At 33.9% G+C, this 127,656-nt stretch overlaps 8 protein-coding genes across 14 annotated transcripts in view; 5 read left to right on the top strand and 3 right to left on the bottom strand.

The window, feature by feature from the left end:
• Positions 1-6,486: 6,486 nt before the first annotated feature.
• On the bottom strand, positions 6,487-19,554 carry LOC145613349 (transcription factor UNE10-like). Of its 4 annotated transcripts, none has more exons than XM_081668438.1 (7): positions 19,336-19,553; positions 18,642-19,170; positions 16,110-16,214; positions 15,612-15,677; positions 12,323-12,718; positions 11,977-12,046; positions 11,305-11,867 (listed from the first exon to the last, which is right to left on the bottom strand). In XM_081668438.1, exons 1-7 carry the CDS (start codon positions 19,470-19,472, stop codon positions 11,482-11,484), a joined length of 1,689 nt encoding a protein of 562 aa, XP_081524564.1. In that variant the 5' UTR covers positions 19,473-19,553; the 3' UTR covers positions 11,305-11,481. The 4 variants fall into 4 exon arrangements, 3 of the variants coding, with proteins under 3 accessions (XP_081524565.1, XP_081524564.1, XP_081524566.1); XR_014106925.1 differs by having other exon boundaries at positions 11,789-11,867; positions 11,977-12,112; XM_081668439.1 differs by lacking the exons at positions 11,305-11,867; positions 11,977-12,046 and adding an exon at positions 6,487-6,733 and having other exon boundaries at positions 19,336-19,554.
• Positions 19,555-42,474: 22,920 nt separating this feature from the next.
• Positions 42,475-52,438, bottom strand: LOC145615673 (protein FAR1-RELATED SEQUENCE 5-like). The gene is made up of 4 exons (XM_081670733.1): positions 52,345-52,438; positions 48,453-49,447; positions 44,525-45,320; positions 42,475-42,833 (listed from the first exon to the last, which is right to left on the bottom strand). Exons 1-4 carry the CDS (start codon positions 52,436-52,438, stop codon positions 42,475-42,477), a joined length of 2,244 nt encoding a protein of 747 aa, XP_081526859.1.
• A 2,008-nt stretch (positions 52,439-54,446) lies between these two features.
• Positions 54,447-59,394, top strand: LOC145614905 (F-box protein At5g51370-like). Of its 3 annotated transcripts, XM_081669976.1 has the most exons (4): positions 54,447-54,563; positions 54,776-55,976; positions 58,331-58,592; positions 59,018-59,394. In XM_081669976.1, exons 2-4 carry the CDS (start codon positions 54,799-54,801, stop codon positions 59,045-59,047), a joined length of 1,470 nt encoding a protein of 489 aa, XP_081526102.1. In that variant the 5' UTR covers positions 54,447-54,563; positions 54,776-54,798; the 3' UTR covers positions 59,048-59,394. The 3 variants fall into 3 exon arrangements, 2 of the variants coding, with proteins under 2 accessions (XP_081526102.1, XP_081526101.1); XR_014107183.1 differs by lacking the exon at positions 54,447-54,563 and having other exon boundaries at positions 54,580-55,976; positions 58,331-58,675; positions 59,018-59,393; XM_081669975.1 differs by lacking the exon at positions 54,447-54,563 and having other exon boundaries at positions 54,580-55,976; positions 59,018-59,393.
• A 20,334-nt stretch (positions 59,395-79,728) lies between these two features.
• LOC145615506 (uncharacterized) lies at positions 79,729-103,117 on the bottom strand. 2 transcript variants are annotated; one of them, XM_081670581.1, is made up of 51 exons: positions 102,854-103,117; positions 101,750-102,047; positions 101,408-101,636; positions 100,967-101,315; positions 99,028-99,141; positions 98,804-98,932; positions 98,532-98,723; positions 97,883-98,077; positions 97,337-97,474; positions 97,091-97,213; positions 96,730-96,980; positions 95,523-95,626; positions 95,342-95,436; positions 95,021-95,236; positions 94,069-94,260; positions 93,913-93,991; positions 93,722-93,789; positions 93,148-93,293; positions 92,923-93,031; positions 92,690-92,836; positions 92,482-92,529; positions 92,272-92,400; positions 91,952-92,161; positions 91,727-91,840; positions 91,335-91,420; positions 91,136-91,241; positions 90,936-91,031; positions 90,637-90,789; positions 90,027-90,209; positions 89,628-89,866; positions 88,535-88,670; positions 88,289-88,408; positions 87,853-87,897; positions 87,668-87,745; positions 87,456-87,572; positions 87,060-87,186; positions 86,876-86,976; positions 86,651-86,791; positions 86,478-86,558; positions 85,227-85,373; positions 85,038-85,145; positions 84,914-84,961; positions 84,657-84,803; positions 84,454-84,515; positions 83,047-83,200; positions 82,767-82,958; positions 82,583-82,687; positions 82,368-82,502; positions 81,170-81,397; positions 80,229-80,330; positions 79,729-80,140 (listed from the first exon to the last, which is right to left on the bottom strand). In XM_081670581.1, exons 1-51 carry the CDS (start codon positions 102,950-102,952, stop codon positions 79,988-79,990), a joined length of 7,164 nt encoding a protein of 2,387 aa, XP_081526707.1. In that variant the 5' UTR covers positions 102,953-103,117; the 3' UTR covers positions 79,729-79,987. The 2 variants fall into 2 exon arrangements, with proteins under 2 accessions (XP_081526707.1, XP_081526708.1); XM_081670582.1 differs by having other exon boundaries at positions 86,651-86,788.
• A 2,380-nt stretch (positions 103,118-105,497) lies between these two features.
• LOC145614302 (RGS1-HXK1-interacting protein 1-like) lies at positions 105,498-110,039 on the top strand. The gene is made up of 9 exons (XM_081669335.1): positions 105,498-105,819; positions 105,917-105,983; positions 106,077-106,154; positions 108,027-108,079; positions 108,614-108,697; positions 109,188-109,240; positions 109,335-109,399; positions 109,484-109,542; positions 109,637-110,039. The coding sequence occupies exons 1-9, from the start codon at positions 105,559-105,561 to the stop codon at positions 109,724-109,726; spliced, it is 810 nt and encodes a 269-aa protein (XP_081525461.1). The 5' UTR covers positions 105,498-105,558; the 3' UTR covers positions 109,727-110,039.
• A 434-nt stretch (positions 110,040-110,473) lies between these two features.
• Positions 110,474-114,149, top strand: LOC145614303 (putative plastid-lipid-associated protein 11, chloroplastic). Its single transcript, XM_081669336.1, has 3 exons — positions 110,474-111,028; positions 111,489-111,554; positions 113,856-114,149. Exons 1-3 carry the CDS (start codon positions 110,535-110,537, stop codon positions 113,953-113,955), a joined length of 660 nt encoding a protein of 219 aa, XP_081525462.1. The 5' UTR covers positions 110,474-110,534; the 3' UTR covers positions 113,956-114,149.
• An 8,936-nt stretch (positions 114,150-123,085) lies between these two features.
• On the top strand, positions 123,086-124,047 carry LOC145615356 (uncharacterized). Its single transcript, XM_081670426.1, has 2 exons — positions 123,086-123,199; positions 123,317-124,047. Exons 1-2 carry the CDS (start codon positions 123,102-123,104, stop codon positions 123,690-123,692), a joined length of 474 nt encoding a protein of 157 aa, XP_081526552.1. The 5' UTR covers positions 123,086-123,101; the 3' UTR covers positions 123,693-124,047.
• A 1,544-nt stretch (positions 124,048-125,591) lies between these two features.
• The window catches only part of LOC145615672 (uncharacterized), a 6,839-nt gene continuing 4,774 nt past the window's right edge, over positions 125,592-127,656 (top strand). Inside the window, exon 1 of the mRNA XM_081670732.1 lies at positions 125,592-125,628. Coding sequence (XP_081526858.1) covers positions 125,592-125,628 — 37 coding nt within the window. The remainder of the gene's footprint in view (positions 125,629-127,656) is intronic.

Below are 127,656 nucleotides of genomic sequence, written 5' to 3'. Positions count from 1 at the left end.
CATTTGACAAATTTCGAGCATCCCGCTTGATTCCTTTCATGGTAGGGCCGCCTGAAGCAAAGCCTCCTGATATCACGGCCACAAAACCTGAATCAGTGCTATTCCCATCATCTTCCTTGTCATTTTTCTCATCGCTTTGTTGCTTTTTCTCGGACGTGTTGTCTGTCCGTTTGAAAGTGAATTTGGACTTGGTCACATAGGGTTTCAGCAGACCCTTGTCGGCCAACTTATCCAACAGCCTCTTCAGATTGATACAATCGTTCTTGTCATGACCTACATCCTTGTGGTAATGACAATACTTGTTCTTGTTTCTGTACTGGGCCGAGCCTCTCAAAGGCTGAGGCTTCTCAAACTCAAACTTGTCTTTTATCTCCATCAAAATGGAGTAGTCATCCTTGTTGAACTCATACTGAGGCTCGTACGTCTTGCTTTTCTTTGACTTGGGTTGCTTGTCCTCAGCCACCCAGATTTCTTTTCTTTTGTTTCCTTCTCTCGTTCGGCCGGCCGAGTCTTGCTGAGAAGATTGCTTCTTCTCAGCCCCCTTGGCCGGCTGTTCTGATTTGGTGAGCGAACAAAAGTCCGCGGCCTCAATATAGGCTTCGGCTTCCCGCAATACACCTGCGTATGACCGAATCTTTTTCCTTACCAAATCAAACTTAAAACCATTATGCCTTAATCCCCGGAGAAATTCTGAGTATGCCATTTCGTCCGGAAGATTATGAATTTGGGCTTTTCCTTGGTTAAATCTTTGGACATACGAGCGTAGTCCTTCATTCTTTCCTTGAACAATTGTTGCCAAGTTGAGACTTGTCTTTCTTGGTGGGATGTTGTATGAGAAATTTCCCACAAACAACAAACTGAGGGTAGTAAAACAATTTATGCATCCGGCCGGAAGGCTGTTAAACCAATCCTGGGCCACCCCCTTAAGAGTGGGCGGGAAGCATCTGCACCATGTAGCATCATCTACACTTTGCAAGTACATCAAATTCCTGTACGAGGTAATATGTTCCTCTGGGTTGCCCGTACCATCATAGGCACCAACTAATACACTCTTCACTTTTGCTGGTTGGGGGGACGTTAGTATGTCTTGCGAAAACGGAGGCGGCTTATCTCCCAAATTCAACAAACGCATCTGCCAATCAATGGGCTGAGGCTGCGCGGACGTTCCAGCCAGGTAGGGAGCCTGGCCGAACACCTGGCCATACGGCCCATATTGCCCAAAGACTTGGGGAGTTGGCTGTATCAACCCATTGAGTACTTGAGGGGGCTGATATTGTGATGGCTGAATTGGTCTGGGAGTAATGGTATGAGCGGCTTGACTTCTACTGGAGACGGTCGTGTTGGTGTATTGAGAGAAAGATTGGTTGGAGGCTTCATCCGGCATGGTTGGGGTAGAGGCCGTGTCAGAATATGCGGCCCTCTCCCTTTGCCTGTGCCGAATGTAATCCCTTGCGTCTTTGAAACGCTGTGACGGCTCAGTCTCAACTCTTTTCGGCTGTCTGCCCCTCCCCCCAGCCGACTGTGTTTTCGCCAATAGGCTAGAGAGGTTGGTCCCTGGGACTCGGGGAGACCTTCCATGCGGACGACGGAATGGGGTATTACCAGCATCAGTTGCATTGGTCTTGTTGTGTGTTTTCTTGGAAGTACCTCTTCCCCCCTTTTGCTGGTTAGCGGCCAACTCTTTGCGGAGCTTAGTCAGCTCGGCCATTAGGGTAGCTGGGGTAACAGGAGGTTGTTCGGCCTCTTCAAATGAGGCAGTCAAAGGATTGCTTGAATGTATGGTGGTACGTATGTCTTCTACATATCCGTCCTCGCCTGGACGAGGACCAGAATTAGGTGTCTGACCATCTATTGCCATAACGGACGAGTATCCCCACAGACGGCGCCAAATGTTTCAGGGTTTTTTGTGATCTCCTCGGATACTGGTCATGCTCTACGGACAATGAGACTCGGACACCTGCAAAACAACGAATATTCCGGTGATCGGAATATCGCCTCCGACGATCAAGTTAGTGATCGGAAATCGGAAAAGCTAGAGAGAGAAAGTAGAGAGAAGTTGGAGCTTTTTAATGCTCTATATTTATGTTATGTCGTAATCCACCCCTCCCATCATAAATGATTGGGGTATTTATAGGGGTGGGAACATGTGCCCCTCTAGGGTTTGTACCCTAGAATGTCGTGACGTGATTGGCTGCGCAATCAGGGGTCGCCACGTGTCATGGGAGGCGCCGTTTTACGGCTTTCAAGGGTTTCTCGGGATTTGGGCCTGATGTAATCAGGGCCTTTTTCTCTTTCTGATGTTGTATTGTGTATTTAAAGATAGCTGACATGTGTCACCCTGTCAGGTGGACACATGTCACACTCTCATAGGGCCACGTGTCGCCTTCTTATTGGGCCACGTGTCACTATGAGATTGGGCCACGTACCTGGGGTATTTTTACCCTAAACAGCTTCGGTTGCTTGTATGCCTTTAACAATTATTGTATTCCAAACAAAATCCAAATCCATTTGAAATTGATAGGAAGCAAAGACCCATTTCACTACTTCAATTGAAAATGAGTATATTTTGCAAACATACCCATTTCATAATTAGGGAGGATTAATAACTCAATTGAACCAAAAAATATATAACACAATATATTCTGCAAATAATACTATGTATAAACGTTTACATTGTTAATTGGGATATATCTTTTTTTTTCTGAGGGAAATCGATTAGTGCATTCATTCAATAGTCAATAAATCGGAAAGTACATATGGGGAAATTACATCCGGACAATGATTAATTCAAACTTGTTCAACTCCAAAGGGCACTAATCTAGCAAGGTGGTGGGCAACAAAGTTCCCTTCCCTTTTAACATGAGACCAAACTATATAATTAAAGCTAGAACTAAGCTCTAAAATATCATCCAGGATGTTATCAAGGTCCGTCAAAAATGTTGAAGCTTTGTGAAGACGATCCATAATGACCTGCGAATCTGATTCAATTACTACCTCAGTGAGTTCATACTTCTTTGCCAATCTAACCCCAAATATATAGGACCTCTCCCTTTGCATTTCTAGCCACAGTACCAAGACCCAGCCAGCTTCCTTCATTTACAAATGCATCACAATTTACTTTAATTACATCTCCTACAAGTGGCTGCCAAATTTTAATTCAATCTCATTTGATGACAATATTATTTCATCTTCCATGTTTACTGATAAATGAGTTGCAAAAATAATATTTTTTTAAAATTAAATATAAAAAATATTAAATTAATTACATTGAAAATGACAACTTATTTGAAATTCAAATCTTAGCCCAATTTGAAATTTCATTCAAATTTAAATGAAATATTAAAAGTAGTGGATTTTGGGGCCCTCAAAACAACCAATAAAATGCTGCTATGTCATAATGTATGTGGGAGCCACATACATTCAATGTATGTGTAGCTTTTACCAGTCAAAGCATTGCTATTATGATGCTTTAAAACCTCAGTTTGAGGCGGACAATAATTATTAAACACTCAACAGTCAAGACCATATCAAATAATGGAGCATCAAGCCTTCACTTGATTAGAACAAACACTCGATCCATACATAAATCCATGCCGAACACTCTAATCGCGTAGCATCTTGTTGCATCGAAACATATAAATGCTGACGAATCTGGCTAGCTAATAGTGAAATTGCTGTTGTTACATATAGACGTGTCCAAAATGTTGTTGCATTATTATTTTCACTTGAACTTCCCCACAAATGTTGCTAGATGCTAGTTAGATGAAATAAAAGACGACAAAGGCACCTGAGATTCTAAGCAATGGATTGTGTGGCTGGTTGACTTGCCAAGCGTTGCCTTAAATCTCCATTTCTTTTAACATATATAGTCGATCGTGTCTTTTTTTGTGACTTGAGCTAGCTGTATTATACTTAACCCTTGAGATATATGGAGCTGCAGTGACCCCCCAATCCTAGCCTTTGCAATCGCATAGATAGTGGCCACTGCCCACTGATCGTCTAGCTGAGCACTTCGATCACTAGAGAGTATATTTTCGTATAAACAGTATTGACAAAATCATAAGTCGGTTGATGTAATTAATGTTTGATTTAGATTAACAATTGTATTTTCACTTTTAACTACTTTATACGCAGTTCTTTAGACTAGTTGTATGCATCATTTTTCCTAAATAAGAAATTTATATTTCTTGATTTGATCAATATGAAACCGATGAAGTATATTGCTATTATATATATACAGTACAAAGTTATAATTTTCCATTTAAAATCTTTGCTTTGATATTATTATATGAAGATCGAGCTGAGGAATGTAATGTAGTTTTAAAAGTTTTACCTCGTAGTCTCTTACATATGACCTACATGCCAGATGCCTTCTTTTTTTTTTGAGAAAGAGTAATCGGAGCCTTATATTGATAATGATAATTTGTCCATGAGTACATACGGAGCAACCTCACAAGGACTTTGGTTCTCCCAAATTTGTTCACTACCAAAAGGAATTAAGCGAGCAAGATTATGAGCGACTACATTGCCACTACGCTTAACATGACTCCAATTAACAGAAGAGAAAGAAGAGCTAAAGAAAAGAATGTCATCCAAGAGTGAGTCATGCCAGATGCCTTCTTAATCTCCTCAAATACGCGTTTATTTTTTTTAGCTAGGTCCTATATCTCATACGGAGTACTACATATATTTAATAACCAATTAAAGTAGCTTATTCAAATCTTGATTTTAACCAGTCACCTACCTTTAAACACAACTTTCTATGCCAATCAAATAAGTACAATTTCACAAATTTCTCCAAAAATTAGGGTTGTTCTCTTCAGCATAATTTCAGTTTATAGTTCAGTTCAGTGTAGTTCCTAATTTCTTTCTCTCATAAACAATTTGTTTCAGCTCGATAATTTCAGTTTAGTTTAGTTCCAATCACTTCAGTTTCGTAAATCAGAACAGGCTCTTACAAGTCATAATCACACCTAAATTTACTATACAAAAAGATGATGTACTGTACATGTACATATATGATACGGAGCATATATGACCTAACAAATTCAATAGCAATGTGATGATAAGAGTAGAAAAGTAGTCGAAAACATAAATGCATAAATAGAAAATGTGGGTACTTATTATTTTGTGATGGTATGAATATAGTGTCAAACAATATAGTTACATGAAATGACGTTTGATAGACAAGCTAGGCTGCACTTGTAGAGTTGTATGTGCGATTACCAGAAATGTTGCTTTCTTCTAATCATTTCTATCTTCTACCTTTACCAACCATTACATGTTATCATGTTAGTAGGTTTTTTCTCCATTGCTACTTGCTCTACAACTTATATAGCTCTAATATCTAAATAATATTCCTTATTTATAAATATATACAAGTAGGGGTGAGCAAAAAATCAGGGTACCCTGAATCGGAACCGGAACCTGTTAGGAACCGCAGGTTTCGGAACCGGAACCTGTACAAGAGGTTCCGGTTCCGGATAGCAAATTGGAGAACCTGTTGTAACAGGTTCCGGATCAGGTTCTCAATTTTTTGGAACCGGAACCTGTAGGGTACCCTGTACCTGATAAAAATATCACTTAATTTTTAATTATACACTAATTTGTACTCAATTTTTAAATAATATATATCAAAATTGAAATTATAAAAATATATATATTAAATTTGTAAGATAACTACTATTAGTTTGTCTTATTTGCGAGCTGTAAACATTATAAATTAGTGACTAACCGGTTTTTAATTAAAAAATCTACAAAAAGTTAGTGAGTATCTTATAATACAGGGTACCCTGAATCGGAACCGGAACCTGTAGGTTCCGGTTCCGGTTCCTAATTTCTAGGAACCTGTTCAACAGGTTCCGGTTCCGGTTCCCATTTTGAGGAACCTGTTGCAACAGGTTCCGGTTCCGGTTCCTGAAATTTTTACAGGGTACCCTGTTATGCTCACCCCTATATACAAGTACTACGTAAGATTTTTGTTACAGTAAATGGAATAAAGTAATTATAGAGAGTAAGATAAATCAATGAAAGTAGTGTAGTTATTGAAAATTAAAAATATAAGAGTGTTAGACTTTCATAGAGGTCGGATGAGTCGTTATCATAGTGTATACTTTGTCTTTTTAAGTCATTAATATTCTACAATTTACGCTAACCAGTTACTTTTCAATAACTCAGCTCCAATGCACACAACTTATACCATTGATAAAAATTGAAATTTTATAAATAGACATTATTGTTGTGAAATAAAAAAAAAGGTCAAATTTTGTAAATAAATACTTCATACAAAGTAGCCCACAAGTCAAAATCATACTACTTTTATTAATTGACAAAAAAAAAAAAAAAGGGGGGGGCATGTGAATAAAGGCCAAAACTTATTTCAGATCAACCTTCAAATAAAACAATAGTATAAGTATATTATTATATGTAGTGCTCCGTGTTTAATAACTTTCAAGCTTCAAATATATACGCAGACACGTTGGTAGTATAACTCATGAGCTTTATAATAACTCATGAGCTTTATATACGCAGACACGTTGGTAGTATAAAACATAATCTACATACGTAACCCTGGCTAGAACGTACTTAAGCGGTTAAGCCTATATTGGAACTATCTTGGTGCATGTTGTTGTTGTTGTTGATGATGGTTTATTTTTTGTTGTTGTTGTTGTGTTTGTTGCTGTAGTTGCTGATAGATGGCAGCCATCTTACTGTATGCGTCCATTGTCATCGGCTGCAAATTGAAAATTGTTACATTAGTAACGTACGGTACTACTATATATATATATATATATATATATATATATATATATATATATATATATATATATATATATATATATATATGTACACATACTTAGCTTGTACCTAACAATTAAAAAAAATTTATACTAAGGAAAATTTGTCAGAAAAAACCTTTTAAAAGGCTCATTTTGCAAGAAAAAACCTTTTAAAGCATTCTTTGTTTAAAAAAACCTCGACGATCACTTTTTTTGTTGAATGAAACCTGAGTCTTCTTTTCCGGCTTTGACCATGACTTTCAGGCGTTGACTCCCCTATTTTCCTACTTGCTGCCCTTTATTTTGTTATTTGCACTCCCCTTCTAATTGTTCCCCTAATTTTCCCTCCAACTAAGTTGCTCTGTATTCCCTCTCTCATCTCTCTCTCCTCTACTCCATGAATGCTCTGCAAAACTATCCCATCAAAATGGGTTTCTCCCTCTCTCTCTCTGCTCGCAATTAATACATGATCAATAAAATACGGTAAGTGTTAAGTAATCTATTGTATGTTCGAAAATAGCCCAAAAAAATTGGGGTTTTACTTTGTTCAAGACAAGCAAAGTTGCTCACTTTTTTTTTACTGTATTCAATGGGTAAAGGTCGAAGGAAGACGACGCTTGGACGCAAATCAAACTTTCCCAATTACGTAGTGAAGTACAAAGCCAGGTATGTTCTTCATTTGCGCAATTTGCGTGTCAATTGGTAGATAATATCACCAAAAATCAGCGTAAATCAAACATAATTAACCTAATTGTTGTTGGTTGCTCATTGATTTTGATCTGTGATGGCTTAATTGATACATGCAAACTTGTTTTTGCTTATAAATTGATTTGAATTGTGACTTTGTTGCCCTAGATAATTGAATTTCTGGAATTTTGTTGTTGTTGGTGTGTTTATCAGGTTTAATGGTAGAGTAAATGTGTTTGAACCTCGATTTATATTCATGGAACCTATTAACATTAGGATGTACTATGGTGGTCATTTTGTGACTAAGAAAAACACTACAACTTATGAGAGAAAACCAAATGTAGACCCAACAAAGTGGGGGATGGCATTACGTGTGAATGTGGAGGAGGTTTGCTATTTTGAGTTTGCATACTGGATTAAGTCTGATTTAGGCTTTGATGAGATTGGGGAAATTTGGTATAGAAAAAAGGGATGCTCTTTACACACTGGGAGGGCTAAAATAGAGGGAGATAAAGACATAGCAGAGTTTCTTGATGCACCTGAGAAGGATGGCTTTTACCACTTGTATGTTGTGCATGCAGAGAAGGTGGATGATGTTAATAGGAGGTTAATATATGGGCCAGGTGTTGGTTTTTATACAGATAGTGAGAGCATTAGTGAGAAAGGCAGTGAGATGGCAAGCAATGGGGGTAGTGTGTCATTAAATAATGTAGAGGGGGGTCCACAAACACAAAAAGAGCATGACTCTCAAACTAAAAACCCTAGATCTGAGTTGCCTGGTAGTCAAAGTGCATTTCACCAAACAGTTTCTGAAAATGTTCTCCCTCTCAAAAAAACAAAGCTTCCAATAATTTCTGCAACCAAAAAACCACCCACCCAAATTATTGACATAAGTACCCCTTCCAATTCTGCCAATAGCTTCCCTGTTCTTCCAGATTTAGGGGTTCTTCCTACACTGTCTACATTGCCAGAAACAAACCCAGAAATAGGCATTGAACAATTGATGCTCAATGATTTTGAATTTACAAACCTGACTGATACAGATGATGATGAGGAGTTAGCTGGGGGTGAGGAGTTAGCAGGGGGTGAGGATTTAGTGGAAGATGATGCTGATTTAAGTGAGAATGATTATGAGGACAAAGATGATGATGATTTGTTTGATGAGTTTGTGGATCATGACATACAAGAGAGGGTGACTAGGAGTTTAGGGGGTCTGTCAACTGCAGTTTTAGATGATGGTGGATATGATGTTGAGGATGGTTTGCAGATTGGAGATGATGAGGACATTGTGGACTCAGATGGTGAAGTACTTAGTGAGGTAGGTTCTGATGATGAGGGGCCAGTGTATCCTGAGTTCAACCCAGAGGTTGATTTCAAGGGCAAAGTGGTGTTGACTAAAGGCTTGAAATTCCCAACTAACAAGTGCTTTAGGAGGGCTTTACAATATCATGCAATTGACCATGGTTATGACTTTTATTTTCTACATAACAACAACCAAAGAGTGAGTGCATATTGTGCTCATAGATGTGGGTGTCCTTGGAAGAGAGCTAGAATTTTGGAATGCACATGCAAGGCAAAAAGAAAGTGTAGGTTTAAGATACATTGCAGAAAGTTAAAAGGTGAGGCAACTTGGCAAATTAAGAGTTTAAGGCTTAAGCATATATGTGGGCACCAAGTTAAGAACTCAAAGATAACTTCACAGTACCTAGCTGAGAGGTACCTTGAAGACTGGAGGGATGACCCCACTTGGAAGTTAGGTGCATTCATTAAAAGGGCAAGAAGAGAGTGTAAAGTAGAAATAGGCTACTACTTAGCATGGTATGCTAGGCAGAGGGCTTTCAAGATGATTTTTGGAGATGCAGATTTAGAATATGAGAAGGTTTGGGACTATGCAGCTGCCATATTGAAGTATAACCCAGGTAGTACAGCAATTGTGAAGGTAGATGGAGTGCAAAACCCCCAACCTGTATTCCAGAGATTATATGTGTGCTTGCAAACCTGCAAGCAGGGATTCATGGCAGGATGCAGACCCATCTTGGGAGTGGATGGTGCTCACTTGAAGGGGGCATATCCAGGCATCCTTTTGACAGCAGTAGGGAAAGATGGCAACAACAACATCTTCCCTGTAGCCTGGGCAGTTGTAGAGGTGGAAAATGGAGAGACTTGGACCTGGTTTTTGGAGCTACTAAGGAAGGACATTGCATCAGTTGCAGATTCTGTCACTTGGGTTCATGAAGCTGATGAACTCACTTACATGAGTGACAGGCAAAAGGTAATTATATTGCTAAATGTTTAGTCCATTTTTCATATCAATATCAAATTTAGTTTGCGAATTGCTTGCTGGAATATTTGGAAACAGGGACTATTGGATGCATTTGCTACAGTGATGCCTAATGCAGATACTAGGTACTGTTGTAGGCACATTTGGAGCAATTTCAAGAATAAATTCCCTGGGACTGTATACAAGGAGCATTTTTGGAAAGCTGCAAGATCAACTACAGAGGTACATGGCATAGTGTAGTATTCTTTGGTTACATATACATATTATTCTAAGACCCTAACACTTGTTATGTTGCTGTTGTTGTCCATAGCATCATTTCAAGCAGCATATGGAACAGATCAAGAAGCTCAGTGCAGATGCATACAACTACTTAAATGCCATTCCACCTGCTCATTGGTCAAGGCACAAGTTCAGCTCTCATTCCAAGTCAGGGATGCTCTTGAACAACTGTTGTGAGAGCTTCAACAATGTTCTCAGAGAAGCTAGAACTAAGCCTATTCTGCAACTGATGGAGTGGGTAAGAAGATATGTTATGGGAAGGTTTTTTGCAAAAAAGGAAGGGCTCAAGCATTTCACTGGTTTGATTATGCCAACTGTTTTGAAGTTTGTGCATAGAGGTTTGCAACAAGTGTCCAACATGAGGGTTACTCAAGCTGACTTGATGGAATTTGAATGTGATGACTCAGAAGACACTTATGTTGTAAACCTAGAAACCAAATCTTGCAGCTGCAACAGATGGACACTTATGGGTATTCCCTGCTGGCATGCACTTGCCTGTATTCAATTGAGAAGGCTGGACATAGAGCAGTTCATTCACCCAGCTTATCATGTGGAGACATACACCAAGACATATGCTCCAACCTTTAAAGCAATGCCAGGTCATCAACAATGGGAAGTCACCCCTTATCCAAAACCATTACCTCCTCCTCACAGAAACCTACCTGGAAGGCCTTCAAGTAAAAAGAGGAAGAAAGAAGCTGGAGAAGAGAAAAAAATGAAGACTGTGAAAAGGGCAAAAGTGCAAAATAAATGTTCTAACTGTGGTGGGTTGGGGCATTACAAGAATAAGTGCCCAACCCCACCTATTGAAAAGCCAAAGAGGCCTCCAGGAAGACCAAAGAAAGGTGCAGCAACAGGGCAACCAGTAACAGGGCAAGCAGCAGAAGCTACCTCATCTCAGCCTTCACAGCAGACCATCTCACTGTCTGCACCACATGGAACCCAGAATGGTACCTGAATATTGCTATGAAGCTTAACATGTTTATTGTTTTGTTAAAAAATTTGTGTACTTGGTCATAATAGTGTTTATGTGAACAATGTTGCAACTTTTGCCTTTACCAAGCTTAACAACATTGGTACTTGGAACAAATTTTTTGTGAACAAACTCATGATGTGGAGATCTGTTTATGATCACATCATTTTGTGTAATGTTATGAATGATTTCAAAATTATTGTAGCTATAAATAAGTTGTTTTTGCTTGCTTTGTTTTGGGTTAGTTATACCACTAATCAAATAGTATAAAGGACTAATTAAGGAACATGAACCAAAAATTGTTTGATACCAAAAGCTTGTTTTTTTTATTCGATAATAAGGGGTACAAAATACACAAAATGCTTAGCTTTTCAATTAACTTAAACCCCCCACCAAAATAGCCAAGTCTACTTAGCTAAAAACAACAACTTACCTACCTTAGCCCCTACATACTTACCAAACCACCAGCCCTAGCATTCTAACTACATAAACATTTTCATCACCACACTAACAAACACAGAGACAACAACACAAATGACAGGTAGCTTAAACCCCCCTTGCTGCATCTCTGGTGCAGAGCTTCTTTGCATCCCCCTTTGAAGATTGTTATGATCTTCAAGGCAAGCATTTCTAGCCTTCATAATAGTCAACTCGGTTGCCCTCCTATGCCTCTCAGCAAGCAGCACATTAATCACATCACGCTGCCACTCTGTTTGCTCCTCATCCAGCCATTTGAAAGTGTTGCAACCTCTTTCTCCGGTGTCGTGGTTGTACTTTTTGCAAGCCTCGAACCTTCTTCCCGGATTTTCATGTGTCCAAGAGGTCCTCTTCGCACAGGGAAAGCCACAACCGCAATTCACCATTTTACCTACAAAATTATACAAAAGAAAACAGAGGTATTAGAGATAAGAGAAGAACCCAATTGGAGATTTGAACACCATAGTTGTGAAAGAAATTGCTGAAGAACCCTATTTTACCTTTTGATTGATCTGATTTTGGGGGAAAATTTGCCCTCATTCGAAATGAAGTGATTTGGGGAGGGCTATCCTAGAATATATATAGGAGGGAAATAAGGGAGACAAAAAAAAGGAGGGAAAAATTAGATGCTGTAGGCTGCAAGTAGGAAAATAGGGGAGTCAACGCCTGAAAGTCATGGTCAAAGCCGGAAAAGAAGACTCAGGTTTCATTCAACAAAAAAAGTGATCGTCGAGGTTTTTTTAAACAAAGAATGCTTTAAAAGGTTTTTTCTTGCAAAATGAGCCTTTTAAAAGGTTTTTTCTGACAAATTTTCCTTATACTAATAATGTAAATTGACGTGCTTACATGCGATTGGCATGCAAGATACGCTGATAAGGGATCCGCCGGGACCATGGCACCTTGAGGCAACAGGCATTCTCTACCACCGGCAGGGTTAGCATCACATGTTGGCGCTAATGGCATGTTATAAGCAGCAGCCATATTCATGAAAGAGGGAGGGACTCCGGGTGGCCGCGCCATGGGGTTCATCATATTCATGTTCATGTGATCCATTCCCATTCCCATTCCCATTCCCATCCCCATTCCCATTCCCATCGGAGCCATCATTGACATTTGTAGTTGATGTTGAATCGCGAGTGGCATCATCATGGGCGGCAAGCTCATTCGACTTAGCATTTGAATTTGAGCTTGTAAATTCTTTAGGTACTCTATTACTTCATCAAGCATTGAAGCCTTGTCTGTCTGCCAATAAAATAGATAATCAAAGGATATAAACATGCCTTAATTCCATAATTAAGTGATGTATGTATAATTAATGAAGTGCAAATTACATACAACTAGTAGCTAAGAGGGAAAGTTGGTATACCTTAGTCATAAAATTAAAGCAAGCCTGGGACAATCATCCTATTGTTGTTATGACACAATGGACTACTAATTTCATAATTTCAAACTAGATTGGGACACTTATCAAAGATCGATAAGAGGTTTAAAATTTTAATTTTATAGTGTACTACTACTCTGAAATTTTAATTTTAATTATTGCACAGTACACAACTACACATGGTAAGGTGACTAGTTAAGAGAAATTTCACATATATTTACAATAATATCATTTTTACTTCGATCCGTAACATATATACTTTAATCTTACTATGCAATAATTACTTTATCTCATTCAAATCATACATCCAAAAAAGGATATCAACTTTTTTTATCTTTTATTTTATCATATACTCCATGTTATGGTAAGTAGTTATTCTTGTTAGAATCATTCTTCCCCCAACTTGCGTCAAATAGTCAAGATGGTGGACCTCAATTAACAACGTTCTCTATTTATAGAATTGAAAAGGGAGCATTTTTTCCGAAATTGATAACCACCAAATTTAAAAGCCAAAAAACAAATCCCAATAGGCAATAGATATGAAGAAACATGTAGGCCCATCCAACATTTTTTTTTAACAAAAAAAATAATATGTATAGACATATTGTACTGCTATGATTATTAAATCGAAAAGACTGGTCAAAATATTTCCAATTTGTGTTTTTGTTTCAATTTATTTTTTTAACAATAGTGTATCTTGAAGTAGTATTATATGTGGCTAATATCTTTAAGTAGTACTTATGAGTATGAGATATCAGAAATGTAGCAAAATTGCTAAAATATGTGGAGAAGATGAATGGATGCACCAAAAAATCCAAAACCACTAGATTACTCAACTTGTCTTTCATGGCCCCTCCCATTTTAGACTTTTAGGTTCTTTATTTATGCTCAAAATTAAAAGATGTTGCATTTTACATGGATTCCCATTTTAATTGCCTTTTTCTTTATCCCTTTAGCTTTAATAAATTCGGTTATTTTTTTTTTTATCTTACTCGGTGTTAACTTACTTATTTCCATATATGAACTATATGAAATTATGATCGATATAGTATCAACGTCACATTATTTGTGTTAGCACTGAATTATATTTTCTTGTCAAAGTTAATATGAAGTATGGAGTCTATAAGATTATGGACTTTCACAAAATTTACACATAAGCCTTTCAGTGTTTAATTCTACATCATGACATGCTGGTTGTAAGCCCATTAATACAAAGTATGCATGTGTAAACAACTGAACACGAGTCACACCATACCATCTAATAATAGTGTGGCAAAGTGGCAAACTACATATGATAGATACTTTTATTTTATTCGATTTTGTCGAAGTTGTTAATAATATATACCATTTAAAACGTAGTGATCTTGGACCATAAATCGAGGACTTACCTAACACAATGTGGTTGACAACACTAGAAAAGATTTAAATGCTTATTCTCCTATTCACAATGGCTACTTACTAGCTAGACGCATCAAGAACCATATTGAGAAGATAATGTAAAGGTGTCATTTCAATTCTCTGTATAAAATATAAATGAAGATTCAAAGGAGACATTTTCCATCAATTTGCCAGGTCTTAGTGGCTGCGATGCTCATTACTAGTTAAACCCACTTGGCCTATCAACGTCGTGAATTTAAAGACTTTATTATCATTGACTTCTATTTAGATTTTGTTATTTTATTTACTAAACTACTTTATCCTAATAATAAAATGGTAAAATATTATGTGCACTTGAAAAGTTGAAAGTAAGTACATACTAAGGATAGTGCTTTTATTATAGTGGATGACATTTGCCCTTCTAGAAAACAGTAAAGTGTCAACTGAGAACACACTTGTTATGCACTTGATCGAAAGTACCTGGTAAATATTGGGGAAAACTCTATATCTTCTCATTGTATTTTCCCATTTATAATATTCGACCATATTATAATATATATAGACAATAGGAATATCTAACCCTAATGTTCTTGATTATCTTAACTTCCTAAATCTATTTATAATATCTCACATATATATCTTTTCACAATAATATCTCATATAATATTATTCTCATAATATCATATTTCCTTCGTTTTTATTTACTTGCAACACACCTCTTTGATTGGCACGCATTTTAAAGGAGATATTACACTAGGTAAACGTATAAATTAAATCATAAATTTTTACCACCGTTAAAGAAGAAAGGGATAGGTTGTTACGGTAAAAATTTCATAGCTTAATAATTCGTTTTCCTAAAATTATATCCTCAAAAAGCGTAATAAAAAGTGTGTTGCAACTATTAAAATACATAGAAAGTATTAACATACACATTCCTATCTCAGTAGTACCAAGGATGGTGGTTCCATTAGCGAGTGGATAACTTGTTATGCACTTGCCATTGTGAGAGTGAGTGAGAGAGAACACCTTCCCTTTTACCTTCTTCACTTGCCGTCATGAGAGCATCATTCTCGACGCTTTTCAATTCATAAATACTCCCTACGATTTTTTTTACTCTACCAACTTTGTGCTTTGAGATATTTTCTGCTTAATTTTATTTTTACCAACATGTTAAACAAACCATCTACTACGTACATATCTTCAATCTTTATTTTCTCACTTTATCCTTTTTATTTTCTCAAACTTGTATGTCTTTCTACTTTATCTCTTTTAATTTATCCGCTTTTTTCTTATACTCACTCACATTTTCATTTTCATTGTTTTCTAAAGAATTTAATTACGGTAAGAGAGTAGGAAATGGAGGGGGTACAAACATACCTTATTTGAATTAGGAACCAGCTTTTGCAATGTCTTCATCCTTTGATTGATCTTGTCTCTTCTTTTCTGAGAATATGTTTATAATGTGATTAATTATTACTGAAATAATGAGATTGCAAAATATGATGACATGATGATAATGTCAAGCAAATCCAACAAATGATAAATAAATAAATCAATACAAAAGTAAATCACCAATTAGTGCAAGGCCAGAATGTTAGAATATGATATGATTACAAAGAACCACTTTTAGGTCACCTTTAATTAATCTTTATTTAAATCTAGCAAACCTAATTCAACTGTAATTAGCAAGCAACTAATTATAGGAATAATCCTCCAATCATTACCTTATAAAGGTTGATAGTGATGTTCCTTTAAAATAAAACTAAAATAGCATTGACATAATATTGATGCTGACATGTCAACTAAAAATGCTAACAAAAGATAAAAGAGGTTATATTTGTGAAGAAACAAAGAGCAGACAAATAGAGGACATACTCTTTCAGATTGATTATGAACAGCAGCAGCCCTGCTTCTTTTTGTTGATACACCTGATTTTGCTGTACCTTGTTTTTGATTTTCCTCTTCTTCACCTCTTTCCCTCTAAAATTAAAAAATTAATGAAACTAATTAATTAAAATCAACAACAAAAAAAAAAAAAATTTGTGATTTTAGGATTCAATAAAGGTACGTAACTAAAGTTAACAGCTTGTTGATAGGTGGTAATTTTAACCACAGCCGGTGGGATGGAATAAACTTAAGGGTCTGTTCTGTTCACCTTATTTTCACTTATTTCAAGTGTAATAAGTTCAGATAAGTTCAGTTAAGTTCAGATCAGGTCTAATAAGTTTTAATAAGGGTTAACCAAGTACAAATTACATCTAAAATAAGTTTTAATAAGTTCAGGTAAGTTCAGATTAGTTAACTACTTAAGATAAGTTCAGATAAGTGAAAATCAGGTGAATGAACACACCCTAATAAGTAACTAAAATATAATTAACGGCTTCTTTAGTAGGTGGTATAAATATTTAAATATATATTTACTTTTATGAAAGAAGATAAACATTTATATTTGGGTTTTTTTTGTGTGTTTGAAATTACATATCGCGTATAAATTATTACCATGAGCCCTTTTGTATATCACCGTCTACTAGATATGATGTGAGAGTTCCATTGCTTTTTTATTTTTATTTTTTGTGGATGAAAAACAATTGACATAAGCGATAAGGATTTTGGAATTGTGTCCTAATATGCAACACAAAAAACGTATTTGTACAATCATGTTTATTCTCAAGATTATTAGTGAGTTTCTATTAACATAAGCTCGATGTAATCAGTAAATCAACAAATAGTAATCAAGAGTTTGAATTTGTGATCTAATATAAGACATAACACAAATAAGATTAAGATTGTGAAAAAATTTTCTTTGGTTGTTGGATTCTTCTATAGTTCTAGGAATACAATGCTTTTAAAACGCTCGTGAGCAACTAGAAGGTAATTGTGGATTAAGACCATGACCTAATACATTCGCATGAAATTAATATTTGACACAAAAGAGAACACATTTTCTTTCATATTAATTAGCTATAGATAGAATCTTGCTTTCTATTTCCTAGTGAATACCCCCTGCATAGACTCAATACAATGAACAAATAGGAGACAATGGATTGGAATTGTGACCTAACAGCAACACATGAAGTAGATTATGAGAATACCATTTCCTTTTTTCCAAAGATTAGATAGAGACAATGAAATTGGAATTGTGACCTAATAGCAACTCTTGAAATGATTGTGTGAATAACTGAATACCACTTCTTTTTTCAAAAGATTCGCGATTGATTTTGGCTTGAAAGCTTACCCCTAACATGGATTGAGTACCAAGATGATAAGGGATCAAATTGAAATAGGACACAAGAATAAAGTTTTGCAAGAATACTTTGATGAAATTAACTATCAATATCTACTTTCTAAGTGTAGGGGATATCATTAACATCAACTCGATACTTGTAAAAAATGAAGATGAGGGGTATTAATAAAATCACCATTTTTTTTTTTTTTTTTGGTGTTCCACCCGGTTCACCCTTTAGGCTAATCCGGATCCGGGGAACAGTTTTAAGTGGTTAGGTTTCAGTCCCCTCCCAATTGTTGTTGCGGGGGATGAACACGGGTCTTCCCTACCAAGTGTAATCCCATTCACCACTACACCAACAACCAATTGGTATAAAATCATCATATAACTTTAACAAAAAGATTGGTATATAATACCTTTTCCTCAAAAATAATACCTTTTTCTTGACAACATTCACAGTTGAATTTTGCTTTCTTAAAATTTGGCATTGATTTTATTCCGTTCCTTATGCAACAACTGTTAAAATACCAAATGTTCTCAAATCTTTCTTAATTTATTGGCTATCAACAAATAATTATCTACCTCCATGCTAAAAATTTCAATATTGTTGTTATCAATAATTACATGAAAAAATTCACATTTTTCCCCTATTATAGTATCCTAAATTCCTAATATTTCTAATTGAAAAGGGTATTTTAGGGGACATATATACAAACAAAAAATGGTGACACCATCATGTATAAATAATTACATAGTTACATCGCTATCATGTAATGATAACCTCATATTGCCAATATGCAATTATTATCTTTATTTGTGACTTGTAAGCTAGTAATATAATTTTGATACACGTACAACTCTAGAGTATTAATGGCATAATTTTATTTTTATTTTTTGTTTCAAATTATACTTCATGAATAAACATTACAAGTATCAATAATATTTTACGAGTATGTGATGATTAATATAAAATTAAAAGTAAAAAATACCCATCCACTTTTACTTAAATTAAGGGCGGGCAACACTTTAACTCATGTTATTGATGATACTCGGATGTAAAGAAGGCGGAATTTGTATGGTTCTCCTAAACAAAGATATGCTACTATATTGTTTTATTTGATTTAACATAATAGAAAAAATTATTGTGACATTAAAAAGAGGAGATAAGATAAGTAAATAACCTGAGACCTACTATGACTAACCGAGTCATGGTCGTCAACAGTAATAGTGATGGTGTTTTCAGGCGAAGGGGGTCCAAATGACGTGGACGTAAGAGCGTTGATACTTCTCAACTGGTCACACGTGTCCTCCGCATGTCGTTTCCTCCTAGTACTCTCCGACGCGCTCTTAGAAACAGTCCAATCAGAAGCCATTGGAACACGCGCGGCCGCACTGCAAGAACCGACGCGCGTGGAGCAACCCATTACGTTGGTATTGGGAACGAGCGCGTCGAGTGTGACTGGAAGAGGAGGTTGTGGTAGTGGGCCATACCACGGAACGATGTCGTCTTCGTCTTGGTCGCACGGTTTAGGGTTGTGATAGGCTTGATTTACGACGGACTCGAGCATGCCGTTGGCGCGTGTGGAGGTTTTATCAGGCCACGAGGCGGGTTCGGGCAGGTTGGATTTGCTTTGTACGCGCGGTAAGCCTAAGGCATGCATAGTGAGTTGGCCATTTTCCCACGTTAGCTCCGCCATTTCGTAATCAAGCCTGTTATGTTAATAATAAGTTAAGTATTGAATTGAATTGAAAGATAGAACTATAGAAGGAAGGATATTGAGATAATATCATATCACAATACATTCCTATCTCAATAAAGGAGTAGTAGTAATAATAATAATAATAATATATACTCGCGTAAATAAAAGTGCATACATGGAGGTATCAGGACCAGCAGAGAGGGAGGCGGATACAGATTGCGAAGGGAGACCTTCAGCTTCAGCTTTCGTAACCAAATTACCACCATCTTCTAGATTATTCCAAATAGGAGCACAATCATTTTGGTTCATCATTTTTTCCTTATAACACAAACTACTACGAGTAGAGTAGTATCTTACTTTGCCTTTTATTTTTATAGCACCGCAAACAAACAGGACTAACATTTACTTAAACAAAAATAAATACCAGTATATCTTTGTGTCAAATATCTGACACCGTGTACAATTGTAGTCCACCACATATAAACGGGCTATTCTATTTTGGGCTTTATTTTATGTTATTCCATTTTTTTTATTTAAATATTTTATCATGTTTTGGATTTATGTTGGAAAGCCTTCTAATTAGCTCTTAAATGGGCTTCTATTTATTTGTGTCATGTTTCTAGTACAACTTGGGCTTTTAATCATCACTTTTGTATACTACGGAGTATAATGTTTTTATTTGCAAATTTTAACTTGCACTATTTTCACACTTTATTTATATACTACATCCGTTTTTTTTAGTACGAGTACTAAACTAAAATTTTGTTTACTAAATTAAAATTACTTTTATTGAAATAAATTATATTTTTACCAAATATTAATTTTTTAAGGTGAAGTGAATGAGACTTAAGTTTATTACGTAAAATAATACTCCCTTTATTGCGAAGTATTTTACTAACGCTCATATATATTATACTAGTAATAATATCAAGAGTAATGCTATTTGTAGCCCTTACGGCAATAAATTAACATTAAATATTTTTACTTATTAATTTAAAAATGTATGACAAAATCACGCATAAATCATTATAATTAATAAAGATATTTCACTTTTAATTTTCCCTTTTAAATTCTTATATAACATTTTCTAATATCAATATTATTACAAAAAAGTTACTCCACATTCTAAGCAAAGGTCATTCATAAAATTCTGAGCTATCATGAATTGTGTTATGTTTTGTTTCACTGTGTTTATGAATTCTATGCAAATGCTTGGCCATTTTTATACTGTCACCTTTTCTGTTTACAGTTTATGTGGTCATAATTCATTCCAATTAAACTATGAAGTACAAATTCCAATTATGCTTGGCCATTTCTTGTTTCATTAGTCGTTTAGATATCCTCAACTTTGTTTTTCCATTCTTATCCAAAGAAGTGACTCATCACTCATCGATTGCCAACTAGCCAATTACTTAAGTATACTATGGAAATACAAATTTACATTGATGATGTTATGGACGATATTTGATCTTAGATTTTGAATATTTTGTATGGAGTATTATTGGAAATTTAGAGTATTTCAAAACTTTATTTTGCATAACTATGGTAATTTTTAAATATTAAATTGATCGTCATATACACCCTCAATATGAGTACCAAGCATTAATTATAGACTTGTTCCCCTTTGTTGATTTTATATCTTCTTAGTTCTTAGTTCTTAGTCTTCTTACAAGTTAAAACCTAAATGTTCAATTGATTAATCCATTAGATCACAAATCTATTATTATTATTATTATTGTTATTATTATTATTATTATTATTATTATTATTATTATTATTATTCGATAACATCAAATCTCAAGCCCAAAATACATACTTTATGTTTAGGTAACGAGTCTCATAAAATCCATGAATACTTCAATTTCTCGGTTAGGATAGTAAGTTAAATGTGTTGAGCAATTAGGTTTTGATGATTATAAACTAATGATGATTATCTATCTAACGTATATGTTAAGTTGTGCATAGAAAGAGCAAGTTATGCTTGGAACAGGATACAAGGAACCTGAGCAATGACAAGTATATATATAAGGAACTTGAGCAATATAGGATAAGCAATAGAGGAACAAGAACAATGATAAGTGTTACGGTTGATAAGCATGATGATGGCTAAGGAACCATGAAGGTAACTATGTAAATAGGTGTTTACATATGTTAGCTTCACGAGGTAAGTATTCTATACATATATATGTCATGTATGTGTAGAAGTCTTTTAATTTAGTTTAGTTTTCTTTATTGTTTTTATAAATGAAAAAACTAACCTTCTGAGTTACTTTGTTATCCTCAGAAGTTTGCTCAGTTTGTCATCATTAAAAAGGGGCAACTTGTTGACCCTTATGAGGTTTTGATGATGATGTTAAGAATTGAGCAAACTTCCATTTAATAAGGATTTTCTAGTGTTGTGATGTTTGCAGGTTCAGTAAGCGTTGAGGGCTGAAGTAGGAACTGAAACAGAGGAACTTTAGAAGATCCATGAGGATACAAGTAAAGTTAGAAGAAGAGTTCCAGAAATGGAACTTCCAGAAGTTTCTTAACAGGAACTTCAAAACGGGTTGTAACGACCTGGTTCCGGTGTAATGCTGGGGCAAACCCTAAGATCCAGAATATATCAAGACTACAGGATTCCAGAACAAGAGTTTCAGAGAAGCAACATGAAGACAGAGAAATAGAAGTATATTGCTCTAGGATTCATGTAAGTATGTTGGACATAAAAGTCGGTCTGGAACAAGTCTATATAGAACCAAGGTGAACTCCAAACAGTTAATGAAATTAGAGTGACTGACTTGTCAGGAACTCAGAGACTGTCAGAGTTCAGGAACCTAATAGGAACTTAAGTATGCACGTCGTTAAAAGTCGGTTTTAATGATATATATATTTACCTAATACGTGCATATCTTTTAGGGATTTGGTTTTACTGAATAAAGATATTTATCTTCTAATAAATCCCTTTTGGAAAAAGATAAATTTTGTTTAAGAAGTATTTTAAAACTAAAAGATGAGATTGGAATAAAATCTGATTTTATGTTAAGTTTATCTTATTATTATTGACAGATTTTATTCTTAACAAAAAGATATATTTTCGGAAAACTTGTTTTTAGAAAATATCTTTTAAACTTATCTTTTCAGAAAATCTATCTTTTACAAGATGAAATGAATAATTCGAGTGTACTATAAATATGCTCACATGTATTCATTCAAAGTTGAGGCTGACGAAGTGTAGTGGTCGTGCTTAATGGTTTTATCCTTCACCACGAAGCTAAGTCAGTTCTCCTGGTCAAAGTTACTATCAGGTTTTGGTTACAGTACGTCTAGTGAGTTCCAGACAGATTTCGAGTGTCCAACATATTAGTTTTATCTCTTTATTCATAGATATGTATTTAGGGATATTCAATGAGATCTTGTAATGGGAAAAAGGGTTTTGAGTGTTTTGTATTTTGGGGTGAGATTGTGAATTCTCTTAAATTCACGCAAGTGTATGAGTTTGAATTCTCTAAAATTCGAGTGGTAGTTAGTCACCCCGAGTGTGTCTTGGTTGCACAGTGAGAAAAAGGAACCTGAGTGTGTCTTAGGTCGAGAAAGGAACCTGAGTGTGTCTTGGGTCGAAAAAGGTGCATGAGTTTGTCTTAGGTCTGATAGGATAGGTTCTTATCAATTAGCAAGTGTCTTAGGAGGAACTTGCGAAGCAAAGGTCTGTGTAATAGGTTGTACTAGGAGAGTTGCCTATTATAGTGGAATTTGTTTATAAGTTCCAATAGGGCCGAGGTTTTACTTCCAGTTGGGCACTAGATGGTTTCCTCGTAAAACTTGTTGTGTGCTTTAAGTTCCTTTACGTTTTAATTGTTTATTTCCGCTTAAGTTCCGCGATTGGAACCTACTACCATTCACCCCCCTCTTGTAGTAGTTCATCTAAACTAACAAAATGTTAAGTAAAATTTATAACCATTTTATATGGGCTTTATTTATAAGAGTAGATTGATTAGTAAATAAAGAAAAGATTGATATCATTGATTATTTAATTTTTACATTTGTTTAACACATACAAATGTTAAACACAAACAGGAGATATATTACTTTTTTTTTTTATTAGGGGACAAAAGATATATTACTTAAATTTTTTTTTTTTTGGTAAAGAGAGCCGTAAAGCAATAATATATACAAGATTTGATCTCGAACTTTGAGTACCTTTAACTAACGAAGCTGATTGATGACTTGATACCCATTTGGACTTCTATAGGTCTATTAATGAGATCCTATAAGGTCCTGCTCTTTTGAGCTTTTGAACAGAGTAGAATAAATGTCAGCAGATTATTAAAACTCAGCAAAGCAGAGTTGGATCATCACATTATTAATACTCAGCAGAACAATGCTCGACTTAAAAAAGCATAATATCACAGATTTTAGCAAAGCAGAGCAAATTACATCAACTCTAAAGAATTGGGACAATTATACGTATAAGTAAATGACTATTTACTTCGTATCTAATATCACCAAGTTAAGTAGAGTATTCACTTCCGAAAGTTAGGACTTCTAAGTTCTAACTATGGATTTTGTTAAATGACTATTTACTTCGTATCTAATATCACCAAGTTAAGTAGAGTATTCACTTCCGAAAGTTAGGACTTCTAAGTTCTAACTATGGATTTTGTTCATATGTGATGGTTTTTTTTTTTTTTTAGTGTTGCATCATAACTTAAGAACTATGTAGCCTATCTGCCCCATTTAATACTTCTGCATTGGAATTTTCGTAATTCGTGTAATTTAAGTTATCAATTTTTTAACGTTTTCCAGCCACCGCAAATATAAAAGAACTTAAAGGATGAATAGAGCTAAAACTTGTTACAAAAACTCAACCTAAGCATGGTGGCCTGCCTATATTGCACCTGGTCATTGGACCGTAAATTAAAAGCATGAAATTTTCATACTTATTGGGCCACACCTCAAAATATCAGTTCGAGTCATCTTATCAATGCAGATAGGCCTAGTCCATATAAACAATGTACTCCTCTTTGTCGTGCTCGTACGACAATTGGCGTAATCTCTTTCCAAATTTTATATTTACTAGGGTATCCTACGCGCGCGATGCGCGCGAAGGGACTAGCTCTTGCGGAGAAGTTGTATTGGCGTGTATTTACACCTTTGGTTAGGGTGGTAGACCTAGTAATTTTAATACGTACTATTTGATTTATGTGCATATGTGGTGAATTTGTAGAATTATAAGAAAAGCCACCAAAATCTTTTAAGACAATTATTTTTTAAATCCTCAAAAGTTTGACAGTGTTATTTCAAAATTATTATTATTATTATATAATATTTAATTGTTTTCCATCCCTTCATATTTTAAGCAGCCATTATTAGTTTAGAACTCTTAATTGTTATGCATGTTTCAATAGTATTTAGTATAATATTTCTATCGTGTTTTTCTTCAAATGAATTTTTTTTGTGAGCTTTGGTCATATGGAGTAATAATATGTAAACAAGTTCTTTAATGTTCTACGACGACCATCTAATATCTATATCAATACTAAAGCAATAACCAAATAATTATATTTTTCATCTTAAATTCTATTCATAATTAATACCATTTTTTTTCGAAAAATATTGTGTAGAACGGACTCATGTGAGTCCGTTCTACTTACAGGCCCGCGCGAGGCCCGTTTTTTAATAGTTCGGCCCGCGCGCAGCCCGACTATTAATTATCAATCATTTTTTGATTTTTTTTTTTTAAAAAAAACGTCTTCCAACGTTCCGCCTTTCTCCTCCTTCTTCTTCCCCACGTTTTCTGCAGTTACACTCCATTACTCTCAACTTAACTACATTTTCCCTAAAATTTCGCATCACTCCTTCATTTTCTAGCTTATATTTTACTTGCATGTACTTAATTTTTATTTTTTTTACATAAACCCTAATTTCCGTCTTCCTCACCTACATTAATGGCTGGCCTTCCTCCTGTTGATGATTCTCCTTTAAAAGTTTATATGAAACGAACTAAACGATCATCAAAACAGCCTCCGAAGATAGTTGAAATGCCAGAAAGGTTAATAAATTTTTTTGTTATTTTTTGCTTATTCGTTTTTTTAAAAAAAATTGTCAGTAATTTTTTTTTTATTCTTGTTCTTGTTTTGTAGGGATGATTCACAGCATCCTAAGAAGCGTGGTCCTAAACAAGGTTCTAAAAGAAGTCGATCTGTGAGGTGTGATATTCGAAATAAATTCTTTTAAATTCGGAAAAATATTGTTTTGTATATTCAGATGCACGCCAGGTGTTCGATGAAATGTAAATTGTTGTTTTTACTTTGAATATTCTTGTGTAGGATTATGTTATTTTTGATGTAATTACATTAGTTGTAATTTTGATTATTTTGAGGATTGACTATTATATAGTCAGGAATTATATTATTTATATCAGAAATAAGCATTTTATTATATTATCTTTAATTGTATTATTTTATTTTGATAATAGTATATGTTTTTCAGTATTTAGATGTTTTTCATCAGAAATTAAGTTGTTGTTGTCTGTATTCAAATTTATCATACTCAGGAATTAGCATATCTTAAACAAGAATTAGATTTTTTTGATCAGGTATTATGATATATTATTCAGGAATAAAATTAACTCAGTCAGGTTTAAGATAATGTTAGTCAGGAAACAGATAATAATAGTCAGGAATTGTAATACCAATATAATGTGCAGTAATTAAATGTTTTAGATTTATAATACCCAGGAATTAGATTATATTAGTCAGGAATTAGATAGTTTTTGTCAGAAAATAGATATGGATAGTCAGTTTAAGGATAATAATATTTAGATACATTATAACTCAGTCAGGTTTAAGATAATATTAGTCAGAAAATAGATAATAATACTCAGGAATTGTAATATCAATATTTGGATACAGTAATTAAATATTTTAAAATTTATAACATTCAGGAATTAGCATATATTAGTCAGGAATTAGATAGTTATTGTCAGAAAATAGATATGGATAGTCAGTTTTAGGATAATAATATTCACATATATTATAACTCAGTCAGGTTTAAGATAATATTAGTCAGAAAATAGATAATTATACTCAGGAATTGTAATATCAATATTTAGATAGAGTAATTAAATGTTTTAAAATTTATAACACTCAGGAATTAACATATATTAGTCAGGAATTAGATAGTTATTGTCAGAAAATAGATATGGATAGTCAGTTTTAGGATAATAATATTCACATATATTATAACTCAGTCAGGTTTAAGATAATATTAGTCAGAAAATAGATAATTATACTCAGGAATTGTAATATCAGTATTACATACAGTAATTATATGTTTTAAAATCTATAATAGTCAGGAATTAAATGTTTTAAAAGATAATTATGCTAAGAAATAAGATTACTGTTATCAGGGATAACATAATTTTTTTCAGGAATAAGTGTGTCTTATTCAAGTTTTTTATTTTTCATTGCTCTTACTGAAGATGATATTTCAGACCTTGAAATTGGTACTAAATCTGGTCCTAGTTTACCTTTGTACAATTATGGAAGATTTTAGTGATGAGCAAAAGAAGGATGTTATAGACATTGGTTTTGGTGGATTGCTTCAAATGAATTTGCAGGACAATATCAGTCATCAGTTGTACAACTATATAGTAACTCATTTTAATCCTCATGCTAGAAATCTTATTGTTGGTAAAAAGGGACATGCAATTCATATTGATAGTTCTGATATTGCTGATGTGTTGGGTATTCCTTTTACTGATATACCTGTGAAAGAGATTTCTAAAATAAAGAAATCAATCAATCCTGATGAATATTTGAAGATAGAGTGGAGGAGGTTCTTGGGTTTGGATATAGAGGATGATTCTGAACAGGGAAATGAAGCTGAAGCACAGAAGCAAAAGAAGAGGAAAACAGAAGAAAAAGTTGTTCAGGGTAGGAAGAAGAAGAAGACATATGTCAATATTATTACTTATAAGATGATGTTTGAGAAATATAGAGATGGTGGTGCTGATTTTAAAAAGCTGTTTGTTATGTTTGCTGTGTCTACATTTTTGGCTCTAATTGGTGATAAGTCTCCTAATTTTAATATCATCAAATCTTTAGAAGATGTGCGTTTCATTAAGGCTTTCAACTGGGCTGGTTATGTTATGGACTTCTTATGTGCGTCAATAGCAGATTTTCAAGCCTTTGTTTTGAAAAAAAAGGAAGGGAAGGAGTTGAAAACAAAATCTAAACAAGTAAATGGCTGTTTAGTTGCTTTTGTAATTGCATTTTTACAAAAGTTTGAGTTTGGGACAACTTTACATCGCAAGCCGTTTATTTTGAACTGGACCTGTGAGAGTTTGAACCAGAGGATTAAGTCTGTTGCTGAAAATATGGATTATGGTACTGTGAAACTGCACCCTGTTGCCTCACCAAAACAATATGCTGGCAAATCTGAACAGGCTCTTCTTAAAAGTTTAAGGCTTGACAGTATTGAGTTTAAGATGAAGGAATTATGTCTTCGATAAGTGCAATTACTAGATATATCATAGGATCACAGTTATGGAGATAATAAGTTCATACTATATGGTTGCCATTGTCTATTGCTAGATATGACAATTGGACTTTGGGCTTATCAAATGGTCCAAAGCCTTATAGCATGGATCCTACAAGGTCACACACTAGAGTATTGGGTTAAACAAGTTAGAGGCCCATTATTGGGCCTCATGAGTATATGACACATCTTATGTTTGGGCTTGGATTGTAAGTAGAGTTCAATTAGGATTTGGACATGGTTTTATTTCTAGATATGATCTATAAATATAAACCATGCCTAGGATTGCATGACATAACAATTTACACACTGTGAATTGTCAGACAAGCAACCAAGAGATCCCAAACCCTAATTCCCTCTCTCACTTTCGGCCTCCCTTTCTCCTCCCTAGATCCGTGCGTCTCCCCTTCTGTGGTGGTGCGTGTGGTGGTGCGTGGGTGGTGTTGTGGTGTGCTCGTGACTCTAATCTCCGTTGAAGGTTGATTGAAGCATTCGGTCACAACTAACTAGCATTAGTGGAGGTTTAATCCATACTCGTGGACTAAGTAGAGGAATCACACGTGGGGTTCTTTGTCTCCCTTGTTCTTGCTCGATCACTAGTGGAATCACGCTTCAAAGGTATAATTCTTACTTCTTTATGTGTTATGCATGAGATCCTTGGTTTGGTGCTATGTGAATATGATTCATGTAAATTCCGCATTTAGTACCTATAATCTCCCACAGTGGTATCAGTTAGCCTCTTGCATTTACATATATTGAGTAATAATTCTTTGATAATCCACAATTTTAATTCAATTAGGAGGGAGAATATTTAATTATGAGTCAATTGTTATTTTAAATGTGATTTAACAATATAGAATCATTAAAGGTGTTTAATTTGCTCCATATTAGCCATAAATTTGATCCGAATTTTGCCCCAAATTACTCGAAAAATTCGAACCCCTAAACCCTAATTTCGAAAATTTCGAAATTTTTAAACCCTAATTTGTGAAATTTGTGTTTAATTTTGATTTATTTCGATGGTAATTTTTTTAAGGAATTTAATCTATTTGATTACATGTTAAAATTATGAATTTTTCATGATCAAATTATTTAATTTAAGTGTTAAATTAAATTGGGGATTAATTTCATCAAGAACCCTAATTTCAAAATTGAATATGATTTAATTTTGGGATTAATAGGACCACATAAAGTTTAATTGATATTTACAAAATCTGTTTTGTTTTAATTAATTAAAATAAAAAAAAAAATCAAAAAAAAAAAGGAAGAAAGAACAGCAGCAGCACCGCGGCTGGGTGGCGCTGCCACGGTGGTGCCGCTGCTGGTGGTCCGGAGGGAGGGGCAGCAGCGAGGATCGGAACAGCAGCAACAGCAGTGCCGCACCGCAGGTGCACGGTGCTGTTGCTGCTGCCCTGCGCCGCTGCACAGCAGCGTACACCTTGCGGTGTACGGCCACCGTGGCTGGCTTCGGCTGGCCACACCACGGTGGCTGGCGGCTTTTCAAAAAAAAAAAAAATTTATTTTATTTTATTTTTAAATAAAATCAGTTTTTCAAATTCAAAAAAAAAAAAAAAAAAAGGGATAAGTTTAAATTTTGAAAAGATAATTAACAAATTTAAAGTTGTTATTTTTGTTAAGTTTGGATAATAATGGAGCAAAAGATTCTATTTGGATAATAATTGATTAAATAATGTGATTATCTCATAATTATTTATGGATAATAATTGATTTAAAATATGTGATTGGTTAGTAATTAGGATAGAATTTCCTAAATTATTTAGGATAATCATGGAAAATAAATATGATTTATCTTCCATAATTCAAATAAGATTTGATTCTATCTCATACCTAAATTAAAATATATGATATTTTATGGTTGGTCATGAATAATATATGATATTATCTAATTACAGTAATTAATTAATTAAAATATGAGATGTTTATAGCCATGTTTCCTTTATTGTGAACATTCGATGTTGTAGTTTAGGAAAGCATGATGAGTGATTTATTATATGGCACTTTATAATATATGATATTGTTTATTGCTATATATATAGACTAGTATGGCCCATAGATTCTAAATACGATCTGCGCATCGTGATGTATTTTTGTAATCTAAATACGGTCTGCGTACCGTTGAGTATTTTTGTAATTTATTCTATTTTATTTAATTAGTAGATAGAGTAGAATAAAATTACAGGTTGCAATTGATCCAAAAGCCAATGAAGTGAAGGCCCAATGGAGCAAGATGGATGAGATCCATGAAGGTTCAAGTGGGAGCATTTTGCTTTATTAGTTTTCTTAGGATTAAGGGGCCATACTATGTCATGTTTTATTGCATTAGTAGATTATGCATGTTTAGGTTTATTTATGTTGCTTGATGATGCTCTAGAGTTCACTATATAATCACAACATAATAAATCTAGATCCCAGTAATATTGATGCAGCTTTTCCAATTAAAAACCCGACGAAAACCTTGATCGTTTGTGATGGGTCGGCCCTCAGCAGAGCATCATAATATATCTTGGGGAAGTGGGGGTAGGACCGCATATCTACACTTTTAATTGGTTATATTCAACAAGGTTACCTAAAGCGTTTAGAACCTTGAAGCTAAGAGTAATAATTAAACATGCGATGGTTAATTATTCAACCAAGAATTACAAGAGTTGTAATCAGTAAAGAGTTTACTCACCTTGAAAATGTAATGGTTGATTGCAGGGCCTCACTCTGGTTAATTATTGCACAAATAAAGGATCTTGGAATCATTTTATTCGATAGGGGTCAATTTAAAATTGAATAAAATGCTTTAAAGTTACCAATAAATTCTAAAATTACTTATGGTACTTTAAATTTATTAAACATAATTATTGAATTTTGCCTCGTTTTGTTTTTGTTTGTAGATGAATAACTTATATGACAACACAGATTTACCAATGAAACTCAATTTAAGGCTTAATCTCAGAAACTACAGGCAATGGGAGGGCGAATTGAGAAATGTTCTCACAAGCCACAAGCTTGAAGCTCGTCTATATGTACCCATTGAGAACAAGTGTGCTCTTGGTCAGGATCCTGAAATGCATGCGAAATTAGTTTTGGATGCACAAAGGGTCAAGTTCCTAATACTGGAATCTATTCCAAACTGTTGGTATAATAGGTTCAGTCGGTATGAGCTGACCAACTTGTATCAATGTCTTCGTGCTATCTGTAGAGGTGGCATGGGGGCATTGGGTAGTGGAGGTGTCAACGATCCAAATGTAAGAGAGATCGTTAACTCGATCCCTCAGATTTACTATTCCTGGGCTGACAGTTTAAGGTATGAGACTTACAGGATTCATGGTAAGATAATGGCAAAGAAACTCTTACCTGGTCAGTCAGTGAGGCACCATGTCAATGAATTGGTTGATATGATCAATCAAATGGATGTCCTCGGGAAACCGATCGATGATGATTCTGCGCGTGACATTATTTTGTTCTCACTCCATGCTGGTTTTGACATAGTAAGACTTTCTCATAATGATGAGGGATCATCTGCAAATTTGATCAACATCTTACTTAACCATGCTGAGGAGTACCTGATAAGGAGAGATTGCCAGTGCTTCTTTTGTGGTGGATGGCAAGCCCATACACCAGGGTGTCCCCATTACACACCAGTGAAAACAGAAGGTAAGGAGTTACTTGATGTTTTTGTTGTAGAGATTAATCTTACTTCATCTTCCACTTGGGTATTCGATACCGGTTGTGGTGCTCATATCGTTAATGACGTGCAGGGCTTGAAAGGAAGTAGGAAGCTAGATCCAGGGGAAGTAACACTTCGAGTAGGAAATGGAGCAAAAGTTGCTGCACTTGCTATTGGGAGTTATCATTTGAGACTTCCTTCTGGACTCATTTTAGTACTTAATAACTGTTATTTCGTTCCTAGCATTACTAAAAACATTATTTCAGTTCCAGTTTTAGATACTGAAGGTTTTTCATTTGAAATAAGAGACAAACGTTGTTTTATTTCGAAAGAAAGTATGTTATATGCTAATGCTAAGTTAATCAATGGCTTGTATGTCTTAGAATATACAACTCATGTCTACAACATAGATCATAAAAAGCAGAAAACAGATGGTTCAAACCCAACTTACCTATGGCATTGTAGGCTTGGACATATTAACCAAAAGCGCGTCCAGAAATTACATAAGGATGGACTCCTATCTTCTTTTGATTATGAATCATTTGAAAACTGTGAGTCATGCTTGCTTGGGAAAATGACTAAGTCACCCTTTACGGGTATAGGTGAAAGAGCTAGTGACCTTTTGGGACTCATACATACAGATGTGTGTGGACCAATGAGTTCAAAAGCTAGGGGTGGGTTTAGTTACTTCATTACTTTTACTGATGATTTAAGTAGATTTGGTTACATTTACTTAATGAAGAACAAGTCGGAAGCCTTTGAAAAGTTCAAAGAATTCCAGAATGAAGTACAAAACCAGCTTGGGAAAACAATTAAGGCATTACGATCTGATCGTGGTGGCGAATATTTAACCCAAGAATTTGATGAACATCTGATTAATTGTGGAATACTTTCACAATTAACCCCTCCAGGGACACCTCAATTAAATGGAGTGTCAGAAAGGAGGAATAGGACTCTACTAGATATGGTTAGGTCCATGATGAGCTTTACTGATCTTCACATATCCTTTTGGGGATATGCATTAGAAGCAGCTTCCAGATTACTAAACAGAAGCCCATCCAAAGCAGTTGAGAAGACACCATATGAGTTATGGCATGGAAGAGTTCCAAATTTGTCTTATCTCAAGATTTGGGGATGTGAAGTCTATGTAAAACGTTTACAAAGTGATAAACTACACCCTAAATCAGATAAGTGTTTCTTTGTGGGCTATCCTAAAGAAACAAGAGGGTATTACTTCTACAATCGCGAAGATAACAAAGTGTTTGTTGCTCGCGACGGTGTCTTTCTAGAAAAGGAATTTCTATCTAGAAAGCCAAGTGGGAGTAAAGTGGTTCTCGAAGAAATTCGAGACGAGCAACAAATGGATGTGGATAACACCACGTCAGAGGCGAGGGCGCATGAAACGATTAATCGTGCGTCGGAGCAAGCTAATTCCACCAGCGAGACTCCTATCGTCCCACTTGAATCTAATTCATGCGAAAATCTTCAAGGAGTTGGAGAGAAAATTTCTACTGTTGCTCCTACCCCACGTAGGTCTGTTAGAATCAGAAACAAACAGTTTGTTGAGGTTCTGTTAACTGAGGATTCTGAAATCTTCTTATTGGAGAATGAGGAACCCACAACTTACAAGCAAGCTTTGGTGAGCCCCAACTCAGATAAATGGCTTGAGGCCATGAAATCCGAAATGGAGTCAATGTCTGAAAATAAAGTGTGGACCCTAGTTGACTTGCCTAATGGGGTAAAACCCATTGGTTGCAAATGGGTCTACAAGATTAAAACAGACGAGGATGGAAATGCCTACATCCATAAAGCAAGACTAGTTGCAAAAGGGTATAGACAGATTCATGGTATTGACTATGATGAAACCTTCTCCCCAGTAGCAATGCTTAAGTCCATTCGGATTCTTCTAGCGATTGCCGCATTTTACGATTACGAAATTTGGCAGATGGATGTCAAAACCGCCTTCTTGAATGGGTTCTTGACGGAGGAAGTGTACATGACACAACCTGAGGGTTTTGAAGATCCAGAAAATCCTAGAAAGGTATGCAAGCTTGAGAAATCCATTTATGGATTAAAGCAGGCATCCAGGAGTTGGAATCTTCGTTTTGATGAAGCAATCAAAAGGTTTGATTTTGTCAAAAGTGAAGAGGAACCTTGTGTATACAAGAAGTTTAGTGGGAGCAGCATAGTTTTCTTAGTCTTGTATGTGGATGACATACTTCTCATGGGAAATGACATACCAATGCTTGAGTCAGTCAAGGAATGGTTGAAAAGTTGTTTTTCCATGAAAGACTTAGGAGAAGCCGAATACATATTGGGGATCAAAATCCATCGAGACAGGTCTCGAAGGATGATTGGATTAAGTCAAGAGACTTATATTGATAAGGTTCTTGATAGGTTTTCCATGAAAGACTCTAAGAGAGGATTTCTCCCCATGTCTCATGGCATCACTCTCAGTAAATCTCAGTGCCCTAAAACGGCAGAGGAGATGAGACGAGTAAGTGATAAACCTTATGCTTCGGCAATAGGATCAATCATGTATGCCATGATATGTACAAGGCCGGATGTTGCATATGCTCTAAGCATGTGTAGCAGGTTTCAGGCAAATCCAGGAGAAGCACACTGGACAGCTGCCAAGAACATCCTTAAGTACTTGAGAAGGACTAAAGAGATGTTTCTAGTATATGGTGGCAAAAAGGAATTGGTTGTCACAGGTTATACGGATGCGAGTTTCCAAACAGACAGAGATGACTTTAGATCTCAATCTGGATACATTTTCTGTCTGAATGGAGGAGCAGTGAGCTGGAAAAGTTCGAAGCAAAGCACTGTCGCAAACTCTACAACAGAATCAGAGTATATGGCTGCTGTTGAAGCAGCTAAAGAAGCAGTTTGGATAAAGAAGTTCCTAATTGAGCTGGACATTGTACCAAGTGCTCAAAAGGGAATCGAGTTGTTTTGTGACAATAATGGTGCTATTGCTCAATCAAAAGAAGCTAGGTCACATTTCAAATCCAAGCATGTAGAGAGGAAGTATTACCTCATTCGAGAGATCGTTGACAGAGGAGATGTCAAGATGTGCAAAATTCATACGGATGAGAATATCGCTGATCCACTTACTAAACCCCTTCCAACTCCAAAGCATGAGAAACATGCTAATGAAGCTGGATTGAGGCGAATGATGTAATTAGAAGTTGTATTTTGTTTTGAGAAAATAAATTACATATGTGATACATTCATTTGCAGAATTATGTTTAATCAGAAATTCTATTATTTCTCTTATTTAATTGTGGTTTTAATATTAAATAAAATGTCCAAAATAATTATGAATTGATGGGCTCACTAGGTTGATGACCTTTTGAATGAAACCCCACAGGTGAACAAAATTCATACATTATTTAAGTTCCTAGTTCGAAATCATTAAACTGGACATAAATGATTTCACAAATTAGAACTAGCATGTAAGGTTGATTGGATAGTGCAGTTTCATGGGCTATGGGAGCATAGTGATAATGCTCGGTCAATCACATGGATATGCATGAATGATGCAGGATCGAACTATTGACCTACTTTGAAGTTCAAGTATAGAACTTCCGGATATATTAGTGGATTCCTTTGACATGAGTGGAACACTGATTCTATTCAATGATTGTTTTGACTGTGGTACATTCAAACGTCTTGCCGTAAATGGGGATTATAAAGGATGTTTCCCGGTCACTTCATGAATTGAGTGGGAGCTTTAGTTGCCACAAGATTGGATTGAGTCTACCTATTGACTAGGAATGTGTCTTGGCCCCTTGAAGAGGGAGAATTCAGAAAAATGCATGGCCGTGCTCAAATATGTTGCATAGTAACCATTTGTTTCGTAATTCTAACTCAGATTTCAAGAAAAGATTTGTAGACTAATATGATCATGACATGAGATGCAATCATATTATCAAATCGACACACATTGACTTAAAGAATTTGAATATTGCGCACTTGTCTCAGACAAGTAGGAGATTGAAGGAATTATGTCTTCGATAAGTGCAATTACTAGATATATCATAGGATCACAGTTATGGAGATAATAAGTTCATACTATATGGTTGCCATTGTCTATTGCTAGATATGACAATTGGACTTTGGGCTTATCAAATGGTCCAAAGCCTTATAGCATGGATCCTACAAGGTCACACACTAGAGTATTGGGTTAAACAAGTTAGAGGCCCATTATTGGGCCTCATGAGTATATGACACATCTTATGTTTGGGCTTGGATTGTAAGTAGAGTTCAATTAGGATTTGGACATGGTTTTATTTCTAGATATGATCTATAAATATAAACCATGCCTAGGGTTGCATGACATAACAATTTACACACTGTGAATTGTCAGACAAGCAACCAAGAGATCCCAAACCCTAATTCCCTCTCTCACTTTCGGCCTCCCTTTCTCCTCCCTAGATCCGTGCGTCTCCCCTTCTGTGGTGGTGCGTGTGGTGGTGCGTGGGTGGTGTTGTGGTGTGCTCGTGACTCTAATCTCCGTTGAAGGTTGATTGAAGCATTCGGTCACAACTAACTAGCATTAGTGGAGGTTTAATCCATACTCGTGGACTAAGTAGAGGAATCACACGTGGGGTTCTTTGTCTCCCTTGTTCTTGCTCGATCACTAGTGGAATCACGCTTCAAAGGTATAATTCTTACTTCTTTATGTGTTATGCATGAGATCCTTGGTTTGGTGCTATGTGAATATGATTCATGTAAATTCCGCATTTAGTACCTATAATCTCCCACATAAGATTGAAGACAGTGATGAAGATGAATATTTGGATAAAAAAAAGAAAGAAAGAAGGAAGATCAGGTTGTACAATCTACTAGCTTTGAATTGAAGGATATAGATGACAAAGCTAGATATGTAATGTACAAGATTCCTAAAGAGTTTCCTACTGATGCTGAAATTGATAATATGGATATCGACGTAAGTTTAAACTGCCATCTTTTTATTATATTTTTAGATTTTGTATAATTTGCTTTAATTAGAAATTAGAATACTTTTATCAGGAATAATAAACTGTTATCAGGCTATTCAACATTAATAATTTCAGTTAGAAAGTAGAATACTTTTATCAGGAATAATAAACTGTTAGTCAGGAATATGGTAAATTTTGTCAGGAAATTAAATTAATATATTAAAGTTGTTGATTTGATAATATATTATTATTGTCAGGATTTAACATTATATTATCAGGAATTATGTACTTTCTATCAGAAATTAGCATTTTCTAATATTTTATTTGGATTATAGTATATGTTTGTTAGGATTTAAATTCTTTTCATCAGAAATTAAGTTGTACTTGTCAGCAATAAGAAACTATTAGTCAGTAATAAGAAACTATTAGTCAGGAATATGGTAAATTTGGTCAGGAAATGAAATTAATATATTAAGGTTATTGTTGATTTATTTACATTGTTTTAATTTGGGAATACATTATTATTGTCAGGATTTTCTACCATATTATCAGGAATTATATACTTTCTATCAGAAATTAGCATTATCTAATATTATCCTTAAATCTATTAATTTATTTTGATTAGTATCTGTTTGTCAGGATTTAAATTCCTTTCATTAGAAATTAAGTTGTTTGTCAGGAATAAAAAACTATTAGTCAGGAATAAGATAAACACTCTCAGAAATTAGATTACTATTATCAGCAATAAGAATTATGTTATTTTCTTACATTTTACTAATAAGAAACTATTAGTCAGGAATAACAATTATGTTCCTTTCTTACATTTAACTTATTCATTTTTTATTTTATTTGTTGATTAGCCTGTGAAGAAGAAAATGATGAAATTCGGTCGAGACTTGAAGATTGTATCAGAGAACCAAATAGACTTTGCTATTGTTCTGAAAGATGAAGCAAAATTATATTCACAAGAATCTCAATCTCAAGGAGAGGATGATTTCTATTCAAATCCTGAATTTTTAGCAAAAATTGATGCAATAGTTGAAGCTGCAATGCAGACTAAAACTTTAGCTACTGATTTGGATCAGTTTGATAAAACAAAACTTAAGTCTGATGCAATTGTAAGTTTGATTACATTTATTATCATTTTTTTATACTTATTAAAATCATATTAGATATATATCTGATATTATTCTTTATTTTGTATAGGTGAATGATGTTATTTCTGATCTTGGTTTGCAAAAAGATCTAATTGAAGATGCAGAGCAAAATTTAGAGGATGCAAACCAAGGAAGCACGGAACCAGAGAAAGAAGCAGATGATCTTGGTTTGAATAATGTTCAAGGAAGTGATGTTGAAGACACAACCGCAGAACCAGAATTAGTTGAAGGCACAACACCATCAGAAAAAGAGGTGCATTCGGTTAGTAATGAAGGTCTACTTAGTTCCACATCACCTCCAAGAACACCAAAGAAACCCAAGGGACTCAATGAAATTTATTCATCTGCTATGAATGAGAATCAGGCTAGGCTGGTGCAAGAAGGGAGGAGTTTTCTCAAGGGAGATACTTCTTTGCCTAGATTTCATTTAATTACTCCTACTCCTCCTACTTCTCAAGATACACCAGTATCCCAAGAAGAAAATGCACAAGTTACTGAAAAAGAAGTTCAAGAAACTTCTGAAAAAGAAAATGATAAAAACAAGGAAGATGACAGCACATCTAAGGTGTAATATTTGTATTTTAACTCAATAATTTATTTTAATAGTTATTGTATTTAACTATCATATTTTATATAAATAAATGTGTTTATTATTCTATATTATTGTATTTATTTTTATTTGTATTATTCATATGCTTTCAGGTTTTTACTAAATCTGATGATGTTATTCAGTCTAAAGCTACAGAGGAACTTGCTTTAGCTATTTATCAAGGTCATCAGGTAATGGTTTTTGTCAAAAATTATATATTTTTCTAAGGAATACTGAGTGAATTAGAATAAAATTGAGTAAGTCAGGAATAAAATTGTCATTGTCAGGAATTAAATTACTTATATCAGGAATTACATTCTTTATGTTAGGAATTTGATTGAGTTAGTCAGGAATAAACTTGTTGTATTCAGGAATTATATTGAGTTAATCAGGAATTAAATTGAGTTCATCAGGAATAAACTAGTCACTGTTATTAATTAGATTGTGTTAGTCAATAATAAACTTGTGGTAGTCAGGAATTAAATTGTGTTAGTCAGGAATAAACTTGTGGTAGTCAGGAATTAGATTGTATTATTCAGGAATAAACTTATCTTGGTCAGGAATAAACTTGTCATTGTCAGGAAATAGTTTTTGTTAGTCAGGAATAAACTTGTCATAGTCAGGAAATTAAATTACTTTTGTTATGATTTATATTATGTATTATAGATTATTATTGTCATGATTTAGAAGACTTTTGTTTGATATATATATTTTTTTTCCTTGTAGGAAGAACAACCTCAGCCTAGAGATGCATGTGCTGTTTTAGAATTGCTGAGGAATAAAACTGTTGCTGCTGAATCTATTCCTATTCCTATTGATTCTATTCCTTTGGAGTCTCCTACTGCTGCTACTGGTGACATTATTCTAATAGATAAAACTCCTGCTCCTCCTAGTATTGCTGATGATGAGTTTATAGTATCAGAAAAACAGCCTCCCAAAACACACATTGAGTTAATTGATGTTGATAGAATTCCTAGTCCTACAGATGTTCCTGGTGAATCTACTATGATACCAGCTGATAAATATTCTGGAAAAAGGGAGAAGAGAATTCATGAATTAAGACAAAGGCAGGAGGAGAGATTGGTAGCAGCTGGTGGTTTAGATTGGGTTCTACCACCTATTCACAAGATTCCAATTCAAAATAAAGACAAGATTGTGTGTAGGAATTTGCAAGAAAACAAGCCTTTGTATCTAAAAAGATTGACTGAACATGAATTATACATGTGTGATTACTTGTTTTTTATGCACTATTTTGAGCAGCTTGAGTTAGATCCTACTGGTGAAGATGAGGGAGTTAAGAGGCGTAACAACAGTCTTTACGTAGAAGATATAGATACTGTTATCTGTCAGTTTCCCACTGAAGATCCTGAACAGAGTGATCTTATTTTGGTAAAGGAGGAGTTCTGTTCCCTACGTCCGTCTGAGTGGGTTAATTCTGCTATTCATGATACTTGGGCTACTGTGCTCAACATTGAAGAGGGTAAAATAACTGACAGAGGAGTTTTTCAATATAAAAGATTTGTTTTTCAAACTGAAGTTGCTGTAAGTTTTTTTTTTCTTTCTTTACTTCATTCAGAAATAAATTTTATTTATAATATACTGTATTTAATATATTTTTTTGTTTTGCAGAATGTTACATGGAGATACTTAGAAAAAAGGGCAATTTACAGAAAAGAAGTTGCTAACATAAAGAAAAAAGAGGCAATTTTGAAAACTTTGAAAAATAACCCAGTAGAGTTTAATAAGTGCAAAGAGGAATTGGTAAAAATGGAGATGGATTGTCAATTGAATATGCATAAAGGTGAGGACATTTATGACAACATTTGCAAGTGGGTTAAGCGTTTTCCTTCATTCAACATAGCCGAAGCCGATTTGGTAAATTTTTAACTTTATTTCTTCTTTGTATATTGTATATTCAGGAATAAGCTAAACCTAGTATGATACAAGCTTTTATTAGTCAGATTTTATATTATTTTAAATCAGGAATTATATTACTTTAATCAGGAAATAATTTATTTATGTTAGTAATTAAACTGTGTTAGTCAGGAATAAAATTGTATAGTAAGGAATTAAATTGTTTTAGTCAGGAATAATATTGTTTTAGCCAGAAATTAAATTGTTTTAGTCAGGAAAAAAATTGTGTTAGTCGGTAATAAAATTCTGTAAGTCAGGAATATAAATGTTTTACTCAGATATTATGATCTTTTAATCTGATATTTGCTTCTTTTAGTCAGTTAATAAATGTGTTACTTATTGTGAAAATTATGTTTTATTTATTTTGCAGCTATTCTTTCCCATTGCGTTCGATAATCATCATACTCTGCTGGTTTTCAATTTCATTGATGGTATTGGTCCAAGAATAGATTGGATAAATAACAGGACTGATATTGATCGAGATAAATTAAATGGAATAGACAGAGTGCTGGTAAGATAATTTTAAATTAAATTTGTGAAAATTATACTTTTAGTTGCTTTTAAATTTTATGATTTATATATTTATAATTACAGATTAGAGCTGTTGGTATTTTTTTGAAAAAGCATGAACATCGACATGGTGACCCAAATTTGGAACAATTGGAATGACATGAACCTAAGTTTACATGGCAAACAAGCCATGAAAATGAGGATTGTGGCCTTTTTACATTAATGTGTATGAAAAATTATAATGATATAGCTGGAGGTCTTGTCGACTTGAAATATGTAAGTATTTTTTCTCCTTTGTTTTTGGATTTATACCTATTGTTTTTTAGTGTTCTTATTTTGTTTTTTATATAAATTTATAGAAGAAAAATCGGAAGATATATAGATGCCAACTTGCTTATCAGATGGCTACTAGAGAAGAGAATTTTTTGCGGAAGAAATTGTGGAATGATTGCATTGAGTTTTCAATTAACAAGCACAAAATTTGGAAAGCTCAACCTGCAAGAAAGAAGCTAGAGGCCCAATATGAGAAAGCAAAGGAAGCCATTCAAAAGGAAAAAGAGAGGCAGTGGAAGTTGATGCAAAAAACAACTAGAAAAAGAGCAGCAGCAATTGGAAATTGATCAACAGCTTCAGCAAAATGAAGAGGAAGAGGAAGATTAGATTTTTTTTTTTAAACAATTAATCATACATGTACATATATTTTTTTTTTTTTTTGTAGTTAGGCATTAGTTTTCTTTTGTATAGATACTTATAAATTTGGTTTATATATGTATATATTTTCTATTAAATCCGTTTTCTATTAATCATACATCTATATATTAGTCATATATTAAAATACTTGTGTCAGAAATTAATATCAAATGTTAATTTTAAAAATTTTAAATATCAAACTTAAAATGAAGAAAATGTTTGTCACCTAAATTAAATTACTCTTCTCAGGAATTACTTTATTTATGTTAGCAATTAAATTCTTTTGGTTAAGAATAAAATTTTGTTAGTCAGGAATAAACTTGAGTTAGTCAGGAATAAACTTCATTTAGACAGGAATAAAGTTGAGTTAGTCAGGAATAAACTTGAGTTAATCAGGAATAAGATTTTTTAAATCAGGAATTGAGTCAGTCAGGAATAAACTTGAGTTAGTCAGGAATAAGATTTTTAAAGTCAGGAATGATATTGTGTTAGTCAGTAATACAATTAGTTTACTTAAGAATAAGATTCTAGAAGTCAAGAATTAACTCAGGAATTAAAACTCGGTTATCAGAAATTAAAATGTAATAGTCAGTAATAAAATTGAGTTATCAGAAATTAAATCAGGCATGAAATTGTATAAATCAGGATTAAAATTAGTTTAGTCAGGAATAAAATTTTGGCTGTCAGGAATAAACGTCAGTTACTCAGCAATAAGACTTTTAAAGTCAGTAATAAAGTAAGGTTAGTCAGGAATAACATTGATCTAATCAGAAAATAAAATAATTTTTTTCAGAAGTAATCAAACCTCAAAATGCCAAAATATAGTATTGTTTAGACAGGAATAAACTTGAATTAGTCAGGAATAAACTTGAGTTAGTCAGGAATAAACTTCATTTAGACAGGAATAAACTTGAGTTAGTCAGGAATATAGTATTTTTTAAATCAGGAATAGAGTTGAGTCAGTCAGGAATAAACTTGAGTTAGTCAGGAATAAGATTTTTAAAGTCAGGAATGATATTGTGTTAGTCAGTAATACAATTAGTTTACTTAAGAATAAGATTCTAGAAGTCAAGAATTAACTCAGGAATTAAAACTCGGTTATCAGAAATTAAAATGTAATAGTCAGTAATAAAATTGAGTTATCAGAAATTAAATCAGGCATGAAATTGTGTAAATCAGGATTAAAATTAGTTTAGTCAGTAATCAAACCTCAAAATGCCAAAATATAGTATTGTTTACAATTATCTTGAATAATAAAATAAAAAATTTGAAGATTGGCTTTATGATAGAAGAAGGCAGCAATAGGGATGAATTAAATGAGTTGTGGATTAGGAGTTATTGTTCCAAACTCATTTGGATATCTTGTTGCTGTTCTTCTTCTTTCAAAATGTCCTCTAATTCTTTTGTTCTTCTTTGGCCTTCCCTTTGTTTTTGGTCGTTTTGGATCTTTAACTGTATTTCTTCTTTCTTCTTCTTCATCAAGTTCACGAATTTTTTCTTCATTTGTTTGGAACATTTTCCTTACAGATTTGTACATTTGTTCCAAAGCATCATCACATATTTTTGATACTTCTTCATTCCCTTGACATATTGTCACAAGGTTGTAAAAATTCTTTGTTATTGATTGCCTCCAAGGAGTGTTTATTAATGAATGATCTGTGGTTGAATTTCCTAATCAAAAAAAAAAAAAAGATTACTACATTTTTGTTAGTAATATGAATAATAATATTATAATATCAGAAATAAAATTATTTATATCATGAAAAATTTAAGAAAAGTCAGCAACGAGCTATGCCATAATATTTTTATTTTCTGTTTCAGCCATAAATTTTCTGACAAAATTGATTTTATTCTTGTGTACTTTGATATTATTCCTGATAAATTTTATTTGTCAGAAGAAATATCAAATTTTTCAAAAAGAAAAATTATGTTGTTGAAATTGATACAAATCTGAAAAACTAATTTATTGCATTTCTGAAAAAAGTCATACAAAACAGAATAAAGTAATTTATTGCCTCATTGAAAATTCATTATAATGTAGAAAAAGTCATTTATTGCATCATTAAAAAGTCATTCTAATTTGACTGAGGTTATAAATTTTTCTGTTAAATTACATATTAATTATTATTGTTCATACATAACTCTTTTCTATTTAAAGGCTGTTCTAAATTAAGTTTTTTCTATTAAAAGAGTTATATTATAACAACCTCTATTGTGTTCTATAAAAGGTGCATTCTTGTAAAAATAACTTATATTTTTCTTCATCTAATCAATCATCAAAATAATGGCTGATTTCTACGCAAATAAGGAGAAGTGTACAATTATTGTTAAACCAATTGATCGCATTAGTATGGTAAATATATTACATTAAGTTTTAAATTTATAAATTTGTTTTGTGTTTTAAATGATATCATTTTTTTTTTCTTTCAGGGTCTTCCTGAAGATTGGAAACTTTTTCTTCTGAAATTCAAGAACTTTGTTAGAGTCTTTGCTGGGAAAAATGGCAGAGAAGATAGATTTTGGGAAGTAAGAGTCATAAGCATACCAGAAAATACAGGTTGTGGTGGTATGTTGATTGATCGTGAATGGGAAAACTTTGTAGCTGCGAACAACATAGTTGTTGGAGACAGACTTGATGTTTACCAGGATCATTATAACATTTATATTAGAATTTTTAATGTTGATGGTACTGAAAGGCTTCCTAATGAAGCAGGAAGTGGTACCAATGTATAAGTTTTTAAATATTTATATAATTTTATGTGTGTAATAAATCTGATTTTATATCAGAAATAATAATAAATGTATCAGATATTATAATATTTTGTTCATGAATAAGATTATTGGTATAACATTATAATATGTTGTTCAGTGTTCATTATGTTCAGGAATTAGATTATTTTTTTTTCATTTATTAGATTTGTTTTGTCAGGAATTAAATTCTGTGTGTCAGGTATTAAAATTTTTTTATTACATAGGAATTAGATTGTTTCAGGAATAAAAATGTTTCAATCAGAAATTAGTTATTATAAATTAGAATGGATCAGGAATAAGATAAAGTTTGTCAGCTTTAAGATTTCTTTGGTCAGGAATTAAAATATGTATGTCAGGTATTTTAAATTTTATTCAGGAATTAATTTGAATATATCAGGAATTAAATTGTATGCTTCAGGAATAAACTTGTTTCAATCAGGAATATTATTATCTTTTTCATGTATTATATTTTTCACATCAGACATTAAGTTTTCATCTATGTCAGCAAATTATTTATGACAGTAATTAAAATGTTTATCTCAGGAATAAAGATATTTTTTTATACTAAATAAACAAGAAATAAATTTTAAAATAACAAAGTATGTACGTACCTGATTCACTGCCATCCCAAATGTTTGATTTAGTAAGCTTGGTCCAACGTTTCAGAATGTATCTCTCTGGTATAGCATGTATGCTATACATTTGCATTATCTTGATAATGTGAAAGCACAGCAATCCAGTCTCTGTGAAGCACATACAAGAACACATAAACTCATTGTTTTGAGTGTAATATATGACTTGATAGGTGTGCATATAATCTTCATCAAGAGAAACATCAAAGAATTTGACATATTGCATTGAAGTGGTTTTTTCTCTTGCATATGCTCCAAGACTTGTTTCAAATTCCAGCCTAAAATCCTTGTATAAGTTTAGAGTATAAACTTCAGCAGCATGTTTTAATATCTTTGTTGTTGTTCTTGGTCTCTCAGTAGTACATCTGAAGTTGTCACTCTTTTCAGTGCTTCTCCATCTTTTCACAGTAGCCTCAAAAATGTGAAAGAACTCCAAAAGCTTTGTGGTTTTGTTGGCCTTAAATGAAATTGCTCTGTTTGTTACTTCTACCCTTTGAGATGAAAGAATTTCAGCTGAGAAAATATCCTTGCTCAATGCTGTGCACCATTTATCTCGTAGACCGTATAACCTATCAAACCATTCTTTTTTCTCTAGCCCATGTTTTTGAACCATCTTGTGCCAACAATCTTCAAAGTCAAATTCAGAATCACATCCACTTAAGCATTTGTGAAACATATTTTTGAATTCAGGATTGGTTTTTAGAGTTCCAAAGTGTGACACAAAATTCTTTTGCAAATGCCATAGACATAGCCTATGTCTTGAGTTTGGATAAACCTGCAACAAAAATTAAATTACTGTAGTAAGCAATATGACTATTATAATCAGAAATTAAAAACATTTAGTCAGGAATTACATAAATTATGTAAGACATTTGTATATTTTTCTCAGGTATAACAATATAAGAGTTAGAAATTAGCAATTTGATTATTATTATAATCAGGAATTAAAAACATTTAGTCAGGAATTACATACTTTTAGTCAGGAATTAGATAACTTATGTAAGACATATGTATATTTTTCTCGGCCATAACAATATTATAGTTAGAAATTACCAATATGATTATTACTATAATCAGGAATTAAAAACATTTAGTCAGGAATTAAAAAATTTTAGTCAGGAATTAGATAATATATGTAAGACATTATGTGTATTTTTCCCAGGCATAATAATATTAGAGTTAGAAATTTGAAAAATGATTATTATAATCAGGAATTAAAAATATTTAGTCAGGAATTAAATGAATTGAGTCAGCAATTAGATAATTTATGTAAGATATTATGTATAATTTTCTCAGGCGTAATAATAGTAGAGTTAGATATTTGCAATATGACTATTATAATCAGGAAATACAAACATCCACTCAGGAATTAAAATATTTCAGTCAGGAATTAGTTTTATTATGTAAGACATTTGTATATTTTTATCAGGCTTAACAATATTAGAGTTAGAAATTAGCATATTTTAGTCAGATAATAGAAAATTTAAATCAGGTATAAATATCTTTAGGTCAGTAATTAAATATTTTTAGACTTTTTATTTAAACTTAGAATCAATATTTTTAAAATCAACATATTTGTCAGATTATCAGTCAAATTAATCTTCCACTGTAATTCTGCCATTTGGGCCCCAATAAACGGCTAAAAAACAGTAACTTTTTTCCTTTTATAAATCATTTCCTTTATAATTCAACTTTGCATCTTAACTTCAATTTCTTTATATATTACACATATTTGAGCTAAATTGTAACTGTACAAGCAACAAAGGAAAACTTATTCTTGAGTTTTATAAATCACTCATTACGTTTTAGGTAAATTCTTTTTCTACAAAAATAATTTTAAAATATTTCTTCTGCATATTTTTTGGATCTTGTTTTTATGTGTTGTTATTTATTTATTGTTGGAATTGTTGTTTCAGAAATGGAGGAGAATAAGGTGATTCTCAGATTTAAGTATTTGTCTGTTGTAATTGATATTGAATATGAGATTGGGAAAAATAACTTGCAAGATACAGCAATTGCATTTGAAGATCAACTTCGTGATATGGATGATCCAATAGAAGGATCAATTGACCTTCTGTACCCTGTATTTCAGTATATTTATAAGGGGAAGTATAGGACATTAGAGGATGATGGTGATGTATTCAAGATGATTAGGAGGTTACCTAATCAGAATATATATAACATACATGTGGGGAGCACAGATGACCCTGGTTTTTTGGCTGACTGTATCATTGAGTACAGGATGAAGCAAAATGGGACTTGGCCACCCCCTGGTTATCCTCATTTTGGTGCCCAACCACCACAGTGAACAGGTCTGTATGCCTAAAATGTGAATAACTTATGTTTGTTGAAATATTGTTGCATAAACTAACATCTATTATATGTTATTGTAGGTTACAAGGTGTCTTGGAATAAGTCATCACCCACAAACAAGAAGAAATGCATATCAGGAATATAATTATTTTAATCAGGAATTAGCATATTTTGGTCAGGAATTAGTATATTTTGGTCTGATTTTAGATGAATTATGAAAGGTATTAGTATATTTTGGTCAGGAATTAATAGTCTTAGTGTTCACTTGGAGTTTTGGATAAGGACTAAAAAAATGTAATAATCAGAATTGTACTTGAGGTATTGGATAAGGACCAAAACAATGTAATAATAATAAAAATGAATATATTTAAAAATTATCTTTTTTTTTTAATATTTTTTATTTGTCTATAAAAGTATTATTTACTCATACATTTTGCATGTTTTTGTACTTTGGTATATTCTCTCTCCTAAAACAAACTTTTTTTCAATATTCCTCAAAAATGCAAAACAATTCTCAGTCTTCTACTTCATCAAACGATCCTCAATATTTGTCAAATATGCAAAACAAGTCTCAGTCTTCTACCTCATCAAACGATCCAGAAGAAAATGCAATTGATAACTTTGAAAAAAAATTAAATGATCTGTTGGATAGAAGAGATAGAGTGAAGAATGGATTGATGAAGCTCTATGAAAAAGTTGAAAAGAATGAAATCGAAGATCTAAGCAAGAGAAAGAGAGCACAAGAAATATGGCAGGAAACACAGAACAAAAAGCAGAAAGAAGAAGATCAACACAAGAAGGAAGAGAAAGAACAAAAAGAAGATCAAAAGAAAAAACAAGTTTAATATCTGAGGAAGAACAACAAGAAGATTATGATTTTAGGGTTTTTTTCTTTATCTTTTTTTTTCTGTTAATTTCTAGTCACAATCAATATCATTAAAATATATGGAAAATATGATATGCTTTTTTGTTTATGTTTCTGTATTTCCTGTTTTTATTATCAAAAGATTTATTCAGATATGGTTTAAAATGATATGGTTTTGTTGGTTTTTATTCATATATTGATTTTTTTTTTAGTATTAATAATTTTTCGTCAGGAATTATATTATTTTAGTCAGGAATTTTATTAATTTATTATATATTCCATATTTATTTCAGAAATAAAATAAATTATCATAATCAGGAATAAGAATATTTTACTCAGTAATTATAACATTTTGCTCAGAAATAAACTTGAAATGAAATTAAATAAATTTGAATTAGTAATGACTTAATTTCGATCAGGTATTAGAAAAATTATATCAGGATTAAGGATCTTACTATCATGAATAAGATTCTGTCAATCAATATTAAATAATTTGAACTTATTAATATATCTTAGTCAGGTATTGCCTTTATTTTATCAGAATTAATATATTTTTGATCAGGAATTATATTACATTAAATTATGAACATGAAACATATATTATTAGTCAAGAATTAAACAGATATTTATGAGGAATTATATAATTTCTGTCAGGTATTGATCTGTTTTTATCAGTTATTAAGTTATTCTAATCCAGAAACAATATATTATGAAGACTAAAATTCTTACCTCTGGTATGGCGTTACTCATTGCAAGATCCTGATCAGTGAAGATTGATTTTGGTTCGATTCCACACATCGACTTTTTGAAAATTTTAAGAAGCCAAACAAATGTGTCAGTCTTTTCGTCACTTATAAATGCACATCCAAACATTGTTGTTCTCCAGTGACAGTTTATACCAACAAATGGTGCACATATCAACCCATATTTGTTTGTTCTGTATGTTGTATCGAAGATTAAAACATCACCATAGGCTTTGAAATCTTCAAACATTTGAGAATCACGCCAAAAATAGCTCACCACATTGTTTTCTTCTCCAAATTTCAGTCTATAAAAGAATGAAGGATCATTATCTGCTCTCTCTTGAAGGGTATCCAATACATTCTGCATGTCTCCACCTTCAACCATACTCATTTTCACCCTTGATACATAGTTAAGGTGGTCTCTCTTAGTATGACCTACACATTCTTCTCCTCCAGCTTCATTGGTGATATAATTGTAAGCATCCATTGGTTTGATACCACTTTCAACCATGCTTTCAATTAGTTCACCCATTGGTGCTGATATTTGCCTTTCTGATCTTAGATGATGACGTTGAACTGTTATAACCAATTCATGATTATGCTCCAACTCATGTGTAACAGCTTCGAAACTTCCTTCTTTGGTTTTCTTGAAACGAATATGAGCTTTGCATCCAGTTCTTGTCTCATTTACCTCCCTATCTTTTCTCTTTTTTTCATCAGTTTTACCCAACATGGGTATTTCAACTGAATTTTGTTCACCTGCCATCTTCATTTTACCCTTTGTATGCCCTTCTTTAGAACATCTAAAATAAAACTCATACAATTTATCATTATTATCTCTTCTCTTTGTTGATTTTCTGACACTGAAACCAACATACCTTGAATGAGCTTTGTATAAAACAAATCCCTCATTGTAGTCTGATACAGTATAACCTGCTAGACATTTACTTATGTTTTCATCCTTGTCATATTTGTAATAATCTGCAAGACTAGTATATATGAAACATATCATAATTTATTTTTGTCAGGAAATAAAGTATTATACACAGTAAATAAATATTCTTTAAATTTATGATACTTAAGAATTATCATGTCTTAGTCAGGAATTACATTATTTAAATCAGGAATTACTAAATACTAGTCAGAAAATAAATAATCTCAGTCAGGTTTAGGTTTATCTTTAATCAGGAAATAGATAATATCAGTCAGAAATAATAATATTTGTATCTGATTATAATATGTTGTTGATTATTTTTTCAGGAATTAGATTATTTATGTCACTTATTATTTTTGTTTTGTCAAGAATTAAATTTTGTATGTCAGGTATTAAAATATTTTGATTAGTAATTAATTTGAATATATCAGGAATTAGATTGTATATTTCAGGAATAAAATTGTTTCAATCAGAAATTAAATTGAAACAATTTTATTAATTTAATTTCAGTAACAAAAAATAGTCAAAATATCAAAAAATTGTTCGAATCAGAAATTAGATTATTATAGTCAGGAATAAAGTTATATTAGTCAAGAAAATACATAATAAATTACTCAGGACTTAAATGATAAATATACGAAAATTAGAATATATCAGGAATTAAAATGTAAATTTCAGGAATAAAATTGTTTCAATCAGAAATTAAATTGAAACAATTTTAATAATCTAATTTCAGTAACAAAAAATAGTCAAAATATTGTTCGAATCAGAAATTAGATTATAATAGTCAGGAATGAAGTTATATTAGTCAGGAAAATAGATAATAAATTACTCAGGACATAAATGATGTGGTCAGGTTTAAGATAAATATAGTCAGGAAATTAGAATTTAATAACTCATGACCTTCCCTCTTCCCTTTTCAAAAAACACGTAAAATCATTTACCAGACATAAAATTAATTGAATAAAATGAAATGAATTTACTAGAAAAGAGGTTAATTATAAATGAAAAGACATATTTGAAAAGGCATGACTCTTCCTCTTCCAAAACACTGCATCTATTCACATTCTTAACATTATATATAAGTAACCATATTGTCAACAAACTGTATTCAGAAAAAGAAAAAAAAATCCATATAAACTGCTTCAGTTAGAAATTTTAATTAATCTTATAAGAATTTAACTACTGCTATTACAAAAGGTATATTTTTTTTCTTATTATGATTATACCTTTGTTAGTGTTGTTTTATTGAGTTTTGTTATGATTTATGTTTTCATTTTGTTTTGTTTAGATGGCTAATCAAATCCCACACCCAATTGACGCCTTAGAAGATGCACATCCAGCAATGGCTGTTGAAGAAATATTATGCATGCATATTTTCCCTAGGTGCACATTCAAAGCCCAGGCGATGATTAACTGTACATGTAAATATTATAATGAATTATGGTATTATAAATATTGGATTCCAGAAACAGTAAGAAGAAATCATAATTCAAATGAATGGTGGGTTGCATATGACATTATGAGGCATAAGGGTTATGGGTTTCATAATGGCATGGTGCAAGACTGGGCTGAATTTCTGAATGGATTACGTTTTGTTTTTGCTGAAGAAGAAGCCAGCAAATTAAAGAGAAAAAGAGAAGAGGCAAATCATCCATGCAGAGAGGCAAAAAGAATTAAAATTGAGGAAGATTATCTTTGTAGCTTATTTTCAATGTTTTGTACTTTATCATAATTAAATAACATTTCAGTAATATGTAATTTGGAAATTTAGTTTATGTATTTTATTTTTGAAAATTTAGTTGATGTTATTTTATTTTTGGAAATTTGGTTGATGTTATTTTATTTTTGGAAATAGGGTTGATGTTATTTTATTTTTTGTTTTAGTTGATGATATCAGTAGCTTATACTCAGGAATTAGCATATCTTAAACAGGAATTAGATTTTATAGATCAGGTATTATGATATATTATTCAGAAATAAAATTAACTCAGTCAGGTTTAAGATAAAATTAGTCAGGAAACAGATAATAATAGTCAGGAGTTGTAATACCAATATAATTTGCAGTAATTAAATGTTTGAAAATTTATTATACCCAGGAATTACATTATGTTAGTCAGGAATTAGATAGTTCTTGTCAGAAAATAGATATGGATAGTCAGTTTAAAAATAATAATATTTATATACATTATAACTCGTCAGGTTTAAGATAATATTAGTCAGAAAATAGATAATAATATTCAGGAATAATAATATCAATATTTAAATAGAGTAATTAAATGTTTTAAGATTTATAACATTAGTCAGGAATTAGCATATATTAGTCAGGAATTAGATAATTATTGTCAGAAAATAGATATGGATAGTCAGTTTTAGGATAATAATATTCACATGTATTATAACTTAGTCAGGTTTAAGATAATATTAGTCAGAAAATAGATAATAATAGTCAGGAATTGTAATATTAATATTAAATACAATAATTATATGTTTTAAAATTTATAATACTCAGGAATTATCATATATTAGTCAGGAATAAAATAGTGCTGGTCAGAAAATAGATATTGATAGTAAGTTTTAGGTTAATAATATTCAGATATATGATAGTCAGGTTTAAAATAAAATTAGTCAGGAAATAAATTAACATAGTCAGGAATTGAAAAGAAAAGAAATAAAATTATTCAGGAAATAAATAATGATCGTCAGGTTTTAAATAATGATAGTCAGTTTTAAAATAATTATAGTCAGATTTAAAATAATAATAGTCAGGCAGGGATACTAGATTTTTAAATGCAGTTAGAAATATTTTGAAATTTTCAGGAATTAGATTATTTTACTAATTTTGTTTAGGAAATAGGTTCTATTAATCAGGAATTATATTATCTGCAATTACATCAATAAATTACAGAGTATACTTTTACAGAACATTTAATTATCTGTATACCTATTATACTTGTAGCATCTTCATCTCTTTCTGCATCATCTCTTTCTTCATTTATATTTTCTTCTAGAATAACATTATTTGCTGCATTCATCATTAGTGTTAGTATATTTGAATTTCACTCTGAAATTATCAAAAAAATGGATTCAAATGAAAATTAATTTTCTGCGACAATTGTAGTTACATATTAAAATAGCTTTGCATGCAAATCATAAGTTGAAATTAAATTCGATCGAATACTATAGTAAACTTAATTTCAAAATGAATAGTTGAAATAAAATGTAATTGAAAATAAATTAGGCCTGATTTCAAATTATAAGTCGAAATTAACTACGATCTGAAATTCGATTGGCATTAATTGCAAATAATAAGTAGAAATTAACTCGAATTTAAATACGATCTGATATTAAATTGAAATTTAATACGATCTGAAATTCAATTTGGCTTGCATGCGAATTATAAGTCGAAATTCATATTTCAAAATCGGTATAATACAATCTGAAATCATGCGAATTATAAATCGAAATCAATATTATATGAAATTTGAAATTACATGCAATCAAAATTATGAATTAGATTGTACCTTTTTCAGCAGTAATTGAGCTGGAAATTGATTCTATAGGTGAATCAGAATCTCCTTCAATCATCATCCTATTGTTTGATTTCTCCATGTTTTTATGGAATTTGCAGATTTGAATTATATGAATTTTGCAGATTTGAATTTTATGAAATTTGGGGAAATGAAGTGGTTGAATTTCAGTGAATGACGACGCTCGAAATTTTATGAAAATGATTAAAATGATGAAAACGACAAAATTCAGACAATTTATAAAATGGCGCGCGGGCTTTGGTCGGGTTGGTCAGGCCCGCGCCTTTTTAATTAATGAGCCCGAACTCACGTGAGTCCAGTCTCACGCAAAACGTACACTTTTTTTTTCTACCACCGATTTCCCTTGATTTTAGGATTTTTAGTTCTTTATACTTCTTGATAACATGCGCCTGCTCAAATATCACCAAACTATTTAATATATGAATCCCATGTAAATTCTATGATGTTGTTTGTATGTACACTTAAAAAGCTAATAAACCACATAGTGAGGGATAACTCAAGTAGTTAGAGCTCCCCTCCCGGTCCAAGAGATCTTTGGATCGATTCTCATCATCTGCCCTTGTGGCTCTAAACACCAAAAAAAAGCTAATAAACCTTAACAATAGTTGCAATTAAAAAACGACAAGATTATTTTTTTTTTTTGGGGGGGGGGGGATGATAAGTTAGTAGGATTTTATTCCAAATCAAAGTTCGCAAGAGTCAAGAGACTTTGCGGAAATAAGAAGAGCAACTATGAAAAAGTAAAATAAACAGTCACTTGGTAATAAACCGTTTCATTGTACATACAAATTTTTTCTTTTTAAATAATAATAATAATAATATCATATAAGTGAAAAGCATTAGAATTTTTTTATTTTAAAAAAAATCATTACAAATTATTTGTTAACAAAAACAAAATTAATTGATGATATATTTAATGATAAAAAAAACATTAAATATATTAATAATAGTAATTAATGAGGGTATTAAAGTAAATACACATTTTATACACAACTTTATACATAGTTTTGAGGGTATAATTGGTAGTACACTATTCCTAAGAGATGTTTTCTAATTTTTATAAGGTAGGGATTTCGTTTTGAAAGTTCAAAATTTAACGTCTCCATTGAACACCTTTGATATAAAAAAAATAGTTGATATTTACAAAATTCATTTCTATTGTATTAAATCATAAAAATATGTTATACACGTATTTATTTTATTATGATCTCATAAATAATGAGTCAGTCACAAAAACAAAAATCGTCATAATATACTTCCATTGTTCTCCGATGATTCCTAACCCCTACAAAGTTTTTGTTACTGCGTAGAAACATAAGGTGAGCACCACTAGTCCACAACTAACGATATAAAATTGTGATAAAGTCAAAAATGCGAAACACACAGGCGTGCAAAATTTGAAAAAAAGACGTAGGTAGGTGACAACAACACTAGTATATAAATAGTGCTATCAGCACTACTATTGCACAACCAAAAAAAAAAAAAACAAGGAAGATTTTTCTGATACAACGTGGTAATGTGTGTCGTCTTCACGAATACACGACTACGTCTACACTAGACAACTCCTGAAGAAAAAAACAAACAAAAAGTAAATTCAAAATACAATAATGAGGTAAGTAAATGTAAATTATATACACCCCACAAATCTAATCAAAAAAATGATCCGTTGGAAATAGCGACTCTTACAGGAGAGAGAAACTTCAAAGATTGTAGAAACTTGAATTCAACAAACAAACCCTAATTTTGTTTTGTTTTGTTTTCTTTTTTTTTTTTGAATGGGGTGTTTTGTTTTGTTTTCTCATTACTCTTCAATTTCAATCCCAGAAAAATCCCCAAATTAATTGAAAATGGCTGCAATTGAAGATAATCATCCCAAAAACCCTAACCCTAGCGAAACTCCGAGGAAGAGAAGACCTAGCTTACCGGAGCTATGGTTTAAGGATCAGCAATTGAAGCATGCAATCTTCAGAATGCAGCAGCTTCAACAAGCTCACAGTAATACCGATTCTCATTCCAAGAATTTGATTTTAGGTGGTGATCCTTTCTCTCTCTTATCCGATGAATCCCTTACTTTTATTCTTTCTAAGGTTCCGATTTCGCAGCATTTTTCGAATTCATTGGTCTGTAAGAGGTGGTATGTGATTCAAGGCCAATTAATTCGTTCAATTACACTGTTTGATTGGGATTTTCTTGAATCTGGGAGATTAACTTGTCGGTTCCCTAATTTGAGTGAGATTAATCTTGCTCCAGCTTGTTTTAGGAGTTGTTGGAGCTCTGGGATTTTGATGTCACATAGATTGGTTTCCATTCATCTCGATTCGGAGATTGTAAGTGATACTTTGATTGGAAGTGAAGGGGTTTTGGGGTCTAGGTTGATTGATAGAGGCCTCAAAGTGCTTGCTGATGGGTGTCCTAATTTGAGCAAATTAGCGTTGGTTAATGCCAGTGACAAGGGGTTAGGTTATCTGGCTCAGAAATGTTTGATTTTGCAAGAGTTGGAGATACATTGTTGTGAGGATATGTCGTTGACAGCGATTTCCGGGTTTAAGAACTTGCAGATACTCAAATTGGTGGGTTGTGTTGATGGCTTGTATGATTCTGTTGTAACTGATATCGGGTTGACAATGGTAGCTCAGGGTTGTAGGAGATTAGTGAAGCTTGAGCTTAGTGGGTGTGAGGGTAGCTATGATGGGATTAAGGCCATTGGACAATGTTGTCAAATGTTGGAAGAGTTGACCCTTTGTGGTCATAAGATGGATGGTGGGTGGCTGTCGGCAATTTCGTTTTGTAGCAATCTGAAGACATTGAAGCTCCAGTCTTGCCAAAGTATAGATAGCTGCCCTGGTCCTGATGAGCATTTGGGCTCTTGTCCGACACTTGAGGAGCTGCACTTGGAGCGATGCCAAGTTCGGGATAAAGAGAGTACAAAAGCTCTGTTCTTGGTGTGTGAATCTATCAGAGAGATTTCGTTGCAGGATTGTTGGGGGTTAGAGGATGATATATTTCGTTATGCTGTTAATTGTAGGTATGAAATTGGTTTACTGCTTTATGTTTGTTTAATGTCTCTTTATGGCAGGATAAGACGTCATCACCCCTCCTGCATAAATTTATTCTTGGACTGGGTTACATTGTATGCTACTTCTGATAGTTGTAGATGTAGATGTTGTATAAGATCACAGTTTGCAATTTTGCATGCAATGTTTGACCTGTCTTAAGTTCTAGAGACAATATCAGCATATCAATAATGTAGAGATTGGGTCACTACTGTTTACTTGTTCATAAATAGGGAATATGAATATTGGTGTGGTCACATTACACAAGACACTTGTCACACACTACATTGATTATATCAGCTGAGCAATGATCATGGCAATGGCATTTCATAAGTAAATTGCGCTAGCTACCAATTCATGACAATGTTTAATTTTAGTTTGCTTTAGGCTATAATGTCTGTTGCTTTTAGTCTGTCACCCTAAGCATTTTGGGGGGTTGGGGGGAGGTTTGGGGAAGGTATGCCTCTGTGAGAACGTCATGTTCTTGGCCTGCAAATGTGTATAAGCTGCTAATGATCCTGTGGCATCTGACTTTTTTTTTTGTTATATACCATTAAGCTCTTTTGGCTGAAGATAAGCAGAGTTTGAAACATGCTTGTATTGATTTATTGAAGCTTCATTGCCATTTTTTTTTTGTAAAGAAACGATTTTTCGGCATGTTAATATACTTCAGATGTATTGCTACTTGATCTGCTATTAATAACCTTAAATTATCTGTTTTTTCTTTTTCTGCCTATTTTTTTGAATTCTTTTTGATACAAGTATTTTAATGGCCTTTTCTATTAGTCTCTATCTGGTCAAAATTGAGGTTACATAACCATCGCTTTCCGGCGAGGGGGTATACAGTGGGTTTAGATGTATATTTATGTGAAATTCAAAGTTCTTATGTTGAGTGAAATGAAGAATGTGGGTTTGTTGAATACAAGTTACTTCTATTTAGGGACTTACATGGGTTGCAAAATGTTGATTGATATTTGATGTAATGATTAATGAGCAAAATTAATGGAGATTCAAGGTTTACAACTTCCAGCTGTTGAAGAATATGAAATTTTATGCACTATGCACTGACAAAGCAAGGTGTGGAGAGAGATATCGTAATGTTTCTTGAAGGGAGTAATGCAATCCCCAGGATACTTGTAGCTGCTGCCTGTTGGACATTCATCATTAATTGCTGCTTGCAGATGTGGACGAATTTTTGATGTTTTTAGATTCTATTAGGAAAGATTCTTTCAACAGTAACTGAACTCTTATTTTTACCTGGCCACCTGGGAAATTAGGAAAGAGTAGGTTGAATCCTAATTAGATTGGGATTTACTGTTGTAGGAAAAGTGTCTTCTCACTCTTCTGGGTACTATTCACTACTGTTTGAGTTCAACAATGGAGATTGAAATTTAATGGAAGACCATAAATCCATCACTTGCAGTGCATAAGTTAGAAATCTTAGAATGGTAACCTTTCTCCATAAGTAAATCACTCACTGTTCTTGAGTACCAATTTTGTCATATTGGATTATCTGTTTTACCCATGTAAGTGTAAAAATGGTAAATGTATAAATTTAAGCTGCCCAATTATCGTAGTAGATCTCTGGTGGTAGGATTTTATGACTGCCATGTTTTTTGTGTTCATGGGATGGAAGTAATTGTTTAAGAATGAGAGATGGAAATTCTTAGAAAAAGCATGCATGCATTTCCAAACTGTTCACCACTGACGGTTGATTATTAAAGCTAATGATTGTGAGAGAGATGGAAATTCTTAGAAAAAGCATGCATGCATTTTTGTGTGTGTGTGTGTGGGGGGGGGGGGGGGGGGTGGAGTGGTATAATGTAAAAGATTTTGTAAGTGAAAGTCACAACTCATAAGTACTCTATGTGTGTATTCAGGAAAAATGGTATTTTTCTAGCACACCTTGTTGGACATTGGGGGTAGATTTGATTTTTTTTTTTTTCCTAGCAGAAACTAACAGTTTATTCTTGCTTTTCATTGAAGTGTAGTTACTTGTGATCAGTGTGCTCAGGTTTTGATTTGTCTCTCATTAAGTCAGAATATAGAAGCTGATTCTGCTTTATCATGTTTTGTCCATTCTTTATTTATGATTGGGTTTTCATTTTTCACCGTTTTGTGGGTATTGGTTGGGACTTGGAAAACAACCTCTATTCTATAGTAGGAGTGTTACATTCACCCAACTTTTCATCATCTTACTTGAAGTGGGAGCCTATTTGAAGGTGTTAGCGTTGTATTGATGTTGCTGTTGTTCTTGGCATTTACTACTTTAGGTGAGACTGTCAGAATCATAACAATATATGATGGTTGGTATCATTGTTTACAGGAGGGTGAAGTCACTATCTTTAGAAGGATGCTCTTTGCTGACAACGGAGGGCTTGGATTCAGTGGTTCATAAATGGACAGAGCTCCAGATACTGAAAGTGGTGTCATGTAATTGTATAAAAGATTCCGAAATCTCCGCTGAGCTGGCAACTTTGTTTTCTGTCCTGAAAGAGTTGAAGTGGAGGCCAGATTCCAGATCTCTACTAGCTTCAAGTCTTGCTGGCACTGGAGTGGGAAAGAAGGGTGGTAGATTCTTCAAGAGGGTATGAGGCTGAACTTATAACCTGATGGTGCAAGTCTGAACTTCTATTGTTGTATCTGGCTGTCTCAGACAGTCATCATAAAGGTTCACCCTTGGTGCTGTATATGCACGCTTTCACTTTGTTTGTTAGCATTGTGGAGGGAAAGAGAGGGAGTAGGTGAGGGGAGGAAAGAATGAGCTTCCATTTTCCTTCCAATGCTATCCAGCAATGGAAGGATTTAATTTCTGAAAAGGGAAAGAAATCCTTCCCTTCCCCTTGTCTTATGTGAATCAGGGAATGTTACCCTCACTTTCCCTTCCCTCTCTTTCTTTCCAAATCTTTCTATCCAAACATACTATTAATCTCATAATGAATATTTGGTAACTAGCTTTTTCATTTTATTTTTTCTATTTTTTATTTTTATTTTTTATTATTTTTTTTTCCAGATGGTTAACATGGTGGACAAGAGAAAGTAATTGGCTTTCTTGAAGCTACTCAGGAAGCCATTGGCAACATCTGTAAATATGCTACTCTTCATGACCCCAAATGTATGCGGGGTTCCAATTTATTAGAAGTTTTAATAAGAACGATTATGTTCCTGTATTTTACTTGGAAATGTAGAAAACTTGTAGACTTTCTGTTTCCATTGAGTAGTTGAACCAATTGACGGGAGGTGCTGCACTCGAAAACTCACCTCCACATTATTATATCACAACTCTGAGAATTTGCAAAGTTGCATACTTGACATAATTGCTTATACATTGGCTCAGTTACATCTGAACCCATTTCTTCCCCTAGCTGAGGTAATTTCTGTCTTACTTTAATTTGTAAGGATGCTTGTCAACCATGTGTTTATGAATCTACCAGTTGAGGTGCTTAGGACACAAACAGAGTGGGGAAGATAGCCGTAACTAGGGTTGCAGGTATTTTGGAGCCTTCATTATACTTTACTTGTGGGATATTTCATCTATGTGTAGAGGAGTCCCCCTCCCCCCTGAAACAGTTCTCAGAAACATGCTATTCAGAAAAATATTCAGATAGATGTGTGTTTTGTAACTTCTATTCAAGGATAACTGACATATCTTGAACCAATGGATCAGATATGCCTGTCAGGTAAGTGTACATATCTTGACACTTCTACAGTTGCACATTTTCTTCTTTCAAATCTACTTTGCAATGTTTTGTTTGTTGCAAAGCTAGTTGGAGAAGGTAGTTTTAAACAATTTGTGGTTTGTGGAGAATTGCTTCTTGGGGCGAAAAACGTGATGTGTGTCTGCTAATATTTGATATTGACCAATGTGTGTTCCACTCTCTTTATTATTGACCTGATTGCTGCAGTAATACTTGTTTTTAAAGAAAATCTAGAACATTCATTACTTTGCCTTTATAGACCTGACTTCATTCACTCTATGTGGCTGCTTGTTCATGAGATGGGAATTCAACTGCATCATAGTTTGAAATTTCGGTTCATCAATATGAAACTTTGTAGGAAGATGCTTAATCATTATGATTGGCATTGTGTTCTGTTATAAGTAACCTTGCATTTCTCATTCTGTTGGACTTTACTTGCACTATTGACTTTATCGACTGTTTAGAGAAAGAAACATAGTGGTGTTCAGAATGATGGACCGGTGCAGATTCGCAATTTGAGGATTCTTGTAGAAACGAGTAAGGTTGAAAAAAAACTGTTAGTCCCACAAATTGTTAATTTTTCGATCCCATTCTTATGGCTCAATTACCTTAAGTTTTGTTTTGTTTTTGGTGCTGTCTACAGAGATGGTTTCTGATGGCTCAGCATTTCTTGTAACAGATTTTGTCCTGCTCTTCTTTCTGCTGGCTCAATTGTTCCACAGGCATGAAGTACTTGATCCTAATTCAAACAGCCGCGGTCCACAGGATAATCTCATAGTTCAGGCTACGCGCACTGCATGAAAAGTCGATGCTTTTATGTGAAGGAATAGGTTTTGCCAGTTATCTTCAGTTGAAGCTCTTGCAATTAGTTTTTGTCTCATAATTGAAAAACGAGTTGCTTATTTGCAGCATAAATGAAAGACATTTGAACGTGATCATGTAACAGCATATATGATGTGGAGCAAAGCAAGTTATACGTTGTTGCAATTAGTTTTTACTCTTGTTCTCTCTCTCTCTCTCATCAAATGATTAACCGAGGGTATATGAATAAATAAGGCAAACTTTAGTCAAATTAGGAAGGAAATTGGATTAGACCAAAGAATACAAATTAAGATTGGAATTTGGAAATTGGATTAGACCAAAGTATACAAATTAAGATTTGAACCGGTGAACTAAATAGATATACGTAATTAAGTAATATCTCGGCTCTAAACATGGTTGTCATAAACTCATAATATTCCTAAACTTGATTCACAAACAAAGGAAATGATCTTTATAATTGAAACAATAACATGAATTATATTTGGGTAAAAAACCTAATACGAACTACGGAGTATAAAAAAGCATCTATATACAATGATGAACTTGCTAGAAATGATGCATAAGCACCAAGGAACAAGTATAGAGTTATAAACCCATATGGCATTATGGCGGCCACATCTAAAACAAAGTACTATCTGAAACAAACTAATACGGAGTAGCATTTTAAATACCCAGTACTTGTATATTCTTGTGTTGAAATATTATCTTACCATGTTTAAATGAATTAAATCTTATCTAACACGAAGTACATAAATAATATAATTATGTATTAAATTGTATCAATATGATACAATAATGATATGAATTGTTCTTATTGTAATAAAGAATAAATTATGTAGGTTTTTAATAAGGAAAAATTGCTCCCATTAATCTGAACTTTGCCTCGTCCGCCGAAAAAATCCCAACTTTCGTTTATTATCTATTGCACCCAACTTTAGGGGGTATTAATTTTCGTTGCACCCAACAGGTCATCTAACCTGATGTAGCAGGTCACCTAGCCACGTGTCAGCGTATGATTGACTTAAATTTTTTTTTTTAAAAAAAAAAACAAAAAAAAAAATAAAAACCCCACAAACCACCCCATACCCAGCAGCCGGCCACCACACCCCCACCACGCCGGAAAATCACCCCCACCCTCGAAAAACCCCTCCCCTGCTACCGAAAACCGCCGCCCAACCTTCCCCCTACCTCGAAACCCACCCTTTCTCTTCCCCCACCCCCGAAAACCATTCCCCCACCCCCGAAAACCCCTCCCTCACTCCCGGAAACCGCCGCTCAACCCTCCCCCTTCCCTCAAAACTCCCCCTTTCCCTTTCCCCACCCCCGAAAACCCCTCCCCCACCCCTATTTCCTCCGTCACTCCCCTCTCCCCCGCCGTTTTCCGACCCGAATCCCCTTCCCCTTCGTTTTCGCCGTTTCCCCCTCCCCGTCGTTTCCGCCCCCTTCCCCTTCATTTCCGACCCAAATCCGGCCTCCCTTCCCCGTCGTTTCCGCCCCCCTTCCCCCACTGCCATTAACGGTGGCTGGCGTTAAGGGGTGGCTGGGTTTTTTTAAAAAAAAATTTTTGTTTTTTTTTTTTAAATTTTGTTTTTTTTTTTTTTAATTTTTTTTAAAATTTTGTTTTTTTTTTAAAATTTTTTAATTTGACCATTCATGTAGTGACACGTGTCCAAAAACAATGTAACACACAAATGTTGACCGGATTAACCGGTTGCAGGTAAGTTGGGTGCAACGAAAATTAATACCCCCCAAAGTTCGGTGCAATAGATAATAAACGAAAGTTGGGATTATATTCGGCGGACGAGGCAAAGTTCAGATTAATGGGAGCAATTTTTCCTTTTAATAATGGCTCGAGTTTAATATAATTAATTTTGAGTCAAATTAAATTTCATTCAAAATATCTTAAATCGAGTTGATTTCAATAGGGTTGACTCAAGTCGGGTTAGCAATAAATCATTAGAATTTAAGTTTAATGATTTCAATAATGATTTTATACATGCAAAACACAATAATAAATGATAGAAAGTGGACACTAATAAAGAGGGGAGAAAATCATCTGTCCCATAATTTGTGTCCCACTGGTGTTCCACTAAATATGATTGGTTCTTAAAATATTTATTTGCCTTTTAAAATTTGAGAAGTGGGACCTTGTAATTATAATTGAATAAGGTTCTAAATCAATACTTTTTTTGAAAAAAATTGTAATCAATGACATTTGTAAACCGTATACAATTTTACTCCCTCTGTATTTTAAATGAAACGTTATGACTTTTTTCACTAATCACCTAATCCACTTTGAGTAATGTTAGTGGTAGATACATAAGTAAAATAATAATCTTGTGGGTAATTGTTAAAATTGTCTCAATGAATACATTGTTAATATTTGATTGTTAATTTTTAATTAGTCAAAGTTTTGTAGTGGTAGTGGTATATCGGAAAAATGTTTCACTAAAAAGATTTTTTTCTTTATTTATTTATTTTTATTTTTATTTTTTTGAGGGCCACTAAAAAGATATTATCTAAAAAAACAATATTCATAGTTGTGGAAACAAAAAATACACTTTATTTTAGCACAACCGTTTGATAATCATGCATTCATAGTTTCATAGGGAGTAAGCGAGAAAGTCCAAATACATCACCGTTAGACACAAACAAAATTGCATAACAGTCTTTTGTCAAACTAAAAGTCCTATTAGTACTCCCTCCGTTTTTTTTTATTTGCATCAATTTGGAATGCACAAAGTTTTAGGAGAGTAATATAATAAAGAAGGTATTGCGTGCGGACGGACGCGAATTGTTTGGTGCGGGAGGCTTGATTGATATATTTTACTCGTTGGCTGATATGTTTTTTTGTGTTGGCTAATATATTCCTTTTGGGAATTCCAATTAGTATTTTAAATTGATTTTGGTTACTTTTGTGACTAAAAATTTAAATTTATTAAGATTTTTTTACCAAGTTGAAAGAGGAGAAGGAAAGATAAATTTTACAATTCTTTTGGGTTGTAAAAAAATAAGGAAAAAAGGGTTGCGTTAAATAAATACAGGTTGCTTTTAGCAACCCCTACAATTATTTCCTAAATACCTTTAAAAAAAAGAAAAAAGGATATATGCAGCCCTTATATAAGAAGCTAAAAATGGAAAGAAAAGACAAAAAATAAACATTTATTACACTGATTTATTCGTGAATTGTCGATAAATTCCTAACTTAGGACTTGTTCTCTTCAACTTATTTCAGATACTTATTACTTATTCCTTAATAAATAATTCAGATCAGATCAGAAAGATTCAGATCAGACCAGATCAGAATTTTTTTTATTATTATTTAATTATTGCTAAATATCGTTAATTGTGTATTAAATTTTTTTATGAAAATTACATATTTAAAAAGTTCATAATGAGACTAATCTAACAAGATCCATTTTGAATTTTGATGATATTTTTCTTTATAGATTGGTATTAAAATGTGGTCAAAGTTTAGTCAAATTGTTAAATCAGATTAGACCAGACCAGATCAGAAAAATTCAGATAAGATCTTAAAAAATTCAGACCAGATCTACTCCCTCCGTGTTCTTTTAAGTGATACATTTTCCATTTCCGGCCGTGTTTTTTTAAGTGATACATTTCCTTTTTTGGCAAAATAATACATTAAAATATTATATCTCTCTCCTCTCATGGTCCCTACCCAAACCCACTACTACTTTTTTATTATATCTTTCCTCTCACATTTATTACTTTTCAATAAACTATTAACCCCACTATCTTTTTTTAACAATTTTTTAATACCCCACTACTCCACTTACCTCTTATTTTATTTAAGTCAATTAAATTGCCTAAAACTATGTGCCGGTCAATATGTATCACTTAAAAAAACACGGAGGGAGTACTTCTTTTATTTGAAGAGAATAAGTCCTTAATACTTCGTACTAAAAAAGTAAGGCCCTGTTCTTTTCACCTTAAAAAAATAATATTAAGTAAAAATAATTTCAGTTCAGTAAAAATAAGTTCAGTTCAGTAAAATTAATTTCAGTTCAGTAAAAATAATTTCAGTTCAGTAAAATTCAGTTTTCTTAAAGAAGAATTATAATAGAAAGTCAGTAAAAATAATTTCAGTTCAGTAAAAATAATTTAATTTCAGTAAAAATAATTTCAGTTCAGTAAAATTAAGTTCAGTTCAGTAAAAATAAGTTCAGTTCAACAAAATTAAGGTGAATCAAACATGACCAAAGTGTATTAAATGCTTATATGCATTATCCTACAAAAATAATTTCCTAAATGAATTTTGTAAGTATGACCCACCTTGCTACGTGGCCGCAAATTATTGGTTGGGTCTATGTGGAAGGTTTACCAAAGTCAATTTGAACTGGGTTACTCCAAAACTCCTTTACAATTTTTTCTTATATAAATAAGAAAATGAACCCAGAAATTGCATAATTTTGTGAAAAAAAAGTCGAAGCTTTTCTCTCTTTGCATCTTAAATTTCTCCGCTCTTGTTCTAAATTTCTTCACACAAAAAATCAGGTTGGTTTTTCTCCCTTTTTCAATTGTTTTTTTTAGTTAACAATTAATTGCATTAATCAGATCTGATTGAGAATTTTCTTGTATTTGATTTAGAAACTTGTTGTCTGAAAGCCCAATTCATTGTTCTTCAAATTTACAAGTATATTTGGGATTTACGATTTAGATCTATGTGACATGCACTGTAAATTATGTGATTATCGTTGAATTTGATCTATTTCTGGCACTAAGCCTTGATTTGTATTTCAAAGTTCGTGAATTTCTTGTTGAATCATAGATGCTGAGTTGTAGCCTTGTCAAAATTAGGTATTATAATGTTGTTAGATTTAGGGTTTAGGCTTTTAATTGCTTGGATTTGATGCACCGTTGATCGTAAATTGCGTAAAATATTGAATTGTGTTTATTAGGGTATTTAGATTTGGACAATTGAGGGGTAAAATTGAGGTGAATTGTTGATGGGTTGGTTAGAGATGGGATTGGTATTTCTTGATTAGATGGGTTTCACTTGTTGATGTTAATTCGGAGATGAAAATAGCGGGTAATTACAAGATGGGATTGATTTTTATTACTTGTTGGGAATTTTGATTCATAATGAGAGAGATTATACTTAACTCGAGGCGATAGTGCTTCGTCCATGTCGAAATTTTCTGTTTAATTGTAGATTTTGGGATTTTTTTTCTTGAATTTGGGATATTTTTGAATTTGATTATACTTAACTTACCTCAATAGCGATGAGGCTATGCCATCGTAGAATCTGGAATCATTGAAGCTTATTCAAGAGTTGTATGTTTGCTATATCTGGGTAACTCTCATCCAATAGGTGGGTTTGTATTTGGTGTGATTAGGAGCCTTGGTATGAAGTTTCTAGTGTATATATTTGGGGAATTAGTCGGGATATGTATGATTCGGTCTTCCTCCATTGTGAAATTAAGTAGTCGTGGTTGGGTCTTTCTTCCTGCAAACCTATATTGTTCTTGGTGCTGTTCTGGCGTTGCATTTTACGAAGTATTTTGGTTTTGTTTTGATAAATTCGTGAATCTGTACTTTTCATGGTGATGTTGTATTGTGTAATAGTAAAGACCATACATCAATAATATTGGTCGTTGTAAATGGCAATATGAAATTTCTTTTCTCCTTCGTTGTTTCTTTAGCTTCCAGAAGTTAAAGGCCTCAGAAAGGAGTACTAGGGGATACCCACTTCAACTTGAACTTGATCATGCTTTATGTAGGCAGGTCTGTTTATCGGTTTGATGATTGTGTTGCTGAATTGCTGATTTCATCATCTTGCTCAATGCTCATTGATATAACGCTAATTGCTTTTCATCTTTTAGCCTGTTCTTAAGGAATTGACTTAACTATTTGTCCAATATAATCTTTTTTGATTGTCTTCATCAGAAATTCATGATTGAATGGCCCATTGTTCTTTCTGTTAATCAAGTGTAATCCTCCATATTGTATATCAAATGTTATGTACCTGATACCTGAGTTCTAATGTGTGATATGTTATTTACAGATATGGCAACTGGAACAGCTCCCCCAAGAGGAAGTGCAGCTGCAACTGCCAGCCTTCGCCGAAGGAGGACAACTAGTGGTGGGAATGCCACAGGAGGGGCTTCGGGAACTATGCTGCAATTTTACACTGATGATGCACCGGGTTTGAAAATTTCCCCAAATGTTGTACTTATGATGAGCATTGGTTTCATTGCCTTCGTTGCTATGCTTCATGTTGTGGGCAAGCTCTGGTTGGTGAGGAAAGAATGAAGCAAGCCTTACTAGAAAAGTGTTGGTTGGCTCAAACTTAGGCACCTTTGCAGTTTTTTCTTTTGTAATCAGCTTCGACAACCATATTAGTGTTCTTCTGTTAAAATTTATGAACCATGATGTTCTACTATTACGAAACAGAGATTAGTGTTTAATATATTGGCTTTTGAAATTTATTGTTGATCTTTTTCACCTTATATCCTTTTAAATCCCAAACCTTTTAGGGGGTGTTTGGTTCAAGCATAATAGGTATAAGGTATGGGTTTAGAATGACCAAAACCCATACTTTGTGTTTGTTTTTAGAAATTTCATTTTTCAAACCCATACCTCAAACCCCCAAGGTATGGGTTTTTGAAACCCAAGGGGGGAGGTGGGTATGGCTCATACCCATACCTTTAGGTTTAAAATTAAAAGAATAACTATCATTCCTACATAAAAACCAAACACATGAAATTAAGTATCAAGTTCGAACCCAATACCACCCAAGTTTCATTTCTCATTCCAAACCTATACCATTGTTTGAACCAAACACTCTATCGTTGCGCTTTCAGAACTAACTGATTAGTCTCAGGCTGTCAGCTATTATAGGGTAAACAGACCTAAGGGTCAAATATTAGTTCAATGACAATTTTTTTTCTTCTTGTTTGATGAATTTCTCATTTGCTATCCCTGATTCCCTGAATAGATTGAACTTCTATATGTGTTTGCGAAATTCTTAATCTTTCTATATTTTATCTCTATCAAAACGAAACTTATTATACAGGTATTTATTCTATTATTCGAAAATTAGTTTTACGTGTAATTTTGCGTGAGCATTGTGCTACTGTCCCACTGGCAAAGGGCATGTGGGTGTAGGTTAGATAGTATAATACACGAAATCGGGGCGATTTAGGAGGTGTCGGGAGTTGGAGTTGGAATTTCAAAGAACACTACGGGATGAATCCCAGGATCATATAATATTGTGTGAATCCATATATGATCATTATCCGGCAATGTAAAGGCCTCGTGAGAGCTTATAGCCAATACAAGAGGCATGTACGAAAACGGGTAAAATGACTATTTAAAGGCAAATTAGATGGTTCCACCCACTCAATTAAACTCTTGGAGTGTATTAGGGACCATGGTAAACATCTCGGCAATGTTCATTTCCGGGCGTAAAAAGGGCAAAAAAATTACAATATTGAAGGCTATATAATCCACAGTTTTTGAGGAATTTTTAAAGTTTCGGGGCCCGATGGCAAAAAATGTTGAAACCCTAAAGCTGTCAAAAACTGACCCGACCTGAGGACCTGAACTTAATCGGCAATGATCTGAACCCAACCTATACTCGAACAATGGGTTGAATAATAGTCTTCAATTTTCCCACTTTTCGCCACAAGGCCCAAAACCTCAAAATTTCCATAAAAAGCGAAGATTATAGCCTTCAAATTTGTAATCTTTTGACCATTTTCGCCCGAAAATAAAAATTGCCGAGATGTTTACCATTGTCCCTAATTCTCCAAGAGTCCGATATGACAACCATCCAATATGCCCTTAACGGTCATTTTACCCGTTCACAACTTGAAGTGATTTCGTAAAATCAAGCCTACCATGGACGTTTATGACAACATATAATGATTATATGTTGTTTTAAACAGAATTATGACTCCGAGATATATTCCTTAGGGTCTTAAGGTTTTCGCCACCCGGCCAAAAACCTTAAAATTTCCTCAAAAAAACGTGGATTATAGACTTTTAATTTTGTAATTTTTAGACTTTCTTTCGCCCGGAACTAAAAATTTCCAAGAGTTTTACTATGGTCCCTAATACCCTCCAAGAGGACAATTGGGTCGAAAGAACCATCCAACATGCCCTTAAACGATCATTTTACCCGTTCACAACTTGAAGTGATTTTGTAAACTCAAGCCTACCACGGACGTTTATGACAACATATAATGATCATATGTGGTTTCAAATGAAATTATATGACTCCGAGATGTATTCCTTAGGGTCTCAAGGCTTTTCGCTACCGTGCCCCGAAACCTCAAAATTTCCTCAAAAAGCGTGAATTATAGACTTTCAATTTCGTAATATTTTGACCTTTTTTCGCCCGCAAATAAAAATTGCCGAGATGTTTACCATAGTCGCTAATATCCTCCGGGAGTCAAATTGGGTCGGTGGAACCATCCAATATGCACTTAAAAAGTCATTTTACTCGTTCACAATTTGAAGTGATTTCGTAAAACCAAGCCTACCACGGACGTTTAAGACAACATATAATGATCATATGTGGTTTCAAACGGAATTATACGACCCCAAGATGTATCCCTAAGGGTTTCAAGGCTTTTTGTCACTGGGCCCCGAAACATCAAAATTTCCTCAAAAAGTGTGGATTATATCTTTCAATTTTGTAATTTTTTGACCTTTTTTCTCCCGGAAATTAAAATTGCCGATATGTTTACCATGGTCCCTAATATCCTCCGGGAGTACAATTGGAACGGATGAACCATCTAATATGCCATTAAACGATCATTTTACCCGTTCACAACTTCTAGTGATTTCGTAAACTCAAGCCTACCACGGAAGCTTATGACGACATATAATGATCATTTATGATTTCAAACAACATTATATGACCCCGAGATTTATCCCTTAGAGTTTCAAGGCTTTTCGCCATTGTGCCTCGAACACTCAAAATTTTCTCAAAAAGAGTGGATTATGGCCTTCAATTTTGTAATTTTTTAACCTTTTTTTGCCCGTAAATAAAAATTGCCAAGATGTTTACCATTGTCCCTAATATCCTCCAAGAGTCCAATTGGGTTGGTAGAACCATCCAATATGCCTTTAAAAAGTCATTTAACTTGTTCACAATTTGAAGTGATTTCGTAAAATAAAGCCTACCACCGACGTTTAAGACAACATATAAAGATCATATGTGGTTCCAAAGAGATTTATATGACCCCAAAATGTATCCTTTAGGGTCTCAAGACTTTTCGCCACCAGACCCGAAACCTCAAAATTTTCTCAAAGAGTGTGGATTGTTATAGCCTTCAATTTTGTAACGTAATTTTTAGACCTTTTTTCGCCGAGAAATAAAAATTGTTGAGTTGTTTACGATGATCCCTAATATCCTTCGGAAGTCAAATTAGGTCGGTGGAACCATCAAATAAGGCCTTAAACGGTCATTTTACCCGTTAACAACTTGTAGTGATTTCGTAAACTCAAGCCTACCACGGATGTTTATTACAACATATAATAATCACATATGATTTCAAAAAGAATTATATAACCCCGAGATGTATCCCTTAGGGTTTCAAGGTTTATTGCCACCGTGCCTTTAAACCTCAAAATTTCCTCAAAAAACATGGATTATAGTCTTAAATTTTTTAATTTTTTGACCTTTTTTCGCCCGGAAATAAAAATTGCCGAGATGTTTACAATGGTACCTAATATTCTTCGGGGGCCAAAATTGATCGGTGGAATCATCCAATATTCCCTTAAACGATCATTTTACTCGTTCACAACTTGCAGTGATTTCGTAAACTGAATCATACCACAGACGTTTATGACAACATATAATGATTATATATGGTTTCAAACGGCATTATATGACCCCGAGATGTATCCCTTAGCGTTTCAAGGATTTTTGCCATCGTGCCCCGAAACCTCAAAATTTCCTCAAAAAGCATGGATTATAGCCTTCAATTTTGAAATTTTTTGACTTTATTTAACCCGGAAATAAAAATTGCCGAGATGTTTACCATGGTCCCTAATACCCTCTAAGAGTCCGATTGGGTCAGTGGAACCATCCAATATGCCCTTAAACGGTCATTTTACCCGTTCACAACTTTAAGTGATTTCGTAAACTCAACCCTACCACGTACGTTTATAGCAACATAATGATCATATATGGTTTCAAACGGCATTATTTGTCCCCGAGATATATACCCTTGGATCATCTTTCACCGCTAGGCCTCGAAACCTCAAAATATACTCAAAAAGCGTGGATTATTATAGCCTAAAAATTTTGTAATTTTTTTGACCATTTTTTCGTTCGGAAATAAATTGACGAGATGTTTACCATGGTTTCTAATACCCTCCATCAGTCCAATAGGGTCGGTAGAACTGTCCAATATGCCCTTAATCGCTCATTTTACCCGTTCACAACTTGCAGTGATTTAGTAAACTCAAGTCTACCACGGACGTTTATGACAACATATAATGATCATATATGATTTCAAACGACATTATATAAACCCGAGATATATCGCTTAGAGTTTCAAAACTTTTTGCCACCGGGCCCTAAAACCTAAAAATTCCTCAAAAGCGTGGATTATAGCCTTCAATTTTGTAATTCTTTAAACCAATTTCGCCCGGAAATAAAAATTTCCTAAATATTTACCATGGTCTGTAATACACTCCAAGAGTCCAATTAGGTTAGTGGAAATATCCAATATGCCTTAAACGGTCATTTTACCCGTTCACAACTTGAAATGATTTCGTAAAATCAAGCCTACTACGGACGTTACAGATAACATATAATGATCATATGTGGTTTCATACGAAATTATAAGACCCCGAGATATATCCTATAGAGTCTCAAGATTTTCGCCACCGGACACTAAAAATTAACAATTTCCTCAAAAAGCGTGGATTATAGCCTTAGATTTTGTAAATTTTTGACCTTTTTTCGCCCGGATTTAAAAATCGCTGAAAATTTTACCATGGTCCCTGATATCCTTCGGGAGTCAAATTGGGTCGGTGGAACCATCCAATATGCCCTTAAACGGTCAATTTACTCGTTCACAACTTGTACTGATTTAGTAAACTGAAGCCTACCACGGATGTTTATGACAACATATAATGATCATATGTGGTTTCAAACGGCATTAAATGACCCCGAGATGTATCCCTTAGGGTTTCAAGGCTTTTCGCAACCGTGCCCCGAAACCTCAAAATTTCCTCAAAAAGCGTGGATTATTGCCTTCAATTTTGTAATTTTTTACTTTTTGTCGCTCGGAAATAAAAATTGCCGAGATGTTTACCATGGTATCTAATACCCTCCAAGAGTCCAATTGGGTCGATGGAACCATCTAATATGCTCTTAAACGGTCATTTTACCCGTTCACAACTTGAAGTGATTTCTTAAAATCAACCTTACCACGGACGTTTAAGACAACATATAATGATCATATGTGGTTTCAAATGGAATCATATGACCCCGAGATGTATCCTTTCGAGTCTCTAGGCTTTTTAACACCAGACTCCGAAACCTCAAAATTTCCTCAAAAAGCATGGATTATAGCCTTAGATTTTGTAATTTTTTGACCTTTTTTCGCTCGGAAATAAAAATTGTTTAAATTTTTACCATGGTCCTTAATATCCTCCGGGAGTCAAATTGGGTCGGTGGAACCATTCAATATGCCCTTAAACGCTCATTTTACCCGTCCACAACTTGTAGTGATTTCGTAAACTCAAGCATACCACGGACGTTTATGAAAATATATAAAAATCATATATGCTTTAAAAAGTTATTATATGACCTAGAGATGTATCCCTTACGATTTCAAGTCTTTTCGCCACCGGGCCCCGAAACCTCGAAATTTCTCAAAAAGCTTGGATTATTGCTTTCAATTTTGTAAGTTTTTGACCATTTTTTGCCCGAAAATAAAAATTGTCGTGATGTTAACCATGGTCCCTAATATCCTCCGAGAGTCAAATTGGATCGGTGGAACCATCCAATATGCCCTTAAACGATCATTTTACTCGATCACAACTTATAGTGATTTTGTAAACTGAAGCCTACCACGGACGTTTATGACAACATATAATGATCATATATGGTTTCAAATGGCATTAAATGACCCTGAGATGTATCCCTTAGGGTTTCAAGGCTTTTCGCCACCGGACCCTGAAAATTAACAATTTCCTCAAAAAGCGTGAATTATAGCCTTTAAATTTGTAATTTTTTGACTTTTTGTCGCTCAGAAATAAAAATTTCCGAGATGTTTACCATGGTCCCTAATACCCTCCAAGAGTCCAATTGGGTCGGTGGAACCATCTAATATGCCCTTAAACGGTCATTTTACCCGTTCACAACTTGAATTGATTTCGTAAAATCAACCTTACCACGGACGTTTAAGACAACATATAATGATCATATGTGGCTTCAAATGGAATCATATGACCCCGAGATGTATCCTTTAAGGTCTCTAGGCTTTTTGTCACCGGACTTCGAAACCTCAAAATTTCCTCAAAAATCATGGATTATAGCCTTAGATTTTGTAATTTTTTGACCTTTTTTCGCCCGAAAATAAAAATCGCTGAAACGCTTACCATGGTCCCTAATATCCTTGGGGAGTCAAATTGGGTCGGTGGAACCATCCAATATGCCCTTAAACGGTCATTTTACACGTTCACAACTTGAAGTGATTTCGTAAACTTAAGCCTACCACGGACGTTTGTGACAACATATAATGATTATATATGATTTCAAACAGTATTATATGACATCGAGATGTATCCCTTAGGATTTCAAGTCATTTCGCCACCGGGCCCGAAACCTCAAAATTCCTCAAAAACCGTGGATTATAGCTTTCAATTTTGTAATTTTTTGACCATTTTTCGCCCAGATATAAAAATTGCCGAGATATTTACCATGGTCCCTAATATCCTCCGAGAGTCAAATTAGTTCGGTGGAACCATCCAATATGCCCTTAAACGATCATTTTACTCGTTCACAACTTGTAGTGATTTCGTAAACTGAAGCCTACCACGGACGTTTATGACAACATATAATGATCATATGTGGTTTCAAACGGCATTAAATGACCCCGAGATGTATCCCTTAGGGTTTCAAGGCTTTTCGCCACCGGACCCTGAAAATTAACAATTTCCTCAAAAAGCGTGGATTATAGCCTTCAAATTTATAATTTTTTGACTTTTTGTCGCTCGGAAATAAAAATTGCCAAGATATTTACCATGGTCCCTAATACCCTCCAAGAGTCCAATTAGGTCGGTGGAACCATCTAATATGCCCTTAAACGGTCATTTTACCCGTTCACAACTTGAAGTGATTTCGTAAAATCAACCTTACCACGGACGTTTAAGACAACATATAATTATCATATGTGGTTTCAAATGGAAGCATATGATCCCGAGATGTATCCTTTAGGGTCCATAGGCTTTTTGCCACCGGAGTTCGAAACCTCAAAATTTCCTCAAAAAGCGTGGATTATAGCCTTAGATTTTGTAATTTTTTGACCTTTTTTCGCCCGAAACAAAAAATCGCTGAAATGTTTACCATGGTCCCTATTATCCTCGGGGAGTCAAATTGGGTCGGTGGAACCATCCAATATGCCTTTAAACGGTCATTTTACCCGTTCACAACTTGTAGTGATTTCGTAAACTCAAGTCTACCACGGAGTTTTATGAAAACATATAATGATTATATATGATTTCAAACAGTATTATATGACCTCGAGATGTATCCCTTAGGATTTCAAGTCTTTTCGCCACTGGGCCCCAAAACCTCAAAATTCCTCAAAAACCGTGGATTATAGCTTTCAATTTTGTAATTTTTAAACCATTTTTCGTCCGAAAATAAAAATTGCCGAGATGTTTACCATGGTCCCTAATATCCTCCGAGAGTCAAATTGGATCGGTGGAACCATCCAACATGCGCTTAAACGATCATTTTACTCGTTCACAACTTGTAGTGATTTCGTAAACTGAAGCCTGCCACGGACGTTTATGACAACATATTATGATCATATGTGATTTTAAACGGCATTAAATGAACCCGAGATGTATCCCTTAGGGTTTCAAGGCTTTTCGCCACCAGACCCTGAAAATTAACAATTTCCTCAAAAAGCGTGGATTATAGCCTTCAAATTTGTAATTTTTTGACTTTTTGTCGCTCGGAAATAAAAATTGCCGAGATGTTTACTATGGTCCCTTATACCAACCAAGAGTCCAATTGGGTCAGTGGAACCATCTAATATGCTCTTAAACGGTCATTTTACCCGTTCACAACTTGAAGTAATTTCGTAAAATCAACCTTACCACGGACGTTTAAGACAACATATAATGATCATATATGGTTTCAAATGGAATCATATGACCCCGAGATGTATCCTTTAGGGTCCATAGGCTTTTTGCCACCGGACTCCGAAACCTCAAAATTTCTCAAAAAGCGTGGATTATAGCCTTAGATTTTGTAATTTTTTGACCTTTTTTCGCCCGGAAATAAAAATTGCTGAAATGTTTACCATAGTCCTTAATATCCCCGGGGAGTCAAATTGAGTCGGTGGAACCATTCAATATGCCCTTAAACGGTCATTTTATCCGTTCACAACTTGTAGTAATTTCGTAAACTCAAGCCTACCACGAACCTTTATGACAACATATAATGATTATATATGCTTTCAAACGGTATCATTTGACCCCGAGATATATACCCTAGGGTCTTAACACCTTTCACCACCAGGACTCGAAACCACAAAATTTTCTCAAAAAGCGTGGATTATTGTAGCCTTTAATTTTGTAATTTTTTGACCATTTTTCGTCAGAAAATAAAAATTGTCGAGATGTTTACTATGGTCTCTAATACCCTCCAGGAGTCTAATTGGGTCGGTGGAACCGTCCAATATGCCCTTAAACGGTCATTTTACACGTTCACAATTTGAAGTGATTTTGCAAACTCAAGCCTACCACGAACGTTTATGATTATATATGATGATCATATATGGTTTCAAACGACATTGTATGACCCCGAGATTTACCCTTAGAGTCTCAAGACTTTTCGCCACCGGGCTCCGAAACCTCATAATTTCATCAAAACGGGTGGATCACAGTATTCAACTAGGTTAGTTCCCGTGCCATGCACGGTAATACTAAATACTTGTACTTATTATTAATTAAAACTAAAATTAATAATTAAAAAATACTATAACGATTTTTTTTAAAAAAAATATACTATAATAAATTAATTATGAAATAACTTGTTAGCTAGATAGATATTTACATACTCTTTCAAAAAAAAAAAAAGATAGATATTTACATACACGTATTTGACAATATCTATATATTTTATATTTCACTAACAAATTGGTATCATTTTTTTTTCTTCTTATTGACCAATGAATTTTTTAACACTGTGTACAACATATTTGACCCGTAAATAAATTTCTATTTTAAGTTTTTTTTTTTTGAAAATAAATTGGTGTTGTAATAAACGTACACTCATAAGTCATGACTCATATGTCTCATGTTAATTGTGCAACAAAAAAAATGTCACATATTAAGAATCCATTTTTTTCCTTAAATTTATGCTCCATCCGTAGTTGTTAATTTTTTTTGTGGAAGGTTATCAAATCTTTTATTATAAGTAATTAATATTCTAATTACTTTCCTGGAGCTTCTAATATACAAAATTATTTTATAATAAATATTCAAAAAAATATATGTAATTATTGAAGTACATAACACTATGTTTGGCAAAGATTATGTTGAAGTTTGAATTTTTTCTTTGCTTAAAATTATATAGTTGCCTACAATACATCAAATCTTTTATTTATGCATAAGTTTGTTATATTTTATTTTGTTTAAGATTTGTTTCCTAAATAGATTTTTTTAAAATAAAAAATAAAATCTAAGGGATACACCAGAAAATGACACGTGTCATTGCTGGTGTGTATTATAGTATATAGTTATTGATTTTGTAATTTTTTGACCTTTTTTCGCCCGGAAATAAATATTGCCGAGATTTTTACCATGGTCCCTAATACCCTCCGGGAGTCCAATTGGGTTGGTGAACCATCCAATATGCCCTTAAACGTTCATTCTACCCGTTTACAACTTGTTGTGATTTCGTAAACTCAAGCATACCACGGACGTTTATGTCAATATATAATGATCATATATGGTTTTAAACGTCATTATATGACACCGCAATATATCCCCTAGGGTCTCAACACTTTTCTCCACCGGCACATAAACCTCAAAATTTCCTCAAAAAGCGTGGATAGTCTTCTATTTTGTAATTTTTTGACGTTTTTTCGCCCGGAAACAAAAATTGCTGAGATATTTCCCGTTTGCAACGATCACTGATTTCGTAATCTCAAGCCTACCACGAACATTTATGATAACATATAATGATCATATATGGTTTCAAACGGCATTATATGACCCTGAGATAAATCTTTTAGGGTCTCAAGGCTTTTCGCTACAGGGCCCAAAACCCCAATATTTCTTCAAAAAGCTTGGATTGTAGCCTTCAATTTTGTAATTTTTTTTTTTACCTTTTTTCACCCGAAAATAAAATTGCCGAGATGTTTACCACGTTCCTTAATACCCTCCGGGTGTCCAGTTGGATCGATGGAACCATCCAATTTGCCCTTAAACGGTCAATTTACCCGTTCACAACTTGCATTGATTTTGTAAACTCAAGCATACCACGTACGTTTATAACAACATATAATGATCAAATATGGTTTCAAACGGCATTATATGACCTCGAGATACATTTTCTAGGGTCTCAAAACTTTTTGCCACCGAACCCCGAAACCTCAAAATTTTCTCAAAAAGTGTGGATTATAGGCTTAGATTGACATTATGCAAATAAACGGCTTAATGGGTGTATATTTGATCGTCACGTATCTCGTTCAAATGCATTTTATAAGCTCATGAGATCAATAACGTTGTTGTTCCGATCCATGTTCCATCTTTGTAGAAGGAGGCACTCCATGCTTAGATATGATTTAAACAAATATTACATATGATTTCTTCAAAAGTTTTCAGACAAATATTTGTTTGGATTTCATCCGTGATAGATGGAGGAGGAAGATTTATGTCGATAACTCCACGGAATAATCAAAATTGGTTCATGTTAGCCGACCCCACTTATTGGGATCAAGGCTTTGTGACTTCTTGATTACCAAAAGGAATTAGGCTAAGAAAATTAGAGTAAATGATTCTAAACGAATGCGTTTTAATTACTTGTATATTTTCCGAAAAAACCTATTTCACTATTCATACACTAAAATTCTCAATATATCGTTTTCTACTCCGTACCAAAATTTACATAAGAAAATTTTTATTACAAGTAATATAGTTTTAGAACCTTCTTTCTCTCCTCAAAAGTGTATAAATTCCCGCGTTACACATCACTTGAATCAACCCCAACAAAAAAAAAAACACACACACACACAAACTCTGTTTCAAGAGCTCTGAAACTTTCAGAAATTCATGGAAAACAAGAAGATGAAGTTGAAACCTAAAACAGAAGAACTGAATTCTGCATCCAAGAACAAGATTAATCATCAACTCAGAAATACCCATCAATCCCATGTTGATGGAGATGACATTTCAGCTCTCAAAATGATGAACAAATCTTCAAGTTTAAGCGACAAAGCTTGGAGTATGGCTTCTTTAATGGCGGATCTCCCTCCTTCTCCTTCCTCCTTTAATGCCGATTCACCTACTCTTCCTTGCGACTCTTGTCGTCCTTCTACTGTCTTTTACTCTCCTACAAGATTTCAGGTCCCTTTTTGTTTTTCGATTGTAAATTTGTAGAAATCACCAATTTCAGTGTAATTTATAATTATCAATTTCTGAGCTCTGGGTTTTGTTTTTTGTTTTTTGATTTCATGTTGCTTTTTATTCATTTGATGATTTATGATCATCAATTTATGTGGGGTCTGTATAATTCATGTACTAATTTCTTTATTTCTCTGTTTTTTTCTTCCGATTGAAAATTAGTAGAAAACACAAATTAAAATGATGATAATATTATCGGTTGTTTGTGCTATTCTTCATCTGGGTTTTTCTTTTCGTTAAATTTTGGTTCAGTGTTCTCAAGAATTTACATAACAATAATCGAATTATATGTTTATTATTAAGGAAATTGGTATGTTCTTCACCTGGGTTCTTGAATATTCGATTGATTCTGCATTTATGTTTTATTTCGTTCATTTCTGATTAATGGTGTATTTAGGGCATGAAAAGTTCCAACAGTTTCACAAACCTGAAGAAGCAATTTGAAAGAGCAAAAAAAATGGGATTTGTTGAAGGAAATGAAGCAGAAAACTCATTTGATTATGAATCTTCAATTGGTGTAAATGATGATAATTGTCAAGTAATATTCTCTGTTCCTCCCACTGTTTCTGAAGAGTGTTCTAGTTATCTACACAAGAGGGGAACTGGTTCTGCAAACCGTGAGGAATTTGGAGAGGCGGTACCGGTGATTGAAGAGGTACGAGGGGAGCGTAGGCAGAGCCACCGGCCTAAGTCCTATCAGGATTTCTTGAATGAAACTCGGACTCACAAGCAGAAGGCTGAAATTGATGCAATGAGGAAGGCTTCATACACTTATCTTCTTAGAAAGTCAGTCTGTCACTCTTTTTCTTCTGTTTACTGTTGTATGGTATGCAGTATGAACACTGAAAGTCTGTAAATGATTGGTCAGGTTGACAAAGAAGGAAGAAGCCATTGACGAGTGGGAATCGAATCGTAGGAAAAAAGCAGAATTACAGCTCGAAAAGATTCAGGTATAACCTAGAACCAGATCTCAATTGAACCATTTTACGGAGTATTTTATTTGCATATTCTTGGTTAATTAAAGTTAAGTGTTTTTTTAAGGTCAGTCTTAACAGCAGGTTGTTTTCTGTTTATACGGTACATTCACTTATATTATTGCTAATGGATGTGTTTCTGGGGTTAAACAGAGGAAGCTGGAGCAGAAACGGATAGAAGCAGTGCAGAAGGTGCAGAAGAAACTTGCAGAGACACAGCTAGAAGCTCAGCAGAGGAAAGCGAAAGCAAGGAGGTCAGCATTGAAGGAAATGGCCAAACATTGTTCACTAGTAAATTGACGGCAACAAGGCTTTACCACCCAAATTCTGAAGGATTTGCTTCAGAAAAACAGCAGAATTAGCACAATAATTTCCTCTGGAAATTTAGCTATTCATTTTTGTAATTTCAATGTCAATGTATAAACAAATCATTTGCAAGTGACAATTGAAGCAAAAAAACCTTGTGTACAGAAAGGAGCATTAAGCCTGCCTAAACTACCATTAGAAATTGGTATTAATAACATTGGTATTTGAATGTATCTAGAATATGCATATTCACAGTATTGGTACATTAATAGTCTTCTAGCAATGTTAGAAGACTAATCTACTTCTACACATTTACAAAGAAAGATTACTTCAATGAGCGTTATCAGATAATCCTCCTGAGCCAACCATGCTTTCATTAACAGGCTTTGGCCCCCCACATGAGGTCGAAACAGACTCGAACAATTTTTCAATTTCAGGTGCACAACGAGTGAAGGTACGGTTCCAGAAATTATAATCAGGATTCTGTAAAAAAAGTAAAACACACATAATTAGCCAAGTATATATCGCATTTATGGCAGACTCATACTAAAAAGTAATACTCTGTATTCACCTTGATTAGTTCAATAAATGTAATCAACAGTCCCCACGGATGTGGCCTGTTAACAATTAGCCTTTCTAACAGTACTCTGGTAATTTGTTCCTGAATGATCTCCTGCAGAAGTTGGTACATGTGCCATCATCAGAAAATAATAATAATAATAATAATAATATTATAATAACAATAATAATAATATTAGAGAAGGATGCTGTTGCGTTGCTAAAGCGGGTTCAGGCTTTCGCTAAGACTCAGGATATTGGTGCTCGTGCAGCTGCTCACATCTTCAGCAGGATAGGGTTCGCTATAGCTAGAGGGGTGGGGGCCCAGATTGTATCTCGGCTCCCCACCAATTCTTGTAAATTGATTGACTCTGTAGGTTTTGATTTTTGATATTATAATAATAATAATAATTATAATAATAATAATATAATAATAATATTATAATATTATAATAATATTATAATAATAATAATAATAATAATAATAATAATAATAATAATAATAATAATAATAATAATAATAATAACAATAACAACAATAACAATAACAACAATAACAATAACAATAACAATAACAATAATAATAATAATAAAACAGGGAGCTAATTTTATCAGCAATATTGCAAATAAGCGTAGGACAATTTAAAAAGCACAGCACTTTCCAGAGGAAGGGGGTGGATGAGAAAACAAAGAACTATAATTTGGAATTAGAATTCACAGACCAACAAAAATACTTCATTCAACCAGTGATACGTCAGCAAAGATGAGTTTAGAGAACATATAAGACATGAATGTGGAACATATTGTTTTAACATTCAAAAGTACATTGGATATGAAAACCAACTCAATTCTTCTTGGCACTCTTAATAAATAATATGGGGTACCAAAAAAAAATTTGTCATGCAAATAAGATCAGTTACAGGGCAACATTTTAAAGGTGGGGAAAAATAATACCTGGTGCGCATCAGAAAATAAGTAGAGGAGGATGACGGAGAAGTAATGTGTGTGAGTATTTGGATAACGCAACTGGTTAGCAATTGCATTTAGAAATAGATAGCGGCCTTCAGTATCCAAATCCCTTATTAAAGTTTGGAATATATCCAATGCTGCTTTAGCTGCCAATGGATCACTGCTGACTGACTGAGGTTGTGACCGGTTCCGAGCCTGAAGCAGCTGAATTGCCTGTAGCAAAATCAGAGGTAATTTTAAAAGTAACACCACAAAACCACTACATATAACAATAATTATGTCACAGAGGACTTTGATCCTACCATAAGCAGAAATTTACGACGAAAAGTTGCATGCATATCAGACTTTTTAAGAGATTCTTGACAGTCCACATTACACTGTTTTAAAATAGTCTTCTAAAGATGCATATCTAGAATAATTCCCAGAACATCAACTTCCAAATTTTTGAGGTCTCAAGCCAGAAGAAAACTACCAATTTGTTGGGTTTCAATTAATTAGATTCCGGAGTCTTTCAGTCATAAAATTAAAAACTTGCGACTTGTTGCATCAAAGACTTTTTATGAAAACAGCTTAGCTGGAACAAATAGGCCCCTCTATAACCAAAGAAATAGCATCTCTTTTACATTTACTAATTTGTCAAAAAACTCATAATTTATCAAATGAAAAGCACACAGAACTTGGATAAAAAAGAATTGGAATACTTGCCAGAATGTGAGATCAGCTACAAAAACATCGCAAAATTTTAGAGGTAAGTTGTAACAATTCCCGGCATCAAGAATCAATAACTATATACTAAAAGACACACCAACAATGACACATGTCATATTCTGGTGTGTCCTTTATATCTTTTTTTTTAAAAAAAAAAATCCAAATAGAAAACAAATTTTATACATAAATACATGTAAAAGACTATGTGTCCTTGATTATAATTGCCATCTACAAACTTAAGTATAAACAAAATTTCTTATTAACATAAATAACAGATTTGATGTGTCCTTCCACGATGTAGTATAAAGTCAAATGCGTATTTTAAAATAGGCTCTTTTATAATAAATCCATTATAATATTTATGTAAATTTACTCATACAGTATTAATTCAAAAATAATTATTAAAAATTATGTGCATTGCACGGAATCTAACCTAGTTACCTATCATTTTATACCATAACTATAAAATATTTACCTGCATTCCAACATACAACACAAGTGAATTGATCAGAGGTACATTGTAACAGGTCCCAGCATGGGAAGCCTCACTAGGTGGAAGTAGTAATCTCTGCTTCAGATCACTCAGAAATGGGGATGATTGTTGCCTTGTCTGCAGTGAAAAAAGAGATAGAGCAAAATTTAGACTACTTCCCATCAACAAATCAATTAAATGAAAGAAAAAAAAATTACCCTGAGAAACTCATCAACATCAGCTTTCATCTGCTTTGCCTTCAAAGCTGCATCAACTTCGGACAATATACGAGGTGCTTGGCTCATCTCATCCAACAAATCAATCTGAAGAAGAAAAAAAAAAGATTTTTAGAAATTGTAACACATTATTGTTCATAGAAAAAAGAAGTGGTGGAAGATAAACCTTCAAATTAGGAGTTGAAGGATCCGGAAGTCTCATGTTGCGAGGAAAAGCGCTGAGGATTATATTTCGCATCTGTATGCAGCTGGGAGGTATGACATCACAAAAACTAAAATGAAAGTCGCACAAGAATTCTGGAAAATCATGCAGCAGCACCAACAGCACTCTCAGAGTTCCTTGGTACAGAAAGCGTATCTTCAAACAAAACACAGAATTTTAATTAAAATGATGCTTATGAGAAAAAAATAAAAAAGAGCTATTAAGAGATCTAAAAGAAGCAAACCAAGTCTCCCATTTCTGCATTCCTCAAGAAAGGCTCCATGAACTGAAATAAGTCAACCAACAAGCGATGAAGAAAGGGCCACCCCTTCTGAGAGTTGCCGGCAAGCAACTTAGGCATGAAAGTTCTATGACTAACCAGTTCTAGCCATGCAAAGCTGAAGAAATTTATAAAAGTGTAAGACAGCAAGATATGATGAATAAGTAGTCAGAGCTACAATACTAACTACAAAAGAATTCCTAGATGACTTGCATATAGAAAGATATATTGGTCCAAAGTGTAAAGAATATATTAAAAAAAAAAAATGGTCCAGATTTTCATGGGAGTAAACACCCAACCACATCCAGTACTAAGCTATGCTAAATCTTAATCACGATCATTATCCAATCATCATGTGCAAGGAAAGACTCCACTACCTAGTACCTACAAGGCAAGTCAACGATGTTCTAAGCATTTATGTTTACAGTCAGAAAATTTAGCAACAGAAAATTGTTTGGATTTCAAACCCACTTCATGACGTTAAACATTGTACTTGCTTTGTTCTTAAAATTTACCCAAAATTCTTTTTTAAATAGTCCCTTTGATTACTATAAGTAATAATATAGGTCCATCACTTTACTTTCACATTCATTATGTTTGGTGTCTCACTAATTTTATCTCTTCTCAATTCTCCCCAATCAAAAAATCAACATACACCCCAATAGGATAATATATAGAAGGGGAAAGAGAAGGAGGTGGGGATCTCCTTTCAAAGAAATCTACACTGTATACTTTGCATTGATCACCTGATAAAAACTTCACAGGCAGCCAAGCATATTCCACATAGATTATGTTACTTTGAAAATTAAATTAGACTAAAATTAGGTTCATAATAAGTTTGCATAGCCTGCCGTAAACAGCCAATGTCAAGAAATAAATTGAACACAATGACGTCATAGATAGCCATAAAGGCAGCCTGAATGAAAAGATTTTGCATTTAAGTAATCTTATAGATCTAATTCTCAAACGATTAAATACTATAGTAATAAAATGGCAAGAAGACAAACAGGGTTTCCTAATACCCAAATGTTTTACTCTCTCCGTGTTTTTTTAAGTGTTACACTTCCCATTTCCGGCTGTGTTTTTTTAAGAGTTACACTTCCTTTTTTGGCAAAAAATTACATAAAAATACTCTCTCTCTCCTCTCATGGTCCCCACCCAAACCCACTACTACTTTTTTATTATATCTTTCCTCTCACATTCATTAAATTTTAAAAAACTATTAACCCCACTATCTTTCTTTTACAATTTTTTAATACTCCAACTACCCCACTAACCTCTTATTTTATTTAAGTCAATTAGATTGCCTAAAAATATGTGCCGGTCAAATTGTAACACTTAAAAAAACACAAAGGGAGTACTTTTTCTAACCTGAAAGCAGGTACTTTAAGGGGCTGCAAAGCATGGAATGCATTCGCAAAAGCGGACAAAACCTGGAAAAAGTAACCACTGTTAGTAAATACAAAAGATAAATAAATAATAACAATATTATTAATTATAACAAAAACCATCCAACTAGATCTAGTGGGGGAGGGGGTGGGGAGTGGATGAATACAATGGCAACCATGTTATACCTGGAAATTGACACCATCGTGCACAGGGTCTAACGAACCAAAGTCTAACAGCCAATTAATAAAGAGCCTATAATATGGCCTTGGATTAAAGTCTTCTTTCTTTTCATCAGCATCTTTTTGAATTGATCTCACAGTTACAGCTAAAATCTAAAGAGAAAATGATGCAATTTAACAATTCATAACAAGATAACAATCCAAAATTAGGGTGAAGAAATACAAGATAACAGCAAACCTAAAATTTAAAGTTTGAATCCAACCTTTGGTAAGAGAAAGAGTTTGCTTGACCCCTGATCCACTGGGCAATGCTACAAATATAGAAAAATCTTAAGTTAGAACCAATGCTGTACAATAAGAAAAGAACACAGATTAAAATAAAATTACCTTTAAGATTGAATATACTAGTTTAGCATAAATATCAATAGCCAGAAATGAAGACTGCACTTGTTGAGATGACTGCATCACCTCACCAAAATGTGAGACAGATATTTCCTGGAACATAAGATCAATTATAGACAAGGTATTGAATACCACAATAAAAAAAAAAACACTCAAAATTGGGTAAACAATCACCAAAAGCACCCGGAAGAAGCGCTCCGTTATGTCATCTCCTCTAAGCAAACCATTTTGATGTAGCTGTATAACAAATCTTATGCATGGAGTATCAGTTCCAGAAGGAAGTTCAGATAACCGGTACCACTCTGCAAAAAGCAGAGAAACCTGCACAAGCAATTGATCAAACACTGTAAAACCTAGCTTGTATGAGATCATCTGCTAGTTCTACCAATATGATATAATAGAAAATTACTGATAATGAAACATCTCAACACTAGACCAGGTTATTCGACAGGGTAAACAAATAAGTAAATGTTTAGGTTCAAGTTAATAGGGCTTTTATTTGATTGGGCCTGTTGAACAGGGTCAACTGTGGCTACTTTATTGCCCGATAATTTTGTATAAGAAAACAGTTGCAATAAAAAAGATTGTATGTATAATATAGTATTCACAAGTGCTTATTTTTCTCTCTTCTAGGCTTCTTTTGCCTTTTACTTGGCTTGTTTATTGGCTCGCCCAACATCAACCCACAACTGATTTGTGACCCACTTCAGCCCAACCTATTTTGAACCATTATACAGCAAGCCACATATGACCTAACCTGCTGCAGACCCACATGGATCAGACCCAACCCGCCCAATAACCAGACTCAGCACAACCTCACAAAATACCATCAATTATAATATGCCAATACAGTATACACAAACAACAAAGAAAACTAATGACTCAGTGGCACTAAACAACTAAACAAGCATCTCCACACATCTGGCTCAGAATGAATAAATACAGCAAACTAATGATAGAAGATGCACTAAGATCCAGCAATCATCTACACAACTTACTCAGCTATCCACATAACACATCCCACTTCTAAAGTGTTATTTATGACGATTAATGGTCAGCTAAAAAAGAACCTGCTTTGAAGAAAAAGTATACGATGCTTAACCTCGTATACAGTAATACAAGTGCCACTCAGGTTAAATTCAACAATTTAAGTTGGCTATTGGTCAGCTAATAAAGTACCTCTTTCACTAGTGTTCCCTACTCACCCACTTCTTCCAGAAACCCACCCCCACCCCCCCACCCCCCCACCCCAATCCTTATTATAAACTGGCTCTCTGGTACCGGTAACCACTTTCTTTGTACAAGATGGTGACCATTGTTCCGTGGCAAACAGGTGACAAGAAATCTACACAAAGCTTGGACAGTGACTAAAATTAAATTAATTAATGAAACACTCATTAGCCTAGAATACGAAAATTCAATCACCTGCTTCTGGAAACTAGAGGCATCCGGCTCCATTACTTCTACACTGTTGTACTCACCTTTACTTGCCACAGATTGAGAAACCTGTGCAAAACAAAAGTTAGCTTTATATGACATAGAAAGAAATAATAAAATTACAAGCCATCTAAAATTAGGGTCGATAGGTTCACCCAAACCTTTTGGTCTCTAGTTTGTCTGTTCTTATCATCCTTCCCTGTACTAGGACTGGTGAGGCCACCAACACTAGCAGCTGGATTTTTCACCGTTTCAACTAACTGCTGCAACAACTCAGGCGACCCTGGCCTCGCAGCAAGCTGCTATTACAATGAAAACATAATTAAATGCACTTTTGATCATCTGAGTTAAGTAACCTTACTTACGATAAAGGACTAGACACTAACCTTTGCCAGGTTTTCAACTAAATTCTGAAGCTCTGAAATGACCTTAGGTTCTTCTTTCACCAACGTTTGGAGAAGAGAAACAGCAAACTCTGTTGCAATTTCTGTATAATAATAATAAATAAATAAATAACTTATGAGATATAGATCTTCAGCCACTATAAATGGGAGTATATCAAATACTTACTGTTCCTTCCTGCATCAAGAAGCTTTGCCATATGAATATTATACTCGGACAAGTTCAACAACTCCCTTCTTATCAGGCCAACGGTAATATCCTTATTGAACTTCCGTTCCTCGTCTGAATAAATCAACTGCAAAGAAGATAGCAAATCCAAAATCAAATTAAATTAAAAGCACCCTCCAATTCAAAGAAAACTAACATAAGAGAGCAAGTAAACTGCTATTCTCTAAATAATACAACTGGAAGAAAAACAAGTTCACATTAAAACAAAACCAAGATTAGGAAAAAAAAAAAATTAAAATAAAAGAGATGAGAACTATGAAAAAAAACACATAGAAAATTACTATTAAGAATTTTGATTAATTGCATGAAAATCATATTATAGTTACATAAACATACCCAGCTAGTAAGCTCCTTCACCACAAGTTTGCACACATCACGAATTGCAGCTAGAATTGCAAGATGAGCAGCAATGTGCAAACCATTGCCTGAATTATCATACAAAGACTTAAAAACCTGCACCAGAACATATATATATTAAAAAAAAAAAAAATGCGTGATACAAACATAAACAACAAAGAAAGGAAGATAGATATGCCATCATGAATCACCTTTTGTGCGACAGCTAAAGCAGCTTCATCTCGGTTGCCACATCTTAGTATGATCTGTGATATCTCTGAAACAATAGGCTGGAAGAAATTGATGGGAAAAAGAAAATCAAAAATGAGTGTCATGCAAATAAAAATGCAGGACTTAAAGTTCGATAAAGTTCTATGCACACGTATGGCTTAAATACCTGGATTTCCGCTTCTCTACCATCACTAGCAAGGGCAGTTTCCAACTGTATTCAAAAATGAGGAATTGAAAAGGGTGCCTCAGATGCAAGTTCAACGGCAAATTTATTATAAAAACAATCAAACAGAATACTAGTGAAGGCACAATCAAAATCAAGACCAACACCAAGCCCAATAGATATTAGATCAGCATGGAAAGCAAAGTCAGAAAAACCATGCCTTTACTTCTTCGCAATTGCACATCAAGACCAACAGAAGACAGTAAACACAAATTATAATCAGATGTAAGTAACTAGAGCAATGTAAGCTGTGGCGTAAGTAATGAATGCACATATGCACATAAAGATCACATCAACATCATCCACCCATGAGCTATATATAAATAGAACATAGCAGGAAGTAGATAAGAAATACTACTGCATGGGTAATATATATGACCTTCAATGAAACTAACTGATATTTGTCCAGCACATCTCCAATAGTCAATGATGGTTCTAAGAGACCAGTTCCTATAGGCACAGATCCTTGCGGTTGTGATTGAGAGGTTACTCCAGGCTCCTGATAGCACAATAATGGTCAGTAAAGAATATTGTTCTCACAACAGCGCGCACACACACACACCAAAAAAAAAAAAAAAAAAAAAAATTATAAAAAAAAAAAAAAAAAAAAAAAAGCATCACCAACCTTCATACTTGCAGCTGATTCAACTGGTAGTGGTTCCATGGCTGACACACCAGAAGAAGACACCGGAGTTGAATCAATCTCAGAGCGCTGAGAGCCAACACTTTCAGAAGTTCTTATTTGGCTAAGAGCAGCAGTACTGCCACGCAAGGAAAGAAGCATAAATTAGTATCAAACATAGCTACAAGAGGCAGATATATTGTACAAAACTGCAGGTCCACGATAGCAGCTGCTACAAAATTAACAGCTGGTCTTTTAGCCATCATCAATTTGGCCGATTCAATTATGGACTAAAAATTAGGGCTCAAAATGTTAATTTACATAATCATAGAAGTATTAATCAGCACCTATAGAAATTAGAACCAAAAGAAAATTATATAAAAACTCCCCTAGCAAGCAATAGTATGTACTTCCTCCGTTCCAAATTAGAACACACTTGAATTCGGCACACAAATTAAGGAGGAATGATATTGAAGGCAATTGACAAAATTACCCACACCCACAAACCCACTACACAGCCCACAGACTCTTCCTGAATCCTGACAGACTAATTTGTAACCACCAATTGCCCACTCCTTAACTCCACCGCCCGTCACAACTGCTACATACCAATTTAAATTGATTTCCTAAATTTCCACCATACTCACCAGCCTAACGTATGATTCAGACATCCATTTCTTGCTCATATGGCTCTCAACTTCCCATCTTTCCCAACCCATGCATATTTTCTCATAAAAGGAAGCAAAAGTAGCTTCATATTTTTGTCCACAACAATTCCCTAGATCATGATTTTTGTTGCATTTTGAAAAGCTGATGTCCAAACAGAGATTCATCACAATATGAAGCATGACCCCCCCCCCAAAAAAAAATAAAAATAAAAAAATAATAAAAAATTAAATAAAATAAAATAAATAAATAAATAAAAAATAAAAACCCAATTTAAACATCCCACTACGTCCTTAACTCTAAATTGCAACGCACATATACATTTTCACATTTTGAAAAGCTTTAAACAAGTATTGATACAAGCAGCATAAATTGCAATGATCTTAAGGATGCTAATGTCCTGCATTTCAACAAAAAGATTAATAAATACCTAAGTATCTGCGAAGACGGTTCCATCTCATCAGAAACAAGATCAAGAGGCTGAGCACCCACACCAAAACTAGTATTCCCGAGTCCAGAATAAATATTCGAACTTAGCTGTCCTGAAGATGCACTGAAGGTGCGCGGGAAGCTTCCGCCAGCAGGGGAAGGAGAAGGGGAATGAGCAGCAAGCGTAGCATTAGCACTTTGACTCGACTGTTGGTTCTGCCAAGGAAGCCGCACAAAATCCTGACAAAAATAGAGAGCCAATTAGAAACCTATCCACAACACACTTAAATGTCAAATAAAGTTTATAAACATAAGTACAAACATATCCAAAAACCAGCAGCAGCTGATACAACCCTATCACAGTAGAATGTGAAGAGTGTAATCAAACTCAATGCCGTACCTCATAAACACGTTGCTGGGAAACAGACAAGCGCCCAGGGGTAGGACGAAGAGTTTCTGGCAAGATTCCCATTGCACCTTGTGCATATATATTAGCATCATATATTGAGGAACCAAGACTATCTCTGTGCTTCCTTCTCAAGGAAAGTTGTTGTGAGATTTCTGCATCAATTGTTTGTACAGCCTATAGCAACAAATGCAGACACCTTGGTAAGACGAGCACAATGTTCTAGTGACCAAATCCACAAAAAGCAAATAAAATTCCCATGAATACGAGGAAAGCTCAAATTCCAGATCCAATCACCAATTATCCCCTAGACACCCCCCCCCCCCAAAAAAAAAAAAAAAAAGAAAAAAAAATCCAACCTGGCCTTTGTCAGATAGTAATCCTCCCCAGTCAAGGGGGATAAAACAATATATGTGACAGGACATCACAGATAGCAAAAGGGGGGATCTTATCAGCAGAATAAATAACAAAATCCTGAACTTCACTACTAACTGGTCTACTGGATACTCCATCTCGCAACAAACTGACACTCTAGATAGCGACGGACATAAGTAATCAGAGAAAGTATTACAGGAAACCCTCAAACATAATGGTTAATATTAACCTTCTCTTGTGCTGCTTGTTCAATCATTGCACAACCCAAATCGAGGTTGTCATTGGTCACGAGCTGTACATACTGTTCCAATACTTCACTTCCGACATTTACTCCTTGAAGCATGTTACGCAGCTGACTAGTTATCGAGCCACGCAGAGGTTCCTACAGCAGTGACAAAACTCTTGTATATCAGGTTCTTCACAGCATAAATATAGCTAATGATGAAGATCTCTATAAACAAGCTACATTAATAAAGCTGTTGACACCATATTCACACATTTCACAAAGAGCATAACAGGACATCTCACTTTGCAAGTCACATGAGCTAGACTTCCAGAAAGACTAGCAACCATCAGATGCGCAGCATTATATATGCGACTCTCATCTGACTCCAAAGCATAATCCTGAAAAAAAAAAAAAAAAAAAAATCAAATCATTTGTCTATTAGTATAGAACAATTTACCAAATAGACCTTAGTGACAAATATCAACTAGGTAGTATACAGAACCTTAATAACAAGCTCCTTAGTAGTTTGAGTAGCGATGGAAACACTACGCTGCACTATACCAGGCACGATTTCTTTGATTGCTCTATCCATAGCAAGTGGAAGAACTCTGCAGTGAAGTCAATTCACCTCAGTAACTCGGTATCAAATAAATCAAGGTAGTTCTAGAAATGACAAAAGCCTGAGAGAAGGGAAACCAGACCTCTGGAAGTGCACATGTAATCCCATATTATTCAGCTTTGAATTCACGACGACATGTGCTCCAAGGCTAGGAATTGAAGGGGGTAACTGTAACATCAAACAAGACACAGTTAATAGCTAGCAGCTATGTGAAAAATAGGTAAGATGTTGCACATTTCAGTTGCTAACAAACTATAGTCAGTTGTAATTTTTCTCCAAAAAATTAGATATTATTTTCTATCAACTCCCAGCCCATTAAAGAAATAGGAACTCAAGCCAGACAACCAGAACGACTTTGAGGTTCATTTCTGTTAGACGCAGTTCTTATCGAATTACATAGATTGCATAAGCCAAGACTAACATCAGTGAGTCCAAATATCACTAGTAATAATGAAAGCAATCAAGTGTCCAAACCTGAGTCATGTTATATTGAGATTGAGAGCCAGAAGACTGGAGCAATCCTTGAGCTGAAGGAAGCTGGTCAGAAAACCCCATACTACCACCCTTATCATCCTCAGCAGGAACATACTGAATCGTTAAACACAAGATATTAGCTACACAAGATATTAGCTGACAAACAGACTATCAGCATAAACAAATTACAAGAGAGAGAGAGAGAGAGAGAATTCATGCACAGACCGGAGAAATTGAAACAGGAAGCTGAGGTTTAGGAGGCGGTTCCATGGGCTCTGGTATTGCCACTTGATCTTCAGAAGGAGTTGGTTGTTGTGGTGCTACAAACTCTTTGTTTGAAAAATCAGGATTTCCTTCAACTACTCGCACACGATCTCTTAAAAGAGAAGTAGGGGTCACTTCTTTTATCTGAACACCAAGATTTTTAAACAGCACCTAAAAATAATAGCAGCAGCCAACAAGATAAACACATCAGTAACTGCATAGTTGCGTTAGAACAGCAATAGCTTTATAATAGCAAATGAGAGCAGATAGCAGGCACGAACCTCAATGTCAAATTTAAGATTCATCTTTAGGTTTGGCATCGCATAGATCTCAGCAAGCAAGGCAAGAATACCCATTGTCCAAGGATTTGGAGGTTGATAAGCTAGACTGCTTTGACATGGTTCCAAAATCTGATACAATTGATTGGATTCAATCATTCAGTATATATTTACAGACAAAACTAATCAAACAGATCTAGGGAGATAATATACCTTAGACGTAAAAGGAATCACAGCAATCATCAATCCTTTCTCATACGCCTGGAAAAAAAATCACTCCAACAAATATTAAATGCCCAATACAAAACAGAAGTTTACAAAGAGAGAAACCATGGAAGATTGGAAACCAACAAGATTTACCGATACCCATCCAACAAAAAGACTATACATGTAAGTAATAATTTTTATAAAGCCAATTTACCTCTATAATCAAAGATTTAGGATCAATATCACGAGCCCTAAGAACTTGATTTCGACCAATTGTAAGTTTCCCAAGCCAGCTTCCCAAATTTTTTAGCAAAGAGCGCTCTTCAGAACTTGATTTTATGAGCTCAGAGCCTAAAAGAACCTGAAAAAACAAATAGGAAACTTCAATTTTATTTTCATAAGATGCACTCAAATAATACCCATCAAACATTATCTCCAGCTGTCAACCTTGCAATTCTCATAAGTTTCCTGAACAATTTCCTTATACAGAGCTTTTGAATTAATCTTGTCCAGAAACTTCAGATACATTTCATGAAAGTTCGGTTCAATGCTAGCTCTGCAAAATTATAATAATAAAAAAATAAATAAAAAAAATTATAATTCCAGTGGATATGCATTATAAAAAATAAAAATGAATAAGCACCCAGCTGTACAACGAAGAAGATTTGCAACCTTTTCATCACCATATATTGTGCAAACCAGGGATAGCATTCCTCCTTCAGAATTTCTGAAAATTCTTTGGCCTTCGCATCCATAGTAGAAGCAGATATATTGTTGAATATGAATGAAATTTTGTCCTGTGCCTCAGATGATGGAGCCTGATTGAAGGTGGCGCCAAAAAAAAAGAAGCATGAATGAACTAATTAAGCAAATTTCCCCTTTCCATCACCAGTTGAATTCTTAGGATTGATTGAAAATCACAGTGAGGGAGGGGGGAGGGGGGGGGGGGGGGGGGAGAGGTTTTTCCTTTAAGAAATATAGCCCCACAGTTATGTAGCACGACAGAGAAAACTATGCAGCAACAATGGTACAACCAAGAATAGTAGGAAAACTTGAGGAAAGAGCATAAGCCAAATAGCCCATTGTTCATATAAAGACCAGAACATGGACACGAAGAAAGCAACTCTATTATAAGAAACATTCTTTTTTTTTCCAAGAACCATCCACAGGCTCAGATATACAAAGTCCTAAACCAACCAACCAGGCCAGCCAAAATTCCTGAAGAGCACAGATATAATTTCAGTACCTCTATTGGTGTTTCTCTTCGTTCTGAAGCAGCAAGGAGGGTCTCTATATTCAACGCAGAACCAAACCCTGTATATAAGAATATTAGCAAAATAAACAGATATAGCAATTTTTTTTTCACGAATAAAACAACATATGCAAGATTATCCAGACACAACACTATAAAATATATATTTGATAAAACGACATTACTGGCATTAGTAACTCCTCGGGTACGAGCATAGCCTTGAGAGGATGACAGCATTCCAGGTGTAGTCAGTGGACTCGGAATCTGTAAAAGAAAGAAAAAGATTAAACTATGTCTTATCTTGATAACATATTCACTGGTATTATCTGAAACATATGTACCTTTGGAATGCTAACTGCATCAGCTAAAGTCGTTGCAGTAGATTGAGCTGAAGCAGCTACTAATGGCTTGGTGAAGCTATTCATACTTAAGGAAGCTTTAATTCCATCATCTACCTGCACTGGGGGCCTAGGTTGGATGGGTGAAGGAGAGGAAAGTGGCTGCCCCAGCTGTGTACTAGTCAATCCAGTAATCTGCAAATCAGCCATGATTATTAATGCACTCTTCAAGCAAAAAAGGAATATCCAATCAAGCTTCATCCCATAATAAGAAACATAATTGACTATTTTACAGAATATGACTTTCTATAGTGCCCAAAAAAAAGGTCACATAAGTATTTTGAAAGTATCCTATCTAACAGTTTTGGACTGGTATGGGTAAAGCAGCTGCAGTGGGGCCAGCCGGGGCCACCCCCAGACCCTGCCTCAGCAAGAATAACAATGGGTGCAGTTGCTGACCAAAAAAATTTAAGAATTGAGATGCTCAGATCCAGCTTAATTAACCATAACAATACTACTTTGAAGGTATAAAATTGAAAGTAAAAGATTCCACTTTGTTGAGGAAGACTATAACAGCATTTAAATTTTTAAGATCTTCCTTAAAAGAAAGCCGGAGGAAAAAAAAAAACTAAAGCATACACACTCGAAAGACGACATTATCTCATATTGGTAACAAAATAAAGTCATTAAAACTACAATGCACTTTTTAAATCAACTTCATAATACTATACCTTAGAACATGCACTCAGTGTATAGCAAAATAGTTAAGGTTGGTGTCAATGCATAATAACTTATTAATTATGGCATTCAACGTTTTAAATAGCCCACCATATAACTCAAGTGCAGTCATCTGCTACCGCCTACCACCATTGACTTTTCAGTAAATTCTCATACAAATGAAAAAGCCAACAAAGGATGACACAAACCACAACAACAAGACTCGGTTCACTATTACCTCATTGCCTGTTGTTCCCAGAGAAGTAATATTAAGTTGGTCAACAGGACCATTTCCACCATGAGATTGCCGGGCAAGAATTCCTTCAATAAATACAACTAGGTCTTGATGAGTACTACGAAGATGGGATATCTGCAAAATATGATTGCAATATTGGGGCCACTCATCCAAACGAGTGACAAACTGCTCCAATGCTTTTGTACCAAACGTAAACATCTGTTGCAGAAAGTTAGACTTAAAATTTCCGACACCAGTACAGGGAACCATAAGACTGGCCTAAAAGAGGGGGGGGGGGGGGGGGGGAAGGGAAAAAAACAAAACCTTTGAATCTGCAGGTTTTCGTAAAGCATCCAAAACACAACGGAGTGCAATGCCAAGTGTCAGATGTGTTACTAGCTGATGCTTGATGATAGAGCCTACAGCAAAGCCAATGCATAAGTATTTTCAAACCAATTGAGTAAAAATTAAAAACTAGAAGCCCATACCATGGATAAAGCCTTACCAAATAATACAGCAGCAATTCCAAGCTGTCTCTCGGGGTATTTTGGGAAAAATCTATACTCTTCAAACAGATTGGCAATCATGCATTCGAAAATAGACAGTTCCCTGCAACTCCATACATGATGTTTGTTAAAGATTATGGTCAAGCATCAATAGTCAGTAGGAAGCAAGACTAATCACATCATCATTACACTTATAAGCAACCTAACACTCTATACATATCTTTCAAAAACCAAAAATAGCTTCATAAGCAAAGAAAGAAGAAAAGTCAAATCCTAAACATGCAATATGTATGCAAGAAAAGGGAGGGAAACACAAGATGCTAGTGTTATCTTCAGAAGTATCACCTCCTCTGGACAAATGAGGGATGAGAGCACTAATCCAAATAAGATGACAAAAGATAGTTTCAAAGACAAAAGCAGACTTCAACTCCAATAAAGTGCAAACTCCAAAATACCCAATAGAAGTGTTTCATTCTCAGCATACACTCCAATTTACATTAAGAGATTATCAATCAATCAATCAATCAATCAATCAAAGCCTTAATCCCATAAGTGGGGTTACATAAAGAGATTATTAGAGTAACAAAATAAAGCAGAAACATACAAAGTAGAAAAGGGAAACAAATTAGAAAGATATTCTAATCTACAAAACCATGTGTTTTTTAAAAAAATTGTATACATAAAATAATAAAAATAAATAATAAAAAATTAAAAAAAAAATTTAAAAAAAAAAAAAAAAAAAAAAAAAAAAAAAAAAAAAAACCTCCCAATTTCCAATTACAAAGTTTGCAAAAGGGCAAGTTTAAAAATCAGAAAAATAACTAGACCCGCGAATGCTATTAAAGATTCCTAAAAACCAGCGAATTGCCTGGAAGGATAACTCTCACTAGCGTATAACCAATATTTCTCCACATCATTAACTAAATAAAATTGTCAGTCGATGAGAGGAGGCAAAGATATCTAGACCCAAACAAACCTAACTCTAGATATAAAAACATTGTACGATCAAGGAAAACCAGGAAGCAATTATAAACAAGGAAAATACTCACAGGGAAAACCCATGAACAAACCCTCGTTAAAAACAAAGGACAGCAACAAAGAACATATAACGAAATACAAGCAAATAAAATCTCTTATCAATTTCACATAAAGAATGCACTAATCAAATTAAGAAAAACAGGCATATTGAGTACGTCTAGGTATTACCTTTTGTCATGGGATTCTTTGAAACGAGTAAGCATTAAGACCATTTCAGCAACAGTGATCTTTTCAGAAAACATGTGCTGGAAATAGGAATTTGCCTCTGCATCAATGTCAGAAGGCACATTTGAGGAGGGTGAATCAGCAACTCCTTCATTCTGTGGAGCCAAACTGCCATTCATCAGAGATACATGCATTTTTTCAATTTCATCACAGAGACTTTTGGAGGTCACTACGTGGGCATTGGCTTGAAGGACCTGCAAAATGACCACTTTTACTACTATTGACACGCACGCACACACACACACACGCGCGCTAAAGACCATATAACAATAGACTAATTTAAAAAACATTAACCAAGCATAACCTTCAGGATGACCAGAGCACTCCGGGAGCCAGGGTTACCAGACAAAACAGCTTCATGCAGCTTGTTAGCATTCTCGTCAGATATTGTTAGGCTCTGAACCTCTTTAATATACTTGAAGCACTCCTGCAAGCCACCACTGTAAATATAACTCAAGAGTATTTGAACATCTTGAACTAATTCGAGAACAGTAACATAAGGCAAATCTCACATTAGAATCATTAAAAACAAGAATAAACCATGAAGTACCTTAAAAAAAGTATCTTTACTTGTCATTAAGTTATCATTCAACCATCTCTCAAGATCCAAAAGCTCTTTTTGAGAAGCAACTGCCGCAAGTTTGATAGCAAAAGAAAAAGGAATCCGCTCCAAGACTTGGCTGAGAATCTATAAATGCAATAAAAAGATAAATGAGCAATAGACAACCTCAAAATTCCTGTACAGGCCTCTCGATAACAACCATACACTGAAATCCATTAAAGGAATTGGTGGAAGTATCACTTTGCTATATTATTTCTCCATTGAAAATACATATTGCTCAATTATGATCCTTCACAATTCACTGACATGATTATACAGTACCATGATGAAGTACAAAGTGAAGTTAATTAAATTTAACATACTAGCAGACTCCTTTCTGCAACATAAGATCAGCATCCAGTGGATGTGAAGAGCCTTTAACACACTATACAAAGAGAACAAAAGGATACAAAAAAACAACCAAATGTTCAAAATTCTCAAGCACCTTAAAAAGTTATGATATATAAGATAAGATCTTTTCACAAGTATACCTACCTTAGTTTCCTGGCAAACATCTAAAATCCTGTGAATGCTGTCTGATTCATTAGCAAGAACATCAACAAATCCACGCAAAACCAAATAATTGTTGATGTGCCAGAGGTGAAGGATAACTCCTTTTCTGCCAGCATTAGCAATTATCATCGGTAAAACAGTAGAAGCAACTTCATGCTGAAGAAGGTTATATGTTGTCTGCAATATAAGAGAATAAAAAAAACTAAGATAAGGACATGCAAAGGTATCTGTAGGAGGCTTCAGAGTCCAGACATCTAAATCTGACGGCAATAACACAAGGAAAAAGTTGGAGACAAGCCAAATTTCAGCATCACAATAGCATAGAGGCTATAAGACTCACAAAATCAGGAACACGAATTGAATAAATTACACAAAGAAAATAATATAATCACGCTGATAACAAGAGACAAACAATCTTAGCAGCAATTCAACAGATCCTATCAAAAAGAAATCTGAAACATAGAGCAACTAAATGTCTATCACACTCAAAGGCAGTATATTTGGTCAAAAGATGTCTTGTCATGACTCATGACTGATGTTATAGCTTTTAAGGCAAAGTTAAATCATTAAATCTCCAAATAGATGTGCGCTAATAGTCAATGCATACATGTAGAAAAGAAGAGGGCATTACATGGATTTGTGCTACCCCAAGAAGTAGTACTTCAGGGCAGTGTTTCAGAGGGTATTCAAGCATTGACTGAATTGTAGCAGCATGACCCCTCTCAGCCAATTGGCACAATACATCCACAAGATCAAGACACAACCATGCATAATTGGAATGTCCAGGTTGAGATTGTAGACCGTGGACTGAATCAACATACACCTACAAGAAAGTACCATGTCAAAATCTGCAGAATGACCTGCATAAAGCAACAATTTCCAGTGTAGCACAATATATCTCACCAGTTGCCTAATAGAATGTGCAAAGCTAAATAATTCAGGAGGTGCAGATACTGCATACTTAAGAAAGGAAAGTTGCCCCTCCGAATTCTTCCAAACTGACCCGCAAATAGCATGGAGAGGGAAAGAATCCTGAAAAATTATATCTATGAGTTGTAGCACCACTAGCCGTGAAGGTTACATACTCAAGCCAATTTCACGAACTTCCACTCCATAACATGACTTACCTGACAGGCATGCTTGTAAATGGTCATGAAAAATGTGAAGGCTATCTCATTAGGAATATAGAATCCTTCATGGTCTAGATTCTCCATAACACCAGCCCAGTTGGTTTCCGGTGCCTGTACAATAACATACACGCAATACAAGAGCAGCATTAAAACATGATGGGCAATTTTGTACCACAAAAATTTTATGATAACATTGACTTCCTAGACCGGGCCCTCTTTTTGCGGATTTATGCAGTTGGAATCAACAAGCTGAGGCTCAAGTAGGGGGGAGGGGTGTTAAGATCTCAGACATGCATCATGAGTCTGGTATACAAGCATCGAACCATTGATCCACACCTCATCATTAACAAATAGACAACATTAAAAAAATAATAATAATAATAATAATAATAATAATAATAAAATAATAATAAAAAAAAAAAAACTGAATAAAAATGAATCATAGGTTTGCTAAATTCAACGATTTCAACCCAATAAAGTGAAGTATGTTAGGGTAGTTCTGAAAGAGAAGCTGAATAAAATTGAATCACAGGTTTGCTAAATTCAAGAGGCTATTAGTAATTGGACATGGAAGCTTTGCTATTCATTAATATGTTTTCATAAGAATCATAATCCCCAAAGAAATTTGCCCCTTCGAATGAAATTAAAAACGTGAATGATTTTCCCAAAGACCATGCAAAAAAGTAGTCAGTCACAATTCCAAACATTACACAAAAGTATAACTTGAGTGAAAAGGTGTCATACAAATATTGAAATATTTGTGAAAGGTCATATAATTCACTAGAAATGAGAAAATTACAATCCCCACCCTTCCTTCCTAGTAAAAGTTCAAACAACCATTTGATTGTATTACAATAATATTTTCAAAAGACACTTAGGCTAAGTTTAGTTCACATTATGATTGCTTACCTAGTCTGAACTTATTTTTTCTAATCATATCTAAAGTAAGTAATAGTCTTAGACCCAAGGAATGATGTGATAACCAGTAACCCCACCCCAGACAACAAAGAATTTTTTGTGAGCCAGTGTTACTGCATGTAACATTCAGGTTATCATTTCTTTTCTTTTTTTAAAAGAATTCAGGTTATCATTTCTATTTTCTCCTTTATTTGTGCGAGGGAGCAATATGCAAAAAGCATATTAGACTTGGTTTTCAAAATAAAAAATACAAGACTAAGGGCCTACACCAGCAACAGCACTACATGAATTTATATGCCTATTTTTAGTGAGGGATACGTTTAATTTATTTATAGTTATTATGTTTGCAAAAATTGTTTGCTGTATTTTATTTCTATAATAGGAATAGATATCTTTTAGATTAATGAAAAGGGGAGGGTGGCTTGAATCTCATCACTGCAGAGATTGTGCACTAATTTTGGTATTTGGTAAAAGGCCAAAGTAAAGTACCACAACCAAATTCGTACATAATTTCTGCATAAGCAGTAGAACCATGATCCTGGACCTAGAGTGTCCCCATACTCCTTAGAACAGAAAATAAACTCGCCAAATAGCCAAAGCAGCAGACCAGAATCTTTCTCCAAATTAGACAGGCAGAATACTTTTTCAGTATGCTCAATCCACATCTGAAGGGAGTTAATGATATTCAAATGTATACTATACAGCATTCATATGACTGTTGGCAGGCCCTCTGTTTTCTAGTAGAGCACTTTTCCAAGAAACCTTTTTAACCAATCCCTTAATGGTAAATTTTCAAATAATTCTCTCTATGCCAATCTTCGTGGCAAAGGGGGTCTTAAAACAAAGACTACAAAATGCATCCTGGAAATGGATAATATGATTGAGCAAGCTATTAATTTATGTAAGTAATAAACAATGACTCACAAACTATAAGTAAACAAAAAATTATATGAATGCAATATCAATCAAACGTCATGCATGAATCCAAAAAGATATGAAGGCATTATGAGTAGCTCACAAGCTGTTTAATTGTCTCGACAAGGATATTGACATCCCAGGAACTGAGATATGGGAGATCAGACAAAGGATTGCTGCCAATTGCCGATAGGAATGATGAAAATGTAGTTGTGTTATCCTCAAGTCCAGCATGAGAACGGACAACGATGCCCAGCATCCTAGCAATGCTTGCTTCAGTTAGGGGCATAAAAAGAGACAATATTTCCTTGCATTTTGAGGCACTGATTGTGCATCCATAACCTAGTTCTTTCATGACATCTGCCATACTAATCTCCTTCTCCATCTCAGCAACAATGGTATCAAAGTCATCTACATTAGAATCATAGAACAAATCCATGCTCCTGCAGTCACTATCAACATAAAAAATAAAAAAAAATCATAAATTTCCCTCCAAGTAAATAAACATGAAAAAATCAAGACAAAAATAATTTAAGATAATGACCTGAGGAACTTGGTATCGTTCAGGTCATCTGGGACCAGGGGAGCCAAAATAAATGGTACACCCTCTTTCAGCTGCATTAAGCTCAACATCTGCGTAAAAGTATCTACATGCTTTGAGAGGCCCTCAGATCGATGAAGGAACATGAAAATATTCTGGATTTTTTCAGTTGATTCAATGGTGCTGGGATTGGCAAACAATCCCTCAATCTGAGTCATGCAGAAACTCGTCCCTGCATGCAACAATAGTTGCTTTACACTTTTGAAAACAACATAACATATACAAAACCAAACCAAAAAAAAAAATGGAAACAGCTAAATTTATCAACAGAAAATGACAGCATACCAATCAATTTGGCATCAGGATTTTCGGACTCCGAGAATGCAAGACCAATGGCAATTTTTTCAGAAAGTGAGAGACCTAAAGCATTTGATAAATCATCGAGGAATCCTTCTCTGATTGTAAACATTCGAAGAGACTGACAGAGAACAGTACTGAAATTTGGTTTATCCAAAATAAATCTAAAAACTGAGGAAATAACTGGGTGCAGATGAACTTTCTTTGCATCTGTCCCATGTATATTCATAAATTCCAACAAGCTCTGCAGAATCAATAAGCTTCCTTCTAAGCCTTGTTCAGTGAACTGTCCCCCCAAAAAAAATTAGCATTTCAGTTCAAAAAGTACAAGATACAATAGCAACAAATATCAGCAAAAAAAACATCAAAGTACACAAATTTGCCTTCAGCTATTTAACCTAAAATGAACCATGAAGTTGGTAAATGTGTGGGGAAATAAAAAATATAGAGGAATAACCCAATACTTTTGAGGGCAATATATCACTCACGGGTTTGATTAACCAATCTCACAATAGTTGTAACATTGGATCTTTGAATAATGTTGTCCACCATCCTCACACAGAGGGTGGCAACACTATCAACATGAATTTCGATGTAGAATTCTAGTATGAAAGTTGGAATAGAAAATATCCCTATTAACCACGAAACGTCTTTAATTGACTTTAATAACCAATGCCCAAAAGTCAATACTAATTTACGGCGAAAACTACTTGCAATGTCTAGCTCTAACCTCAATAGATAAAGTTGAGCTGAACCGTAAACCAACTTACTTTTCTTTATAGCTACAGAATTTGAACCATCATCTTGACATTTTTCAATCTTACAAAAAATTTAAGCGACAAAAAAAGATATATACTCCACTAATTCAGATAAACCCAAACTTCCACTGAAGCTCAAATAATCGCAAAAAACCTAAGACCCCAAAATGCAGAAACCACAGTAACAAGCTCAAATCTATGATCAAAAGAATCAATAAATTCAAAGAGAAGCAAATAAAATCATCTAGGGTTTTCTCGGTATGAATCAACACAAAAAAAAATTCCAAAAAAAAAAAAAAACAGCGAATATACAAAGATAGAGTAGAGAAAAGACCTGACAAAGCTCTTGAAGCACAGAATCAGAGTTGGATCCATTCAAGCTATGCAGAAGGAATCGAACATGGGTGGCAACCGTGGGCGAAAATTCCTGCATCGCAGCAGATTGAAGGGGAAATCAAGCGGAGATTCTAGGGTTTCGGGAGGAGAGAGATTGGGGGTGGAATTGCGGGAGAGAGAATGAGAGCAGAAGTGAGGGAGAGTCTCGAGTTTCGAGTGTTGGTTGGTGTTTTCTTCAGTTTTTGTTGGATCAACAACGCTAACGAAGAGAGAGAATATCAAATATGAAATATCAGTATGAAGGTGTAAAAGGTTTGAGGAATGGTTTTAAAGACGGTGGGTTTAATGGAGTATTTTAGGGACGGCGATTTGGCGATAGTCATCCCATTTTGCTTTTTATCGTCTTACCGTGTATTATAGAGAACTAGTGTTTAGCCTGGGCGATGCCCCGGATCGATACGTTAATAATTTTTTTTTTTTGAGGAAATATACGTTAATAATTAATATATTATATTTTTATGTAGATAAAACTTTACTTTTAATATTTTGTATGTACATAATAGTGTTAAATATTTTTATTTTAGATTTAGTCTAAAAAAATTTTGACATGTAAAAGTACAAATAAAAACACTCTCATGGTCTACATTAAGGGCCTGTTCACATTTACTTAATTTCAGTTCAGTTCAGTTCAGTTCCAATCAGTTTAGTTCAGTTCAGCTCTTAATTTCCCTCTCACATAAAATATTCATTTCAGCTTAATTTAGTTCAGTTCAGTTCCAATCAGTTCAGTTCAGTTCAGTTCAGCTTCAATCAGTTCAGTTCAGTTCAGTTCAGTTCAGCTCAATTCAGTAAATATGAACAGGCCCTAAATATATTTGAGAAAAATAAGTTAACCATATTATTAGATAGCAAAGTTGGTATGACTTCTTATTTATTTTTCAATAGACTCAAGTTTGATTCTTGACAAAAACACTTTTTTCAAATGACACGTGGCATTCACATTTCTAATTGGGTGATGTGGCATGCTCTTGGTGGAAGAGAGGGGTGACACGTGGCGTGTATCCTTGATTAGAAACGCCTTTTAATATATAGTATAGATTATTAACAATCACATACTATATTAACTTTTTAATGGGAATTATAAATTTTAATTATAGCTAATTAAATACTATGAGAATTTTAGGAAATTTTAGAAAATAACACCACAAAAAAAAAACCCAAATTTTAATTATAATACCAAAAAAAAAAAAAAGTTTTTATTATAACATCACAAAAAAAAAAAAAAAAACTGAAAATTTTGATTTCAACACCTCGTAACGGATTTTTGGATTTGATCTTCCAAATTGGCAGTCAGCCAATTTTTTAAATCTCCCTAAAAGAAGTGCTGGGAGGTATTTGTTACCTAGCTTTCTCCAAACACATTTAGCTGCTTCACAGTTATGAAGGATGTGTAGATTACTTTCTTCCAAAGCGCCACAAAATATAGCATTTTGGTTGATCAGTTAACTTCCTTTAGTATCTGTTTAGGTTACGCATGAGCCTGTCATAGCAACCTAACCACAAGAACGCCTTAATACGTTGTTGGCAGGAGTATCCCAAATCGCATTCCAAACACTTTCATTAAGTTCAGTATTTTCTTTGCGAAATATTCGGATTGCTAATTTGATGGAAATTTCCCAATATAGTAAGTCTTCAACTTTAGGATTATCTTGCACTTCACGGGCTTCAGTGAGCTGTAGGATCTCCTCGTCTAGTAAATGCCTAAACGAGTCCCATCTCCACCCTTCTCCATGCACCCACATCTCCTCAACTCATTAATATCATTAATTGAAAGTCATATGACATCTACAATAGAGTAACTATAGCCCACTACCAGGTTTGGGCTCATAGTTGTCCATACCACAATGTAATTTTTTTTTTCTTTCCATTTCCTCCCCATCTTCTTCCTCCCTTAAATCCTTCCCCCACCTCCATGGATAGCTCACATTGCCGACCAAACCTCCACCCACCACACCTCCACCTCCAACAGCAAGAAACCCACCCCACCAGCCACCACCTTGGTCGAAACCCAGAAACACGCACCCACCTCTGTTAGAAATCACTGAAAACCACCCAAAAAAAGAAAAGTGAGCAACGCTAAGGAGTACTTCCGGCCGATTAATTTATGGCTCTAGCCATTAAAAACGATGAGTTCTATGCTGAAATTGACGACATTAATTGTTTGTCGGTGCTTAGTTATATTATTGATTTGTATACTGTTATTATTGGTCTGTATACTGTTATTATTGGTTTGTGTACTGTTATTCTTAATTTGTATGCTGTTATTATTGGTTTGTGTACTGTTATTAAGAGCAAAGATACTACTTTTTTACAGCATGACAAGTAATACACAAATTTGGTAGTGGTCTATCACTACTCAACTACAATAAGCATTTATAGAAACGTAAAAATAATTGGTTTGAACTTTAAAGCTTGGAATAGCTTTTGGTTGATAATTTTTTTTCCTTTTTTTTACAATTGCTTTTGGTTAATGATATTCCAAAATTGTGAGTGTCATTTTGCTTACCGTCTTACCGATGCGGTAAAATTAGCAGTATTTATCAAAGCGGAGTATTGTAATTAAAAAAAAAAAAAACAAAAAAGAAGACGAGTGAAGAAGTGGTAAACAAATGCAAAAGCAAGATTAAACTCCAATTAGAGAAAATGGAATCGGAAGAAGGATCTTCATCTTCATCTTCATCTTCTTCACCACCACCACCGGCATTAACGAGCAGTGAGATTTATTCAGTAGATAAGGCATTGAAAAGCTTGGAGCAAACCAATCCATGGATCCAACAAGCCATTCAACAAGCTTTTCTTGTTCAGGAGACCGTCCAACAATCCTTCGATTCCACCGTTGCCGCTACTCGTTCTCGCCTCTCTCAATTCCGTTCCACCTCGTCTGCTCATTTCCATCAAACTCTCGTTAGTCTATCTCTCTAATCCTATTTTTATGTGCAGTTTTGTGATTAGGGTTTGTGTTTGTGTTTGTGTTTGTGATGGGATTAGGGTTTCAATGCAGGAGTCTGTTAAGGATTTGAAGGCGGAATATCATGCTTATGAAGCTAAATTCTTTGGCATAGTTAAAGGTTTTTTTATTTTATTGGATTAGGGTTGATCAAGTTTTGTTTGTTTAGTTCAATTAGTTGCTTATTCTGTTTGTTTTGTGGGTTTCAATGCAGAGGGTGCATTTCTTGCGGCTTCACATCCGTTTATTGCTACTGGAGCTGTTACTGGGCTAGGTTTGTTGGCACTGCCAGGTATGCCTAAGTTTGATGTCGGAAAATCGAGTTCTATGTGTGATTATCGATGTTTTCACCGACTGTTGTTTGTATTGCCATGGGTTTTTGTAAGCTAGTTGGATGTTGGAACGTGACTGTAATGTTTGGTACTCTTTCAGTTTGTTTTCGTGGCTAGGATATTGAATCATAGGACTTTATTGTAGAGCATTAATTGGTGGCAAAATAATACTCTTTTAGCTGAATTTCTTGATAGTTTCATTCGGGAGTCTATTTTAGGATTTTCTTTCTATGTTAGAATGTGAGGTTTAGAGGAATTTTAAACATGTGGTCTGCTTGTATAGTAGAGGACTTTGCCCTCTTATTGTGCTCACTTTGTGTCTTTGTCTTTTTAGGCTTGAGGCTCATAATAGTCATTGGTTTATCTCTGTATGTGCTCTGTAGTGAAGTACTTGAATACGTTCTTAACAATGCTTCATACACGAAGTTTTTGGTGATAAGAGTTATTTTTTTGAGAAGATTAATGGTTGGCATATAGATGAAGGTTGGTTCGATCTACTGAGAGTCCATATATGGTGGTTGTGAGAAGGATAAATATTGGCATGCTTTTAATGGCTTTATTGTTTTACCCAATTATTTTTTCCGGGGGGTGGAGGTGGGCTGCATGATGAGTGTTATGAAATTATGCAGAAGATCAATGTACGGCGGTGAATGTTATGGCTGGCAGTTTGACCTGGGCTGTATTCCTTTAAGACTAAAATCCAGAATTTCAGACATTATTTCATAAAAGAGTGCACAAATGTTTGAGCGAGTGCTTGATGGAGAGATTATGGCATTATGTGATTTAATAGCAAATTCACTGGGTATTACCCATGGGCATTACCCAGTGACTCTCAAGATAGAAGGCTATTCCAGAATCCAGATCTACCTATCATCAAAGCATCATCAAATTCATTACCCAATTGCCTATGGGAAGGAAATCTGAAAAGAATTTTGGCAATGGAGGATAGGTCATTGGAAGGTAACAAGATGATAATGCTAGTGTGATACTGTGATACCTCTTCTTATATACATCCATACATGGAGAAGAATGTTGATAGTACTGAAGGGGGTGGTTGGGATGTTATCCTTGGAGTGGGAATATGTATTACTGTACTATAAAGCTGATGAGAGAGTCTGGTCTGATAACAAGGATTAATCAATGTTAAACTGAAATGGTGGATAAGATAATGAACTCTAGATACTATTTATTTTTTAATCAGAACTGTTCGAAGTACTTGGTGGCAGGCATTTTGATCTTGCTTACGATGATGGAAAAAAAAATGCATTAGGGCATTGTTTAAAATTTAACTTTGAAATACTTGGGAACCTTGGGAAGTGACAAGGTCTTGTGGCTAGATTGATTAGGTGGGTAAAGATTTGCAATATGCTACTTGTTTTTGGGCTTGATTATTGGCAGCTTAGGGACTGCTTGGTGTCACTGCAATTTTTTGAGTTTGGACTACTATTTATGGTACCTGAACCAGTTATGTTAATTTTGAAAGTTGACAACAAAAAATATGTTTACTAGTGTTTAAAATTTTCTTCTAGTCAAATATTTGAACATTCAATACTCGCAACAATATTGGACAAGTCTTTAGGAGCTGTTTCTATGCTTTCAAAGTGGTTTAGTACTTTTAGAGTCTTGGGGAGAAGGAAGCACTTGATATCCTTTCCTGTACAGTTTTTGTTATGTTAGTTCTGACTGTTAAGCTGATGAACATAGTCTTATTTGCTACATCTAAAAATATGGCTGCTCGTAGCTAAGCTACATTACATATTTAAATATGTTTTCAGATAAAAGTTTTCTTCTTATTTATTTCTGGCCAATAACTTTGAGCATGCTTCTTGTAGCTCCGAGGCGTTTTTTGTACTATAAAACCTTGCGGCTATTTTCTTCTGAAGAGGTGAGCATTTGTATAAAGTAGATTTTATTATGTAAAAAACAAACTTGAGTTCGCATGCATGTTTACTGATAATTTACTACTACATAGTTTGCATAGGTTCTATGTTGATCAATTCTATCCATGTTGCTCAGGTGCATTTTTTGCTATATAAGCCTGGTGCTCACTGCAGACTTTTACTTCATACCCCGATGAACTATGTTTGCCCAATGTTACTATGTGCAAATATTGATCTCTCCACAAAGAGGGATTGTAGCTCCCAAATAGTGCTTGCTTTGTTTCTTTCCATGGCTTTGTTAGTTGTAAAAGCTAAAACTTTTAGTTCTTAATGATCATTATAACTAGAGGCGTATTTCAATGTCACGTCTAGATTTCAAGTGGCATATCTTTTGTTTTATTTGTACTTTTGGGTGCTGAGTGCTGGCTAATCATGGGAGGCACTCTATGAAGCTTTTTAAGCATTTATGCATCCTTAGATTATTTTGTCCTGCGAGAGGAAGGACTCTTGATGCATCTTCACACTGTATTTGTGTGCAGGCCTTGATTTCTTGCGCTGATGAAAAAGTGAAAGAGCTGAAGCAATCATTTGAACGCTTGAAAGCTGCAACTGACAAGCTAGAGGTAACATTTTGTGTTTTCTTCCTTATATTTTTGTTTAGGTTGCGGTCTCGTTGAAGAAACTAACTTTGGGAAAGCTGAAGGTGTTACAAACTACAACCAAGCTGAAGATGCTTTTTATATGAATAGTTAGGGACTTAGGGGTGAAATTGCGCTCATGTAGACCTCAAAACTCTCTACACTGATAGTTAAATTCTGGGTGGTTTAGTTGAGTTGAAGGTTTATCTATCTTGTCTATTAAAAAATGGGTGCATCACAAACTTTTTCAATTGTAAGAAAATTTTCCTTTGAGAGGGTTTGCTGTGCTGGTCACTTTGAACCATTTACATGTGTATATTGGAGCAGGTTATGTATTTAGGAAACTGGGTATTTAAGGGGTCTCAAATCTGTGACTCTCTTCTTAGATGAAAACTGACATGGGAAAAGCATTGCTTAACTCCATTCAATGTTAATTTGTTTGTTTAGTTTCTCAGTATAGCATGTGTATTTTCAGAAAAGGGCATCACAGGCAGAGGAGGAGATGAAAAGAGGAAGAACTAAACTGAGGTTTGTTTATTGTGTTGCCACTTTAGTGGTTTGGTTTTGTCTGATCACCTCATTATATGTAAACTGTAATTACAATTTACAAATCTTATGACAGAAATGCAGGAAATCAGATTAGAAAAGCTGTTGAATCTGCTGATAAGATCGAGAAACAAGCACGAGGTATGGGAGAATATTTCCAGCTTCACCTGAATATTTTTACCAGCTTTCTTTGGAGTCTAATATATTTGTTTATGGCTCTACCAGGCTTGAAGGATATTCTTGCAGACCTTCCTAGCAGGGAATCATCTCGATTTAATTCACAGGTTATAATATTACACACATCAGCAATAGTTGGTGTAATCATAAATTTAAGTATATTACTTTTTTTTCGGTTGTTCAACTGTGTAAATTTTGCAGATCAAGAACCTAGTTGCTGAGGCAAAACAGGAGCGAAAAGTACTCACAAAGGAAGTGACAAAGATAAGCAACTATGGGATCTCCATATGAGTGAGCCCTTCTTGGGATGTGTATCTGACTGCTTGTGAATAATTGATGGCAGGATTTGAGTGACTGAGAGATCAAAACCTCCAGTTTCCTGTTTCCTTCGCCGTATACTTGGAAAGTAAACTCTGTTGATTACCGAAATTTTGTCTTACAGAATATTGTACCAATTGTACATCTAAAGATCAGGATTTGCTTAGAGATATTTCTTAAAGCAGATATATTCCTTTTGAGTCTGCTAATGTTGCAACTCTCTGCAGACAATGTGCATTCAAAAGATTATGCATTGACATTTTGTTCCTGCCAGATTTTCCTGCGACCTTACATGATGCATACGAGTTTCCAAGCTTCTTTGAAGACTAAGGCTATTTAGCTATCATGTTTTCTATCTAACACATTCCTTTCACTTATGGCTACTCTGTAATGGATGGCAAAGTCGTTCCTAAAAAATTAATCGCTTAATCCTATAATTAATTCTTTCAAAAAAAAAAAAAAGTAAATAACCGAATAAATAAATTTTTTTTTTTGATGCAATAACCGAATAAATATATGACCATAAGCCCCAAATTCTTTTTTAGATTCAATCACTTATAACATAAGTGGTTTACAGAGTATTTTGTACTTTGTATTATTTATTAGATCCAACGCAATTACGGAAATAACTCAGTATTATTTGGAATGGAGAGAGTACATTAAAAAAAAAAAAAGAAAAAAAAAAAAAAAACAGATTTCCAGGCTCAAGTGCTCAACCACAAGTTCTAATGGCCATAACTTCTCTTCCCTCTTTCAGTTTTCCCTCTTTATCATCTTTATTATGGCCTCAACAATGGCCACAATACTCAATTTTACCGCCAATTTTCACCCTTGTTCCTCCCAAAAACCCTTCTTAAACCCTAATCAAATCTCCAATCCTTCAATTCCCTCCAAAACCCCTAAATTCTCTCTCTCCGCCAAAACCCACCTTCTTAACCTAATTTCCGATCAAGATCGCGGTCTTAAAACCCAGCAAAACCCTAATCTCCGATCCCAAATTATCGCCGCTATCGATTCTCTCGCTATTCTGGGCAAAGATTTGATCACAACTGATGATTCCCTTTCTGGGACTTGGCGAATGCTTTGGACTACAGAAAAAGAACAACTTTTTATCATTAAAAATGCCAGTTTTTTTGGTACCCAAGTTGGGGATGTTCTTCAAGTTATTGATGTTGATAATCTTAAGCTCAATAATGTAATTACTTTTCCCCCATCTGGGGTATTCTTCGTTCGATCAAGTATGGAGGTTGCTTCCAATCAAAGAGTTAATTTTAGGTAATTTCTAAGTTTCTATATAGTATTACTTTTGTTTGGGTTTTCTTAATTTATATTTGTGAACTTTGATGTACCACATTATCCTTATTTTGGCTAGTTAGAAGTTTGTGTGATTGTATTTTAAGATTATTAAAACGGGAAAGAAGGGAAGGAAATTAGGTGGACTTATAATAAAATATGTATAAGGAGACACAAAGAGCAATGATGTAGACGTCATATGATATCATATGACGTATTGAGAACCACTCGTAAGACTTTAACCAACTAGATTAGTCGGCTTCAACAAATGGAATTAAGTGCAAATGTGTTCTTTGCTTTCTTTCCATCCTAAATTGAGAAGAAAGAATGGGGAGAGTTTTACAAGGAGTCTTTCTTGTTACTTTTGTTGTTCAAGCCATTCCTGTCACTGTGCAATGTACATCATAGAAATTAAGACTTTTTGTGACATGGGTTTTCTCAGATTTACAAGTGCAGTATTGCGAGGAAAAGATTGGGAGTTTCCCTTACCACCATTTGGGCAAGGATGGTAAGTGTAACTTTTGCTCATGAAAAACTTATATATAGCTGTTGAGAATTCAAATTTTCAGGGGATGCTTATTAGAATATTTTTTGAAATGAATTGTTGCATTCCATTGTGTTTCCATGATGCTCATACAGTCATACCTTATGTAATACAGTACTCTGTAAGATTTTGTTGAGTGTTGGATTGTAACTGTTTGAAGGAAATTATTCAAGGCTGTCAATCATCTATAGCTGAGTCTGTCGAGAGTTGTTAATTCAAGCTACTTGCTTCATTACCTAGATTATCTACAATTACCTTCTGATACTATTGTATGGCTCAATGGCTGCATTTCTCAACCAAGAAGCCTTTTGTTTTCACTCTTTTCAGGCAACATGTTGCCCTTGTTCATCCTATTTAAACAAGTTGCAAAAGTTGTCCTCCTTTATGATGTCTTGGCAAGTGATATTCCAGTATCTATTCTTATATCTTGTATGATCTCTAAATGAATTAAAACTATAGATCAGATATACTAATGTGTCTTCAAATATCACTATATCAGTGCCGCTTTATTTCAATTGAAATAGACTTCACCCTTTAGGATTACAACAAATATGATCGATGAGCTGCGATGTCTATTGCAATGGCACTCTTTGGTAACTTTGAAAGGTCCTAAATTAATCGGGAAAAGTATCTGCAAAGTGGCTTTAGTGAAGTTCTGATCCCACCTATATATTCTTGTTTTTTTGTTCTCTGGCATACCACTGTTAATTGCCTTAGTAATATACTCTGTACTACTGTTTAGAGCGCTTTAAGATGTGAATTGGCAGGCTTCCTCATCGCCCTTTCTTCATACAGAGTGGAGGAGAGAGAGATAGGTTGATGGACATACTGTTGATTAATTGGATCTGTTGACAACAGATTTTGAGGAGGAAATTTGTCTATCTGTTTGCATTTTTTTTTTTGTTCCTTTTCTATAAGATATTGCATTTTCTTTACTCATGAATAACACCTACATAGGATTTCTACAGTTTTTTTTTTTTTTTTTTTTTTTTTTTTTTTTTTTTTTTTTTTTTGTTTTTATTGTTTTTTTGTTTTGGAACTAGGAATAGGGAAAGTATACTCATATAGACTTCTTCAAGTGGGTGTAAACTGTAACGAGGAATCTTATCATAGTGAGAAAGGATAGATTTTTTTTATTTTATTTTTTTATTATTATTTAAGAATAAGGAATACTGGAAATTACTGTATCTCGAACATTTCTTTTCTGCTGGCTGTACATTCTGTTACACAACTAGTAATGTGTAAGTGCTTCACTGACAGCCTGAAGCTAATTTGTAGTTCTGAGATGATTTTGCTGAAAGCTTTTAAAGACTTTGAATGATCTTTAAGAAAACAAGACGACACAGATTTCAGAAGTCAGTTGAATACAGAAACTATGTTTATATTACAATTATAGATGAAAGGGAAGGGGGAGGAAAGGGAAAATAACATGGGGTGGGCTGCAGAAGAAAGAGAAGAATTTACTCTTCTACTCAAAAGACACAAAAGATGATTAACATGAAGGGTAGGAATGTACCTTCTGTCCAAATCTTTTCGACTTTGGAAGGTTTGCTTTATTTAGAAGGAAAGAAAATGTATATTGTTCTATTTCCTTCCCTCCCCTCCCTTTTCCTGACCTAACTTCCAAACAAGGGAAAAATGGGTGTTTTAATGTTCTTTCGTTCAGATTTCCCATCTGAATATAGTTTTTTGAAGTGACTAAAATTTTCTTAGAAAGATGGATAACTAGGTCTGTAGATTGTCCAACCAGAGAATGTTGTCTTAGGTTAAGTCACAAAGTACCTTTTATCTTCTAGGACATATTGGAGTGACTTTGCCACAAAGTACCTTTTATCTTCTAGGACATATTGGAGTGACTTTGCCAATTTTCCTTCCTACATCTTATGTTATCTTTAAGCCTTCATAAGGATTCCCTCATCTAAACATATTTTAAATAGTTTTAAAGTGGCTAATATGTTCTTAGAAAGATGGATAACCTGGTCTGTTGATTCTCCAACCAGACAATTTTGTCTTAGTTTATAAGCTACAGAATACCTTTTATCTTCTAGGACTTTTTGAAGTGACTTTTACCAATTTTCCTTCTTACATGTTATGGTATCTTTAACTCTTTAAGCCTTCACTATATGCTTTAATGCAAATTAAAGATAAAATCATAAAGGCATGTATAATTTTCAAGAGCTACTATCAGAAATTTTTTGATTTACCTTTTGGAGTATATACAGTTATTCTACACAATTGGTTTTTAAGTATAACAATGTCTTCCAGGTTTGAATCTGTTTATTTGGATGATGACATCCGAGTTGCCAAGGATATACGTGGAGATTACTTAGTTGTTGATCGAGCTCCTTATGAGTGGAAAGAATAGAGGTCCAAATTAAATTGGCGACTTGGCGTGGTTTCATTCCATGCTGCATGACTACTTGTAATCCTTACTACTCTGCTTTACTGTAAGTTTGTAATTCTTCTAGGAAAGGAATTCTGTAAATGGTGTAAAATTTAACCACTTCAAGTACTGATGAAATGAAAATGGTTAGCATATCAGCTGGAGCTTCACTTGAACTAGATTTCATTCTGACTGAGGTGTCACAGATCTAGCAGAGATCCTTTTATTCCATTCTGTATACCATCATATCTCAATGCTTTTCCTTTTGTCATGTTGGCTAGTTAAAATGGTCAAGTACTGATAACGTATTATGACGGCATCATTATGTTCTTACTCTTTGAAATATAATGATGATGATGGTATACAGAATGGGATAAGAGATCCACTAACATAAAATCGACCTGACTTAGCTCGAATTTTGGGAGGGGGTGGGGAAAAGGGGACCATAAGGTGGATGTTTGGGTTAATTTTGTGGACTGTTAGACTTGAGAAAAAGCTCTATTTAGGTTGTGGTGGAACCCTAATCCGTCGGCAGCCATATGTGCAACGTATACAGGTTATGAGTGAATCGCCCTGAGATATCGCTTGCCAGATCTGATTCTACGGTCCCTCCTCGAGTTACTGTCAGCATCCTCTACAGTATAATGCTATTTAAAATGTCATGGTTATGGTGACAGTATTTGTATAGTTGGTATATGCTTTGGTGGTTAGTCATATTTGCATGAAAAAGGTGTGGGGAAATAAGGACCCAGACAACAACAAGAAGAAGAAGCATTCTTACTTTAATATAGTTTTTCTCTGGTGTAATATGGCCTGCAGTATAAATCAATTTCCCCACCACTCCCAAAGCTATTGGGGGGGTTGCTTAATGCCTATGTTTTAGTGTGCATGTGCTGTGGGAGTCATGTTGATTGAGCAGGCATTTGGCCATTTGGGGCCAGGGATCTTACGTGGTTGTCAATCTTGTTTACTGTCGTTTTAAGGTTATGTTTGTAGGTACGTGTACTTCACTATTGCATTGGGTATTTACAAATTACAACTAGCAAGTAATAATGTCCATATGGTATCTAAATATAGCGGGTTTAAAGAACGTTTATGTAGTGTTTTTTTCAATAAGTATGAACTTATTAGATTTCACTTGAGCTATAAATGTCATTACAAGTATTTTTTTTGTAGATATAACATTGATTATTTGCTAATATGAGAAATGAGAAAAGCCAACTAGTCTATTAAAAGCTTGATTTAAGGAAGAACTTTTGTTTGGTTGACTCAAGCTTATGTGGCAACCTCCAAGCACCAAGCTTCTAATCAAGCCTTATACTGTACAACAATACAATCTCCATGAAGTAGCATATATAGATAGGTAGATAATCAAGAGATATACTAGCTAGTCAAACTACTTGTCTTTTAACACATTTTTCTCAACTTTGATCTTTTTGTAACATTTTGAGTTTTAACTTCAACAATTATTGCTCGACTTAAATCAGTAAAAATGTTTAAATTTACATTAACCTATTTAAAAATTTATGATATTTTGTTTGACGAGTATCATCTGGCTATCTGGTCTAGCTTATTAGACTACGTGATGAAAGAGTAACAAAAACTACAAACCTTAACCCCTTTTCATTTGCCTCGTATTTCATTTTGGGTATTTCTTTAATATTGCTTCATTATCTTATTTGGTAAATTACAAGTTTACAACCTTATGTGAGAATATTTTACCTTGTTTCTTAAAAAGGTAAGCTTTATTTTATTTATGAGGCAGAACAAAGGGAGTAGTTAACAACTTAGTTGATCCAAGCTTATGTAGCTTGAGTATTAGTTAAAATCTCCAATCACATCATTAATTCTTGATTTAATTTTCTATGATGGGTCAAAAGTAAAAAACATGAAAGAATAAAGTTGACAAGTAAAAAAAAAAAAGATAAAAGAAAAAAAGGCTAAGAAACATAAAGAAGAAACAACAACCATGAGTGAATGCATAAATGACAGATGTCAATTCACCAAGAAATGATACATGTTGTCGTGTAACTATTACTCGAATATAGTGTTATAGTCAATAGTGTATAGTGATAGGTACTGTTTTTTCTTTGTAATGATGTGAGGTTATTAAATTTAGCATTTATATGATCATAGACTTTTTTTACTGCTTATATTATGAAATGAAATCATCATTCATAATTTCATTCGTACTAATCTGCTCCAACCATATTTGTAAGTGGGTTTGACTATGCATGACAAAGTTGTACTACTATTAGTCGTGTTCTACTACTAGATTAATTAATCTATAGCTAAGTGGGGGTGTCTTAATGCTTTTGTCATAGATTGATTAGTATATACTTTGGCCTACATAGATCCTCCTCTTTCTCCACTCGCGACCATTGTGTCTAGTGGAGACCGGAGAGAGAGCGAGCTCTACAAATGATTTAAATTAGATTCGGCTAGGCTGTGTAGTTTGTATTTGAGTGATGAGTCATTTGGTTTATTTAAGTCAAAATCATCTCAATATATTTCATACAGTATTTATTAAGTCTGTAATAAATTGATTTATCATAATCTGACCATTTTTAGTCAAATGGAGTCTAGGGAATTGTATAGATATGCATGCCATCAAAGCGTTCATTTTAAAACCTACTCGTATTAATTTTGTCCGGTCTAAATCTATCTTTAGGTTCTCGATTTGTAGATTAAGAAGACATTTTTCTCTTTTCAATGCTAAATCAATCTACTCATTCATTTTATTCATCTGATTTTTACTATACTAAGATCAGTTTATTGATTAAACTATTGTATTACTAATTACTATAATCATCTTCCAAATGGAAGAAATTCTATACCTTAACTTATCAAAATAACAACTAAAGATTCCCATTGTATATCTAACTTAATTTATTTGTCAGAAAAACTTCCTGATCTAAGAACAGTTTGCATCATTACCATATGATTGTTGACTTAATAATGATGTTCAAATAACGATGCATCTTTAATTGTAAACTCAGATCTGGAATCATCATAATAGCATGATTTAATTGCTGCATAATTATTTTACTTCCACAACATATGTTTTGATAGGAATATGAGATACAGATTCCCATAATCATGTTGCAGAGATCCATAGCATCATGTTGTTCTGTCTCTGACTTATATTTATCACATATAGTATACCTATGTGTTTATGTCATGTTGAATTAAGCATGTTAATTAATTTTTAGCAGAATTGGTGAAAATTGAGGAGACAATTTGCTTGTTTAGTTCGACATGTACATAGTTATGAATACACAAATGTTTTAGATTAAAAGGTTGTGCTTTTTGTTTAGCCTCTTCCTAGCAATCCAACCTTTAGAGTTAAGAGTATTCCTTAATAGTAAAGGGTACTAGTATGTCGTCGCTTCATCAAGGGTACAATTGTCGATTAAGACTTTGCATTGGTAGTCTTTAATTTAGTTTGCTCAGTTGTACATACATGCTAAAACCCTTTTAAATGGTACTCCGTAATAAATCTTAAGAGTACTAAATGATTTCATTTAACCTAAAGCAAGTTACCCTTAAACAATAATATAAACGCGCCAAATCAATTCTCTAATTAACACAATATAAGCTAAGTAATGATGCTTATAGTAGATGTTTGTAGAGTCACATATAAAACTATAGAAGCATCAAGCATGCATGGATTATGTATAATTATATACCCATTTCGTCCGTCCAATGTTGCATAACGGGATCATATGCAAGCTGCATGAATAATTGGACAGTTGTACAAAATAACTGAACTAATGGCCACGATTTTTGAACATATATACAAAGATTACCACCAGATTAACAATTTTCGTTAATCAGGCAGATGAATTTATATTTGCCGTAATACTATTGTTATTATTATCATACTACATTACAATATTATAATTATATTAATAAAATTCATAGATAAGTTATATTGATAGTTTAAATTGATAGTTTAAAGATAGTTTGGTAGTAAGAATGGCTCAAAGCCCAAGGGTGAGGGACAATACATATGATCGAGCGTGGTATTTGGATAAGAGAAGTAAAAAAAAGAGCAACCGGCCACACTCACGTCATGCTTATCCATATAGCTATGTAATTCATTAATTATCATACCTATGATTTTTATGTCACCACACCAACTTTTCACCAAACTTAAGCACACTAAAATGATGATGCTACTAACAATACTTTGACTCTTCTTAACCTACTAGTATCCTCCCAACAATTTATACTCATTTTTTTTTTCAAATTTTATTGGCAAATATATACTTCGTATGTCTAATTAATTGATGAACATTTGTTGATACATAAGGAAAAACTTTAATCTTGTTTTTCCAATATCAAACTTTAAGTATCTTCATGTATACATAAAAGTGATAAAACTATTAACAGTCAAATTCATGTAGTTTGCACCTGGCGAATCTTTCACTCTACCTCCTTTTATAAAAAATCATATATATATATATATATATATATATATATATATATATATATATATATATATATATATATATATATATATATATATATATATATATATATAAAGCATGAATAAGATGTACTCAAGTCATATTTTTATGGATGAGGTAAACTTTCTTTGTATTGCTTTATTTGTTAGCTAAAAATTTTACTCTTTCCACCTTATGGTTTAATAATACTTTTGCTAAAATCAAATCAGAAAAACTTAATTCGGATCAGAATTTATCATTATGATCAATATTATAACCAATTGATTGTTGGTGTAGTGGTGATTGAGACTACACACTTTGTAGGGAGGACCCGTGATCGATCCCCGCAATTACAATTCAACAATAGGAAGAGGATTGGAATCTAACGACCCAGAACTGATATCCGAATCCGGATTAGCCCAAAGGTTGAATTGGGTGGAACACCAAAAAAATAATGATTATAAAATCAAATCAGAAAAAGGTCGATAATATATACGACAAGGTAAAGGGACAAAGTTGACCCTAACTTTCATTTCTTTTTGTTGACTTAAAACACTGTATTAACCCCCGTTTAGCTTTTAGGAAACTTCCACCCACCCGATTTATTTTTAACCCTAAGCTAGTCGCATAGAGTGAAAAGTGACGTGATGAGACTAGAGTGTTGCATGCAAATAATTTTACCACTTATGGTAAAAACTGTTTCCCATATTGTCATTTATTTTAAGTTCATTATATACTCGTATATGTCACATAAATATGCGTGGTCATACACTTGACAAAATCGATTTGGAATCGGCTTATAATCGGACGATTTGAAACCAAATTAAACAAAATTATTATGCATGACTTTACGTGGATTCATTATAAGTAGTGGAAAATTGAACTACTCCCTCGCTCTGTCTTCAAATATATGTTTCTAACCATTTGGTATATGCGAGCACATTTTTCAAAGCAATATTGTTCTTTTAACATCTCAAACTATGTAATAACTAGTCCATTTGACCATTGACCTAATGGATTGAGATTTGACCGACCTATAAAAAATAACATGACCTAATTAAACTCAAACCAAAAAACTTGTACCCAATATTCAACTTACAAAATAACATATTTATAAAACTTTTGAATGATTGTTTGAAGTACAATCACCATAATACTGTTAGTATAAATCTTAGAATTTGGCTTTTAAATATATTTAAAAGAAACAATAATCATTGGTTAGAATGATTGAGAATAAATGATAAACAATATAGATTCATGGATATAAACCTTGATCGATCTCTAGTCAGGTCTGGTCATCTCATATTATTGTACATACTACTTTTGAACATTACTTCCAGTATTTTATATCTCATCATGCGATCATGCATGCATAAATATAAAGTACTTGTACAATATAAAGTTCGTTTGAGGTCATGCATGCATATGGGATCTTAGGACTGAATTGAAATATATGGGAATATGGGATTAATGATGGCAACGCTAACTACTTTGTACTATGCTAGTCTACAAGGTGGATCATTTTGAACGTGTATGTACTTAGGTTTGAATTAAACATCGTGTTTGATATATAGTTAAGCAATGGCGTTCTCTTGTTAAGCTAAGTTTTCATAGGAGTTGAGGCTGGTGAAACCAATGTCATTCCGAAAGTAATTGTCGTTACATTATCTTTAACGTCTTATAATTAAGCTTATTTTTCAAGATACAAGCGTGTAGCTGAATTGTTCTCATACTCTCTCCATCACTTAATCTTGATTAGGTATTTGGAAAGAATAAATCATCACTATCTAAGCTATCATTACTATTTATTGAAAATTTGACAATCAACTTTTAAAATATTGTACTTTATAACATATTATTTGCAAACAGAGGGAGTACACAAAATAGAGTAAAATAGGTCAATACCATTTCAATGGTGAATTCACAACCACAAGATTTGATGCCTAAACATCCTTGTAAGTGTCCATAGGAGATACTTTCATCCACACCACGTGAAAAATCGAACCCCAAAATAATAGCACTAAGCTAGCTCCCACCTAATTAGCCTCTCCTTCGGTCCTTCCTAATCAAATCATTTAATAATACATTAGGGCATCCACGTTCATGATTAATTAATCGTTCTTTTCTTTGTTTGACCTATTTTTTAGGATAATTATCCATTTTCTCTATCTATGCTGACTAATTGACTATGCATACATCTCCCCCCCTCCTCTAAGTCTCTATCCTCTCAACTCACACAAGCCTCATGAGTACATGACTCAACAAATAATACGACAAAGAGAAATTGATGAGAAAACTATATTTAATTCTACGTAATAGGACGTAGTTGGTTATAAAAAAAAAAAAAATAAAGGTCGTTGATCATAAACTCGGATTTCTACTTAATTTTGACATTAGTAAACCCTTTAAATTTTATATTTATATGAATTAAATCAGTGAAACGTTATCTTATAAGAAAAAGTTAGCTTATGCATTTGGTGTTGACCATCACATGATTTACCTGATAATTATATTTATTTATTTCTGTTATTTATTAACATTAATTTTAATTACCTTTCTTATAATGTATAATACTTTAGAAATCATTTACTTCATAATATTTATGAGATTTGTAGATATAAATACATGATTTTGTTGATAATTAGAATGATTCTAATGATACTCTATTGATTTTGTTTGTTACATAAATGATCAGCATAGTAATTTTCTTTATTATCCTAACAAATTAAAGCATATTCATATCACATACTTCGTATAATTTAACACTTAAATTTAGTCTGGTTTATCATTTACAGCTAGAAATCAAAATAGACATACTAATCTATTTTCATATGTATTGAGTATATCGCATTAAATTTGATCCATTCATTAATTAAAACAAGGTCTTATATAGGGATGACAATTCAATCCGAGTTCGATTCGAATTTGATCTAATCCGAAGAAAAAGATTTGATCCGAATCCGATAAACTAGATTTGAATCCGAATAGGAGGCGGATTGGACTTGGACCCTATGCAAAGTCCAACCGAGTCTAAGAGTATGAGTATATGGCTTTATAACTTGGGTCAATTGCTTGCTTGTTTTATAGCAAAATTTTATTATGTAACTTAGTTCATAATTTAAATTTATTATGTTTATAGTTTACTCGGTATGACAATACACACAATTATAGGTATATCACACATTACAAACATAAAATAAAATGAAAAAAAAAATATTCAGATCATTTCGGAGGTCTGAATAAACGGACGGGATTTGGATTCGAAAATTACGAGTTGAATTTGGACTCGGATCCGAGTCCAGGGTTTGTTTATTAAACGGATCGAATTCCGATTTAGCCGCATCCAATCTATTGCCATTCCTAGTCCTATACTAAGGATTTATTCTGATTCACTAAACTGAAATGAATTGAATTTAATTGAGTATTTTATGAGAGGAGGAAAAATTAGAAACTAAACTGAAGTATTGAACGAACTTAAACTCAAAGAACATGCCCTAAATGTCTACTCCGTAAAACTAAAAAATTGTAAAAGTGGAGACGGTCAGAATCATCTTACGGGAAAATTAAAAAGTTCCAAAAATAAAACTGATACAATAAGTCGAAAAAAAAAGGAAAAAAAAAAAAGAAGGAAAAAAATTTCCGGTTCACATCTTAAATTCTCTTTCACTCTTTGCCTGTCTCTGTAAATTGGGCCCACCCTCCCAACTGAAAACGACTGCGAGCAACCTGTGGTCTACCTCTGCAACTTATTACTACTAATATAAATTTATAAATATTACGGAGTATTATTTTAGTACTATAAAGTAATGTTTAAATAAAAAAAATATTATTTAATTTAATAAAAAGATACACTACTCCTACCTTTTTTTATTTTTTTTTTTTATTTTTTTTTATTTCTATATAAATATCATTGGTATACACATTAGAAGCTTTGACTCAGATCGATACGCCGACTCATATCTAGGGATGTCAGTGGGGCGGGTCAAGTAGGAGACCCGCCCCATCCCCACCCCAGATGGGTCTCGGTTTGGCGGGTGGTGGGGTGGGGATGGGGATAAAAACCATACCCGCCATGGGTGATGGGGCGGGGATTTTAAGTTGTACCCGCCCCATCCCCGCCCCGCCCCACCCGCCCCACTTCATCCCCGCCCCATCCCCATCCCCACCTCATACCCATATCTATATATCTTTTAAAGCAAAATTACATACTTTTATACTATTTATAAAATAATTACGTAAAATACAATATTAATTATAATACTCTGTATGACACTTATATTATAACACAAAAATGTGTGTAGAATGTTTTATTTTATAATTCATATTAATTATGTAAGATTGTTTATTTGAGATACATATATTAGGTGGATCTTGGATGGGGATTAGGCGGGTTTTTAGTGGGGATAAGGTGGGGATGGATATCCAAGTGGGGGGTGGGGCGGGGATGGTTTTGGAGTTGTATCCAGTGGGGCGGGGATGGGGATGAAAATTGGACCCGCCGCGGGGATGGGGATGGGGATGGGGATGAAAATATTAGGTGGAGATAGGGATGGGAAGGCCAACATCCGCCCCGCCCCGCCCTGTCCTGCCCCGCCCCATTGACATCCCTACTCATATCCCATTATTTTTATCTTCACTTTCTCTCTCTTACTCATTCTCTCTCCAAAAAAAAAAAAAATGGCGGATGAAGATAGAGTTTGCTGCATGTGTGGTGATATCGGCTTCGCTGATAAGCTCTTCCAGTGCTCCCGTTGTCGCTTTCGCTCTCAACACTTGTATGTATCCATTATTCGTACTGCCTATTGGCTCTGATACCATGTTAAGAATTTGATACAAAATATTTGGTCGTTTATGCTCTAATATGTTATTATACAATAATATTTGTTTTATAGGTATTGTAGCAGCTACTTCAACGGAAGCCAAGAATTATTATCACCATCACCATCTTCATCCATGACAAAATCATTGGACTTATGTGACTGGTGTCAAAGTGAAAGCAGAAACGCCTCAACAACAACAACCAACAAACACCAAAGTGGATCTTACAAGAGATCATTATCATCGTCGTTGTCATCATCATCTATGGATCATCATCGTAATCTCCATATTCACACGTCGGGCGAAAGGATCAAACAACACCAAGTCCAAGATGACCATACTAGTGGTGCCGGAGAAAGAGGAACTCCCAAGAACAACAACTCCGGTATACCGTCGCCTCGCCCCAGCGCTCATCGTCGCTACAAACTTCTCAAGGATGTCATGTGCTAATCATCATCATCATCAAGTGAGTTTGTGATAGTTTTTCCTTAAAGTTGTAAGATAACTTTAGTTTTTTTTTTTTTTTTCCTCTTTTTCCTTTTTCTTTTTGGGTTTAGTCTTTAGTGTGTCCTAGTTAATTAGCTTTTTTAGTTTTTAATGATGATGAGTTTTGTCTTGTATAAATATTATGTTTAATTAGAGAAGCTTAGCTTTGTCTTAAACTTTCTTTCTTTTTTTTTTTTTTTTTTTAATAGAATACTTTATTAAATCTTACGAAGAACTATGTTATATATAAAAATAATCTTGTTTTTCTTATCTCTTTGTTATTTTGGGATGCGTGTTTGTTTAAGAATTCTGGTATGTTTAACAGTTTAAGCCGACTTCATTCGTCGTGATTTTATATACAGTATGGTTTATTATTGTACTTCATTACTTGACAAAAGGTTTACTAAATAATCTAGTTGGTCCCCTAGAAAAAAAAATATCCTAGCTTGTCTCTAAAGTAGAAATTTACGAGTATATTATTATTATTGATTTACTTAATAATTCAAAGATGTCGGGCGATGCTTAGGGTACTACCAAGGGCCTACTCGTCCTTGTGATAGGAAGGATAGGAAGGAAACCGGAGAGGTAATGAACGATTTTTAATTATACGCTAACTACGTACTACAGTTGATAACTCTTACAAAGTTACGAGTCTCAAATTATTTTGTACGTGTTGTACGTTGTCTACTAAAAGTATATATATGTTATATGATTGATTTATACAAGTTCTTACAACTAACTCGTTAAATTTAGCGTCCTCTTTTACAAGCTCTTTAATTTATGTATGAGGTACAAGGACAAAAAGAACGAACTTGGAAGACGATAACGAACCATATATACATGTTACACACACATGCACACGCCCTATATATATGGCTCTGTACGTGCTAAATGTTGGAGGAATGGTTGATGATTTTGCAATAGGAATTTAGCTTGTTTTGTTATATTAGTCACTCCTATGATAGAGCAATATTTTGTCTTTGTCAATAATTGGTTAAGGGGTAGGGGGGTATGTATGTTATATTGTAGTATGGTGCTTTAGAGAAAATAAAATGAAGTTTTTTTTTTTTCTTTTTTTTTGGGAGTCCAATTCAATGCACTTTTTTCATCCTTGTCCTTTTGTCAAAGGGTTCATAGTACCTAAAGCTGCTAGCTTTCTCAAATACATTGAAGGTTATTTATTAGCACCCTCAATTATTAGTTTAAACTTTAAAGCTAGGCTTACTCGTTACTCTATTTCCTTTTTGGAGAAATTGATATGTTTAAGAGGTTTTACATTTTTGACACTACGTGTTTTGGAATCAAAATATTATTGTTCCTGTCATTTATTAGAATTTGTCTTATACTCCGTACAATACATCTGTCTTACTGAATTATTAGAAGAATTTAATAAGATTACTACTTGCTGCGCAATGGACTTAATAGCCTGTTGTTAGAAGTTTCCCTTCAATTTGTATATCGAAAACTAATTTGAAATCATTTTAAACCAAAAAAAGGCCTTGCTTCAATTAGCAAACTTTTAAGGATGCATGGATAAGTCTGCATATTCATTTGCTTGATTACTTTTTGGTTTGAAATTTATTACTAAATGGTTAGCTCATGTATTCTCATGCAAAATATTAATGTACTAAACAAAAGTAATTAGGTTAAGAAATTATTCCTTCATCACTACTTATCTTTTAGGTTAATAACACTATCGCCTGTCAATTTGACATACTTGCCAATATTGTTTGACGATAGTAAGTACCAATACAACACCCAATACCTAGTGAATCTAATTAACTAATTAATTAAATAATCAATACAGGTATTAGTTAGCTATATATATGATTGAACATTTGAAAATGTCTTAACTTTGAATAAATGTGTAAGCTGAGGCCAAGATTATTGTTGTTGGACTGTGGGCTCTTGTAAAATTAAAGGTGGGAATTAATAGAGTACAAGCAATTGCTAAGTGTATGGAGCATGGTGTGGTGCGTAGAGAGAGAAAGAGAGAAACTTAAGAGAGAGAAGGCTTCTCGTCTATTCATTTTTTTTTCTTTTATACTAGGCTCCTAATAAATTCTACAAATTTTTTTTAGTTGAATTTTGTAATAATTTAACTTTTTGTAGCTGAAACTTGTACAAATTTTCCGAGTCTTGGAGCTGAGTAGATTAGATTGTACAAGTCGACAAACTCTCTTCCCTAACTAGTTTTGACTAAATTTACCCATACCTTATAACTAAATTAAATTATAAATGATCCTCAAAACATTGCATTTACAAAAATCATGAAATATATTATTACTATGATAATATTTTATAGGGTAATAAAACAACTTGAGCACAAATTAGATCGATTATACTTCGTATTAAAAATGAACATGTTACCCTCTATATAATTTGAACATTAATTTTTAGTTTTGTAAAAAACTCATCTTTTACATCTTGACATGGTCTTTGAAAGGACAATGTCATATTCAAATTTAAACCCATATGTTTCACCTTCTTATCACCATCAACTCATCAAAGTAGTACTTCCTCGTATATCTTCCTTCTATACTACCTTTGATTTTAACATTTATTATTTGAGATTGAAATTATTTTGTTCATGAAAAGGTAAGACAGAAACTCCCATCAACTCCAAATGTAAGGATTGAGATGAAGAAGTCTCAGATTCTTTCTTTTTGTGTTAGAAGCAATGTAATGGAGGACCCTAACCTAAAATTATGACGTGAATGTAGGAAAACCAAACCAAACCAAACCATTACCATTGAATTCATTCCCAATTAGTATTTCCACAAACTAAATGCATGGTCCCACTTTTGAAAATAATTAAAGTTGGTTCATGTGCATCTCGATCTCAATAGGATTATCAACCTCGTATTGTTTCTTCCGTTCCTATCTCGTGTCATTGTCTATATGTATATGTCTCACCTTATCAATTTGTTATTTCACATGATTGTACTTATAAGTTTCGACTTCAAGCAAACTCACTTGTATGCTCTTCTCTTTAGATTATTGGGGAAATTAAAATTATCTTGACCATACATTAATTGATCTTCACATGTCTTTTTAGTCCTGTATTTTTGAGTTACACACTTGTAAGGGATTCAACCTTATAACCTAAAGATTTAGTGATAAATCACCAATAGGAAATGAAAATCAATAATTAGATTTTACATATATCAAATATTAAGACATTTAGTCAGTGTTTGCATTGTACTATGTAAATATTTTTGTAAATAATATTATTAGGAATAATAACTTTGGGATGGAATTGGTAAATATTTTGTTAAATGAGAATGGTGATTGCATAATTTGAAAGTAGGTGTTTAGGAAGAAAAATGTTGGAAAACAAAATTACTAACTAGCAAACATGTCTTTTAGGGACGGAGGGAGTATAGTAGAGCATTGCATGCATTTGCAATTGCATGCATAAAAGGTTTCCACATCCACATGCTAAATGTGACTAATTAATGACTTTAGCTCCCCCTAATTTGGTCATTTTTATGCGTCAATCATGCCTTTTCCAGTCTACAATCGAGATCAAGTTAGTCAACAACTAATTATTTAATTATTTAAGCATAGCATTATGCAGGAAAGACAGTTCAACAGTCCTATGCATTATTGTTCTTCATTTAGATGTAAAATGTAAAATAAACTACTGTATGATGAACACATACTACATGTCTACATTACTACGCATAATGGGAAAGCATGTTTGCATTCACTACGTTATATCTTTGTTTAATCCTAAAAGTAGAGATTGAGCAATCCTAAAAGTAATTATTGAATTATATTCATTTTTGTATATTAAAGAATTAATTATGTTTTCTGTGAAAGTTTTACCTTAATTAAAGTATTTCACTTTTTAGATTGAGAGTAGTATTACTAGTTTTAATACATTAAGGGCCTGTTCTCATACGTTTATATTCAGTTCAGTTCA

This window comes from Chenopodium album, chromosome 25 (assembly GCF_948465745.1).
Source record: "Chenopodium album chromosome 25, dcCheAlbu1.1, whole genome shotgun sequence".
Lineage (NCBI taxonomy): Eukaryota > Viridiplantae > Streptophyta > Magnoliopsida > Caryophyllales > Amaranthaceae > Chenopodium > Chenopodium album.
Note: the sequence above shows the minus strand (reverse complement) of the source record. Positions and strands in the feature narration are given on the sequence as shown.

Coding starts and splice junctions, on each gene's coding strand:
- LOC145614303 (XM_081669336.1), top strand. CDS start 110,535: ATGGCCTCAACAATGGCCACAATACTCAATTTTACCGCCAATTTTCAC. Junction 111,029..111,488: donor AATCAAAGAGTTAATTTTAG/GTAATTTCTAAG, acceptor GGGTTTTCTCAG/ATTTACAAGTGCAGTATTGC. Junction 111,555..113,855: donor CCACCATTTGGGCAAGGATG/GTAAGTGTAACT, acceptor AATGTCTTCCAG/GTTTGAATCTGTTTATTTGG.
- LOC145615506 (XM_081670581.1), bottom strand. CDS start 102,952: ATGCAGGAATTTTCGCCCACGGTTGCCACCCATGTTCGATTCCTTCTG. Junction 87,187..87,455: donor TGAAGGAGCTTACTAGCTGG/GTATGTTTATGT, acceptor TCTTCTTTGCAG/TTGATTTATTCAGACGAGGA. Junction 86,977..87,059: donor TCTTGATGCAGGAAGGAACA/GTAAGTATTTGA, acceptor ATTATTATACAG/AAATTGCAACAGAGTTTGCT.
- LOC145613349 (XM_081668438.1), bottom strand. CDS start 19,472: ATGATGAACCAAAATGATTGTGCTCCTATTTGGAATAATCTAGAAGAT. Junction 12,719..15,611: donor TGGTTCCTAATTCAAATAAG/GTATGTTTGTAC, acceptor TTTTATTGGCAG/ACAGACAAGGCTTCAATGCT. Junction 12,047..12,322: donor ATCTTGCATGCCAATCGCAT/GTAAGCACGTCA, acceptor TATATATTCTAG/GATAGCCCTCCCCAAATCAC.
- LOC145614905 (XM_081669976.1), top strand. CDS start 54,799: ATGGCTGCAATTGAAGATAATCATCCCAAAAACCCTAACCCTAGCGAA. Junction 55,977..58,330: donor CGTTATGCTGTTAATTGTAG/GTATGAAATTGG, acceptor CATTGTTTACAG/GAGGGTGAAGTCACTATCTT. Junction 58,593..59,017: donor GTGGTAGATTCTTCAAGAGG/GTATGAGGCTGA, acceptor TTTTTTTTCCAG/ATGGTTAACATGGTGGACAA.
- LOC145615356 (XM_081670426.1), top strand. CDS start 123,102: ATGGCGGATGAAGATAGAGTTTGCTGCATGTGTGGTGATATCGGCTTC. Junction 123,200..123,316: donor CGCTTTCGCTCTCAACACTT/GTATGTATCCAT, acceptor TTTGTTTTATAG/GTATTGTAGCAGCTACTTCA.
- LOC145615673 (XM_081670733.1), bottom strand. CDS start 52,438: ATGATGAATGCAGCAAATAATGTTATTCTAGAAGAAAATATAAATGAA. Junction 49,448..52,344: donor AGATGCTACAAGTATAATAG/GTATACAGATAA, acceptor CTAGTCTTGCAG/ATTATTACAAATATGACAAG. Junction 42,834..44,524: donor TTGGGATGGCAGTGAATCAG/GTACGTACATAC, acceptor TTTTTTGATTAG/GAAATTCAACCACAGATCAT.
- LOC145614302 (XM_081669335.1), top strand. CDS start 105,559: ATGGAATCGGAAGAAGGATCTTCATCTTCATCTTCATCTTCTTCACCA. Junction 108,080..108,613: donor GGCTATTTTCTTCTGAAGAG/GTGAGCATTTGT, acceptor ATTTGTGTGCAG/GCCTTGATTTCTTGCGCTGA. Junction 109,400..109,483: donor GATCGAGAAACAAGCACGAG/GTATGGGAGAAT, acceptor TGGCTCTACCAG/GCTTGAAGGATATTCTTGCA.